Here is a 144,179-nt window from a genome sequence, read left to right as displayed (position 1 = left end):
TCAATGTAGTCACGTGCCTTTATCTAGCTTATTTTGTGCTTTATTGTGTATATGGGGAGTTAATTATCATTAGGAAAATTCTTAACAAATTCTGCTGTGCTTAAATGTGCCTAAAGTAAACTACCTGGGGCTTAGACGACTGAAATGTTAACCGACATTGCCTACTTACTCAGGCTTCTGGACTGCCTTCTTGCCTCCCACAGCTCTTTCCTCTGCTGGCCATTGTGGTGGCAGAGACCCTGCACTTCTGTGCTGTGGATAGGAATTACTGGAAGGAAGATGATTCTATAGATTGACTGACTGATTAAAATCTCAATGACGTGATGAGGTTGGAAGGTTGAGGTTCCACAGCACGATTTCCCTTGGGTGATCTTTAATCTACTAAGTAGCCATTCATTGCCCAGCTCTATGTCAGATCTAACAATCTGCCACAGGATAAGAACCTTTGGAATGTATTGACAGAACTCTGTTCTTCACCAAGGCCTGAGAGCATTGTCAGATAACATCCAAAGTCTGTGGTGGGGTTCTCTCAGTCTTGCATAGTCTGCCTGTCAGATGTTCCTGCCAATTATTGTTTTTTTCTTTTTTTCTTTTTTTCTTTTTTAACTTGAGTATTTCTTATTTACATTTCGATTGTTATTCTCTTTCCCGGTTTCCAGGCCAACATCCCCCTAACCCCCCTTCCCCTTCTATATGGGTGTTCCCCTCCCTATCCTCCCCCCATTACCGCCCTCCCCCCAACAATCACGTTCACTGGGGGTTCAGTCTTAGCAGGACCCAGGGCTTCCCCTTCCACTGGTGCTCTTACAGGGCTATTCATTGTTACCTATGCAGTTGGAGCCCAGGGTCAGTCCATGTATAGTCTTTGGGTAGTGGCTTAGTCCCTGGGAGCTCTGGTTGGTTGGCATTGTTGTTCATGTGGGGTCTCAAGCCCCTTCAAGCTCTTCCAGTCCTTTCTCTGATTCCTTCTACGGGGGTCCCGTTCTCAGTTCAGTGGTTTGCTGCTCCTGCCAATTATTTTCTAATGCCTTGATTTATCACTTTCTTTGTTATGGTGCCATAAACACTCTGTAAGTTCCAGTGTAGACTGGAAATCGTATTTGAGGAGATTTAAATCTATGTTCCTGGGTCATGCCATTCATGTTTTGCTCAATAATAAGCCATAACTTTTATTCTTTTGAGGTGAGAGATGTTTCTTTTGTCAACATTATAGATCATAGAGTAATTCCAAATAAATACTCAAAATTTCCATAACATTTTTTTAGAAAATAGGTTTATTCTAGATTTACAAATAAAATAATCCTGATAAGGTGGCAGGGGAGATATATATTCAGTTCAGGCATTCATGCACAGTCGGTGTTCCAAAACACGGCCCACAGAAGATAAAAATAGAAGGTCTTTGATGAGGGCAAAGTGAGCCCCATGTTCATTGTCAGAAGCCCGCTCTAGTGTCTCGAAGGGACATTTTGCTACAAGCCAGTATGCTTGTCACTCATGGCAGTGAAAGGGTGTCCAGAGAAAAGGAGTTGCCACTTCCTGATAGTTAAGCTCCTATGAGCTTCAACTTTCTTAGTTGTAATTTTGAAATACCAACGGAACAGTCATTGACTCTTACAGATGCCTTGGCAAAGGCAGAAACACACCCCAGCTTTGCATAGACTCCCTCAGAAAGACTCAAAATGGCCCCCACCCAAGTAAGAGATTTTCTTATTTACATTTCACACCAGCGTGAGGAGTGAGTCAGGCACTGGAGTCAGGGGAATCTTGTAGCCTGACTGCCAGTCAGTCAGAGTGCTTCTTTATTTATACAGAACTCAGTAGGCAGGGACAGAACCATGCTGTTCCAAAACGCAGATCTTATCATTTTAAACCCCACACATGTGTTTTAACTTCCTGTTGGTCATATGTTTAGTCATCATTGATAAACAGTGACAGGACAGACTTACCTTTTACAATCATTTTTTCCCTCGTCAACTCCATAACCACATTTTTGAGAGTCTAGAGGCATATTTTGCCAAAGCATGACAGCCCATTCTTGGGTTGGTAGCTCTTGCAGTTTCAAGGGCATAAGACAGAAGGAAAATCTCCAAGCCAGCCTGGGCAGATTGCCATGCCCCAAGCAGTGTATTATCAACTTTAATGGTCAGAGTGAGTGCTGATTGTCATTAGGTCCAAGAAAAATCTGCAGCCTAAACGTGCTGCACTTTGATTGCTGCCATAATACAATGTTTGTATCTTTGCGGAATTTATTTATGTGTCTAATCTTGGTATTCTCTTGTCCCTTGGTCACAGGACACCACAGTGGCCCTGTATAACTTTTCTGAGAAAGTGAGTCTTTTTTTTTTTCCCTCCATCTTTATTAACTTGGGTATTTCTTATTTACATTAGTTATTCCCTTTCCTGGTTTCCCAGCCAACATCCCCCTAGCCCCTCCCCCTCCCCTTCTAAATGGACTTCCCCTCCCCACCCTCCCCCCATTGCCGCCCTCCCCCCAACAGTCTAGTTCACTGGGGGTTCAGTCTTGGGAGGACCCAGGGCTTCCCCTTCCACTGGGGCTCTTACTAGAATATTCATTGCTACCTATGAGGTCAGAGCCCAGGGTCAGTCCATGTATAGTCTTTAGGTAGTGGCTTAGTCCCTGGAAGCTCTGGCTGCTTGGCATTGTTGTACATATGGGGTCTCGAGCCCCTTCAGGCTCAAGAAAGGGAGTCTTAATACTTCCTTCTTTTACCATCTGTCTGCACCATTCTTTGTTCTTCAGTATATGCCCCTGTATGGGGCAGAGACAACTCTGGCCAATCTGACTTTGTTGCTTGAGGGGCAATACCATATGCAGCACTTAATCGTGTGTGGCGCGTTTTGCCTGAGAGTACAGTAAGAAGAGGCTTTTAATCTGATCTGCTGCCCACTCCTCAGATTCAGGAGCCCCCTGAATCATGTTTTACTTTGTTCTGATTATCTTGTTCCTAAGTACAGGGGCAGACGCTCCAAGAGAATCTTGGAGTCAGAGCCTCATAAGGAGATCTATGTGAGTACCAACCTCCAGGACGTAAGGAGGATCTTCAAGTAAGCCAGATAAGGGTATCTTCCTAAAAGCAGGAGGGGTAAGATGCTCAGGACTTTCCTGGGGGAGCCTTAAAAGCAGTACTCCAGGGAGAAGGCATAAATGATCCATGAGAAGACTTCCATCAATCTAATATCCCAAGCGTACAAATATTTAAAAACAACCAAGGATGGAGATGAGGATGAAATGTGGAAGGCCACATGGGTTGAGGATTTAGCTCAGTGGTAGAGTGCTTGCCTAGCAACATGACAACGATTGTGTCACTTGGCTGAGCTTTACTGGATCTGTGTCAAGCAGCTGTGCTGGCTTTAGGGCTTCTGCTGTCCCCATTACATATGGCTGTACCAGTTATCGAAGGGATAATGAGGCCAGGTTTGATTGCAAAATAAAACAAATTTGGGGCCTTTAAGGTCAGGTGTCAGGTGGAGAGGCTGGAGGTTTCTTTAAGAGGCATCCCAAGGGGGAATGAGAGGGTACTGATGTCATCGACCCCATGGATAAGGAGGTGGGAAGGAAATAAAGGTTGCAGTAGCCTGTAGTCGAGGGCATCAGCAGGACTCAGGTAGTTCCGAACAAGACCAAGCCAAATAGTGGGTCATCACTGCATTCACAGTGAAGTGCTCAAGGCGACTAGGTGGCTGATACCAGGGCTTTTGATGAGGCCCAAAAGGCTTGTCAGAAGGCAGTGAAAAACTGAGCCCAGGACCAAGGAAAGGGATGGAAAATGGTCACATAGTATCACAAAAGCCACAAGGGCATGGAGAAGCTCCGGGACTATATGCAGAGTCAAGGGGAAGGCAGAAAAAGGAAAAGTGAGGTAAGAGTCACAGTAGCCCAGTTGGGCCTAAGGAAGGTGCAGAACTGAAGCTGCAAGGGAGGCAGGTCAGGTGGAAATGAGGGATAGGGTCCCAGTGTGGCTTGTACCCCATGAGATTACAGGTTCTCAAAGAACCTATCCGAGTCAAGGCACCAGTGTAAGCGTTTTTCCAGCACAAGGGCATCTTGACAGTCAGGAGCCAAGGAATACCACAAAGTCACACCATGCACCAAACGTCACACAAGGTATTTGTTGGGGGGAGAAGAACAGAATGGTGGTTGTCCTTGTACAGGAAGAGAGATAGCAAAGGGCTGGGTAGAGGGTTTTTGGAGCATGCTCAGTGAGCTAGTGGAGCTTGTGTAATGAAAAGTGGGAAAGAACAGCTCTGCCAGCAGTTTTTGGCCAATAATGCTGAGTCGTGGGGGGTGGGGATTTCCAAGCTACAGGAGCGCCAGGCAAAGCTACAAGCAGGGTGCTTTCCTTTGGCCTTGGCCTCACCCATGAGACTTCATGGGTGTGATCTCTCTGACATTTCTGAGAACATAATCTCACAGCCAGCTTTCTGTTCCTCTGACTTTTCCAATATTTCTACCCCCTTCCACGGTGATCCCTGAGCCTTAGGTCCGGGAATTGCGTTGTAAATTTATCAGTTGGGGATGAGTACAACCTCCTCTGTATTTTGGTCAGTGTGGTATTCTGAACGCTCTCTGTCTACTACAAAGAGAAGTTTCTTTTTTATTTGGAATGAGAACTACAGTTATCCTAGGGTATAAGGGTAAGTATTCAGATATAGTTAGGAATTATGCTAATTTACTCAAGTGGTGTTGTGGGTTCTCCTCCAAGATCCGTGATCTTTACTAGCTGTCTACGTTTCCAGTACTACACATGGTTTCTTTCCCATTTGTTGAACAAGCTTTACATTCAGTTAGAGAGCTGTTGGTTACATCGAGGTATGTGTGCACTACTGCATGTAGTCTTATGGTTATCAGGCCATGCTGTTCACTGCTGTGGTTCAGAGGCATTGTAGCTGGGCAGGACCATTGGCTGTCTTCCTCCCTTGGACATTTACATGACTCTTTCTACTGCTGTGAGAGCTAGTCATCAGGGAGCAAGTTTTTAGGTCCATTTTGGCTTGGGTCCTCTGAATCCTGTATCAGAAGTTCCTGGTGTCTTCAGAAGTAGAGACATGTAGTAGAGTATGTGTACACACATACACATATATATGTATATATATTTGCGTGTATATTACATGTAATTTTACATAGTAGATAATAATGACTTTATCACACATCTTTACTGTCATTTTATCTTCCTTCCCTTTTCTGTATTTACTTCCCGTTTCCCTAATTAATGCCCCGACTTTCTCTTTCCCCCTTCAAATCACTTGCACCCTGCTATCCTCCTCTCGATTGGCCCTCCCGACCACTATCATTCGCTCATCCTTTCCTGGTTCTGCAGTCAGTCCAGGTTATATCCTCAAATATGAGGACTTGGAGCAAAGATGAGAAAGTTATACTTGTCTTTCTGGCTCTGGGTTACTTCACTCAATATAATCTTTTTCAGTGCTATCCATTTCCCTGCAACTCTCACTTTTCCTTACCATTGAATGTAGTCCATAGTGCACACGTACCACATTTTCCTTATCCATTAATCAGTCACAGGACCAGATTGTTTCCATTTCCTGTCTGCTGTGAATGCAGCAGCAATGAACATGGCTGAGCAGGTATCTGTGGAGTAGAATGTCAACGATAATGCTGGGTGTAGGCTTCTCATAGACAGCTTTTATTATGTTGAGTTTTGTTCCGTCTAGTCCCATTCTCTCTAAAACCTTTATCATGAAGGCATATTGTATTTTGTTAGAGGATTTTTCTGCCTCTACTGAGATGATTCTGTGATTGTTGTTTTTAAACCCCTTTACATGGTTTATTGCATTGATTGACTTTGGTGTCTTGAACCATCTCTGAAATTCCCAGACAAAGTCAACTCAGTCCTAGTGGATAATCTTTTTTAACATTCTTTTTTTTTTATTAACTTGAGTGTTTCTTATTTACATTTCGAGTGTTATTCCCTTTCCCGGTTTCCAGGCAAACATCCCCCTAATCCCTCCCCCTCCCCTTCTTTATGGGTGTTTCCCTCCCCACTCTCCCCCCATTACTGCCCTCCCCCCAACAATCACGTTCACTGGGGGTTCAGTCTTAGCAGGACCAAGGGCTTCCCCTTCCACTGGTGATCTTACTAGAATATTCATTGCTACCTATGAGGTCAGAGTCCAGGGTCAGTCCATGTATAGTCTTTAGGTAGTGGCTTAGTCCCTAGAAGCTCTGGTTGATTGGCATTGTTGTTCATAAGGGGTATCGAGCTCCTTCAAGCTCTTCGAGTTCTTTCTCTGATTCCTTCAACAGGGGTCCCGTTCTCAGTTCAGTGGTTTGCTGCTGGCATTCGCCTCTGTATTTGCTGTATTCTGGCTGTGTCTCTCAGGAGCGATATACATCCGGCTCCTGTCGGCCTGCACTTCTTTGCTGCATTCATCTTGTCTAATTGGGTGGCTGTATATATATGGGCCACTTGTGGGGCAGGCTCTGAATGGTGTTCCTTCTGTGTCTGTTTTAATCTTTGCCTCTCTATTCCCTTCCAAGGGTATTCTTGTTCCCCTTTTAAAGAAGGAGTGAAGCATTCACATTTTGATCATCTGTCTTGAGTTTCATTTGTTCTAGGCATCTAGGGTAATTCAAGCATTTGGGCTAATAGCCACTTATCAGTGAGTGCATACCATGTATGTCTTTCTGTGTTTGGGTTAGCTCACTCAGGATGATATTTTCCAGTGTGGATAATCTTTTTGATGTATCTCTGCATTCAGGTTTTCCCATATTTTATTCAGCATTTTTTACTCTATTTCATTCATGATGTTGGCCTATAGTTTTATTTTTACATTGTGTCTTTACCTCGATTTGGTATCAGTGTGATACTGGCTTCATAAAAGAAATGTGGGAGCATTCCTTTTGTTTCTATTCTTTTTGGATACTTTAGTAAGTAGTGGCTGTAGATCTTCTTTGAAAGTCTGGCAAAGTTCTGCTATGAGTTCATCTGGGACTATCCTTTTTTTTTTTGAGTTGGATGGGCGTTTGTTACTATTTATGTTCTTGATTTCTTCTTGGTTTTATTTTGGTAATTTGGCTGAATCTAGAATTTTCTTTTTTTTTTTTTTAGTTTTCCAAGTTATGGAATATAGGAAACATAGGTTCTTTTAGCAGTCCCTTATAATACTCTAAATTTCTTTGGTGTTAGCTGTAATTTTTTCCTTTTTATTTCTGATTCTCTTAATTTGGGTCCTCTCTTTTAATTGGCTGGGCCAATGGTCTATTGATTTTGTTTATATTTTCTTAGATTCATTGATTCTTTATACTGTTTTCTTTTTTCTATTTCATTGATTTGGGCTCTGGTTTTTATTATGTCTTCCATCGATTGTGTTTGGATTTGGTCTGATCTTGTTTTTCCAAACTTTTGAGTTTTATCATTAGGATGCTTGTCTGTGCTCATGATTTTTTAAATATAGGGACTAAGAGCTACAAATTTTTTTTCTTTTTTTTCTTCTTCTTCTTTTTTCTTTTTTTCGGAGCTGGGGACCGAACCCAGAGCCTTGTGCTTGCTAGACAAGCGCTCTACCACTGAGCTAAATCCCCAACCCCTACAAATTTTTCTCATAGAACTGTTTTTAATGTGTCCCAGGGGTTCTATTGTTTTATGCTTTTACTTTCATTCCATTACAAGAAATGCCTTTATTTACTTTAATTATTACATCCTGATCGAAGTTTCTCCTCCCTCCTCTTCTTTCCCCACCCCTACTTCTACTTCTCCATTTCTTCTGAAAAGGGCAAGCATCCCATGGATACCAAATAGCCGTGGTCTATCAAGTTGAAGTACAACTAGGTACCTCCTCTCCTATTAGGACTAGGACTAGGCAATCCAGTAGGAAGAAAGGGTCCCAAAGAGAGGCAACAGAGTCTGAGATAGCCCCTGATCCCATGGTTAGGAGCATCACAAGAAGATGAGGCTACATAACTATATCATATGTACAGAGGGCCTAGATCAGCCCCATGCCTGCAGATAAAGTTCAGCCTCTGAGCCCATATGACTCCAGGTTAGTTGATTCTGTGGGTTTTCTTGTGGTGTCCTTGACTTCTCTGGCTCTTACAATCCTTTCTCCCACTCCTCTACAGGTTTCCCCAAGTTCTGCCTAATGTTTGGCTGTGGGTCTCTATATTTGTTTCCATCAGTTGCTAGATAAAGCCTCTCTAATGACAGTTGAGCTAGGCACCAGTCTATGAGTATAGGAGAATATCATTAGGATTTAGTTCATCGACTTTGCTTCGCTATGCGTGTTTGGTTCTATTATAGGTCTCTGGGCTACCCAGCCTCCTGGTAGTTTCAGGCATAGGCTCCCTCCCATTGCACGGGTCTCAAGCTGGACCAGTCATTGGTTGGCTATGCCCACAAATTTTACCCCAGCAAGTCTTATGGGCACAACAAATCATAAGTGAAAGGTTTTTGCTGCTGGGTCGGTGTCCCAATCCTTTCTCTCGAAGTCTTGCATTGCTACATGTTCAGGCTCCATATCCACATTGGGAGGAATCTTGGTTGGCATCATCCTCATAGATTCCTGGGAGTTTCCATTGTACTAGGATTCTAACTCATCTCAGAGATGTCCTCCAGTTCCAGTTGTCTCTCTCAGTATTCTCCCTCCATCCTTCCCCAACCTAACCCCATCTGTTCCCCTTCCCATCCCCCATCTAGAACACACTCTCCCCCACCCTCCCCCATCCACGATGTCTATTGTATTTCCTTTTCACAGTGAGATTCATGCACCAACTGCTCCCTCAAGAGCCCTCCTTGTTATTTAGTGTATTAGTCAGGGTTCTCTAGAGTCACAAACTTGTGGAATGAATCCCTCTTCTCTCTCTCTCTCTCTCTCTCTCTCTCTCTCTCTCTCTCTCTCTCTCTCTCTCTCTTCTCCACCTTCTGCCCTCTACCATTTCCTGGCTCTCTTGGCTTTCCCTACACTTGTTTCTCATCCACTCCCACCCCCATTTCCTTTCTCATCCCCATTCCTACCCAGCTTTTTTCCTCCATCCACTTCTAATGATAATTTTATTTTCTCTTCTGAGATTCAAGCATCCTCCCATGGGCCCTCCTTGTTATTTAGCTTCCTTGGGTCTGTGGATTGAAGCATGAGTATTCTGTATATTTTGGCTAATATCCACTTATAAGTGAGTACATACAAAGACTAAACAAAGAAAGAGAATTACAGACTGCTATCTCTCATGATCATTGATGTAAAAATACCCAATAAAATATGTGCAAACTGAATCCAAAAGTACATCAAAAAGATCATCCATCATTATCAAATAGGCTTCATCCTAGATGCAAGTATGATTCAATGTACAAAAGTTTGTCAATGTAATACACCATATAAAGAAACTGAAAGAACATACTCAAACTTATGGGACACAATGAAAGCAGCGCTAAGAGGAAAACTCAGAGTTCTGAGTGTCTCTGAAAAGAAACTGGAGAAAGCATACACTAGCAGCTTGACATCACCCCTAAAAGCTCTAGAACAAAAAGAAGCAAATACACCCAAGAGGAGTAGACAGCAGGAAATAATCAAACTCAGGGCTGAAATCAACCAAGTAGAAACAAAAAGAACTATACAAAGAATCAACAAAACCAGGAGCTGGTTCTTTGAGGAAATCAACAAGATAGATAAACCCTTAGCCAGAATAACCAGAGGGCACAGAGAGTGTATCCAAATCAACAAAATCAAAAATGAAAAGGGAGTCATAACAGCAGAATCTGAGGAAACTAAAAATTCTTCAGATTCTACTACAAAAGCCTATACTCAACAAAACTAGCAAATCTGGATGAATGGACAATTTTCTAGACAGATACGAGGTACCAAAGTTAAATCAGGATCAGATAAACCATCTAAACAGTCCCATATCCCCTAAAGAAATAGAGGCAATCATTAAAAGTCTCCCAACCAAAAAACTCAGGACCAGATGGGTTTAGTGCAGAAGTTTATCAGACCTTCAAAGAAAACCTAATACCAGTACCCCTGAAACCATTTCACAAACTAGAAACAGAAGGAACATTACCCAATTCCTTCTTTGAAGCCACAATTACACTTATACCTAAACCACACAAAGACCCTACAAAGAGAACTTCAGACTAATTTCCCTCATGAATATCGATGCCAAAATACTCAAAATTCTCCCAAACTGAATCCAAGAACACATCAAATCGATCATTCATTATGATCAAGTAGACTTCATCCCAGGGATTTGGGCATGGTTCAATATATGGAAATCCATCAACATAATCCACTATATAAACAAACTCAAAGGAAAAAAACACATGATAATCTCATTAGATGCTGAAAGCATTTGACAAAAGTCAATACCCCTTCATGATAAAAGTCTTGGAAAGATCAGGAATTCAAGGCCCATATCTAAACACAGTAAAAGCAATATACAGCAAACCAGTAGCCAACATCAAACTAAATGGAGAGAAACTTGAAGCAATCCCACTAAAATCAGGGATTAGATAAGGCCGCCCACTTTCTCCCTACCATTTCAATATGGTACGCGAAGTCCTAGCTAGAACAATTAGACAATTAGCAAAAGGAGGTCAAGGGATATAAATTGGAAAGGAAGAAGTCAAAATATCACTATTTGCTGATGATATGATAGTATACTTAACGACCCCAAAAATTCCACCAGAGAACTCCTACAGCTGATAAACAACTTCAGTAAAGTGGTTGGATATAAAATTAACTCAAACAAATCAGTAGCCTTCCTCTGCTCAAAGGATAAAGAGGCTGAGAAAGGAATAATGGAGATGGCACCCTTCACAATAGTTATAAATAATATAAAATACCTTGGTGTGACTCTAACCAAGCAAGTGAAAGACTTGTATGACAAGAACTTCAAGTCTCTGAAGAAATAAATCAAAGAAGATCTCAGAAGATGGAAAGATCTTCCATGCTCATGGATTGGCAAAATTAATATAATTAATATAGTAAAAATGGCCATCTTGCTAAAAGCAATCTACAGATTCAATGCAATCCCCATCAAAATTCCAACTCAATTCTTCATATAGTTAGAAAGAGCAATTTATAAACTCATTTGGAATAACAAAAAACCCAGGAGAGCAAAAACTATTCTCAACAATAAACAACTTCTGGGGGAATCACCATCCCTGACTTCAAGATGTATTACAGAGCAATACTGTGATAGAAACTGCATGGTATTGGTACAGAGACAAGCAGGCAGATCAATGGAATAGAATTGAAGACCGAGAAATGAACCCACACACCTATGGTTACTTGGTCTTTGACAAAGGAGGTAAAACCATCCAATAGAAAAAAGACAGCATCTTCAGCAAATTATGCTGGTTCAACTGGAGGTCAGCATGTAGAAGAATGCGAATTGACCCATTCTTATCTCCCTGTACAGAGCTCAAGTCCAAGTGGATCAAAGAGCTCCACATAAACCAGATACACTAAAACTAACAGAAGAGAAAGTTGGGAAGAACCTTGAACACATAGGCACAGGGGAAAATTTCCTGAACAGAACACCAGTGGCTTATGCTCTAGCCACTGGTTATTAACAATAAACAAATTGGACCTCATAAAATTGCAAAGCTTCTGTAAGGCAAAGGACACTATCATTAGGACAAAATGGGAACCAACAGATTGGGAAAAGATCTTTATCAATCCTACATCCAATAGAGGGCTAATATCTAATATGTACAAAGAACTCAAAGAGTTAGACCCCAGAGAACCAAATAATCCTATTAAAAAGTAAGGTACAGGGCTTAACAGAGAATTCTCAACTGAGAAATATGGGATGGTCAAGAAGCACCTAAATAAATGTTTAACATTCTTAATCATCAGGGAAATTCAAATCGAAACAACACTGAGATTACACCTCACACCAGTCAGAATGGCTAAGATCAAAACCTCCAGCAACAGTAGATGCTGGCGAGGATGTGGCGAAAGAGGAACACTCCTTCATTGTTGGTGGGATTGCAGACTGGTAAAACCATTCTGGATATCAGTCTGGAGGTTCCTCAGAAAATTGGACATTGAGCTACCTGAGGACCCAGCTATACTGCTCTTGGGCATATACCCAAAAGATGCCCCAACATATAACAAAGACACGTGCTCCACTATGTTCATAGCAGCCTTATTTATAATAGCCAGAAGCTGGAAAGAACCCAGATGCCCTTCAACAGAGGAATGGATACAGAAAATGTGGTACATCTACACAATGGAATATTACTCAGCTATCAAAAACAATGACTTCATGAAATTCTTAGGCAAATGGATAGAACTTGAAAATATCATCCTGAGTGATATAACCCAGTCACAAAAGAACACATGTGGTATACACTCACTGATAAGTGGTTATTAGTCCTAAAGCTTGGAATATTCAATAAACAATTCACAGAGCATATGAAACTCATGAAGAAGGAAGACCAAAATGCTTTAGTCCTTCTTAGAATGGAGAACAAATACTCATGGGAGGAAATACAGGGACAAATAGTGGAGCATGGACTGAAGGAAAGACCATCCAGAGATTGCCCCACCTGGGCATCCATCCCATATGCAGCCACCAAACCCAGTCACAATTGCTAATGCCAAGAAGTGCTTGCTGACAGGAGCTTGATATGGATGCCCAGAGAGGCTTTGCCAGAGTCTTACTGATCCAGATGAGAATGCTTGCAGCTAACCCTTGGACTGAGCACAGGGACCCCAATGAAGAAGTTAGAGAAAGGACTGAAGGAGCTGAAGAACAACAATATCAACCAATCAAAAATCCAAGAACTCCCAGGGACTAGACCACCAACCATGGAGGGAGCCATGGCTCCAACCGCGCATGTGGTAGATGATGGCATTGTCTGGCATCAATAGGAGGAGAAGCCTTTGATCCTGTGAAGACTAATTTTCCCAGTGTAGGGGATGACCAGGGCATAAGGTGTGAGTAGGAGCATCTTTATAGAAGCAGAGGGAGTAGGGGAGGGAGTATGGGTGAGGGGGGAAACGAGATATCATTTAAAATGTAAATATATAAAATATTCAATCAAAGTATACTTATTAAAAAGGAACGAAAGTATCCGTACACTTTAAGGTAGCTTGGGGCACAAACAAAGCAGTGTGACTGATGTGGTGGTGATCCAGATATCACTCTTAAGCAGCAAATACAAATTGAGCCGGAAAATAGTAGCAATGGCTTTGCTATTCAGTCACACATTAGCCATGGCTTCCACTGAGTTGGCTGCTCATGTCCACTTATTAGATGACAGAATTGTTTGCAACACATTCATTCATTTTCCTTGTTTCGTTATTATGAAATTTCAGGAGAATGGACAGTAGTTTTCATAGGCATATCTAGAAGTAGTTATGGATGAGTCACTTAACCTTACAATCTCATGATAGACATTCATTTCCATGCCAACCCAACAACTAAGGATTATTTTGTGATGGAGACCCTAAAGTTCCAATAAATGAAGCAATTTACTCAAGGTTTCACAGTTACTTAAAGGCTAGAATTAAAACCCCCACTGTTCCCACTGAAGAAAGGGTCTTTTAGATCTTCACAGTGTTTGTCCAAATTATTGGCTATATCTAAGTGACCGACAATTGCTGTCTTGTGGAAAACCCTTGTGCACAGGATTATTTTGACAAGCATTTAAGAGACACCTGGTATAGTTTTCATTGCAAAATGAATCCTAGCACCACAAGTCACTACAGGACTGGTTAAATCCTCTCTCAGGCTAATCAATTAGAAGATCAGGATCTACAGGCAGGAAACAGAGTCAAGGTAAGCTCCCATTCCAGTCGTTGGGGAACCTGCATGGAGACCATGCTACACATCTGCTACATATGTGAGGGGAGCCAAGGTCCAGCCCATGCACACTCTTTGGTTAGTGGTTCAGTCTCTGTGAGTCATCCAAGGTACAGGTTAGTTGACTCTGTTGTCAAGGACAAACAACTCAGGAGGATAAGTTGGAATGTAGATGTCTCTTGCCACCTCAAATGTCACCGAAGTAGATGCTATGCTTTATGTCTGAGGAGATGAAGGTCCTCAAAGCAATACCAGAATGGTACCCAGTGTTGTTATGTCTTAGGCAGCCATGTATTGTTGAATCTGGGGTGTAGCTCCCCTAACATGCATAGGAGACACAATCTTGCAGCAGAATCTCTGATCCTCTAATACTATAATCTTCCTGACTCTTATTCCAAGGTGTTTCCTGAATCTCAGGTGTGGAGACTGCAATATAGATACAGCAAGCAGAGCTTGGCACATGACTGCCAGTTGCCATCTGATTTGGACCAGTTATGGCTTTCTGTAATGGCCTCTGCTGCAAAGGGAAGATTCTTGGATGAAGGATGAGAGCTGCAACTTGTCTTCAGTTATATGAGTAAGTATTTAGAATTCAGTTAAGATGTATACTTGTTTAGGAAAATGGTAGTAGTAGGTTCTTTTCTAAGATCCATGACCTTAGTAGCCATAAGTGGTTGGCTAGGCTTCCCATATCAGGCATGGTTTCTCCCCTGTTGAGCAGGCCTTAAGTCCTATTAGATGGCCATTGGTCACCACTAAGAGATGGGTGCCACTATTGCACCTTTAGGTGTATCTTGCTATGCTGGTCATTGTGGTTCATAAGGTCACATCTGGGTAGGACTATTGGTTTTATCCATCCTTGGGAGTTTGCACACTTTCCAATATTCTAACTAGTCCTCAGAGAGGAGGTTTTATGGTCAGGTCCAGCTGGATTCTGCCAAGATATGTGTGTGTGTGTGTGTGTGTGTGTGTGTGTGTGTGTGTGTGTGTGTGAAGTTTATGTGGTGTCTTCAGCAATAAAGACTTACCATCATCTCCTGGGAGACAACTAAGGGCAACAGCAATAACCTACAATGTTTTGGTAGGACCTTGGACTCAACTGCCCTGATCAACCAGTTACAAGAGAAGTTTCATAGCTGGAACTGGAGTCTTCATTAGATATTGCATGGTTCTTTGAGGGAACATTTCTAGTGAGAGTTTGGTTCCTTTTTGTTCTAATCCGAGGTGTGAGATAAGAGTTGCTTCAGAGCAGGTGATTGTGTTTTGTCTCATGCAGTAGCAGGGGTGTGATTTTTGCCATCTGCAGATAGTTTATCTCTGGGGACTCTGGAGAGGGTGTAAATGAGAAAGCCCTGAGAGGGCCTGTGGTGCCTGCTGCTGCCCCTGCCCCTGCCCCTGCCCCTGCCCCTGCCCCTGCCCCTGCCCCTGCCATTGCTGGCTGCCATTGCTGCTTCTGCTGTTGCTGCATCTGCTGTTGTGTTTGCTATTGCTGGATTGCTGGTTTGATGATTTACTGGACTGCTGGATATTCTGATGACAAAGATTTGAATTGCCAATGCCCATTATCAGCAGAAAGTAGCCTATAGAGGTCTATGCCTCTTTTCCCCTCTAACCATCTTTCTCTCCTACCCAGTGCTGGGGGTGGGGATTGGAAAGGATTAGGTGGAATAAGGACTTGAAAGGAGGTAGAGGCATAAGAACTCAATGAATGTATTTCAAGTGGTATATCCACACACACACATTAGAACATGGTTCACACACAAGTGTACACACAACTAGAAATTGTGATAAGACTTAACCCCTTCATATTATTTATTCTTTAAGAATGTTTGACAGATTTGGTTGGTTTTGTATGTAAAATAGATTATGTAAAATGGCCTGAAAACATACCACACACATATGTATATACACATGTATATGTCTGAGCATGAGTATGATATATATGTATATATAATTAGTTATAAGTATTATATGTAATTTAAGATAAATAAAATGATATAATTACTGGAGTCTTGCTCAAATCACTTTAGTGTTTGTTTACTCATCTTCCTTCCTTCCTCTTTCTGTATTGTCACCCCTTAGTTAAAGGTCCCTTTCACCATTTTTTTTTTTTACCATTTCCCAGTTTAGCAACTATTTTAATTTGAAAAGTTTAGACGGACATTTTCTGTGAAGTTTAGATTCCATGGGATTGATGACCTGGCAGTGTCCATTGCTCTCCTGCCCTGACTCCATCTATACTGGAAATCATTGTCCTGTTTTAGAAGGGAGTTCGGATGCTCCAAAATGAATGCTATGGGTTGCAGTTTTACAGGTGGTAACAACGTAGCTTTCTTTAATCCTTCTCTTGAAGAAGGCTAAACAGAGAAAGTGTAGGCCTGTGTGTAAGGAAGCATTGCTTGATACACACACAGCTCTGGGTGCTTATAGGTCATGTTGTTCTCTGGCATCGGGCACGTGGGTCTGAGTCCTAGGTCAGCCATTTGTGCGCAGCCCCCTCCTCGGTTTCTTTTCCTTCCTTCTTCCCTCCTTCCTTTCTTCCTTTTTTCTTTCTGTCTTTCCTTCTTGAGACAGAGTATCCCAAGCTAGTCTCAAGTTCATTATGTAGGCAAAGACGAACATCTGGTCCTCCTGCCTCCACAGAGATTACGTGATGCCAGAGATGGAAACCGGATCTTTGTGTATTCTAGGTAAGTGTCCTATGTCGATAGATTCCCCAGCCTCTGTTTTCCTCCTCAAATTTGTGTTTAAGATGCTGCAGTAATATTATCACCAGAGCAATAGGATTTCCAAAGGAATTCCTGGTTCTGTGTGCACCAGATAAGCTCTAGCCATTGAAATGAGTTATTGCTTTTGTGTTGATTTTAATCTTTTACCTAGTTAAATCCCTCTTTAATAAATAAAAGTAGACAAGGGAACACTATCTTACATAAAATGTAAGATTACATCTCAGGATTGGAAATAAAGTGCCTCAAAAAGTTAAGGCATCAAATCCACATTTGCCATTTGGTTGTTTTTGGCCACTGTAGGAAATTTTAATGAAAACTGTTCATCTCGTTCAATCTGTGTTTGGGCTTTTGCTACTTCTCATCAATTACTAGTAATTTAAATAAATATTGATACAAAAGAGATAAATTGATGAAAGAATGAATGAGAGGAAGGGGAAAGAACAGGAGGGAAAGAAGAGAGAGGTAAGAAATAATTAATTTGATCAATGTAACATCTTACTTCTGGAAACATATTTCTGTCATACTTGTCTGTTGTTTTCTGTTAGCGCAGTTTGTAGTACAAGCTGGAAGTCTGTGTACTTGCATAAGCTGCATATTGTTTAATTTTCTTTGCAAAGCATTTTCATGGTGCTGACATTTTTATGGTCTTATAAAGTTAGTGATCTCAGCCATCTGGCTCTAATTTCTAGAACACCCCTGAGCTCTGTGCTTGGTTACACGATAGGTCATATGACATTTAGGTTTTGTTTTCTTTACTCTTGATGAGTGCTCACAGAAGGATTGTATAAACTTATTGCAATGAAGGTTACTTATGAGCTGACAAAACCTAAAGTCAGCTGTGCCGAGATCAAACACTGACAAGAGCTCTTACGATTCTGGAACAGGGTAGGGGCTATGTTTGTATGAAAGTTGCTTCTACACACAGATGAGTGACACACACTTTGAGGTAATGACCTACACACTGACCTCTGACTTCCCTAAATATCAAGGCTTTCCATTTCAATTCATCCTGACTTCAGGATTAGTTTGGGATTGTTAAGAAAGACACAAAATTTATCATTTTTATTATTCCTTGAAAGCAAATCTAATGTGCTACAAACCATACTACCTAGTATACTGGGCCCAGTCATTTTTCATTTTTATGTTAAAAAACCAGCAGGGTTCAACATAAAAATAAATAATTAAAAATCAATTAATCTAATTATAAACGTATTTTAAAATCGTTAACTGCTATAGTTTATAGGGACAAAACATCTGAATATATAATTTTAAAATATTTTCAACTCGTGTTTAATAAATAGCATTTTGTTAAGCATAGGACTACAATGCATGTTTATGGGAGAGATATTGGTCAAAGACATGCTGCTTTATAATGAAGGAGTAGATATAAATTGTAGTTAATGCCAACATTTGGAAAATTCTGATTTTGTTTTTAAAACATGTTTATAGTACAGTGCTGAGTCAAATACACAATATATAAAGCACGGTATCATTTCATCATCAGTTTATCCAAGAAATTTGGAACAAATGCTTCAGGAAATGGGAGTGCATGGGTTTATAATGGTACTTTGTAAGTTTCTTTCTTTTTTTTTTCTTATCTGCATTCTTTTTTATTGGATATCTTAACTTTGGACATTTTTATATTGGATGATATTTTACATATTTTTAACATAAGGGGAATCAAATTCTTTCCCAGTTTGGAAATCTTAAGTGCTGATTATTTTTTTTCTTTCTTTCTTTCTTTTTTTTTTTTTTTCGGAGCTGCGGACCAAACCCAGGGCCTTGCGCTTGCTAGGCAAGCGCTCTACCACGGAGCTAAATCCCCAAACCCGAGTGCTGATTATTTTTAATGAAGACCACTACATATCTGCTCTGTGCTCAACATGGATATCCTCTGGAGACGCCAGTGCCTTGTTGTCCTGCTTATTTCTTTTTATAAATCAACACGTAATATTAATTCCTCTGAGCGAAATATCACACATTATTTTATGTAAATTACTCTAATTTGGCCCAATGACTATTTTCTTTTAAGCGCATCATGTTTTCATCTTGATAATGTGCAAATAACTGGAGTTTGTTGTGGATTTGATTTATGGCTTGTATTATGTTAATTGGGTTCCCGAAATTGCACGGGAATTCTCATGTCTGTAGGACGCTGAAGGTCCCTACCCACAGTTGCCTTTGGTTGGTAAATAAAGCTTCTGGCGGCCAGTGGCTGGGCAAAGTGACAGAGGCAGGACCTTTAGGATTCGGGCAAGCAACACAGGGTGGGGAGAAGGCACCATGTTGAAGATGGAGAAGGTCCAGGCCTGAGAAGTGTAGGACAGAGAGACTGCCAACCTGTAACAGTGAAGGACTGTGGCCCAAGCGGGTTGCAGGCACGGGCCTGGGGCAGCCAAGACGGAATGTAGGTTTTAGTAAGTAATGATTCAGGAATATTGGAGGGGAGAATGTGTTAGCTCTGGGGAGGTTTGGAAAGGTCCAGCCATTGAACTGTTTAAGGTGTATTAAAAATAAGGCCGAGTGTGTGAGCGTGTCTCTCTCATTCGAGAATCCAGAGCGTTGCAGCAGACAGTGAGGAACACACCCAGGTGCCGCTGGGAAGGCAGAGCAGATTAATTAGCTACAGCAACAGGAGGTCATGTATACCTTTGAGGTAGTGAGAACAGAATCAACCTGAGATGTCATTTTAGATAACGGAGATATCATAGGCACTAAACAGAATAGCGTAGCTAAAGTAAGCCAGCATCAGCGGCAACTGACACTCCTCTTACTAACTCCTTACTAGATGCTGTTAGTTTAAAGCACCCCAACAAAGAGATGTCTGAGTAAAAATGGCTTACCTCTTGTCCTTAGCCTGTTTACAGGAGTCCTAGCTGGAAAAAAAGGACCATGGCCACTCAGTGCTATCCAGCCCAGAGCTGCTTAACTGAGAACTAAGACAAATAAGTAATGACCAGACACAAACAACGACGTTATGGAACAGAAATAGCAAACCCCTATTCCACTAACATTTTTACAACATTAAAAAATCACTTCCTGAAGCCTGCTGCCAGCCTTGCACAAACCCTTCCCTCACAGACCTACAATTTCCATGCCTAGTCCTTCCCAAGAGTAGGCTGCTGCTATCTTAGTGCTTGGCTTTGTCCAGAAGGAGTGAATAAATCTTTTGCCATACTGCTGAAAATATTTGCTCCCCACGACTCTGGACTAAGTTTCTAACGTATTTTGGTGGCCCATATCATCACCCCACCTCACTGGAGCCCATGGTCTATGCCAGGGAGAATGGTAAGTTAAAGTCAACTACAGCAACTGGGGGTGTCTGCTGCGAGGAGCAGAAAGCTCTTGGTCTCAGACAATTTCTGTTTACCTTTCCATTTGGCAAAAATTCTAGAGCTAAAGTTTCCTGTCTCCTCAATGGACTGAATTATGCTCGCCAAAACCTCCTTGTGGTTAGAGTTTTTGCACCCTCTCCTCCTTCCAGATTTACCCAAGAGAGGGGACAGACCTCCTTGGTCTTTTATCACCAGCCGTGACTCACGTCTTTCTTTTGCAAGCTAGAGAAAATGTTCTGTTCTTTAATTATTTCCTCCAGGTCTTTTCTTTCCTCAGAACATTCTCGTTCTTATCAGTGGTATCCTGGGCAACACTCAGTCTCTTGGCACCTCCCAAGGGCTTCCCTCTGTGATGTCTCCTAAACAACCTCGAATCTGTCTTATTAGAGAGAGATGTTTGGCCCACACGCCTGATATTCTATGGCAGCATGGCCTAGTCCTTACATAAATAAGACAAATAGGTAGTTTGGCTTGAAAAATGACTCTCTCCTTCACAATAGTCTCCCCAAACTTGATCTTTATCTCTAGGTCTTGGCAAAGGTTCTAAAGTGCCTTATGTTTGGGTTTCTTTTAAACGCATCTGCCACTTAGACATGCTTCGTGCATTCCATTCAACTTGTCCTCTTCCCCCTTCAGCTGCATCCGGCCCCAACTCCGAAAGTGCTGACCAAGTGGCTTCCCACCATTCCATGCCTGACCACCTTCTTCAGCCTCTTCCGTATCCACTCTCCACTCTATCTCCTCAGCCACTTGAGCCAAGCCCCTCCCACACACATATCCACTCTGGAAGCCCTTTCCAGGCAACGGGTTCTGTTAGTCAGCAGCCTCTCTAATAAGTGGCTGGAATAGAGAACATTGTCCACATTGCAGTCCTTTCCTCAAACTGAACCAAAATTGGAATCCCTGAGGCAAAGCTCACACATTACAAAAATTAATTTCTAACCTTTTCTCGACAACTTGAATACATATTCATGACCTGTTTCCAGTCTGGTTTCCTCCAAACGAATGGTCATTAAGGCAATACAATATTGTACGTATGGCTTAAGGCAATAGAATGTTGGCAAGAAGATTTTTTTCACCCGTATGGTCAAAGATTTATCCACTCTCTCCGGCAATGAGCATGTTAGGATACTGAGGACGCTGCTATCTCTAAAGTAGATCCGCCATGGAACTGTCAGCTACCCTTCCCTGACTGAACTAAAAGTATTATATACTGTCTTGTCTCATAGAAGGAATGAAAGGACTGTTTCCAAAGCTATTAAATAAGGTAAAACCAGGTAAATCACTTGGAGACTCAAAGAAAACCTTCTATTAGAGACTTTTCAGAAATGCACAGGACTCCTCTGATGTAAATCCATCCTGGTCATGCACTTCGTCTCCCAGCCTCCTTATCCGAGAGCAAGGAGAACTACACAGGCCTTGAGGGTTCACATAATGAGCTTTGGACTTAGCCTTTAAAGATTTTAATAATAAAGGTGCATAAGCTGGGTGGGGGAAAAACAGAAAGACCATAAGATAATAATCCTACAAACTTCCTGCCTTAGTCATTATCAAAACACTCCAAGGACAGAGCCACCCTTGGCACCAAGAGCCACTCTTTCATCAATCCAAAATGCCTCGCAGTTTGTTTTAGATGCCATCATACTGGCCACTGGATCAAAAGCTGCCCAATTAAAGGTACCTTTCTCCAAAATTGTGCCCAGACAGTTGGTCATTGGAAGAAGAAAAATCCCTCTTCCAAAAGAGAAGGCCGACATTTCTCAAACCCAACCTTAATGGACAAAAATGATTCTCCTCTTCAGTGTTATACATTTTGGGCTCCTTCAGAAGTTTAACACCCCCCCAAAGTGGAACAGACCCCTTCTCATATTATCCAAATGATTGAACCCCTAAAACTCTCCCTGTGGCAGATAAGAATATGACTTTTGTTATAGAAACTAGGTTCTCTTATTCTGCCTGGATTTTGAGGTTCTCTTCTCCTTCTGAAATCTCCATTGTTGTATAAGATACCATTCTTTCACAACCAATGATGGCTCCCTTACTGTCTATTAGTCTAGAAGATCAAGTCTTTAGTCCTCCCTATCTGACTTTGCTCTTCTGTCCTAGCCCTTTTCAAGAGAGCTCTTGTCTAAATTAGGAACTAGGTTGCATCTGTATCCTGAAGCACTTCAACCTATTGGTTTATTTTTTTAGCCACTGCCCCCTCCCAATGCTCTACCTCTCTTATTCTAGTACTTCTTCCTCACTGACTATCCAGGTTTGGTTTTCTTCTCTGTAGAACACATCAACCCCATGCAAGTTCTCTCACACTGTGCCCATTTCCATGAGACCATCTCCAATGAAAGAACCAATACCCGTTGATACCTAAGTCTCTTAAGGGACCTCACAAATCCTTCTTTCCAAATTTCTAAAAGCTGATATTCCTAAGCCCACTGAATATGCCTTATTCTCTCCTTTAAAAGGCCAGTTCATTCTTACCATATGTTTTAAAACTATAGGTTTATCAATGAAACTATAGTCCTCTTACATCCTGTTGTCATGAGGCTGTCCCTCATGACATTCAGCACTTTATAGCAATAGACATTAAAGATGAGTTTTCCCCATTTCCTGATCCTCTGAGTCATAGGATATTTTCATCATGAACATGAGGATTTCTGAAAAGAAGTTGTATCTATGAAGGCAGATTGACTGATCATAATTACAGTGATGGAGGAGGTTAGAATGTTGCAAGTCAAGAGCTTAATTGTAATTTATGTTGACCTACCTTTAGCCCCCTAGTCATTCCTCGCCCATCTCTGGGTTAGAGATAACATCCCATGACTAACAGATTTTTAGATTGCATTAACTTAGCTGACCATTAGCTTCAACAACTCAAAAGCTAAGAATGTCATCAGATAGCATCTGAAATTTATAACTGAGATTTTCCCAATTTGCTGTAAACCAGATTTCCTAATTTGTTTTTCTTTACTGGCAAAATTTGGAACTGTCCTGTTTCTCTGTCTCTGTCTCTGTCTCTGTCTCTGTCTCTCTCTCCCTCCCTCTCTCCCATCTGTCTGCATGTGTATCCTTGTGTGTGTGTGTGTGTGTGTGTGTGTGTGTGTGTGCAAGCACGTGTTTGTGGGGGAGAAAGAGAGAGAGAGAGAGAGAGAGAGAGAGAGAGAGAGAGAGAGAGAGAGAGAGAGATTGTGGTTCAACTTTAATCAAACAGAGGAAAAAAAAGTTTAAATGAGTTCTAGTAATGAACCTTCAGAGACCAGCAACACCAAGACTTGTTGGCTAACACCCTCAACTACAGTGTACCATGAGCAAAAATAGCATATGTAGGATGATGTCATCACGCAGGTGTAGGCAGGTACAAGATAGAACGAGGCCTGTCATTGGACGAGAAGGAAGGATGGGCGGGAGAAACGTTTTAGAGAGAAGAGGAGACTGGAGAAGCAGCAGAGAGACCATGGAGGTGGATGTTAAGATTCCTCTCTGCACCTTTACAGGTTGCTGTGAATATTCTTAAGTGATGGATGTGTACAGGGCTTTGTGTGTCTAGATGAGCAAATTATATATTATCAATTGGATCAGAGGATATTGTGTTGTGTGTTCTTTCATTTAAGTTCAAGTAAGTTTAAGTATATGGTGGCTGGGGACACTAGGACACCACAGAATTGGGATGTATATTTCTGGCATGGTGGCAACCTGCCTTGGGAACTAGAAGGGTAGAGAGATTGTTGCCAGGCTCAGAGAAGCCATTGGCAGTGTGATATGGGATGGAGCAAGGTGGGTGAGAGGCTTTGCTGACTGAGATGGAGATGAAGATATCTTGAGGCACGTGGGACCAAGTGTGGGGTAAAATTTAATTAATTAAATTAATAAAATTAATTTTTTATAATTTTATAGCAACAGCATATAAGTTCCATGTCTTAATTTTTTTTTCTTTAAAAGCGTGTCACTTGACCAGTTTGAACAGTTTCTGTTGGCATGTTTCCTGGACTTTCTAAGCTATTTAGACCATTTTAAAAAGACATCACAGAATTAGAACATGGAAATGAGGCCCGTGCAGGGACATTTAGTGGCCTCAATTCATGTAAGGAGTGAGGACTCTTTGTTGACTCTAAGGCAGCACCTGCACTGGTAAGCCAGGAAAAGGAGCAATATCCTCCCATAAGCACTTTAGTCACTCACACTCGATGCATAGTTGTGGGCTTTTAGAATCTGGGAATGGTGCTGTATTCTTTTTGCCACAGTCTTCTCTTTCAATTACCTCATGATCAAAATTATATCATTGAATCCTTACTACATTGGGAGGTATCATGCACTTGACACAAATTATTTGATATAAATAACTCTATTTCGTGTTTGTCCTAGAGTTAGTATCACTATGTTAAAGCACAATAACCAATGACCAAGGAAAAGTTGTGGAAGAAAGGATTTATTTGGTTTACACTTCCACATCACAGTCTATCACTGAAGCAAGTCAGGGCAGAAACTCGAACAGGGTAGGAACTGGGAGGCAGGAGCTGATGCAGAGGCCCTGGAGGTGTGATGCTACTGGCTTGCCCATCATGGGTCGCTCAGATAACTTATCCAACCCAGACACAAACCAGGAAATGGTGTCCACTGTCTCCATTCCTGTTCAATGTAATACTTGAAGTTTTAGCTGAGACAATCTTTGGTAAGACAAATGACGGAGATAAGGGTGACACAAATAGGAAAGAAAGAAATTGTAGTGTGCTTATTTGCATCTGATATGATTTTACATACTAAAGATAGCTCTTAATTGAAAAATATGTTTTGTTGCCTGTGATAATCCTATCACCAAGAGATATTTCCCTTTTACTCTTCATTCCTTCAGTACAAAGTTGCTTTTACCGACTTTTAGTCAGTGGCATTCATCACTTAGCACTAAAAATAAAGGGAAAAGATATTTTTGTTAAACAATTGCTCAACTGTGCAGCCATCGGGTGAGGAATCTCCGGCCATGATTTCTGATTAGAGAGACTGGAATCAGGTTAATTCACAGTCTTTGCCATCCTTAACTGTCTGGAATTGCCTGAGTTGAGAGTTTTAGGGAAATATTCACTAAAATGTGTGAGACCAACTCAAAGGAATGTTGGGAGTAGGTGGTTCTATATCGGGATGCTGACCTTGTTGATCCCTGGCATCTCTGAATGGTACAGCACTTTTCATGATGGGGAGAGGAAAGTTTATTCCTGTGTGACCTTCTGATACCACAGAGTTCTCCACCTAATCATGAATTTCAGTGTTGTGCAGCTTTTGAGTTAGCATTCCTATTCTTATGTTCTTCTTTTTATCCAAAATATCTAATGCCAATATTTTCATGTCATTTCAGAGCAGGTCATTCCTGAAAACCAGCCTGTTAAAACTCACTCTTCAGCAAAACTAACTTGGAACTACATCTTTTCCCCCCTTCAAGTGGAAATGGATGTTTTTTCCATATACAATAAATTCTGATCAAGGTTCCACCTCCTTCATCTCCTTCTGGGTCCTCCCCACCTCTTCAAGCCATCCAACTTCAAATATTCTTCCTATTCCCTTTTAGAAAACAGACAAGAAATTTAAAAATGAAAAGAAAGCACAAGAAACTCTCTCTCTCTCTCTCTCTCTCTCGCACACACACACACACACACACACACACACACACACACACCTTAAAGAAAGAGAATTGGAAACCGTAATATAGAAGCAAAAGACCAATAAGAAAAAAATGTCAAAACAAAGCAATATGAGACAAAAAGTTTACAAAAATACAGCTGTGCTTGTTTTTGTGTTGTCCATCCAGGCATGGGGCCTGCTCTTAGGTGTGGTTTAATATATCCGGTTAGAGTCCATTGGAAAAGACTTATTTTCCTTTGCAAGCAGTTGTCAATTAGAGATAGCTTATTGGTTAGGAATGGAGGCTTGTGTCTACCCCCCACCCCCTGCCTGACTCCCTAGCACTTGGACTCCACCTAACTTGGACATGTGCAGACGCTGTGCATGTTGCCATAGTCTCTGTGAATCCATCTGTATGCCAATGCTGTTGCATCTAGAAGATACCTCTTTGTTATCCATCCCCTCTGGCTCTAAGACTTTTACTGCCTCCTCTTCTGCACAGTTCCCTGAGCCCTAAGGAGAGGGATTTGATGAAGATATATTTAAGACATATTTAAGTGTTCCAAAGTCTCTTACTCTCTGCACATTGTCCAGTTGTGAGTCTGTGTATTAATAATGCCTGTGGTGCTTTGAATAGAATGGCCCCCATAAGTCCATAGGGAATAGCACTATTAGGAGTGGTGGACCTGTTAGAGTAGGTATGGCTTTGTTGGAGGAAGTGTAACACTAGGAGGTGGTCTTTGAGGTCTCTAAAGCTCAGTGCCTACTGGCTTAGGTCTTTTCCTGATGCTTATGGACCAAGATGTAAAACTTTCAGCTCCTTCTCCAGCACCATGATGATTAGTAGACTAAACCTCTGAACTCTAAGCCAGCCCCAATGATATGTTTTCCTTTATAAGAGTTGCCATGGTCATGGTGTCTCTTCACAGCAATAGAACAGTGACTAAGTCAGTTCCCTTTTACAGCAAAAGGAAGCCTCTCTGATGGCTGAGTGTGACACTGATCTGTGGGTATAACAGAATGTCATTAGGAGTCATTTTTTGCTCCATTTCTTTAGCAGAATAATAGAATTTGGTTTTCCTCTAAGATTATGGCCCATCTAATCTTAGATTAGGCATAGGTTCCATCTCATGGCGTAGGGATTGTAGATTGCAGGGTATGTAGCTGGGTTGATTGCTACCTTTCTACTCTGGTAACATGCAGAGTAACTTCTGGTAGCATGAACACTAGTCAGTGAGCGTCAAGACTCTCTACTTAGGCACCAGTGTTGGGAGCCATTTTGCCTGCTCTTATAAAAGTTTGCCTGCAAGGTAGGATCAAAAGGGTTTGCTGACCTGGCAGGATGTTCTGCAAGCAGGCAGATTTCCTGGTCTGCTGACACATGGAATGATGAGAGGAGACACACTTAGGGTCAGGGCAAGGGGCTGAGCATTCTATTGACCAGTTCAACTTCTCCATATTTTATAAGTTATGCAGATGTTGTCTTCAGCAACAGGGCCTTAGCCATCACTTTGCAAAGAACAGCCAATAGTGATACCTTGACTACTTCTTTTTCAATTTGTATCCCCTTGATCTCCTTTTGTGGTCTTATTGCTCTAGCTAGAACTTCAAATACTATATTGAATAGATAAGGAGAGAGTTGGGCAGCCTTGTCTTGTCCCTAATTTTAGTAGGATTGCTTCAAGTTTAATTGGATGTTGGTTGGGGTTGGGGATTTAGCTCAGTGGTAGAGCACTTGCCTAGCAAGCACAAGGCCCTGGGTTTGGTCCCCAGCTCCGAAAAAAAGAAAAAAAAAACCAAAAAAGCAAAAATTAGATGTTGGTTATGTTTAGGTATGTGTCTTGAGTTGCTGGTCTCTGCAAGACTATCAACATGAAGGAGTGTTGCATTTTGTTGAAGGCTTTTTCAGCATCTAATGGGATGATCATGTGATTTATTTTTTGATTTTGCTTATATGGTGGATTACATTGATGGATTTTTATATAGAAAACTACCCTTGCATCTCTAGAATGAAGCCTACTTGATTTTGGTGAATGATAATTTTGATGTGTTCTTGGATTGGTTTTGAGAATTTTATTGAGTACTTTTGCATCAATGTTCATAAGCAAAATTGGTTTGAAGTTCTCTTTCTTTGCTGGGCCTTTGTGTGGTTTAGGTACTAAAAAATACAAACAACAAGGCTGGAGACACAGCTCAATGTTGGTCACTTGTCCTGCATACACAAGGTCCTAAATTCGGTCTTTGGGGTTGGGCCACAGAAAATTTATGAGAAGCCTACATAGACTAGAGGGGCATGGGGATTTTAAGGAACTGCAACTACATTGTAGATTCCTGAAAAATACCGAAGACGGTTTAAATTATATGGATACAATAATTATGGTAAAATAAACTTCAGTTTGAAAGAGAAAGAAGACACCAAGGAAACTGTCAGGGATTTAGACAGTAGTTAGCAGGATCCTAGATTCAGGCGATGTGAAAACATAGGAGGGAAAATAGTCTGTCCTACTTTAAAGACATAAGTCATGAAGGACGCTGTAAATTTCTTAGCGTGACATTGTAATACAGGAAATCAAATTGCTGAAGCAGAAGACATTTTTGTACTCTTGGAGGCTATAAATACAAGTTTAGAAGCACAGATTACAGTGCTGTTTTTGGCTGATTGAGAAATCATTTTGGATTCACGGGATCTTTTATCTTCAGAAGAAAACTAGGGAGGACTCTTAGGGAGTCCTAGGGAGACACAGGTGCATTGTGGGTCTGGGAAGGGGAGGGAGCATCTGGACTGTGTCAATTACTCTTCTTTAGCACCACAGTAATAAATCCTCCTGAATTCCTTGGCACAGCTGTCTGAGGGCTCCACAGAACAATCTGGATATTTAGCAAGATGCTGTGGAGTTTTTTTTCCTCATATCTGTCTAAACACTATAAACTCTAATTCTGAAGTCTCGTTTTACTGTAACTGTTGGTGCCAGGTTTCAAATCATGGCTTACTTTGGGAGATCTTTTAAACACTAAAGTAACTGTCTGAGAAAAGATGCTTTTTTTTTTTTTGAACTCTAGAATGATTCTGGTGCACAACCTATTTGAGAACAACCGGTCTATTCATCACCGATGTAATGAGTAACTTGTCCAAGTGTTGTTTGTCCACAATCTAAAGTATTTGCTCGAATCATCCAAGTCTCTACTTACTCTTGCTTCATAAGAGTAACTGAGTCAAGGGCGTGTAACCTTCCCTCAGCTGAGTTTGTATAGGCTTCTCGTCAGGCCCCAGTTCCAAAGGGTTCCCAAACTTACCAAATAGCATTACTGGTCGAAGGTCAAGAAAAAATGACCAGGGCTTGTGCGAGATGCTTCAGACTCTAGTCAAAACAGGTGCCAGGAGCAAGCAGGCAGGATTCAGCCAGACAGCGTGGGAGGTGACGGCCGGACCTAACATTTTAGATACTACAATATGGTGCGATTACTGTTTTCTATTTTTGCATCTTAAAATAATTAAATTCATATGAACTAAAAATAAGCTCTGAACCTTTTAAGAAGAAGTAATGATAGCTTTATCTCTGAAAATAAATTAAATCAAACAATGGCACTTAATGGTGTTAAAGAAGAATGGTGTAAGCCCCCACTGTAGCTTGTCCTTGCTTCACTGAAAAACTGAGCCGAAGCACCCAGCATGAGGGAAATCCACTAGCTCCTCACTTTGGCTGATGTCTAAAGTGGGGGAGTCTGATTGTAAAAGGGAAGACATAACTCACTTGCATAACTGTCTCTGTCTCTAAACCCTTGAAATTATAAAAACCAGGGAACCAACTATGGTTAGAAGACATGTAAAGACACGATAAGTCAAGACAAGGGCAAATGTGAACAGAAAGAGCCGTAAAGGAATCTCTGAAAGATGAAAACCGAATGGCCTTTGACTTTAAAGAAGTTTGGTACAGGAGAGGAATGATTAAACGTAGCGGCCACATCCTGCAATCGACCATGGATGTCCACCCATAGGGACGAGCCTCATCGTATTGCACAGATGCTTAAGGCAACAGCCTGAAAAGAAGAGATCTAAAATCCAAATACCCAGGTACAGTGGGGTGACGTTTACAGGATACCCACATGATAAATACAGTTACGCGGAAGGTGAACCAACTGCTGCTCTAAGTAACAACAAAGTCTGTGCCAGGATGCGTGACGGCGCAGGAAATTGCATCCCCAGAGGCCCCTGTATAACAAGTAGGAGGCTCCACGAAAGCACATGGGAGGTCCCCAAGCTCCCTGAGTCTAAGGAGCATCCTTCCTTTCTCCGGGCAAGAAAGCTTCAATTCAGAGAGAAGTAGTACAGGGCATTCCTGTGCCTTGGGGACCCAGCAGACACCTGAGGGACAACGGAAGCTGCAGGTAGCCCCTGGAGATGCCTGCCCTTGGGCCCCTTGCTCACTTCACTATCTTTGCTCGTCACCTTGTGGTTCTGGGGACGCCAGACTGAACGAAGCTTTTGCAGCCGCCTGCAATCTCCCACTTGTGCGATAGTAAAGAAAGGAACTCATTTCTGCTGATGGGAGATGCATCCCTGTCTCCTCTGGTGAGAGTTAACCCAGCTGAGCAAGACAAACTCAGGAAGGCAGGCTTACATTAAGGTAGCGTAGTTTTCCCAGAATCCCCATCTCTCTGGCACAGTCTCTAAGCAGTGCTATGAGGGTTTTGTCTACCTCTGCCCACTTTTCTGAATGGACTTCTTTCCCTTCTCTTCTGTCTGCTTTTCAAAAGACGGTGACCACAGTCTAAATCCGCTTCCCTTAGTCCTTACTCTTTCTCTACAGGTACCCTCCCCACCATGTGGCTGAACTCCATGCTCACTTATTCAAACGGTATGGCTTTCCATCCTTCCCTCTTTCTTCCTCCCAGCGGCTGATAGATTTAGAACTGGTCTGTCCTGGGTTTGTTTTCTCTTTTAAAGTCTAAAAAAAGAAAAAAACTCCAAGCTTGTGGTTAAAATTATTTGTTCTTAAAGTTTGGAGCAGAGACTTAAGGAATGGCCATTCAGAGCCTGCCCCACCTGGGGATCCAGCCCTTATATATACAGCCACCAAACCCAGACGATATTGATGAAGCCGAGAAGTGCATGCTGACAGGAGCCTGATATAGCTGTCTCCTGAGAGGCTCAGCCAGAGCATGACAAATACAGAGGCAGATGCTCGCAGTCAACCATTGGACTGAGCACAGGGTTCCCATTGAAGGAGTTAGAGAAAGGACTGAAGGAGCTGAAGGGGTTTGCAGCCTCATAAGAACAATATCAACCAATCAGAGCTCCCCAGGGACTAAACCACTACCCAAAGACTACACATGGACAGACCCATGGTTCTAGCTGCATATGTAGCAGAGGATGGCTTTGTTGGGCACCAATGGAAGGAGAAACCCTTGGTCCTGCCAAAGCTGGATCCCCCAGTGTAGGGGAAAGTCAGGGTGGGAGGCAGAAAAGGAGGGTTGACTGGGGAGGAGGAACACCCTTATAGAAGAAGGGGAGGGGAATGGGATAGGGGGCTTATGTCCGGGAAACTGGGAAAGGGAATAACACTTGAAATGTAAATAAAAATATCCAATAAAAATAAATTTAAAAAATTATTTGTTCTTAAATTCTTTTATTAGTAAGACTAAAAAAACCCAGGAGAGACTTCTGAGTTCCTCAGTATCACCTGTACTCTGTGATGTTAACTTACATACATCGTTGGTTTATTCTAGATACAATGCTTGTTGGTCAGCCTCTACATGTGTTACATGTGAGTATGACTGTTAGGTCCCAATGCTGTTCCAGGCAGCAGACATAATTGAAACCCTGCTTTCCACTGTGAGATGCCAAAGTCCTTCGGCCATTGGTGGATGTTTTAGAGACTGCTCAAGGCCTCCCCCTATCACTCTTACCATTGGCTCCTGTCAGCAAGAGACACAGAAAGGCATTTGAGACACCTGGGAAGAGAGTCTGGGATTTTCTGCATGGGGTTCTCCCATGGGCATGTTTGCAAGGGGGGGGGGGCGTTTTATTGAAGGTAGTGGATGTGGGAAGAGTATGGGGGAAGGGAGGGATAAATTGAGCTGGGCAAAGGCAGGCAAGCAGGTGAGAGTGAATGCACTCCTTCCTTTCTGCTCTTAACTGTGGAGGTGACTCGACCGCTAATGTTAAGGTCTTGCTACCTCAACTTCCCTGCTAGAGTGGACCTAAACCTGGAGTTGTGAGATAAAATAATTCCCTTTTCTTCTGTGTTGATGTTGCAATTTTTATCACAGCCACAGAAATGAAGCTCTACAGTTTCACTCTGGAACGTTAATACGATGGACGGCAACTCTGTCAACAGAGTTTGGCTTGGTTGTTGTTAACAGGATGAAAACATCCAAAGGAAGAACAGGAGTCTGGTAAGATGTGACCTGTGGGAGCCAAGGCTCTACTTCTAGGGCATGCACCAGGACAGTGACGAGTACCACGGTAAAGTGACAGAATTATTGCCATCCCAGTTGGCTCTGGAATGACGTCTTCATGCCACCAATAAATGCACTAACATAAAGAAATACACAGAAAATAATAGTTTTAAATTTTTCTATTACATTTTATAGTGCTTGTGCGCACCGGCACACGTGGGTATACATGCATCCACACCACAGCATATGTGTGGTGGTCAAGAACAGCTTTTTGGAAATGGTTCCCTCCTTCCGGCTTGTAGAGCCTGGAGATGAATAGCAGGCTCTATTCACTGAGCCATCCTGTCAGTTCTGCATTGCATTGAAAATCATATAGCAAATTATGTGTGATATTATACTTGTAAAAGGTTAAGTAATTCCAGAGGCAGCCTGAAAGTGTATTATTATTGTTTACTGTTTATTATTATTTACACGGAACCCCTGAGCTAACTCTAGGACATCCATGCAGACCCCGATCACGTGAGACACGGAGGAAACTGCCATACTATTGCTTGATGACAGCGCGTGACTGCTGGGTGGCCAGAGATGCTCCTGGTGGCCACATTGTTCTAAGCCTTAACATCCTAAGTTTTGGAATTCCTGAACATCTAGGATTTAGTGAACGATGTCATTTTCCTTTCCCGGTAATATAAGGGCTCTGAAGACCCCCAAAGATACCTGGATCCTCCCATTCTTGGCCCTCTTCCCTGGCTCTGAACAGGTAATAAGACTAAGTAAGCCACGACAAGCGAAATTTTTTATGAAGTCACACTGGGGTGATGGCTCTCAATGGTCCAGAGTGTTGCAATTTAGAACATAAAATACAGAATTTCCTGTGAAGTAAGATTAGTATTCTTGCACTTTATCTTTTGGGGTTCAGTGCAGGAAGCCCCATGAATTCGGGGTTTGAATACATGGAGAGGATATTAGATCAAATAAACTTCTGATTATCTGGATGGCTTCTTGGCTCTATTCTGCCATCATGTGGCCAGATGTGGAACTACACTTTTTAAACCAAAGTCTCATTCCAGGGACCGAAGGACTACCAAGATGTGGCTGTGTGTTGCTAGTACCAGACATCACTATCAACATTCACAGCTTCCAACACGTATACCTGTGAGATGCACCTGTGACTGAGAGCACATGAATATTTCAAAAACGCTTCCCTAGAAAGAGGACAAAACCACGTGATTGCAAAGCCATGGCTTTATTCAGGGTTCTTCTCATGGGAGCATTTTGGCAAAACTTCCCCACTGCTGTGAAGAAGGTTGTGGCCTACACATCAGTTCCCCACTTGTCTCTCCCATCACTTCACCCTGGACTTGGCCTCTGACATGTAGCTGACTTGGGAGACTCAGTGAGTGTCTAAGACAGAACCTTATGCATTCTGCACTCTTACTGAGGCCAGGAGGTGGGATGGGGTCCTGACAAGTCTATAGGTTCCTGCTGTTGTGTTTATAGCCTGTTGCTTGGTGATAACCACTTGAAAACGTGGCTGAAGACATTCTGATTTCTAGAGAAAGCACAGCTGCTCATGGCTGCTGCACCCACAGCAAATGCCAAGCAACCAGAGCTTCCAGGGACTAAGCCACTACCCAAAGACTATACATGGACTGACCCTGGGCTCCAACCTCAGAGGTAGCAATGAATGAGAGCACCAGTGGAAGGGGAAGCCCTTGGTCCTGCCAAGACTGAACCCCCAGTGAACGTGATTGTGGGGGGAGGGCGGTAATGGGGGGAGGGTGGGGAGGGGAACACCCAGATAGAAGGGGAGGGGGAGGGGTTAGGGGGATGTTGGCCTGGAAACCGGGAAAGGGAATAACATTCGAAATGTAAATAAGAAATACTCAAGTTAATAAAGAAAAAAAGGAAAAAAACATATATATTTTTAAAAGGCAACAGAAACATCTGCCTGGAACTTCCACTGATGGGCACCCCGGGTGACTGTGGATCCAGTCTAAGTCACAGCGTCTTCATACCATACTAAGCCCTCCTGTCTGTTGACCAGACCCCATCGCTCACAGAGAACATTTCACCCTTCCTGCTACTGTGTTTCTTGGAGTTTCCACTGACTATCTTCTTCCCGGGGAGTCAGTGAGGCATATGGGCACTGGCCCACTTTACTTCAGTTTCACTGTTCTTGGTATCCTGAGTTATTTACTTGTGTCTTTCTGGACTCTGATTGGTAGATATTCACTCACTCTTGTATTTTGTGAGGTTTCTGGGGGTGGGGACGGGAGGGAAATCCACTGGTAACCAATCACTATACACATTGTTAATGACTGTGAGCCCTTACACCTTTCTTGTCCTGGTGCTGCTCTCTACTTCAGCTCAGGAGGATTAGCATGCACCACACCCTTGCTATCCTTTTCTCATTTATTTTTCTTACCCCTTCTTGGGCTCAGAACTGTGGTCATAAATTCCCATTCCAAAGACAAAAATCTACAGTAGAGAGAAAAAGCAATGGATGATTGGGAGAGGTGGAGGGAGAGGGGACGGGGAGGAAGAAAGGAGGAAGAGGATGTAAGGGTGGCAGCATCAGGAACTGGAGGAGAAGTGAGAGAGGTACAGAGGTCAGGAACTCAAACAACAACAACAACAACAACAACAACAACAACAACAACAACAAAAAGGTAGCAGGAGGGACGAGGAACTGGGGATAGCCACTGGAAGCTCCCAGATACCAGAGAAACTTGAGGTTCCCTGGACCCAACAGGATTGACTTTAGCAGTAATGCACAGAGAAGGGGGAGATAGAACTTGTGGAGAACACTACCAGTAGATAGGCATGGCCCCTGGTTGAGGGATGGGGCCACCCACCCATAAAGTTTTTTTTTTTTAACCCAGAAATGTTCCTGTCCAAAGGAAGAATAAAGGACAAAAATGGAACAGAGATGTAAGGAAGGGCCAACCAGGGATGGCCACACCTGAGGATATATCATGTCTGCAGACACCAAACCCAACCCTGTTACCGTGGTCAAGAGGCGCTGGCTGACAGGAACCTAGTGCAAAGGTTCCTGAGGAGGTCTGGTCAGCAACTGACCAATGCAAATGCTGATGCTTGGAACCAACCATCAGACTGAGCTCAGCAAACCTGGTAGGGGAGCTGGCGGAAGGACTACAAGAACAGGGGGGATTGCAACCCTATTGGAAAAACATAGTCTAGCCTGACCACCCAGTTCTCCCAGAGTCTAGACCTCCAACCAACGAGTGTACATGGAGGGATCCATGGCTCCAGATACATATGTAGCAGAGGATGGCCTTGCCTGACAGGAACAGGAGAGGCCCTTGGTCCCGGGGAGGTTTGATGCCCTAGAGTAGGGGGAAGCTGGAGAGGTGGGGCAGGAGAGTGTGGGTGGGTGGGGGAGTACTCTCATACAGGCAAAGGGGAGAGGGGAGGGCAGACGTGGGATGGGTGGGTGGGTGGAGGGGTAACCAGGAAGTGGGATATTACTTGAGATGTAAACGAATGGAATGATCAATAAAAAAATGTAAAAGTACTAACTGCACAATTTTCTCCTCCTCCTCCTCCTCCTCCTCCTCCTCCTCCTCCTCCTCCTCCTCCTCCTCCTCCTCCTCTCACACACACACCCCTACCTATATTTTTGGTATATATGCGAGTATTCTGATAAAATAAAATCCCTGTGGTATATAAATCTGCTGTTGTCTTTGGTATTTTGGCTCTCCAAAAACCTTTAACAGATAGGACTGGGGAACTGGAGAACATCCTTCAGTTTCTCCAATGGGATTTACTAGTCAGACTCTGTGGGCACCAAAGAAAGCAAGTCCAGTTTTGACTTGTGCTAGGACATCAAACTGATTTTTCTATGCTGTATGCATAGAAAGATTTTGGAATTGACTGTGTTTTCTTTGCTGCCTTGGAAATCCTCATCTTACCAGCATGTGCAAAAGGAATTACAAAATTTTTACACATTTAAAACAAGTAGGTTTTAAAAATATTTAACATTCTGTCCCAATAAATGTGGCTGATAATGTTGACCACCACAGTAAACAGTTGAAAAGAGCTACACATCATAAAGCTAAACTTCTAAGCCAATGCTTTAAATCTACGTTTGCTGTACTCCCTCCCAAGGGAGGCTCAGTTACATAGTTGGGTATTTAACGTTTCAGAATCGTATGGCAACCACAGTTCTTGGTTTGGAGACAGGCAACCATTAAAGACTGAAGCTACATTCATGAGAAAAAGCCAGGTGAACATATTGTCTGAGACTCCTATAGTCGAGGATCAAGTTCATGGGTTCCTGTTGGAGAGGGGTTCGCCTTCAGGTACATGTGATGACTCATTGGAATAAGAGGAGCTGCTCTTGAGACCAAGATCCTTTATGGACGGTACAGCAGGCACAAAATTTAGTTTGGTGAACTCCAGCAAGATCTCAGGAAGCTTTAGACACATGTTAGTGAATAAGTTCCATGTTTTGTGACATAAGAGTCACACAACAGCCCTAATACTGCCTCCCAGCTGATGACACCATCATAAGGTACAGATCCCAAGAGAAGTTTCCTAATGGTCTCCTTACCAGAAAAACCCCTAAAGAGCGGCACCTCGATATCTCAGAATGAAAAGTTAATTTGCAGTTCAGAGACCAAACAATAGAATATTTCCCAATTGTAACATTTTGTTATGGACTAGCACAAATGTAGCAAGTTGGAAATGTAATTGCAACATGCCTACCTAGGTCTCCTTGAGCAGTTTTTTGATGCTAACAAGACATAAAATCCAGTATCATCCAATTCTGAGTGCATCATGCAGGAGAAACCCTCTATCAATCACTAGGAAAATTCCCCGCAGGCTTGCCTACAGCTCAATTTTATGGAGGCACGACTTTAGCTTGTGTCAAGTTGACATAAAATTAGCTATCACAGATGCACATAGAATAAAGTCAAAGTACAATGTATGAAAGAATTAATAAGATATTTTAAATAGTGACAGAACGGGAGTCCATTCACCACACAATGTTCTGCACTAAATGTGAGGGTAGCTTCTGTGACCTTCTGGGCTTTTTTCAGATCCAAATATGCCCACAGAAAGGACTAAATATGACATTCTTATCTATTAATATCAAGTCACAACTAATGATTTTAGAGACCATTAAAGAGATAAGAGAACGTTTTATCATAGTAAGAGACTGAAAATGTATCCAAGAGAGGAAAAAGACCACAGCCATCCATATATTACATCTGTACTGTAATTACCCCAAATCATATTGTAAGCTCCTGGCTCAATAACCTCAGAGGTATAAAGCATGGATGGCTAATTCATTAATTTTCTACCTTTCGTCTGGGTGCGTTTGCCTAAGAAGCATCTTGAGATTCTGCCACGAGAGGGCGCCAGGAGACTGTTAAGGAAACAGGACTAGCGCGGTCTGTGGGCCCCTGTGGATAGATTTTATGTCCACAAATAAAATAACAAACAATAATAAAACATGATCTTACACTTTTCTAGTGTGAAAAATAACATAGAAATGCCGTAAAGTGGCATAAAATAACAAAAAATATGTTTGAAGCAAGGAGAAGCTAGATTTTCTTCCACCACTGCAGAAAACCTGGGGTTCTGGTGCCTTAAGGAACTTAGACGGAACTGCTTTGGCCCAATCTTTAGGGTTTACTTAGCACGTATGAGGCCCTAGTTCCTTTCCCAGATCGTCAAATAATAATGATCATTATTGTGATAATGATCGCAGTATTGTGACAGTTAAATGATCCCCGACGTTTGGATTACTATTTATTTTTAAAAGTTTAAGATGGTGACTCTACTTCCGGATATAAAACAAACAAACAAACAAACTACACAAACCACCACAACAAAAAAGAAACAAAGTCCTCCAAGTCAAAGTGAAAAGTCCAAAGTCTCACTTAAGGCATCTCTTTCCCTTCCCAACAGCCTGTCTAGTTCACGGCCACTGGTAGGCGTATGATTGACAGAAGTGGAAGGTGACTTTATGTTCATACAACATTGAGGGACTTCCCGCAGCCTATAAAAATGCAGCCCAGCATTGTACACCGAGGACTCGACTTGAGACAGAGGGATGCGTCACAATCTTCTGACTGGCTACTTCATCCTCATGCCCCATGTTGCCTACCCTATAATGCTCCACTCATCAACTAAGTGAGTGGGAGAACCATGACTGCGGGGCAGGGGACCGTCCCAGGAAACTTGGTAAGGCTGAGTGGGTGGGAAACCCTAGAACCTCTGAGATGGAACTTCTGAGAAGATGGTAGAAGCTTTACCTGCTTCCGACACGGTCCCTTTCATGTGACCTCACTCTCGACATAGAAACTTGACCTGTGGTCATATTTACCAGAACAGAGTTCTCCGTGCTAATGAGGTATCTAGAGGCCCTGAGGGTTTGGCCAATAAGCTTCCCCTCCAGGACATTTCTTCCTGCAAAAGATATTTAATTTCTGGTCAAGCCTGAGTAGGTGGTATGCACTCAATTTTCCATGATGAACAATCAGTAAACAGTTTGGAACCAGGACTGTCTCTCTCTCATCAAGACCTGCCTTTGATGGAGGCTCGACGGAGGAAGCCTTTGCCTACAGAGCTGTGCCATCTAAGTCTCCCTCTGCACTCTGGACTCCACCACTGAGCTAAGCCAGACCTCCCTATTCCCCCAGCCCCAGTCTGGGGAGAAGGTCCAAGCCTTTCTACATGGTCTGAACTGGGGAGGGAGAAGGTTCCAAGAACAGACAAGAGAACACACTGGCCAGCACCTGAAAGCTGTAGAAATCCCAGTACCAGGGATGAGAGTTGCTACTGTTAGGCGCCATGACCTTGACTTTATCTACACTTCACGCTAAGCAGACTTCAGCCAACGCCACACAGCCCAGGCTGCTCCCAAATTTCTGTTCTCAAGTTCTTTGAGAAAACAGGGACAAGGAACTTGCCTACAGGCATGACCACCCGGAAGGTCAGGCCTGCAAATCTCTACAGCACCACTCTCTTAAAACCATGTTTAGATTTTGTAGATCCTTTGCTAGATTCTGTTATGTGAGCATCATACACTGAAAGGTTTTAATTAAGGATTCTTAAATGTTGAGTGAAGTGTTCACTAGCCTGATCTGTAACACACACACATACACAATTAAACTTGTCACATCATTTATTTTCTCTAAAAACAAGTCTCTTACACAAACTGCACACGTTACGTCTATTTAGAATTTAAGGTCATTTGTAGCTTAATGTCATGTAAATAAAGTTCTCCAAAATGCTAAGGTCGTCATTTGGAGTTGTGCTCTCTGACAAGCTAAATCTTGTCAGCTCCATACTGAACAAACAAAGCCGCTGGCCCGAGAGCTCAGGGGCCAGCTGGAGTACACCTCACGGAGACATAAGCTCCCAGCAGCATAGCCGAGGACACAAGACACCCCCTTTGCCTAGGCATTTAGGTCTGACCAAAGCATACATTCCTGTGATGAGGAAAGTAGCAGAAGGGCTGTCTTGATGGAATCTCTGAAACAGGGAGGGAACCTTTAAAGAATCTGTATTCTCGCCATTAGCTTGCTGGAAGTTTCAAATGGAGGTGTGCCCCAGGTATCAATCTCCAGGTCCTCTTGCCTCAGTTTCCTGGAACTATAGATATTGATAACACACACACACACACACACACACACACACACACACACAAATAAAAATTAAGTTAAAAAAGAAATGTGTCTCAATCATAAATACATGAAAATATTATTATCTGTTTTGTCACGTTTTATGACATAAAGCTCACATAATCCAATTTGAGAGGATGGACTATGGCCGTAAGATGCTTACTCACCATCCTCTAAAGAGGGCGGCTGGCCCACTGAGTCTATCAGCTGCCAGTGAGCTCCCACTCCTGAAAGGTTTCCTTTCTAAGAAAGGAAGCTGCACTCGGGCTTACTGATAGCAAATGTAACAGGGCGAGAGTGGTTGTCTTGCAGAATGAAGTCGCAAACAGCCCGTGCTTGTTCCTGCCTGCTTATTTAACTGAGGCAGATGTCTTGTTGCCCACAGAGGAGCCCTAAAGGTGCCATTCTTCAGCGACTGTGTCCTGCCTCCTGCCAGGCTAAGGAGCTTTGAAAGAATCTTCAGAAAACAGCCCTGGAAAGAATTCAATGGCAGCTTTGTCTTGAGGTCAGAGCTCACAGCTGAGCTCTACCTGGGTTTCCAAAGTCGGAGACTTTGTTCCAACTGACTAAGCCTCAGGGTAAGTCTCTGTGTCTCATTAGGAAAAAAATGAATACTTCTGCTCTGGGCTCTTACTTTTAAAGATTGTCTACTTAGTACCAAGGGGGAAGTGACCTGTGTTTTCAGTAGATTCTTTAATGACTCAGGAGAAATAATGTGTACCCACAAAAACGCAGAGACAAAGAATGATGTTTAAGTCACCAGTAGAAAGGAGCAGCTGTCCGAGTTGTCTGAGAAAGTATTTAAGTTTGCATAATGATTGAGGGTTATAAAGGCAAGGAAAAGGACAAATTGAAAGGGGAATGTTTAAAGCTGGTAAAATTGAGATCAATAAGTATATATAAACCCAAAAACGTACAAAACAGGAACTTTTTTTTCTTGATCAAATGTGATCATGTGACCACAAGCTGAGTTTTGGAACAGACCCAAGACGCAGGGTTGGGAATCTCCCACCATCATCTATCCCTGTGTAGTAATAACCATCAAGAGACCTGCTTACATTACACAAAATCATATAGACTAAAGCATTGAACAACACCATTTTACTAAGTTCACCTAGCAATTTTAATTAGAAAAGTCTGAAAGTTCCTGGGGGTTTGAAGGGGAGGCCTTTGTACTTGCTTCCTCCTGACAAACAGCTCTGTGAGCCAATAGGTGAGCATTCTCAGTCCTCCAGACCCAGACCCTCACAGCGTCTTCCCTATCCATGGCTCCGTATCCATTAAAGATCCACAGTGTTTACATAGAAATGCACCTGTATGGAGTGGACAGATATTTTCCTGTTATACTTCTTCCCTAAATGCGTAGGAACTGCTTACAGCATCCTGAGAACAGTAAAGAAAACAGAGATTAAATTGTTGGAAGGTGTGCACAGCTCTGCATAAAGGCCTCTTCTGTCTCCCAACAGGGACTGGAATATCTGAGAGCGCTGAAATCTGAGATACCTAGTGCCTGGAGGTGCAGAGGATGACTCTAATTCCAAAAGGAATCTGACTCTGTGATCTTTTGGATACATGCCATGTGGAGAATATTTGCTCCTACCGGTGTTGAACTTTGCTCAAATTGGTAACGAAACAATTTGGCAATATTTGTATAAGAAAGTATATACAGTTTTGACTTAACGTGTCTGTCAGAGATTTCCTGTGGCAAACAGTGCTTTGAGGAAGACGTAAGGACAGACAGGCAGATGACAGTGGCCCATATACAAAGGGTGGGAGGGGACAGAGGTACAACCTGAAGTGATTTAGTACTTGGAGAGGGAAACCTTTTAAAACATGAAAACATCTGCTGTTTAAAAGGAAACAGGATGGCAACCCAGTGGGATCAATCACATTATAGTAAAAAAAAAAAGACTTGAAGGATAAGCAGGTTTTCTATACAGTTATACATTTCCAATTCAGCCATTGAATATATTACAGACATGTATATACTAAAAGTAGACAACAAATAATATATAATACTTCATTTCCTGGTTAGACAAGTAGGTATGGCTTATCTGTCCTTTTCTTTAGTAATTAAGATATTAAAAATGTGATTTATGCTAAAATTGTTTTTAAAAGGGTACAAGTTTCATTTGCTGTAATAAGTGTCAGGGAAAATTTTTGTTTTCATTGTCAAAATTAAAAAAATTGCATAAACTTTATTTTTTAAGAATGTTTATACGTGGGGTTGGGGATTTAGCTCAGTGGTAGAGCGCTTGCCTAGCAAGTGCAAGGCCCTGGGTTCGGTCCCCAGCTCCGAAAAAAAGAAAAAAGAAAAAAAAAAAGAATATACGTGGTCTAGGGAGATATTTTGTTTTTATATTCTTGAGTGCAGTCCACATGTCAAATATTATTGAAATAATACTAAGTTTATTGTTTGCTAACAAATGGCACCTGCATGTGACCTTCTAATGAGTTGCTGATAAGATTTTGAAGCATCTCTCTAATGTATCAACATTTCCCTTAGAGTCAGTGTTGAAGGTTTTGTTTGGTTGATTGCTTTTGCTTTTTTATTTTTATTTATTATTTATTTTATTTTGAGAAACACTGGTCAGGACCAAGAGGCGACACCATTTCAAAAGCATTAGAATGGCCAGTTTCAAGGAGATAGAAAACAAGTATAAAAATGTAGGAAAATTACAGCCATCCTCACCACAGGTGGAAATTTCAATGGTACAGCTGCTGCATAAAACTGGAAATCCAACATCCCCGCCAATTAAGCTAACACTACCACAGGATCCTATAATTCTAGATCTTAAGGAGGTATTTGCATATCTACATTCACAAAAGCCAACAGATGTAAGCGATTCAAGTGGGCAGAGATGGATGGGGAAGAGAAGACGACGAACTAGAATATTGGGCAATCAGAAATAAGGAGACTAATCTGCAAAATGGCGGATGCCGCCCCTCCTGCAGGGCGTAAGTGAGGTGAGCTAGTCTCGTCACAAATGACAGAAACCACATAGGACTCAATATGAAGAATTGTAAGTAGCCAAAAGTGAGAAAATGACGAGTGGAAGAGTTGTTGAAAAGAACTGGAAATAAAGAGAAAAATAACAGCGTTTAATGAGGCTAACATTTTAGTGCTGAGGGATGAAGATCCAGTCAAAAAGGGGAGCTCTTGAAATCTGGGTATAATAATGAAATGTAATTAAAATGTCTTCACTATGGATGGAAAAGTAGGGCCCAAGAAGATAAATGCCATGTTACATGATTCTAAATGCAGTTTTAAAAAAAGCTCACACAGAACCCTAAAACAGCAAGAGCTTACGGAACGATAATGCATACCTAGACTAGTAAAGGCTCGAGAGTGTCAACTCATAACAACTATAGTGTAACTGATGTCTCATCTCCGTTCCAGACAGCGAGTCCACCACAGGGAGGGAGAGCAGCAGCAGGCTATTTCCAGAAAAAGGTTTATGAGCTGGAGGGTGCTGGTCTAGCGGACAACGCATCTGAGGTTAGCAAAGGAACCAGAGCCCTGAGCCGAAGGGGACCCACGTTTGGCTGTAATTGTAATGGCACGGCAAGGGAAAAGAATATGGCCTTGTTTGACACAGTAGCACCATTGCCCTAGAAGGAAGGAGCGTTTACTGAACACCTACTATGGGGATTTCCCCATGCATCACTTTATTGAGTTTTGTCCTCCACTACAGAACCTAGGCATTTGCTACATCAGAGACCTAATGTGGTGCCTTTGGGCTTTTTCCCCACCGGGTCACACCAGGGCCTCTAGCTGTTTGCACACTCTCAGGCCTTCTCCATTTTCACCGAGTAGCTGAAGACCTCGTGTACGGAGTAGCAGGAGGCTTGAGACGCATTTTCTAATGGTCAGTCATTGAGATGTCTGCTGATTTAGTGGGGTCTTCCTTTCTTGGTGTCTGGGTAGGTAGCTATAAAAATTGATTTTCTGGAGAGTGTGCACGGACCCTGTTAGTGAGATCTGCTTCTCTGTATCTTTTTGTTCCAGTGCGTCCTGTGTGTCTCCTTCTCTGCTATTTTGGGAGCTGTGCTGAAGCACACCCCTCCCCCATGCTTTGTGCCTGGTGTCAGATTCCACAGAGCCATGATAGAAACACTGGTGCTCAAGACCCCTAGCCACTCCTTCAGTCTTTCTCACTCCTCCCTCCAGGCTCAGAGCAACTATAAATAGGACATATAACCAAAGTTATGCTTTTTGGTTATGCTTTTTTTGGTAAAACCAAAGTTTTACCTTATATAATAAATATTTAGAAAAATATATTGAGATATTCATTTCACTTCTATTACATGCATTTTAGTGCATTGCTCTATAGTTAGGCAAAAGTACAGGGATTTTAATCTTTCTGTTCCTAGTGTCAAATAATTTGTGGCTATATGTTTAAATATGATATCAGTCTCGATCAACTAAATATTTGTAAGTGTATACATTACTGAGTCCCCTCAAGTACTATTGAAAATCAAAATTCCATATCAACCTTACAAACATACTACCTAGAAGACCTTGGTTAGGTTGGTCAGTCAGTGGTGATTTCAAAGGACTAATTTTTTGATACACATAGTTACATCTGTTGAGTAAAAGACATTTGATAGGTTTTTTTGAAAAAAGATGTGCATATTTCTGCAGGGCTACCATATTGAGAGCCATACTGTAGTGTGTTCTCAGTGACCAAGTCTCTTGGGTACGACCTCCTGGCACTGTTTTTTTTTTTTTTTTTCAGGCTCTTTATTGTGATTATAACATGTCTAGAGGCACTGAGGAGAGATCTCTGATACTTTGGAAACATAATGGATAAAGCAGAGCAGTAGCGCCTTGCTGCTAATAACTATCTTTACATTCTAAAAATACGTTTACTGACAGCATGGCGCCAGGAAACGAGATGCCAGAATTCATATACAGCTTCTTTGGAGCTTGCCCTGACCTCAGCAGGTTTACACACTCCATTGTGCCACAGGCATTTTTGACTCACGTGGGTCAGGGTCATCTTGAACTGGAGGAGAAGCAGGCATTGAAGCAGCTGGCAGAGGAAGAGCTGCTGAAGTTGCAGGCGGATGCTGGTTCCAGGGACGGAAAGCTAGACTTTATCAAAGCGAGGAGGTCTCCTGCTCCCTGAAGTGACCCAGAGAGGAAAAGGTTCTGCTTCAATTCAGCATCCAGCTTTACACCATCCAGTCCAGACTGCTCAGGATGCCCAACAGAGGACAGCACAACCAAGAAGGCACCGCCAAGGAGAGCCTTTAAGGACGTAGTTGAGAGCGCAGATGAACAGCTAAAGACCTGGTTGCCGAGATGGGATTGGAGGAGAGCAGTGAGGAGGAAGCAGAAGGCTCTAGCAGCTCAGGTGAGGTCTAGAAGGCGAGGGCACTGAGGAAGATGGTGATGTGAAAAAAATAACAGAATGGTGGGGCTCGAAAGAAAGCTGGGGCCAAGAAAGTTGGGTCCAAGAACAAGCAAGCACCATACAAGGCAGATAGGAAGCGGGCTAAGGAAGAGAGGGGAAGCAGTGAGGAAGAGGCTGCACAGAGCAGAGCAAAGGTGGAGAGAACCACAGGCACTAAACGCCAGGAGGAAAGTAAATACCACAAAGAGAAGAAAGCACAGAGAGCCCAGATGGAGAAGCAACAAAGGGAGGGGGGTGCGCAGCCTGGAAGAGAAAGAGTGTGAGCAGAAAAATCAGGGCTGGGAGGCTAACGGAAGGTTTGGGAGACAGCAAGAAGAGGAGAGGCAGCCAGTAGTGGGGACAGGAGGGGGAGGAGGGGGAGGAGGGAGAGGAGGAGGAGGGGGAGGAGGAGGGGGAGGAGGAGGGGAGAAGGAGGGGGAGGAGGAGGGGAGGAGGAAGAGCACTTAACGAAGAGAAAGAGCAAGGACAGGACCCAGACTGAGAGTGGGAGAAGGCAGAGCACAAGCAGCGAGGATGACACGCAGGTGCAAGCAGCCGCTCGAGGCACGAAGACAGGCAGCCTGGGCAGCAGTAATGGTGAAGTGGCACACAGAGGCAAGTGAGTGACTCCCAGGCAGGACAGAACACCAAAGAGGAGAGACAGAGCCGCTCCAAGAACGGCAAGGCATAACGTCCCCCTTCCCTCATCAGATGCCAGTCCAGAACCCACAGGCCAGAAGGCTGGCTCTGGTTGCTGTGGAGAGGATCACACAGCTGTGGTTAGGCTAAAGCGTTACCTTCAGGCTTGTGGTGCCCACTGAAACTACAAGAAGCTGTTGGGGTCCTGTCACTCCCACAAGGAGCGCTTGAGTGTTCTCAGGGCTGAGCTGGAATCACTGGGCCGGAAGGGCAATCTTTCTTTGGAGAAGTGTCGGACCCTAAAGGAGCAGCGGGAAGAGGCAGCTGACGTGGTTTCCTTGGACACGAAGATGAAATGCTCAGATGAAATTCCCAGACAAAGGAATCTCCCTAGGGGAGCTTTATCACCGAACCCTGGGCTCAGAAGAGGAGCGGCCACGCCAAGAGCCTCTGAACTGGTCCCATATGTGTGGCATCATTAGCTGTGATGGCGAGAGTAACTGAACTCCATGCCCAGGATGAACCTTACCCTGTTTTACAAGGGCCCGTAGCACTGAAACAGCTTTCAAAGACAGACTATAGCTGCAGGGATCGAAGTCGGCACACAACTCAATTTCATGTTCTCTACAAGGGAAGCACGGGTGTGCGCACCAAGAGCCCAAGTGGAGTGAAAAGGACACCAACCGGCCCACAAAACTTTTGACCCCAAATTCATCTTGCCTACAGGAATTCAGGAATCAGGGAAGGAGCAGAAACTGAGGAGATATGGCTAAGCAATAACTGGGCCAACTAGAGACCCATTCCATGGGCAAGCACCAGACCTGACACTATTAATGATACTGCAGACAGGAGCTTGGCATTCCTGTCCTCTGAGAGGCTCCATTTAGCAGCTGACTCAGACAGATACAACAGAGACCTACAGCCAAACATGGGATGGAGGTTGAGGACTCTTATGGAGGAGTTGGGGCGGGGAGAGGGGGATTGAGTGTCCCAAAGGGGATAGGAACTGCACAGGAAGACCAGCAGAGTCAACTAACCTGGACCCGTGGGAACTCTCAGAGACTGAACCATCAACCAAAGAGCATACATGGACTGGACCTAAGGCCCCCTCCTCACATAATGTAGCTTGCTCTTCATGCAGTAGGAGCTGTCTCTAAAGCTGTTGGCTGTTTGTGGAATCTGTTCCCTTAACCCAGAAGTCTTGTCTGGCCTCAGTGTGAGAAGAAGCTCCTAGCCCTGCAGAGACTTGATGATGTGCCAGAGTAGGGGGATTCTCATCTCTCAGAGGAGAAGGGGAGGGACTATGGGATAGAGACTGTGGGAAGGGAGAACGGAGGAGGGACAGCAATGGGGATGCAAAGTAAGTATAATAATAGTAATAATAATAATAAACAAAAAACAAAAAACCCCACAATAAACCAGACTAAAACCCAACCAAACAACAACAATAACAACAAAAATAAACAACAAAAAATATTCCTACTTATGTTTGTTTGCTTTTCTGTTGCTGTTTATCACAGATGACTAAAGATGACTAAAAAGAACTTGGGGAGAGAAGGGTTTATTTAATCTTACAGGTTATGTATGGCCCATCACCAAGGAAAGCCAAACAAAGAAACTGGGGGCAACAGCCACAGGGAAATGCTGCATTCTGGCCAAGCTCCATAACTGACCTTTGACTCCTTAGTGTGCAGGTCCATTAATGCTATTCAGCTTGAAACAAACGTTATGTGTAACAATGTATAACTTAATTCGAGATCAGAGATGGGTTATAAAGCTCTTAGTGAATAGTGGGTAAGAACCATCTTGGGCCGAGTGGAGCTCCTTGTGGGTTGGACCCAGGTTACAGGCTTGCTCTATCCCTGCCCAGCGTTGTAGTATCACAGCCATGCTTCCTCACTGCTGATATCTGCACAGCTGTCTTATCCCGGGTCAGCGGTGAGGATTCAGTGTGGGAATGGCTACATGGAAAGTACCTAGAAAATACGGAAATGCAGGGCCATACTTTATGGTTTAAATAAAACAATATTTAATTTTTTTACATATCAAAAACTCCTCACCATTTAAAATTATAAGACAGTTCTGTAAAATTTAAATTGTTTTGTTGTTGGTTTCAAATGAATTATTTAATCACATCTTTCTTAATATGATGTGTGCAGCTTAGTAAAACCATGCCAGTTTACTCTGTAATCGGTACTCACACCAAAGGTCAGTGTATTAGACATTGATCTAGGTCAGGAATTATCTGAATAAAAATAAATATCAGATTTTTATACAGTAAACCAGATTGTCCTAGTTTCTTTGCTGTTATAAGATACTCTGATGAAAGCAACTTTGGGGGAAAGGATTTGTTCGGCCCACAGTCCATCTGCACTGAGTTCATCATGGAGGGAAAGACATGGCAACAGGCAGTAAAGGCGGGAAGAGGCCTATTCTCCACCTCCTCAGAAGTCCATAATTTTCCCAAATAGAAAATTATGGGGACAAAGTATTCAGGTGCAAAAGCCTTTGAGGGTGGGGCATTTCATGTCCAAACTAGAATGCAGATAAAATCTGGGATCAAGGCTGGCAGAAATTCTGATCATGGAGTAGTGTGTGCACACGATGGGTTTGGCTACCCAGAGTGAAAGGCCACTGGAGATGGGTTTCTTCTTGTTTACAGTGTATATTAAAGTATGGGAGGCTATCCAGGGAGAAACGTTCAACACCAAAGCATACAAGTGTAAAGATTACAAAGACCCCCTCAAGACCAGCCATACATACCCCCTTACAGTCTCCTTCTCTCTTTTCCCCTTTCTGCCCTCTGTTGAGCTGTGAGTCTCAGTTTACACTGAAGACAGACTGGGGTATTTGGAATATTTTTATAGACTAATGTAAATATAATATAAAAATATGTGAAAGGGCCAAATACCACAGTGGCAGTGGCCCCGCCAGTCAAAGATCACTCTGGTATCCCATGAGACAGAGACCTTAAGGTGCGAAGGGCAACTCATCAGGTTGGCTTCCTTTGGCTGATGCTAGCTGGGTACCATGAGAGGGTACCAGTGGAGAACCTTAAAGGGTGTGAGTGGAAATCCTGTGGAGGGTACTGGCTGGGAAACTAGGGATGATATACTTGATTACCTTGGAGAGTATTATGGATAGCTTGGTATTATTGGGAGAGCACTGGTCAGGTACCTTTGGAAGGTAACGGTCAGAAATCTTAGACAAGCAGAAGTCAGAAGTCTTGGGAAGGAAGGTACTATTGAGTACCCTAAGAGTACTGGTTGGAAACTTTCTAGGGTATTACTGGTCAGTCACTCTGATAGGATGGTAGGTAATTTTCAACTGTTTATCAATGTCAACTTGTTGACAAAATTGACTCTGATAAGAAACTAGGGTGGCATAAGGAGTCTGTGATAGTTTGAATTAGAATGGTCCCCATAGGGTCATATGTTTGAATGCTGGATCCCTGGTTAGTGGAACAGCTCAAGAAAAATTAGGAGGGGCGACCTTGTTGGAGGTGACATGGCCTTGTAGGAGGCAGAGTGTCACTATGCTTTGAGGTTTCAAAAGCCCACTCCAGGCCCAGTCTTTCTCTTTCTGCCTGCCTGCACTCAGGATGTAAAGCTCTCGCCTACTTCTCCAGCACCATGCCTGCCTGCCTGCCACTATGCTGTCTGCTATGATAATAATGGTCTGAGCCTCTGAATCTGTAAGCAAGCCCACAATTAAATGCTTTCTTTCATAAGAGCCGTCTTGGTCATGTTCTCTCTTCACACCAATAGAACAATACTAAGAATCTATTTTTTTCTTACAATTATATATATGAGGGAGATTCTTTTTTTAAAATGAAAATGTAATTAGATAATTTCCTTCCTCCAACTCCTCACATTCCAGCCCTCATCACAACTTCTTCTCAAATTCCTGGCCTCTTCTTTCTTATATAGGTGTATATAAATATATAAATACAACCCAGTGAATCCATTCAGTTTTGCTTGCATGTATATAATTTCAGGAATGGACACTTGGTATTGTTTAGCCAATTATGGGCCACCCTCTGGAAGAAGACTACTCCTGCTCTTGGCATCTGAAGGAGAAACTCTTAAATCTGTGTGTTTAACCCATTTCCAGTTAAACATTTCCAGTTCTGAACACTAGGTGAATTTTATGTACAATGCTCACGATTGTGATAGTCCAGTGGGCTAATAGTGTTTTATTTGCCTGATTCTTTTTATACTAAACCAACATCAACCCTCTCTTAGGAGGAGCTCCCATTCATTCTACTATTTAGGTGTCAATGTGCACTAGTGGGGGGTCTCTTTCGTGTTATAAAAGGCTATTTTCATTGCCTATTTTCTCATTCTGTCTTTAAATATCTTTAAAAAAAATTTTATTCAACCTTTTTTTGCACTCCAGATTTTATCCCCCTCCCAGTCCAACCTCTGACTGTTCCACATCCCATACCTCCTTCCCCCGTCTCCACGAGGATGTCCCCACCCCCAACCCCCACCTCATCAGACCTCTCCACTCCCTGGGGCCTCCAGGCTTGAGGGTTAGGTGCATCTTCTCTGACTGAACCCAGACCTGGCAGTCCTCTGCTGTAGACGGGGGCCTCATATCAGCTGCCTGGTTGGTGGTCCAATGTCTGAGAGACCTTGGGGGTCCAGGTTAGTTGAGACTGCTGGTCCTCCTACAGGGTCGCCCTCCTCCTCAGCTTCTTCCAGTTTTTCCCTAATTCAACCACAGGGGACTGGTCGGGTGTAAATATCTGCATCTCTTGCAGTTGCTTGTTGGGTCTTTTGGAGACCATGGTAGGTCCCTTTTTATGAACACCCCATAGCCTTGGTAATAGTGTCAGGCCTCCCCTTGAGCTGGATCCCACTTTGGGCCTGTTGCTGAACCTTCTTTTCTTCAGGCTCTTCTCCACTTTTGTTTCACAATTCTTTCAGATAGGAATACATTGTGGGATGGCAACTCTCTCTTTCACTTGATGCCCTGTCTTTCTGCTGGAGGTGGGCTCTACAAGCTCCCTCTCCCCACTGTAGGGCCTTTCATCTAGGGTCCCTCTCTTTGAGTCCTGAGAGTCTCTCACCGGTGTCCCAGGTCTCTGGTACATTCTGGAGCCCACCCCCCACCCCCATCTCAAGGTTGCCTGTTTCCATTCTTTCTGCTGGCCCTCAGGGCTTCAGTCCTTTTCCCCCACCCAATATCTGATCATGTTTCCCTCTCCCTGACCCTGTCTCCTTCCCCACCCAGTTCCCTCCCCGCTGCCCCTTCCAGGATTGCATTCTTCTCCCTCCCAAGTGGGATTGAGGCGTCCTTACTTGGGCCCTTCGGCTTGTTAACCTTTTCGAGTTCTGTGGTCTGTACTTGGGTATTCTGCACTCTTTTTAGCTAATACCCACTTACTAGTGAGTACACACCATGCATGTCCTTTTGGGTCTGAGTCACTCAGGGTGGATGATACTTTCTACTTCCATCCATTTGCCTGCAGAACCTAGGCTGTCCTCGTTCTTAATAGCTGAGTAGTGTTCCACATTGTCTGTATCCATTCTTCTGTCGTGGGACCTCTGGGTTGTTTCCAGCTTCTGACAATCACAAATAAGGCCACTATGAACATAGTGGGGACATGTGACCCTGTGGCCTGGTGGGACATCTTTTGGGTATATTCCCAAGAGTGGTATAGCTGGATCTTCGGGTAGATCTATTTCCAATTTTCTGAGGCATCTCCAGATTGATTTCCAGAGTCATTGTACCAGGATCTTCAACTTACCGTTTATCTTCTTATTTCACTCGCAAACAATTCTATTTTCTGTGCGTCCTTTTGAGCATTACAGCTAACAATATAACCTCTTCTGAAGTGGAAATTAACAAGATAACTCCCAGACTACGAGGCTTTAGGGTCCGAAGCCAGGACCTTTCCCTGAGGAACCCAAAGCCTCCAGAATTCTAATCTTGTAGTCCAGGCTTCGTTCCAGTGATAGTCATCCTGACACTTTTACGTGAGGCCACCAGCACATGTTTATGTTCTGCACAGAAAATCGGCTATTTAGATTGGCCTCCATGGCAGGAATGCCTGTAGAACATGTAATGGGTGATGCCCCGGTGACCTGGGAGCTCAGCCCTGGGTCCTGATCGTGGCCTCTGCTTCCACATGGGCCTTCCGGGAGAAGCAGCAGCACCTTAGAGGCTGAGGTATCACTATTTCTGCAGAGCAGGGCCCCTCTAAACAGCAGCAACTCAGGGCCTGCAGATCTAAGGAAGGACCTATGCACCTCCTCAGTGTGGTAGAGCCATAGCCTGTGGGTTGACAGAACTACATTCAGTTAGATGCTGTTGCCATTCTCTGGTGGTCTGGTCTTTGCCCTCAGTAGCAAAGCAATGGGTACCACACTGCCCACCACCCTTGGCTCTCTATGTAGCCAGTGAGGTTGATGCTCCCAGGACAGTGACTCTGCCTTCATCCATCCCCCTTCCCGGGTCACAGCAGTAACATAGGTCTAGGCTTGTTCACTAGGACTTATCAAACATACCTCTATGTTTAAAGAACTTTCTTATTAACAAATGACGTCTCTTGGACAGACTGGCAGAATCAGCCCTGCTATCAGTTTGAATGTACGGTTTTCTTTTTAACATATGTAACTGCAGGTTTTTCCACCCACAGCCCAGTTGCTGAAATAAGGACTCTGAGATGTAATTATATATGAGTAAATGTCTAGGCCATAAGCTTCGGCTTGTTCCCCAGCTAGCTCATAACTTAATTAACCCATCTATTCTATTCTGTGAGTGCCACGTGCCTGGTTATCTCTGCTCAGTTTTGTGTGTTGGTCTCCTCAGAGTTCAGGGTGAATCTCAGGAACTCTCTACTCTCTCTACTGGAACTCCCACCTCCTATTTCCCGCCTCAGTTCATTGGCCAAACATCTTTTTATTGACAGGCGATGCTTCCATACACTACACAGGAGAGGCTCCCTACAAACATGTACTTTAAAAGTGTAATTAAATGACACGTGATTTTATACTCAGTTGTTATTTTCAGTAATATAAAATATTTTTGCAAGTTATTCATGAATCCCCAAACTTAATGGATACACTTTGGTGTGGTTATTACCAAGCCAAAGACTGTACCAACCTCTCTGAGCTCATTTAATAACCAGGGTCCTAAGGCAGCTCCCAGAGCTACTGATTCGAGCTTCGGAAAGTCTGTCTGGACTGAATTCATCAGCTAATCCTCGGAAGAAACAGTTTTATTTCCAGACTGTCTAATATAAAGTCAACAGTTTTCAAATGTAATATAAGCTATTTTAAAATTTATTGTTGCATACAGTTGGGTGACGAATACCTTTGGCACTAAGACGAATCGTCTGCACAGTTCCTGAAGTTTTAGACCAATTAGAGTTTGTTCACGCATTTCAAATACTAAGCATAAAAATCAAACAAGCTTTTGTGAGATTACAGCAAAGGCTTTCAGAGTTGCATAGTTCTACTTACCGAGTTTGCCAGCAGGATTTACCCTGAAAATTTATGCATTCCTTCCCATGAGTATAAGCATGAAAGTTGGCCCCAGACTCTGTACCTGCCTCAGAGCTTCCCCCAGTGCCAACGCTGGCACTCGCCCACTGGGGCTCTACTTGTGATGCCCGTGGTGACTCGGGGAACTGCTGTAGCACCCACGTGAAGGCCCTGCTCATTTCCATGTGAGTTCAGAACTCTTGAGCCTACACAGACATCTTTTTTCCCCACATAAGGAATTTCTTCTTCTAGTTCTGTTTCTGACTGGAACTGTGCACAGGTGTAGCTCTGCTCCCTCAAAGCAGACCCTCTCCCATTTTTAACCACAAACAACCCAGCAAATGTTTCCATTATTTTAATATTGACTTCATATCTTTCCATGTTACTACAAACCCACTTGGATGTGTCTGGTGGGATCCCTAAAATTAACATGGTGATAAAGGATGACCACATCTTTTGCCCTTTGTCTGTCTTTACCAAGCCTATCCTATTTCTCCACAGTTTATTTTCCCTATTTCATCTGCTCATGCTCACGGCCAACATATTGATAGCCTTTCTTTATCTGGAAACTGTTATATTAACAGTACGAACCTCTAAGACCTCTAACTGGGTCAGGTTCATAGTGTTTGCTTCTTGGTGCCTATCTATGGTTCTGCAAGGCCAGTCTCTGCAGACACACAGAATGAAAACCTCCTCCGTGGCTCGCTGTAATCCTAGGTGTCACACGCTGGCCTTCTGCCTTCATGACATCTTTGGTTCAATAGTCATTGTTTCTTCTACTTATAAAATCTTTTCATAGATCCATTGGATTCTACATGGTGATTCTTTCTAAACATCTATTTTAATTGAAAGGTAAAATGTATGTCTTTATCATGGATGAGAAAATGTTTTGTACTATGTCAACACTGTGGAGTAATTAAATCTACTTAGAGTATAGCTAACTTCACATTCCCATTTTAGGGGTGAAAATACTTAAAATCTATGCCTTAGTGATTTTTAAGAATTAGACATGTCAACCCATGGGGCAGCGAGTTGTGAAAGGTACCCTGATTCCTGGTCGAGACGGGTTGAATCCCTGGAAACCCTAGTAGGAATGGCAGGTGCATATCCAACCTCCCAGATCAGGGTCTCACTAGCTGCAGCCCCCACAAACCCAGAGGTTTGAGCCAGGTCAAGTTACATAGAGCAATGCCCCAAGCCCCTCCTCCACAGGTGAGGATATGACCTGACATAGGCTCAAGACAGATCAGTCGTAGAGACAGGATCATGTACCTGAAAATGTAGATGAGGTCTTCCCAAACTCTCAGGCCAAACCAATAGGAAGTACCTGCTGTCAGACAGTGACTTATCCACAAAACTGTTTTTAAGGGTCGTGTTCAGAATTAAAGGTGTGCAAGAATCAATCTGTCATCTAAGAGCTTCTGTCATAAGAGCTGTTAACACACTGCTGCTTGAGGAAGAGATCTGCTCTCCCAAAATCACCGCCAGAAGCCCTCCTGCACCCCTCGCAGGCTAGTCAGTCTCCTGCTGGCTAAACCCGGCCTGAACGGAGGCAGAACAACATCTGCCCAAGTTCTTTTCCTTTCTCCTGGATCAGCGAACCTAGCCAGACCAGAGATCTTCGTGGAAAACCTCTGGCACAGAGGCCCAAGATCACCCAGTACAACCACCGCAGTGTACAAAAAATCCGTGCTTCCCTAAGCAGTGCTTACTCAGGGTATATTTATGTCACATACTCCATGGAGAGTCTCCCTGGCCATCTTTGATAGAGCAGTATCCTACTTCCTTGTGCTAGCAATAATATTCTTTATTGTATTTATCGGTGTCTAAACCTAGTGCAGTCTCTTTTGATTTAGTTTTTATCGTTCTCCCTCTTTGTTAGGTAAACATCATTCAGTTTTCTTTCCCCAACAAAACATATGCTCTGAAAGTACCCGTGGACCAACCCACATGCTTACCTGTCCCTATCTTCACTTGACCTGTTAGAGTACAAACACCCCTGTAGCTCTGAGACACTTCCTCCAGACAACACAAGGCCTGTGGGATTGAGATTCCAAGACAGGGCGCAGCACGGGAAACATTGCTCTAACACTCTGCACCTTGCCGGGTTAGGCAGGTATCTGAAAAGAAGGTGTCAGAGAATGAACTCTAGGAGGACGGGTGTGGCAGAATTAGCAAGGGAAGTCATCCTGAACACTGTGCTGCCTGTGCCAGCGACAGAGCTATCTCAGCACCTAACACAGGAAATGCAAAATAAGGCAGCTCGCCTTCTCTGTGTCTTACTTACGGTGGTCACTAGGAAAGGCAGGGTTCTTTGTCACGTAAGGAAATGTAACACTAGTTGCTAATGTTTAATAACTTCTTAATGTGCTCAGCACTGTTCTAAGCATTTTATGCACTCATCAGCAGTGGGGGAACTGAGGCATAGGGATTGGGTAGATTGCTCAAGATCAGTCATGCAGGCTGGTCTGAGGTTTACAAATTAACCAAAACATGCACACTCTTGTACAGAGCAGGGACTCACTGTGCTATGTAAGATGATTTGATCTTGCTCACTTCAGAGGAGCAAAGGAGGTAGCCCACTTTCAGCCAGTTCTATAACGTCATGATGACACCCGTTCCCAAATGACGAGTTAACAGGGGAGAAGTAAAAGAAATCTACTTGGTCATTATTTTATGGGACGTCTTTTATGGGAGCCTCCAGACTGATTTATACTTAAGTTCCATGATGAATGGACAGCTATGCAGAACTGCAACTGGCAACTGGACACTACCTGATATTCCCTGCCTGTGCCTGGCTCTTAGGATTTGTCAGACAAAGTACAGAGAATTTCTTCATGGTTAGTTCCAAGATGGAAAGGTGGAGGAATGGGGGAAGGCTGCTATTTCTAGGCATGAAGATTTGCTTTGAGAAAAAGAGGCTCTAGTTTCTATGACAGCTCCTGGGGGAAGACAAACTTTAGCTTCTGTGGTTCGAGGGAGGATAGATAGCAGGGCACAGCAGGTGGGAAAGGCGGGACCCAGAGCTCCCTGCTGAACACTCAGTCCCTGTCCTCTGTGCGAGCCTCTATTCTTCCTGTCCTGGGCTCATTTAATCACCCAAACCTTGTTAAGTGAAAAGAACAAACTGCACCCAGATGCTCAGAAGTTGAGCCACGTACATACAAAAGTGAGCAGTACTCTTCCCCCGGCATGTACTTGTTTCTACCAAAACAGGTAGAAAGCAGTCAGAGTCAAGGGTCAGCAGGGGTGTCTGATGAACACCAAAGAATCACGTCTGTAAAAACTGTCGATGGCAACTGCAGAACAGCTTATCTGATTAAGTTAACACAAAGTGCTTAGCCACATGCTGATTTAACCATTTATTTATATGCAGAGAAAATATTTTACAACTGGATAAAAACATTTGCAGAGCAAGGGTGTGTTTAAACAATCTGATGTAAATAGTGAATCCTGTCTGTGTAGAAATGTTTTTGTGTAATTATCAAATAACAAAATCGTATGAACTTTAATTCATAGTTACATAGTTGGCTGGGAAAATTCCAGTTTGACCTCGAAGTTTTCCTTCCCACCAATCAAAATTTGAGTCGGTCTTTGATATAACTATGATTCTGTCTCCTGCTTGAAAATTCAAGTCCCCGGGCTGTTGCCCTTCAAAAGAGTATAATGCTGTCACTTCTATTGGCTGACTCAAACTGCCTAAAACAAGAAAATATAATCAAATTATAAATAGTTTAGGAAAGAAGTTGAAGTATGAGTTGGTAAGATAGAAACTGATCAATTAGGGTGTAAATTTTGGCTCCCTGCAGAGTTTCAGAACCCACACTGTATGGCCTCTCAATGTTCACAATATGAACCTTAGAATTCTCTCCCTTCGGAAGACAAAGGACCTGAGCCAGATCCTGGGATCCACATGACAGGAGGAGGAACTGATGCCTACAAGTTGTCTTTTGGCCTCCACAAATGTTATATGTTGTGTACACTGTTTTACAATGGGACCAGAGCTATGGATCACAGCAGGAAACATGAAAACCAAGAACAGCAGGACCCAGCTGAGCCAGGAAAAGCCAAAAGCTCAGGTTCACCAGGAAAGACATTTAAAATATTTTTATCTACATGATAATATTTACAACTTTAATTATCCGTTTTCTTGACAATATTATTTATATTTATGCAAGATGGCTAATTCCTCAATAGTTTATAAATTCAGTAGCATATAATTTAATGACTTTAGTGGCAAATTTAGAACATTAAATTAATAGCTGTTTATTCTTTGGCCTCAGCGTGTGTTCAACACTTAAAAAAAAGTGCTTAATTCTTTCAAGATAAATTTCTAAGGAATATTTAAGTAAGACAAGTGGAGAAATACTTTTACTAGAAAATCATGGGCTGTTGATGGTAATGCCTGGTCCTACAGTCTCTACTGGCCTCTCAAGGCTTATCAGAGACCAAAAGCATGCCCTCTGTCACTAAAGAATATTCATAATTAAACTCACTTAAAAAATCTCATAGTTATGAACATCTTCCCAGAGATTTTTATAACCCATCAAATTAACTGGAAATTATGTTATTGTAGAGTGGTTATATGTAATTTTTAAGTAATAGCTTTTTACTTACCAGTTTTCTCATGATAGCTAGAAAGCTCAGGATATAGCTTATATTCATTTCTATTACCTGTTAAAGTAAAAATAGAATGGGGGGATTTAAAAGCTTATTATAGTATATAAAATATACAAACCCATCAAATCCTAACCTTATTAAAGGTTTACACTATTGGGCCAGGCTGACAACTGAGAGATGCCCAAAACTGTACAAAAGCACATGTACAAGGCAAAGCAGCTGATGTGCCTGATACTGTCCACGGTCTATGCACATCTCTCCCAGAACCTTATCACAAAAGGTTACAGTCCCACATGGGAGCTCCAAACGTTCACACTTCACATGGATGAGCCGCTGTACAGCTTCTGATAGACACCTGAGTTCAGGATGAATCTAAACAGTCCTAAGGCACATCACGTTTCTCCTTTTGAATTAGAGACTGAAAACCACAGTGATCTGAATCTCATGATGGCTGACAAAAGAAGATCAACAGGCCCTTCCTAGCAGAAGGAATGCACAGCATCCCTTTCAACCTTCAAACCATATTCTCACACTCTCAACTGGCTCCAAGGAACTCCTCCATGAACTAGAGGTTCATGGAAATGGCCTCCTCTCCATATGCCCCGGCAGCCTCAAGCACTCTGAGGACACAAACACACCATGGAGTTCATGAATAGAAAAACACAGATAACACTGTTAGCACATGAGGGAAAAATAAAAGAACCTACTTGAAGAAACTGAATAGGAATAACTTTGGGTAGATTACTAGATGTTAGACAGATACACCAACTCAACTCTGAAATGGAAACAGGAGCCATGAGTGTACTCCACCAGGAAAGGAATCTAGAAACAAACAAAACAAACAAACAAACAACACCCCAAGACAAACAAAACGCCAACAAAAGAAACTAAAATTTTTACTGAAAGTCATAAAATAAACATCTCTACCAAGAGAAAACATAGCAAGACCAAACTATGATGTAGTGAAGTTAATATACAAACAAGATAATAAATGAAAATCCAAATTTTATAGAGCAAATAAGGATATTTAACATTGTTTTAACTTATACATTGTGAAAGGAAGGAAAAAAACTGATAAAATGATCTCAAAGTAGCTAAAAAATAAGTATCCCTGAATCAGACATTAACATTATCAGAAGAATCTCTGAAGAATCTAATACAATATTTCAATAGGAGGTAGAAAGACCTCTTTAGTCATGGTTTTAAAAAATAATGAATTTATAAAAAGTAGAAAGTGGATATATTTCACATAACAATTAATTTTTTTGCTGGGCAGTGAAAGAATGCACTTTTAATCTTAGGACTCCAAAGGGCAGAGACAGGCAGATCTCTGTGAGTTCAAGGGCAGTCTAGCCTACAGAGAGAGTTCCAGGACAGCCAGGGCTTGGTAAAATAATGAACGTATACCTAGAATAAATGTAGAATATTCCAAACCCAATGACAAAGCCCCAAGAATACAATTTTTTTTCATAATTTAAGCAAGAAAATAAATATCCCAATAGGGAAAACACTGACCAATAAAACGAAGAGCTTTTCACTAAAGAGTAAAACACCAGAAAATATATTAAGAGATTTAATTCACTAACATATGGGGATGAACATGATCCTGTTAACAAGGAAATATGTCATCCTTGCCCAAGAAACACATCAAGATGTTCCAACACAAACAGGTGAGGCATGCGTGAGCTGAGAGAGGCTGTGATAGATGGTACCATGTGGGTATGTATTTGAGGGGGTGCATTACATGGCGAGGAACATATCTGGGTGGAAGTAAACATGGTGGGGAACTTTTGTGGTGGGAAATGAAGATGGTAATGTTTACGGTGAGAAATGTACAAGAGCTATATGGGTGAGAAAATGGATTTGGAACATAAAAGTGGGACTGGGAAAAGCCCGTTATCATCATGAAGAACATTATTACTTATTCCAGCCCTCCTTCCACTAATAGTGGTTGCACTTTAACATATAGTGTTCTTCCTATACCAAATGTTCTTGAAGGGCAAGATCCCAGGTACAGCCAACTTTGTGCTCCATTCTATGAAATCACATACGGTAGTATACATTTAATATAATCTATGTTAATAGACTAGATACATGCAAAACACGATTCTAATAATAAGTGTCGTGAAAGTGGTGATAAGACTATACTAGTTCAGCTTCTACTTTTGTGATAAACAATAACCAGACTTAGGAAGGAGAGGGTTTATTTGGCTTATGCACCGTTGGTCACAGTCCTTCCCTGAGGGAAAGCCCGGAAGCATACAGAAGCATGGACAGGAACCATGGAGGAGAGCTGCTTACTTGTCTATTCTTAGGCTCACATTCAATTGCTTTTCTTATCCTCCCAGGTCCGTCTACCTGTCAGGGGTGGGTGGCTACAGTGGGGTGGGCTGTACCTTGTTGATAATCAACTGAGAAAATACCCCCATAGTCATGCCACAGGCCAATTAATATTCTCCTTTCTCAGATATGTCTAGATTTGTTTCAAGCTGATCAAACCTGACTAGAACATGGACCCTTCTTTGCCTGCTAACACCATTCCCAGGCCTACCTCTGGCCACATAGCTCCTGCACAACCTTTCTTTGGTCAATTTCCCCAGTTTTAAGCTCTACCACACCATTTATTGCAGGCTTAGCTCTTCCAGTTCCTGCACCAGTCCAGCCTGGGGCAGGCTAGATGGGACATCAGATGACAGAAGAGTCACAGGGCAAAAAATTCACATAACAATGGGCCAATACAGTATGATCTGTGCCCATAAACCCACCAGTCCCGTAGAAATGGTCTCTGAATTGCTTAGATGAACTCTAGAACATAGAAATTTGAAAGAAGAATCATAAACTTCATCAAAGAATTCAAAGACTATGAAGAAAATATGAACAAATAGCTCAAGGAAGTTAAGGAGTATAGCAATAAACACCCGAACAATATCCAAGAAAACACAAATAGATGAATAAATTAAACAAAGACAATTCAAAAATTGAAAATCAAATTCAGTAATGTGATAGAAATCCTGGGGAGAACTAAAGCTGAAATAAAGATGGGAATGAAAAATTCAACAACACAGTTAGAAAGCGCAGGGGAAAGCCTTACAAGTAGAATGAGTCCAGTAGAAGATATAAGCAGGAGACGATAAAGTGAATGGACCACTCAAGCAAAGAATATGAGATATTAAAAAAAATATAGAGAAGGGGTATGCAGAAACTTTGGGACACCACACAAATGACCTATTCTTTAAATTATAGGCCTAAAAGAAGGAGAATGCCAGGTCAGTGACATATACCAGATCCTCAACAGGATCATAGAAGAAAGCTGCTAATTAAGGGGAGATGTACTCATACAGATAATAAGCAGCAGAAGGAACACCAAGTAGGTGGTGTCAGAAAAGAAATGCCCCACAGAATATTATAGCTGAACACTAAGTATACAGAAAAGAGGGCACTGAATACAAGAGACAAACCAAAAGTCATATATACAGGAAAACCCATCAGAGTAACAACAGATTTTTCAATGGAAACTTTAAAAGTCAGAAGAAACTGGAGGAATACACTTCAGGTTCCAGTAGACCACGGATGCCAACCTAGATTACTATACCCAGCATTTATCTACCATAGCTAAAAGGAGAAGGAAAAACATTCCATGACACAAACACACTTAAAGAATTACTGTGCACAAAATTAGCCTGACAGAATACTGGAAGTAATAATTTGGACTGAAGAGAGTTATGAATGTAGCCAAGACACTACAGAAAGAAAACAAATAAAGCTAAAATTATTGAGATACAAAATATCACTAAGAATACAAACAGGGAAAAAACCAACAACAACAAAATGACAGCAAGCAAGATACACCTTTCACCACTAACTTTAAACACTAATGACTTCAACTTCCTAATCAAAAGACACAGGCTAGTTGAACAGATTAAGAAAGAAAATCCATTTATCTGTTGTATACAAGAAACTCATCTTACCTTCAAAGATGGGCACTATCTTAAGGGAATAGGACTGAAAAAGATATGCCAGACAAATGGGACTAGAAAACAATTTGAGGGGTCACTATTCTAATACTTGATAAAATAGACTTTGAGTGAATTAATCTGAAGAGAAAATGAAGAACATTTCATTTTTGTCATGGGCATGATTAATTCAGAAGATATTACCACCCGTGTGTGTGTGTGTGTGTGTGTGTGTCTGTGTGTGTGTGTGTGTCTGTGTGTGTGTGTGTGTATGTGTGAAACTCTGGAATATCCAATCTCAGAAAAAGAGTAAAATTGGAATTAAAGACACAGATTAATTCTAACTCATTAATAGTAGGTGATTTTAGTACCTAACTTTCTCAGGTACTAAGCTTGGCAGGCTGCATTTCCATATTTATTTGCATATATAACAATGACAAAAGATTAAGAGCCTATACATTTGAAAGGGAGTGGAGGGCAAGGAAGAAATGAAGCAGAGGGGTAATGTGATTATATTTTAATTAATTTGAAAGATAATAAAAAAGAAAAGCAGTCAGTCCTAAGGGAAATTTATAGCTCTAAGTTCCTACATTAAGTATCAGGAAAATACAATAGCTGATGTAATGATGCAACTCAAGAATTTGGAAAAGCAAGATAAATTAACTCAAATCCAATAGGTGACACGAAATATTGAAAACCAGAGCATAAGCCGGGCAGCAGGGGCCTATTCTTTTAAACCAGTACTTGGCAGGCAGAGGGAGGCTGATCTTAGAGTTGAAGGCTAGCCTAGTCTACAAAGTGTAGTGCCAAGGCTACACAGAGAAACTATGTCTTGAAAATTGAAAGCCAAACCAAACCAACCAACAAACCAAATAAACAAAAACCCAAAACCAGAGTATAAATTAATGAAATAGAAACAAATAAAATAATACAAAGAATCAATACATCTAAGAGCTGGTTTTTGAGAAGATAAATACCACTAACAAACCCAGTTATTCAAAAGAAAGTGATAACCCAAATCAACAAATCAGAAATGAACAGGGAAATATTACGACAGATGTCAATTCAGCTTATATGGAAATACTTTAAAAATCCATACTCAATTATGTTAGAAAAATCTACAAATGGACAGATTTCTAGATTTATCCAAACCATCTAAATTAAACCAAGAAGAGGCAAACAGCCTAAACAAATACATAACCAAAAAAGATTAAAACAGTAATGAAAAGTCTTCTGGATTAAACAAAAACAAAAAACAAACAAACAAACAAACAAACAAACAAAAAAAGCCCAGGACAGATGGATTCACCACAAAAGTCTACCAGATTTTCAAAGAAGATCTACAACTAACATTTCTTAAATTATTCAAAACAATAGAGACAGAAGGAACATTTTCAAATTCCATTTACAAAGCACATACTACTATAATTCCCAAACTAAATAAAGACAGAACACAAAAGAAGTTGACAGGCCAATATTCCTGATGAACGCAGACACAAAAATACTAAACAAAGCAAAAAAAAAATACAGGATTATATATAAAAATGTCATCCAGCACAATCAAGTTGGCCTTACCCCTGAGATGCAGGATAGCTCAGAATATTTAAGTCAATAAATGTAATAAATCATATAAATGAACTTAAAGACAAAAATCACATGACCATCTCAAACATAAGAACTTGACAAAAAATGACATGCCTTCATAACAAAAGTCCTAAAAAATAGTAGGGCAGGAGGATGGTACATACCTGAACCTAATCAAGGTTATATATGACCAACCTATAGCCAACACCATCCAAATGCAGAAAACTTGAAGCAACCTCATTAAAATAGGACTGAACCAGGTTTGTCCACTATCCCCACTTCTTTTCAGTATAGCACTTGGAACCTAGCTAGAGCAATAAAACAAGAGAAGGAAAATAAAAGGATACAAATAGAAAAATAAGTCAAATTACCCCTACTTAAAGGTGATTTGATATTACACATTAAGAAATCCCACCAGAAAACTTCTAGAAATAATCAACACTTCCAATGAAGTGTTAAGATACAAAATTGCCTAACGGAAATTAGTGGCCTTTCTAGATACTAGACACAAACATCCTGACAGAGATGGAAACACTCCTGTTCACATTAGCCTCGGGGTGGGGGTGGGGTGGGGAAAGCAAAACCAAATAAAAACCAACCAACAACTATGAAACCCGCCACTCAATTCATTGCCCACCCCTTATACCCCCTCCCCCAAAAAAAGAAGAAAGAAAGAAAGAAAAGAGGATGGAGAGATGGTTGAGAGGTTAAAGGTGCCAGGTAGTCCAGAAGATCTGAGTTTGACTCCCAGTTTGCACATGGCAGCTCACGACTGCCTGTTCACTCCATTCCCAGGAGTCTGACACCCTCTCCCGGTCTCCCTGGGCACTGTCCACATGTGTCTCACACACACACATACATGCAGAGAAGACACTAACACACATAAGAAAGAACACACATAAGAAAACCAGAAGTTTTCTGGTGGGATTTTAATGAAACAATTAAAATAAACCAAAGTATCTGGGAATAAACCTAATGGGGAAAGTAAAAGACCTCCTACAGTGAGAGCTTTAGATCTCTAGAGAAAGAGATAGATGCACACGTCAGAAGCTGGGAAGACCTCCATGGTCACGGACTGGTAGAATTAATACCGAAAAAAAATGACCATCCTATCAAATAATTTGCAGATTACTTTTGATTCAATGCAATCAAAATCCATATTACATTCTTCATAGAAATTAGAAAATGTCCTACATCATACAGAGCCAAAAACACCCTAGAGAGCCAAAGCAATCCTGATCAGAGAGACTGAAGGAATAACCATACCAGACTTCGAGCCATAGTCGGGAGATGCAGAAATAAACACAGCATGGTACCAGAACAAGAACTGGCATGTAAATCAACTGAACTGAATAAAGACCTAACTGTATGTGCATGTGATTGTGCCTACTCATTTTTGACAAAGATACCAAAAATACACACTAGAAAAAAGACAGCTTCTTCAACAAATATTGTGGTTAAAAACTGGATGCCCACATTTGGAAGTATTGACTACATCATATCTACCACACTGCACAAAAAGGAACTTTGAATGCATCAAAGATCTCAATGTGAAACTTGAAGAGCTGAAGCTGCTAGAAGAAAACACAGGCAGAGCCTACAAGAGATGTCTGTGCAAGAAGGTCTTGATTAGGACTACAGTTTGCCCAGAAATTAAGGTCATCAGTTGATAACTCTGATCTTCATGAAACTAAAAGAGTATCTGTACAACAAAGTAACAATCAGGAGTGGAGAGAATATTAGCTAAACATCCTACAGACAATGTCTAGAATAAACAATTGACTAAAAAAAAAATAAAGATAACAAACTACTCAATCAAAACCACATGATCATTTCATTAGATGCTGAGAAAGCATTTGACAAAATTCAACACCCCTTCATGATAAAAGTCCTGGAAAGAATAGGAATTCAAGGCCCATGCCTAAACATAGTAAAAGCCATATACAGCAAACCAGTTGCTAACATTAAACTAAATGGAGAGAAACTTGAAGCAATCCCACTAAAATCAGGGACTAGACAAGGCTGCCCACTCTCTCCCTACTTATTCAATATAGTTCTTGAAGTTCTAGCCAGAGCAATCAGACAACAAAAGGAGGTCAAGGGGATACAGATCGGAAAAGAAGAAGTCAAAATATCACTATTTGCAGATGACATGATAGTATATTTAAGTGATCCCAAAAGTTCCACCAGAGAACTACTAAAGCTGATAAACAACTTCAGCAAAGTGGCTGGGTATAAAATTAACTCAAATACATCAGTTGCCTTCCTCTATACAAAAGAGAAACAAGCCGAGAAAGAAATTAGGGAAACGACACCCTTCATAATAGACCCAAATAATATAAAGTACCTCGGTGTGACTTTAACCAAGCAAGTAAAAGATTTGTACAATAAGAACTTCAAGACTCTGAAGAAAGAAATTGAAGAAGACCTCAGAAGATGGAAAGATCTCTCATGCTCATGGATTAGCAGGATTAATATAGTAAAAATGGCCATTTTACCAAAAGCGATCTACAGATTCAATGCAATCCCCATCAAAATACCAATCCAATTCTTCAAAGAGCTAGACCGAACAATTTGCAAATTCATCTGGAATAACAAAAAACCCAGGATAGCTAAAACTATCCTTAACAATAAAAAGACTTCAGGGGGAATCACTATCCCTGAACTCAAGCAGTATTACAGAGCAATAGTGATAAAAACTGTGTGGTATTGGTACAGAGACAGACAGATAGACCAATGGAACAGAATTGAAGACCCAGAAATGAACCCACACACCTATGGGCACTTGATTTTTGACAAAGGAGCCAAAACCATCCAATGGAAAAAAGATAGCATTTTCAGCAAATGGTGCTGGTTCAACTGGAGGTCAACATGTAGAAGAATGCAGATCGATCCATGCATATCACCCTGTACAAAGCTTAAGTCCAAGTGGATCAAGGACCTCCACATCAAACCAGATACACTCAACCTAATAGAAGAAAAACTAGGAAAGCATCTGGAACACATGGGCACTGGAAAAAATTTCCTGAACAAAACACCAATGGCTTACGTGCTAAGATCAAGAATCGACAAATGGGATCTCATAAAACTGCAAAGCTTCTGTAAGGCAAAGGACACTGTGGTTAGGACAAAACGGCAGCCAACAGATTGGGAAAAGATCTTTACCAATCCTACAACAGATAGAGGCCTTATATCCAAAATATACAAAGAACTCAAGAAGTTAGACCACAGGGAGACAAATAACCCTATTAAAAAATGGGGTTCAGAGCTAAACAAAGAATTCACAACTGAGGGATGCAGAATGGCTGAGAAACACCTAAAGAAATGTTCAACATCTTTAGTCATAAGGGAAATGCAAATCAAAACAACCCTGAGATTTCACCTCACACCAGTGAGAATGGCTAAGATCAAAAACTCAGGTGACAGCAGATGCTGGCGAGGATGTGGAGAAAGAGGAACACTCCTCCATTGTTGGTGGGATTGCAGACTGGTACAACCATTCTGGAAATCAGTCTGGAGGTTCCTCAGAAAATTGGACATTGAACTGCCTGAGGATCCAGTTATACCTCTCTTGGGCATATACCCAAAAGATGCCCCAACATATAAAAAAGACACGTGCTCCACTATGTTCATCACAGCCTTATTTATAATAGCCAGAAGCTGGAAAGAACCCAGATGCCCTTCAACAGAGGAATGGATACAGAAAATGTGGTACATCTACACAATGGAATATTACTCAGCTATCAAAAACAATGACTTTATGAAATTCATAGGCAAATGGTTGGAACTGGAAAATATCATCCTGAGTGAGGTAACCCAATCACAGAAAAACACACATGGTATGCACTCACTGATAAGTGGCTATTAGCCCAAATGCTTGAATTACCCTAGATGCCTAGAACAAATGAAAGTCAAGACAGATGATCAAAATGTGAATGCTTCACTCCTTCTTTAAAAGGGGAACAAGAATACCCTTGGCAGGGAATAGAGAGGCAAAGATTAAAACAGAGACAGAAGGAACACCCATTCAGAGCCTGCCCCACATGTGGCCCATACATATACAGCCAACCAATTAGACAAGATGGATGAAGCAAAAGAAGTGCAGGCCGACAGGAGCCGGATGTAGATCGCTCCTGAGAGACACAGCCAGAATACAGCAAACACAGAGGCGAATGCTAGCAGCAAACCACTGAACTGAGAATAGGACCCCCGTTGAAGGAATCAGAGAAAGAACTAGAAGAGCTTGAAGGGACTTGAGACCCCATATGTACAACAATGCCAAGCAACCAAAGCTTCCAGGGACTAAGCCACTACCTAAAGACTATACATGGACTGACCCTGGACTCTAACCTCATAGGTAGCAATGAATATCCTAGTAAGAGCACCAGTGGAAGGGGAAGCCCTGGGTCCTGCTAAGACTGAACCCCCAGTGAACTAGATTGTTGGGGGGAGGGCGGCAATGGGGGGAGGGTGGGGAGGGGAGCACCCATAAAGAAGGGGAGGGGGAAGGGGGATGTTTGCCCGGAAACTGGGAAAGGGAATAACACTCGAAATGTATACAAGAAATACTCAAGTTAATTAAAAAAATGGGCTAAGGATCAGAATAAAAATTTCTTAAAAGAAGAAATAAAAATAATGGTCAAGAAACATCTTTAGGCCTTCCACATTCTTAATTAGGAAAACACAAAACTAATTTGATATTTCATCTAACCCCAGGACTAATGGCTAAGATCAAGAAAAGTACCAGCAACTGCTAGAGGGGATGTGGAGAAGGGACGCTTGCTCTCTGTTGGGAACTGCAAACTGGTACAGCCACTGTGCAAGTCAGTGTGGAGATAGAACTTAAAAGTAAGACACTACTGCTGAAGACTCTACACTTTGGACACAGGGCTTGGAGGAATGGAGCCGGAGTAAACCTAATAGCCTCCTCCCTGAGGAATACCCCTGCAATACTGAAGGTAAGCTACCAAGGGAGGAAAGTTGTCTAGGGAGGAAAGCAAGCCCTGCCTAAATGTAAGGTCTACGCACTAAAACAATGATCACCCTGGTAAGAGTCCCCAGTGGTGCAACAGTGGCTCTTACAGCCAGTGGCAACCAACAGCCATCTGATTGGACAAGCCTTGCCCAATAGCAGGGAATTCATGCCTGGTACTGGAAACCCAGTTGAGTACCCATAGCTAGAGAGGTCACAGACCTTACAGAAGAACCTACTGTTTCTACTTTTCTAAACCAGTATAATTTTTAACTGCATCATAAGTACTTATCTTTATGTCCAGGGGTAAATATAGTTAGTCATCAAAGCTGCTTTTTGTAGCAGATGGAAATCATTATAGAGGTAGTCACTACTTGTCAGAATATAGACAATGACTGACTGTGGGGGACTTAATCCTAGGTGACATATCTACAATACAATACAATACAATACAATACAATACAATACTATACTATACTATACTATACTATACGATACAATACAATACAACAATACAATAATACAATACAATACAACAATACAATACAATACAATACAATTGATACAACAATACAATACAATACAATACAATCCTAGTGCCCTGCAAACAAGGCACTGGGAACATCATGGAAGAAGGGATGGAAAGATTCTATATATACACAACAGGAAAGAAGGGACGGGATGCAAAGATTATGCATATATATGCATACATACACACACATATATATATCTTTGATAAAAATAAAGAGGAAGAGGTTATGAATTTGAAAAGAAATTGGGAGGGGTTGGGGATTTAGCTCAGTGGTAGAGCGCTTGCCTAGGAAGCGCAAGGCCCTGGGTTCGGTCCCCAGCTCCGAAAAAAAGAACAAAAAAAAAAAAAAAGAATGAAAAGAAATTGGGAAAACTGGAGGAATTAGAGGAGAGAGAGAAGGGGGTGTAAATGATGTAAAGACAGTACTCATGTATGAAAGCCTGGATTTGAGAATTGTTCTTTCTATCTGTGTGAAGAACTGAGTTGGGATTTTGATGGGGATTGCACTGCACCTGTAGATTGTTTTTGGTAAGATGGCCATTTTTACTATGCTGATCCATGAGCATGGAAGATCTTGCCATCTTCTGAAATCTTAGATTTTTTTCCTTAGGGACTTGAAGTTCTTGTCATACAGATCTCTCACTTGATTAGTTAGAGTCATGATAAGATATTTTATAGTGACTATAGGGTGTTGTTTCTTTCTTAGCCCATTTATCCTTTGTATAGAGGAAGGCTATTGATTTGTTTTGAGTTAATTTTATATCCAGCCACTTTGCTGAAGTTGTTTATCAGCTGTAGGAGTTCTCCGGTAGAATTTTTTGGGTGGCATATGTATACTATCATATCATCTGCAAATAGTGATACAATGACTTCTTCCTTTCAATTTGTATCCCTTTGACTTCTTTTGTTGTCTAATTGCTCTAGCAAGAACTTTGAGTACTATATTGAATAAATAAGGAATAACAAAAAGCCCAGGATAGTGAAAATATTCTCAACAATAAAAGAACTTCTGGAGGAAACGCCATTCCTGACCTCAAGCTGTACTACAGAACAATAGTGATAAAAAACCAAATGGTATTGGAACACAGACAGACAGGTTGATCAATGGAATAGACCCATTAATAAACCCATATACCTATGCACACTTGATCTTTGACAAAGAGGCCAAAACTATACAGTGGAAAAAGAAAAGCATTTTCTACAAATGGGGCTGGTCTAACTGGTGGTCTGCATTGAGAAGAATGCAAATTGATCCATATTTACCTCTTTGTACAAAACTCAAGTACAAGTAGATCAAGGACCTCCACATAAAACCAGATACTGACACTAATGGAAGAGAAAGTAGGAAATAGCCTCAAACACATCTGTACAGGGGACAATTTCCTAAACAGAACACCAATGGCTCAGGCTCTAAGATCAACAATTGACAAATTACCATTTGAAACTTTACCTCATGAAACTGAAAAGCTTCTGTAAGGCAAAGGACACTGTCAATAGCAAGAAACAGCACCAACAGATTGGGAAAAGACCTTTACCAATCCTACATCTGATAGAGGGCTAATATCCAAAATATACAAAGAACTCAAGAAGTTAGACTCCAGAAAACCAAATAACCCAATTAAAAAATAGGCTACAGAGCTAAACAGAGAATTCTCGACTGAGGAATCTTGAATGGCCAAGAAGCACCTAAAGAAATGTTCAACATCCTTAGTCACTAGGGGAATATAATTAAAAGTGACCCTGTGATTTCACCTCACTCCAATCAGAATGGCTAAGACAAAAAACTCAGGTGACAGCATATTCTGGCTAGGATGTGGAGAAAGAGGAACACTCCTCCATTGCTGGTGGGATTGCAAACTGGTACAACCACTCTGGAAATCAATCTGGCGATTCCTCAGAAAATTGGACATAGTTCTACCTGAGGACCCAGGTATACCTCCTAAAGATACCCCATCATATCAGAAGCCCATGTGCTCCACTATGCTCATAGCGGTCAGAAGCTTGAAACAACCCAGATGTCCCTCAACCAAAGAATGGATATAGAAAGTGGGGTACATTTACACAATGGAGAAGTACTAAGCTATTAAAAACAAGGACATCATGAATTTTGCAGGCAAATGGATAGAACTAGAAAATATCCTGAGTGAGGTAACCCAAATACACACACACACACACACACACACACACACACACACACACACACACACGGTATGCACTCACTGATAAGTGGATATTAGCCAAAAAGTTCAGAATATCTATGATATAACTCACAGACCACATTAAGCTTAACGAAAAGGAAGGCTCAAGTGGGGATACTTCAATCTCATTTAGAAGGGGGAATAAAATAATCATGGCAGACAGAAGGAGGGAGGAACCTGGGTAGGAGAGGGGAGGAAGAAGGGAAAAACGGGGGCAGGATTATGGAGGGAGACAGGAGAGAAGTCCAGAGGGCCAGGGAATGAATAGAAACATGTAGTAGTGTGGGCAGGGAACAGAGAGGGGGAACTACTAGAGAATCCCGGACTCCAGGAATGCGAGAGGCTCCCAGGACCCAATGGGAATGACCTTAGCCAAAATGCCTAACAGTGGAGATATGGAACCTGAGGAGACCACCTCTAGGAGATAGACATGGCCCCCAGGTTTAGGATGGGGCCACCCACCCATCTCAAAATTTTTGACCCAGAATTGTTCCTGTCTAAAGGAAATTCATGGAGCAGAGACTGAAGGAAAGGCCATTCAGAGACCGCCCCAAAGTGGGATCCATCCCATGTACAGACACTAAGCCCTGACACTATTGCTGATGCCAAGATGTGCTGGCAGACAGGAGTCTGGCATGGGTGTCTTCTGAGGCTCCCAGCACCTGACTGAGACATATACAGATATCTACAGCCAGCCATTGGATTGAAGTCCAGGACTGTGATGGTTTGTAAAAGGTGCCCAGGGAGTGGCACTTTTAGAAGGTGTAGCCTTGCTGCAGTAGGTGTGGCCTTGTTGCAGTAGGTGTGCCCTTGTTGGAGTAGGTGTGTCATTGTGGGTGTGGGCTATAAGACCTTCATCCTAGCTGCCTGGAAGTCAGTCTCCTACTTGCAGCCTTCAGATGAAGATGTAGAACTCTCAGCTTTGCCTAGATGCTACCCTGCTCCTACCTTGATGATGAAAGACCGAACCTCTGGACCTTTAAGCCACCCCAATTAAATGTTGTCCTTTATGTCCTTTATGAGGCTTGTCTTGTTCATGGTGTCTGTTCACAGCAGTAAAACCTTAACTAAGACAAGGACCCCTATGGAAGAGTTAGGGAACAGACTGAAGGAGCTGAAGGGGATTGCATAGGAAGGAAAACAGTATCAACTAACCAGACCCTTCAGACTCCCAGGGACTAAGCCACCAACCAAACAGCTTATATGAGCTGGTCCACAACCCCCACTACATATGTAGCAGAGGACTGCCTTATCTGGTCTCGGTGGGAGGGGATGCGCTTGGTCCTGTGGGGTCTGATACCCTAGAGAAGGGGGATGCTAGTGGAGTGAGGTGGGAGTGGGTGGATGAGTGGGGGAGTGCCCTCTTAGAGGCAAAGGGGATGGGGGATGCAGTGGGGGGCTGTTACAGGGGGATCAAGAAGGAGGACAGCATTTGAAATGTAAACAAATAAAACAGGTATGATGACAAGATGAAACCTGAGTTAAATACTAGTTAAAACCTAGTTATGTCAGGTGTGACATAGTTGCCAATGCAGCTGCATGACATAGTTTCGGCTGCAGAGCCGTCACCTTGTATAACACATCTCTCTGGCTTTCTAGGATACAAATGGAGTCACTCTTTCTTGTATGCTTGCCTGTTGTGCTAGCTTTTATATCATATTCGTCTTCAAATACAACTTTGGGAGGGGGTAAAGTTTTCTGGGAAAGGGATTGAGAGCATTAGTAGAGAAGAAATGGCTCTGGTGTTCATAGCAGTAAACTGCCCCCACTCTGGCCATTCAAGCAGTCAACCCAGGCATAACGGGACCAGGGGTTCTGGATGTGCAGGCTGACTGCCTTAACAGTTCTCTGGGAAATCTTAGCAACAACCCATGATGACAGAGTTGTACCAGCAGATACTTGAAGTGGGAAATGCTTTTGAGAAACCTGAAGTTTTAGTAGTTAGGAGAATTGAAGACCCCTAAGGAAAAGAAACACCAGACCTGGGTCACTGAGAACAGGAATGGCCACTGAAAATACAAGGGCAAGGCAGAGGAAGAAATAGCTGCATCTGCTGCACTAGCAGACTGACCTTCCTGGAGCGATTCCTCCCGGGAGAGATTGGAACATACTGATGTGACTCCCCCTTCCCCTTGCCCCAACACTCTCTGCCTAAGGAAACTAGGGTACAAGTTCTAAGAGATGGAATTTGGGCCTGTGAAGGAGCCCTGCGGAAGCTGCAAGAGGAATTAATACTACATATAAAAAAGTTTGAAGAGTACTGTGGAAATAGGTATCTGGGAGAGCATAATCAAGCTAAAAATCCTGACATTACCCTGTCCTGTTTAGCAGCTTTCTCTTCTCATGCTAACACTGCAACTACGAGTTTATGCCCAGATGACCTGTGATGTGGAGGGTTTTCTGAGAGTTAAAAGGTAAAATATAACTCACTTCTGCACACACTGAACCATGACTTTGTGTGTGCAGTGTGCTTTCCGGTGAAATAGTTGCATAGGGATGGGGTTTTTCAGGAAGCTAATGAATGGGCTTGAGGAAAATAACGACAAGGGTTTTGATTATGTATTATTGTGTAATAAGAAGTGTGTCACCAATAAAAGACTGAGGTTAACTCAGAAAAGAAAAAAAGGGGGAGAGGGAGAGGGAGAGGGGGAGGGGGAGGGGGAGGGAGAGGGGGAGGGGGAGGGGGAGGGAGAGGGGGAGGGGGAGGGGGAGAGACAGAGAGACAGAGAGAGAGAGAGAGAGAGAGAGAGAGACTGCAAGCTGTCTCCAAGCACAGCTTCAGAACAGCAGGGAGTCGCCTGTCAACTTGCACCTTCATCATTGCCTGAGGTCTTGAGTTCATGCTGATCTAATCCTCCCACTCTAGAGAACTCTGAAGAACTGAGGCTGGTCCTCAGTTGTATACCTAGCTATACCTGGTTCGCTTCATGGAGACTATGTAGTACTTCTAAGAATATACAGCAAAATAAATTGAATTTTTAAAGATTCTTCTATTTTTATTTTATCTATATGAAGGTTTTGCCTGTGTATATGTGAACCACACACGTGCCCTGCCCACAGAGACTTGAAGAGGGTGTCTGGTCTCCTGGAAATGGAATTACAGAAGTGTTTGAGGTGCCATGTGGGTGCTAGGAATAGAGGCAGGTTCCTCTGCAGGAACACCGAGTGTTGTTAAATGGTGAGAAACTTCTCAAGCCCCATATGATAACAATGAAATATAAATCTTATTGTAGATTTATGAAAATACTTTATGAATGAGAGATGTCTTCACAAATTACAACAGTGAAGACTTGTGTATGAAAGCCTGTGCCATGGCTTAGAAGATGCTGAACCTTCCATTTTTCTCTTAAATGTTCTTCTATTTGATAGAGAAATATAACAAAGGTTACCTGTTTTCTTAATACTTAATACTTCTTTGAATACTGTTATATTTAAACTACAACAGAAGCACTTACTCTGGGAGCCGGCATTCAGCTGCACAGGTGGGCGTGATGGCTGTGGCCTTGATGATGGTTTTGGAGGTAGTTCTTTGGCCTGGGAGGCACAAGAATAAACACACAAAATTCAAAAATCTACTCTTATAAGAATAGGATGATTTTGCCTCCAACCTGCCTATTTATCGGGTTTCTGTCTTTGTATTCATTAAACTCAGAAATTCCCAGAAACTCATGTGTATGGGACAGAGCTGGATGTGACACTCTAACATGGGCTGAACCAGTACACTCTGGCACTTGAACCGCTCCCCTCTGACGTGTGTGTGTGTGTGTGTGTGTGTGTGTGTGTGTCTGAATGTGGTCTAGTACACTCTGGCACTCGAGCTGCTCCCCACTGGCAACTGCATGAGGTCTATAGGGACTGTAGGTCCAGTGATATAGTCACAGGAATAGTCAGCAGAGAAAGGCGGTGGTAACTTAAACTCTACACTTCAATTTCACTCTGTCCAACAGGCACAAAGGAGGGGCCAAAGAAAGTCACAGCTAGAACTGGTCCTCTGACATTACCAGATTTCATCCTAAGAGACATACAGTTTTAGGAGACAGTCTTTTCTTAAAATCTCTACGATGTCAGCACTTGAGGACATGCCTGAAGCCTTTACATAAGTGAATCATAAAGGAAGTCCAGCATATCACTGGGAACTCCTAGCAGAGACAGAATGTGGTAAGACAGGACTGCTGGCTCACTGAGAGAAGCAAGGAGCCCAGCCGCAGCACCTTCCTCTGCTCCCGAGCCACTTTCTTCAGATTGATGCGCTGCCCTTCAGTTTCATACTTTTCAGTGAAGGAATTAAGGATTTCATACAGGTCTTCTGCTTGAGCAGGCTGTGGGACATCCCCAAATAAGATGTCATAAGCGCGGATGTCCTGACAGTAAAATCTAGCAAGTACAACATGAAGAGCATTTTTGTAGCATCCAGAGCTGCTTTGGAGGTAAATTAGCATGTTCACATGCAAGCGTAAATATTCTCAGGAAATACATCGTCTACCACAAGTCTTACCCCATGTCTCATTCTTAGACCCACCCCACGCTCACCTTCTAAGTTAATAAACATAAATATTGATATGTACTTTTCTTTCATATAAAAATCTTATCACATATACACACACAAACACAAATTATATACAAATACATAAGCAAATAAGGTACACATATTTCATAAGCTTTATCTTTATGCTTCTATAAAAGAAATCCTATACATAGCTTTGTGATTTCTTTTTTTTTTTTTTTTTTTTTTTTGGTTCTTTTTTTTTCAGAGCTGGGGACCGAACCCAGGGCCTTGTGCTTCCTAGGTAAGCGCTCTACCACTGAGCTAAATCCCCAGCCCGTGATTTCTTTAAAATGTTTATTTTAGCTGGAGGATTTGTAGTTAATTAAGGGATTATTTATTGTAGTTTATCTAGGATTTAGCTGAGCTTTAGGAAGAAGACTGCTAGAGGTAGGGGTTTCTAAAGCCATTCTCAACTTCATGAAACCAGAAGTGGACAGACACATCACTCTTCTATAAGATGAAGGCTTTCATTTGCAAACCTTCATTTCCCTCATCCAGACTAGTTCTGGTTTATAGCAAGGTAGCAGTATGGTATTGTTGTACCCTTGGGAAAATTGCCGTGAGCCTGGTTGGTTGGGGCATTTATTCCAAACACAGTGGAATGTCTGTTCATATTGGCAGGGTCCTCTGTCATTCAGACTGGTACCCTTGGGATTGTGACTCTGTAGTCTGCTGAGTTTGATCTCTAAGACTACAAGGAAAAACTGTAGTTTGAGGAAAAACTGACCAGACACAAGATTAAAGAAGCTCTGGAATAGCAACAAATATTTTAAAAATCAACTTGTGTTTTGAATCAAAATCGGTCTCTATTTGGTATAGAAGACAATCCAGTGTGTGCTGATAAGAAATATTTCCTAGTGAGGTACTTCTGACTGACCCACAGGATTATTTGCTGTGCTCACTATGAGGCATGAGATGTCACATTGTTACCAAGTAAACAATGTGTGGCCAACAACTTATGGTTGTACTTACTATAAGCCCAAGCAGAAAAACAATGCACCTGCAATTGAATATGCCATGAGTGTAATCTTATTTGGCAAAAGAAGACTGAGGAGAAAGAGGAGGTAGTTGAAAAATGTAACATGCTTTGTTTATTTTGTCTAAGTTTTACTTTCATAAGCATATACTACTTTTCAAAAATTTTAATTATTTTTTATTATATTGTGTTTGGCCTGGGTATATTTATGCAGACGGCATGCTTGTCTGGCTGGCAGTTGTAAGCCACCATGTGGGTGTTGGGAAACAAACCTAGGTCCTCTGTAAGAGCAACACGTGCTCTTCACCGCTCTCCCAGCGCCAAGCCACACTAATTTTATCTTAAACATTTTACATATAGACCTTGTTGTAGTTAAATGATAATAAATGTACTTACAAACTCTTGAACCATGACAACTTTTGAAGTATTATCTTCTCATCATGCACTTAAAAAAAAAAACCATCAATCAAAGTCACTCTGTATAAACTTACTTCCGATTAGTTTCTTTCCTTTCAATCAGACAGCTTCCTTCTAGGGAAATACCAGCAAAGAGGCCCCGGGATTTGCAGTACGTGAAGACGGCTGCAGAGCTCCTCAGGGACACGTTGCCTTCCAGGTTCCTACAAAAGATGTCAGAACCAAAATGACTACTCATCACTGGCCCTTGGCCTTAAGACCTGTCTTCCTAAGCCGTGGCTTTCTTTGGCTGAGCTAGAGTTTTAATGTGGCTTGACAGAGAAGGCAGCTGTGGGAAGACATCACATGAAAGTGCTGTGGAAGGGCTGATGGTCTGGTGGCATAACACTGGAGAGAAAGATCTGGGAGCTAGTCCTCTCAACCAGAGGACTGGTTCAGAGGTGCTGATACGGATTCTTCTGATGCACAGCATTTCAGATGGCTTACTGCTTAACTTCTATAAATAGGAGCAATCGTAACTCCCTAGCATGGCTACAAATGCAAGAATACTGTCTCATTACAAGAGAAGGAAAACAGGTCAGTGTTATAAATGCTGCTCAGTGAGATTCAACCGTTTCACATTCTATTCTAATACTTTAAGAAAACCCGTTATTCCAGAACACTTTATCACTTACTCAAACTTGACTAAGCTTATAGAAAATGCTACATCAATTCAACAGGAAGCATAGCTTCTGGTGCTTATTAAAACATTTATTAGTCATTTGTTCAATTTACCTTAATTCATTTTGAATGTGAAAAACTATGACTTCTTTGCCTTTATAGTTTAGAATATTTTACTCACCTGCCTAGGGGCCCAACTGCCACAGTAAAATTCCCTCCGAGGGTCAGGTTTCCGCCCTTTGCAAAGGCTTCTACAGCTCTGTCATAATTCAGAATTATCACCAAATCTGACACCTGAAATGTAGAAACCCACTCATTTATAAATAGCCGGGATCCTGGATGTACAGATATACACACTTATGCCGAGCACTCGGGAGGCACAGGCAAGAATATCTCTACACAGATGTGTGTGTTCAAGGCTGTCCTGGTCTATATATCAAATCCCAAGCTGCTAGCTAGTCTACTGACTCGACAGACAAACCACGCCCCCTCCCCAAGAGCAAAAGACAGAAACAAATCAGCCATTCCTAAATGGCTTGCATAAAATACACGTGACTTTATATACAGCTATACCATATATAATGAAAACTTTCAATGTACATAGGAAGCCAGATATGGACGGGATGCCAGTACTTTGAGTAGATAGGGCCGGAAGCCAGCCTTGTACAGGTAATTATGGCAAATACCTGTGAGCCACCCAGCCTTCAGTGCTCGCCTTTATCCCCCAACCACTGGCAGTGCAGCTAACCATTTACCAATGAGCCTGCAGATTGTCACACTGATAACCAGAACAGATCAAAAAAGGCGAAGATCAAATGGCCTCTGCTCTCGAAATAAACTACAAAATCTAGTCTCATGGAACTCGGAGCTGAGATTTCACATCGGGCTTCAGGTCTGAGGCGACTTCTACGCCCTGGCACTGCATTTTAGATATTTAAATGATGTTCGTTGGCTTCCGTTGTTAGTAATGTCTAAGGAGACTCAAGTGAAAGCTTACATCAATACAACATAGTTTGTTTCTCAAATTCACACTGGCCATAGGAGGCGCAAAGTTAGAGAAGAAAAGGAGTATCACCTATCATGTGGGAGGCATTATGGAGACGGCAGTGCTGACACCCCCCCCCCCCCCCCCCCCCCCCGCCCCAAGTGGGGTTACTTAGAAGATAATTGGGTGTGAATGCCACTGAGTCTCAATTGTTGTGTCACCTTGGGGGAAATGTCGGTAAACTCTCAAAGCCTGGCTCCTTCTTTGTAATGGTGGTGGCGGCATGCTCACATAGCCACCCTCTTCTGTGTGAGGAAAAGAAGTTAATGAAAGCCAAGCAGATTCTAAAAGATGCCTTAATGTGTATAGTTCTTTGACATTTTCTAAGTGTTTTCTGAGCAGTGTTTCATTTGATGTACAGAAAATTCCTGTCATTAAAAACATCCTTGATATAAATGGCTCTGGGCAAGTGCAGAAGCCTTTTCAACTCTTGCTAACTGTCCAGTGCAAACTCCCCCTCCCCCATGGCAGTAAGAGTGACACTGTCCTAAAAAGGACTTTGGCCAGGTAAATGGATGACTAAAGCCTAAAGGTAGGGTTTCTGTTTACCAGAGAAGCAGATCTCCTAAGGCCCAGTCCTATTTGCCAGAAACCACCCTTAACCTCCCCCAAAGGTCAACAACCTTGGGCAAGGGCACCTAGTCAATCCAGATAGTCTTTATCAGCGCAAGTCCCCACCCTGCTGACTGCCCTGAGCTTCCTACCATTTTCTTAATTGCCCTTCCCCACCTCATCCCCTGCTCCAAGACAGCCCAGGCTGTCTGATACCCAGTAACTCCGCCCAGGGACTGGCCTGCATCATCACTTATACCAACGGAAATACAGACAAACTTCTGAAGATTGCAGTGTTGAATGACAGGATAGTTTAGCATCTCTTTATTATTGTTTGTTTGCTTTCTATAGTCTCTCATTCTGCAGCCAATGCTGGCCTTGGAGTTACAGTCTTCCTGTCTTGGTCTGCTGAATGCTGGATTACACTACACCTGAGAGCATTCTGTCTGCCCATTTAAGCATTTCATGTTGTGATGTCTCATAGGCACCTGGAGGTAACAAAACAACCTTGTATCGTTTGGTACATTCACACTCAAAAGAGGTAAATTTCTCTCCAGAAATGCTGCACTCCTTGCTGCATACTGTTTAGTGTAGGCTTTGAGGGGAAAGGTTTCCAAGTGTTGCAGCTCTAAGTAGAAAAGTATTCTGGCAGTCTGGAGCCAAGGAACACCACAAACTCACACTGCACAACGAATCTCACACAAGAGATGTACTCTGCTAAGGAAAGAGGTCAGAGGGAACTGAGCAGGACACAGGGTTTCTTGGGGGAGGAGTTTTCTAGGGTGAAGGGTAGGGTTGATGGGATTTCAAATCCTAAATTTGGGGCAAGCCCAGGAATTGGGACTTTTAGCTCTGGGATTGGTAGGTTTTTGAGCTCAGGAGTTGGTGGGTTTTGGTGGGCTTTCAAACTTGGAAGTAAGTTCAAACTTTTTACCCTATACTTTCAACCACTCAGAACAGTAAAGTAATAAAAAGAAAGAGGCCACTTAGGAAAAGTCAGGCTTCTAATTTTCTATTTGCTCTTTGCTCTGTATTTGGTTTCTCTGAAATAAGAGTAAGATGATCCTAATTTTTGTTTGTTTTTGTTTTTCCCCTGGTGATACTACTAGTGAAAAAGATTAACAGCCAAAGGGCGAGATTTCTATAGCAGAAGCAGAAAAGTCTTCCCGATGAAGGCAGGGCAGTGGAGCAACACTGAGATAGTATAACACTGGAGAATCTGATAAAGTTTGAATACTCTGTATCAAAATTTAATTTAAAAGGTACACATTTTTCAATTAAATACACTCTTAAACATGAGAGCTAAAAATGCCAGCTCCAAAAACATCTGAGGGAAATGCTCTCAGGAGACTTTTCTCTGAGATATTGTCTGAAAGCTACTTGAGATTTGTGTCACATTCCTGAGTCACTAATGAGGTCTTCACACAAATTCAGATATGGCTCAGAAGTAACACTGTCATTTGGCTGCTAGTCATCAGCCTGTCTCTGAGCACTAATAAGAAGCCTGGTGTACTGTTCTTTTACATCCTGCTGTATGTCATTGAAACATTCCTTCCTGTAGGATGCTTCTTAAGCAGGGAGGTAAACAACTCAAAATAGCTTCAGGAAGTTCCTGAAACTGACTAAATTCACTAGCTCCTCCTTGTTGTAGGCCTACTTCAGAGTAAACAATAAAAGCTGAAAGTTCTCCTTAGGTGGAAGGAAGCTGAGCTGCAAAGACTCTTGCAGTTTGTGTGAGGGGTAAGGTTAAGTTTTAATTACTGTGCTTAAGAGATCTATAAAACAAAAATGCTTCTAACACATAAGCTCCACTTTTCTGTAAACAGGTAACTTCTTGGAACACTGGGGCCATTCATGTAAAATAACAGCCCATGTGTTTTCACTTCAGTAAACAAGGTTGGCTGTCCCAACAACACAGGATGCTGGATCACATGTAGGTAGGAAGTATGTAGATAGGAAGTATGTCAGGATGTATGCTTGTCCCTGATTGGATGAAGGCACAAAGTATATAAACTTGTAGGTTTTGCCTTTATAAGTCTCTGTCTAATGTAATTCAGTGGCATTCTCTGGGAATCCTGGGGGTGGTTCTGGCCAGTGTTCATCTTCTTAACAGTATTTAATAAAGCTTTCTTCAAATTTGGCTCAAATATTGTGGTAGTCATATTACTCTTATCCTGTGGGATTAACAATGCAAAGATGACTCCAAGATCAGCTGCCTAGAAGAAGAAGAAACTAGAAGAACTGCCTAGAACTGAGTAAGCCTTTATTGGTGCAGCTTGTCTTTGAGTCATTTTTGCTCCTATAACAACCCCTTACCCAACCCATATTACTATAAGTAAGCCCAAGAAAACTCACTGGTTCACTCGGTTGGGACTTTGGTCTGTTGTGGGTTCTCTATCTGCAGTGAGTAGATGAGTATTGCATTTTCTTACTCATACTCCACAGAGGTCGGCTTGCCTTCTCTCCATTCTCCCAATCCTTGTTGACTCTGGAAGCTATGCAGTTTTCCTGCTGATCTTGTTACAGGGGCTCACATGTCTAACTCTGAGGCAGTGGCTAGTCTCACCACACAAACCAGATTTAGTGGTTGCCTCCCAACATCTCCTAGTCCTCACTCAGCTTGGTCCTTGGAGGGTCAAAGACTAAACAAACTCTCATCTCTGACAAAGCTTAAATATATATTCTCTCTATAAAAGGCTGAGGTTGGTTGGTGCTCCAACCCCTACCAAATACCAGTGATAGAAAGTCAGTGTCTATTGTGAACTGTCAATCTGCTTATTCTAGGATAGGCTAAAAGCAGTGCTGTTTTCTGTGCTTTGGACTTTACTGCCATTTTCCTATAAAGAAGCTGTTAAATGTATTCAACACATACCCTGTCATTATATTCTTATTCTACTGGCTTTCAAAACTGCATTTCTCAGAGTCGAATTGCCCATTAAGAAAACAATGGGAGTAAATGTTATAATCTTTGAATAAATGTGTGGAAGAATGTGCTACCTGTTGTAGGTTTTGTTTGTCCATTTGTTTGTTTTACCTGCAGAACTCTCTATATGTCTACAGTGTTCAGGAGGAACTTTCTTGGAGGACACAAGCCTGCCTGTTCAGCTGGATACAACAGGATAAATTAGATGTAAACTTACTTTCACCATTGAAGCCTGCCCAATCTGTGCTTTGCTGGGAGGCTGCTCCACAGGTCTCTTTCCTTGCCACGAAATGTCCAATTAATCTGGGATATTTTTCCATACAGAAGCAATAGTTTTATATCTTAATCATATATAGTCACCAAACCTAGACACTATTGCTGATGCCAAGAGGTGCTTGCTGACAGGAGCCTGATATAGCTGTCTCCTGAGAGGCTCTGCCAGAGCCTGACAAATATAGAGGCAAATGTTCACAGCCAACCATTGAACTGAAAACAGGGTCCTCAATGGAGGAGTTAAGGGAAAGGACTGAGGTAGCTAAGGAGGTTTCCAACCCAATATTAGCCAACCAGACCCCCCCTCCCCCAGAACTCCCAGGGACTAAACCACCAACCAAAGAGTACACATGGAGGGACCCATGGCTCCAGCAGCAAATGCAGCAGAGGACGGCCTTGTCTGGCATCAATGTGGGGAGAGGTCCTTGGTCCTGTGAAGGATGGATGCCCCAGTGTAGAGGAATGTAGTGGGGGGGAGCACCCTCATAGAAGCAGGGGGAGGGGGTGATGGGATGGGGATTTCTGGAGGGGAAACCGGAAAGGGGATAGCATTTGAAATGTAAATAAAAGTCCAGGCCTGTGGAGGATGGCCTTTGGTGCAGGGCAGGAACACAAAGACTCCAGCCTTGGCCAGCACAACAGGAGCTACAGTGCCTGTAGGAGCAGAAAGCTTCTTCTTTCTGTAAGTCCTCCCCCTGCCCCCAGCAGACCCCAGGAAGACTTGACAGCTAGTGAGGTTGGGGCCCCCAACTCAGAGTGGCCACAGGGAGAGTCTCAAAGCTGCAGGGCTAGACCGGAGACTAGAGGTAAAAGCTGTGCTGGGTCCTAATGCCTGCTCTTTCTATGGGCATTTTCCAAATATAGAGGCAAATGTTCACAGCCAACCATTGAATTGAAAACAGGGTCCTCAATGGAGGAGTTAAGTGGCTTCTTTTGAGATAAGATATTTTCTTACCTGGGACTCCTTTGCCCTATTACTGTGGTCTGCCTTTGTTTTTGCTCCAGCAAACATGGACGATCTTACCATTGTTCTTACTTTTTAATTATAAAGACTTGTCAAACTAAGGGAAAAACCCAACTTTCCCAAATTCCTTTAGATGCCTGGGTTTTATATTTAACGTTTTAGCGTATACTATAAGTTTTAAAAGGGCTGAAGGGAAACATAGATTAGAGGTTTTACTTGCAAAGGAACCAAGATCTCTATGCCTCATAGAATCATTCTATTATCCTGTTACTTGATGCCTTTATAGGAGGAAAAACATGCACTAAAATTTCAGGCTGTCTGTCCCCATCTGCAGACACATGCAAACTCGCTGTGGATAGATGGAGCACTAGCTTCAGGCTTGTGGATGTCTTTTGGGGATGGGGAAGACTGAAAAAATTCTCATATGCTGTTTTAGCTCACTGAAAAGTTGGCTCTGGAGATAGGATTTGACTCGCACAATTCAGACCGAAGCATGTTTATATCAAATGTCCTACAAAGTCTCTGTTCTGGGTCAGTTGGCTCACTGACTCTGTGATAGGGAAGAGAACAGAACAGCCCAAGAAAAAGGCACTGTGTGCTTCAGAACATCTAAGAGATTAACTATTTGCATAACGGTGCTTATAAGAATGGAATGCTCATACATGGAGAGGCTAAAAAGGATTTTCTGTCTAAAATCTTTCAAACATAATTCCAGCATCACAGTCAGCTAAATTTTCTTGGATGCTATAAACATCAATTTATCCTGCATGCTGTATAAACCATAAAAACTAGCTTGTATTTTCTACAAGGTTTATGACCTGGAAACTTACAAGGCCTGATTGTTTATGTACACAGTAATATCGATTTATTACATTACTCCATGTGTATAATTTATACTCAACTTTTTTTTTTTTTTTACTAATGTGATGCTGTGCAATGTCTTTTGTGCTTAATAACCACCTGCTTGAAGCAATCACAGCTGGGCTTCTTGAGAAATTCATATTCCTCCAGGAAAGGAGGAGACAGACAGGGGGCTTGTACCCTCACACTGGTATCCAGTCCCTCCTCTCAATAGTTGTAGGCAATTGGGCCATAATTCCATAAGGCCTCACGGTTTTTCCGAGAACTAGGTTATACAGGTTAGGAAAACTAAGAATAAGGGGCCGTGTTGGGGGGCCGTGTCCATCTGTTATACACACTAGGTAAAGACTCCATTGAGAATAGGTGTCTACCACTTCACTCCCCTTGCCCAGGAAAATAAATTCTTATGGCAAATTGTATATTTGTGTGTTATTGGTAAGGCTCCTAGTACTTGATTTTTTTAATTGTCTAATCAAGGGTAGTTATATGTAAAGGTTAAGATGGCTGCATGTTTTTATGACTCGGAAGAAAAATATGGCTGGTCACTTTAATCTACCACAGCAGATGTTAGCTCGCTGAGTGGTTTTGCCCTATTTGGTCTTTTTTTTTTTTTTTAAACAAATAATGCTCACCCACTCAAGGTCATTGATATCTCTAAAGCTCTTACTGAGATGTAAACTTACTTTCTCAGGATCAGGGAGACAACCAAAAAAAGTTACAAAAGATACAAATCTGAGGTTATATCTCTAAACATAGAATAAATTGTATTAATAAAGATGGGGATACATCCATCAAAGTTCAAAGCTCAGTCGCAGCAGATCTGAATATACTGTATAGGGCTCTGAAGAAGCCATGGAGAGGAAAATAACAATGAGTAATTGTTTACACTCAGCACCTACCTCCCAGACGCACTTATGAGGACACAGTAAACAGAGTAACACTGTCCTTAGTCCTGCTGGCTGAAGGCTAAGGTATCTGCATCCTGGCTCATGGCCATGCATGACCTTGACGTTGGACTTCCATTCTCCTTCTCTTGAGTAAGCTACTCCCAGGGATTTCCCACCCATGGCAATAGGAACAGGCTTTCCCTTACTCTGCATGGGGTTCCTGGGGAACTGCTCATTATTTAGCATCTATCTTTTAGGGCATCTGTCTCAAAAACACTTTAAAAGAAGCACTAAAAATACTAAAGACAGTATTTGAGATGCATTAAGTAACTCTAGATAATAATTCAAAACCACATTTAAAAATTAACAATTACCTCTCTTGCATGTTAATGAAATAAATTCCAGAACTAATTTTATACCACCATAAATATAAGCTTCGTGATCCAGACTTTGTAAATGACAAAAGTTTAAAAATTATAACACCATTCCAAGAGCTTTGAATATATGTCAGGCTATTTGAGCATTACTATAAGCTAAGGGAGGGCCATTTTCATCTCTATGTTGTAGATGAAGAGAGCAGGATCCAGAAAGGAAAGGAGACTTTCAACATCACACTGCAGGTGTGGGTGACTCTGGCTACAATTTGAGCCAGTGCCACCCTCCCACATAGTATAGTTCACCTAGAAACCCATGTGCTTTGAAAACAATAAAGTATAGCATTTAATAAGATGTTTGTCTAACATCCTCATGTTTCATTTCTTTTTCAAGGCTACTAAGCTGGAAAAGAATCCTCAGTTTCTAAAGATTGATCTTGTTTTGGGCTTTAGTTTTTCTGAAATTTAAGCTACCGATTACTACTTAATCTCTCAAAATGTTCAAAACAAATGCCACTTGACCTGATGCTCAAAGCAGGCTCACAGGGAGTTGGGGCAAGGAGAGGACACAGGGACTATAGAAATGGTACGGTGTAGAAAGACAACTGGGAGTTGGGGAAGACGAGACGGAGACCGGAAATAAGCCGTGGGATTAAGAGAAGAGGGCTGGGGAGGGACATCAGAACTGGAAGTGTGGGTAGCTTATCTGTGGAAAGGAAACTAGCAGGGTAAGGCATTGGAATAGCATTTCCGAGGTTCTGAAGTGGCTTCTACTGTATTCAATGCTGATGAAACTTGGAGAGGCAGAACTGAAACGTTTTGTGTTTATGTTGTCTTGAATATATGCAAGTTAATACAGAAGGCGAAAGACAGACGAGTTCAAAGAAAGGGAAGGAAGGAGGGAAGAGGAGAGGAGTGGAGAACAGAGGAAGCCGGAAGAGACTGCTCTGAACAGTGTAAGAAGCAAATAAGGGCACTAAGGAGGCTCCATTCTTCATGCTGAGCCTGGCTACCTTCAGGGATTGTGACAACGACTTAGATAGCCCACTTACCTCTATTCCTATTTCAAATCCTCCACCGAGCCCAGCTATCCCAATGGCTGAAGGAGCAGACCATTCTGACAAAAACAACAACATTTTAATATATAAAATGCATCATATGAACATTAATTAAGACAATACTTATTTTTTAAAAAGATTCATGAATCTTATACTTTAAGTAGTTTCAAAGATAAATGTTTTAAAAATATATTAAGTATTCACTAAGAGTGTCATACTCACAAACTCATACAGGTCATGCTTTCCCTAATGGCCCACATACACCTGAACTGTGATCTCATTATCCACTTAAAATATTCAATGGTGAGAATTTCAACTATCAATATTTTTAAAACTTACCTGCCCAGGTTTGGGTCACAACAGTGTCAGTCATTAGAGATCGAGATTCAAGAGTGTTTTAATGACTCCCAGGAGTTGGGGATGGTGGGTGGTGGTGGTTAACATAATTCTAAATTGTTGCTGTCATATATTGTTTTGGCACCTCTTGTGCAAAAGAAGCTTCCGTTATATTTGTAATTTAAGCACAGTATTTTTATTTGGAGTTTTAAAATTGATGTGTGTTTATTTTTTTCTGTATAGAAATATATAAAGAAAAACTGTTTTTAGCTTGGTGTTGACAGAGTGTTTATCTCTAAAGGACACTTCTATGCTAACTTCCCTTTGCTGGGGAACTCATCCTAGCTAGGTATTGCTGATGGATACATCTAGAATTAACCTGCCAGTCTTGGAAGAGCTTTATTACAGGAATCAGAGCCTAACAATCCCAGAGCTGCTTCTCATGTCTGTGCTTAGCAACGTCTACCTTACAGGCCTGTTCTCTGGGATCAGAAACTCGCCTTACCTGATTTGGGCCAGCCTTTCTGTTAATTTCAGCAGGTGGATAGCTGCTTTTTCTGGAAGATGGGGCAAAGAAACTCAGCCTTTGAAAACAATAGAAAAATGCAGTGTGGTTGAGAGCAGGGATGGAGAGGTTGGTAGAGACGGACCCTTATGTGTAAACCACAAGTGTCTGTCAGTGGATAGCAGATGGATCTGTAGGGCCTTCTGGCAGAGCCCAGCCATCCACTGTGTTTGTGTCACTGCTGAGACTTCTGCCCGTGAGTATTTGGGCAATATGTCATAGAAAGAGCTTCGTATTTTCTAACTCTAAAGATTTAGGATTTTCATTATTTTAAAACGTGGCAATTTAAAAAAATTAACTGAAATGATTACATGGCAAGGGTTTTTATTAAAGGGCCCATAGAAGGAAAGTGTCTGGTGCACACAGCACTGGAGCTGTGGTGCACGCCAATACCAACAGCAACCCACAACTGTGGGAAGGTAACCCTACTGGCTCTGGGGACATCTGCAGGAAAGCATGAATCTAACTGAGGGATAAAGGACGTGTTTATCAACACCCGTGCTCATGATCTGGAAGTATAAATGATTTCCATTAAAGTAGTTATTGACAGAGCGAGGAGTCCTCTCACAGGAAGAACAACACGAATCAAGCTGAAAAGGCACTTGGTTGGTTCTGACAGGCGACTAAGTTTTAAATACTAGTATAAAGCTCTTAAGAGTCCTAACAAATGCATTTTGAATTTGTCTCAGAAAAATCAAATTACAGTTTTTAGTCCAAAAAAAGTTACAATGCTCTGAACGTGATCCTGCTGGGAGGAGGCAGGAGGTCTTAAAGAGAAAGAAGTGAGACTTTTGCAGATAACATTCATAAACAGAAGGGACTTGTTTTTCCATGGAACTGAGGAGTAAGAACTCATATTTAATGAAAAGCATGTAGTATGTTCAAGAAAGTGTTCTGTGGAAGGCCTGCAAACCGTAATAGAACAGTTGGACACTCCTCTCGTAATAACCTGGTAATAATCTAAGGCCAGCTTTCCCACTGTCTCTGACACACACTACATGGTTTAGAAGACACACACAGGGCATTCTCACTGGCCACATTCTGTATGAGACCAAGAGAGATGCCAAGCCCGGAAGATGTAAGGTTTCTACAAAGATTAACTTACTTCCATCCGGAAGACGTGCCAGGACGATCCCGCTGCCTCCCCTGGCTGTGACCAGAAACCCGGCTTTAATCACAGACAAAACTGCAAGACCTTTTGCTTTTGCAATCACATGGGCTGCAAACAAACAAAATAGCAATGACTCAAAGACAGCTTGTGACAGAGTTTTGATTTTTAAAGATACATAGCTGAATTCATTATTTATTACTATGAAAATTAAGCGATTTACCATTTCAAAAGGTTCCTAAAAATCTGTTTGAACTACCATTTTATACTGAAATTCTAATTTTATGTATAAAACTTGTTTATTCATATTTCAGAGTTCATGACATAAACTGAGAGTTACAAGTGAATGTGTCCATGAAAGGTACAACCTCACTACAATGGGAATTTGCTTACATAATAGCTTATTTTCAAACTTATGCTTCAACCTTTCAAAGATATCACTGGAAGGCAGTTTAAGCCCCGGTATGGGAGTACACACCTTTAATTCTAGTACTTGGAAGGTAGAAGCAAGAAGATATCAAGACTAGCCTGGTCTACACAGTGAATTCCAAGCTAACCAGGACTAGTGGGGCCCTGCCTCCAAAACAAAACAAAACAACCAGCCAATCCCCCCACCAAAAAAAGAAATACATACACAAAAACGATTGATAAATTCTCTACACAATGTGGAATTTCTAATTTACAACAATAGGGGCCTTCTGGAAACCATGCAAATCCAGAGCATAGCAAGGTCAGCGCACATAACTTGGGGAACCTTCCTCTGTGGGAGGCAAAGAACAAGGATACTTTCCTGGGCACCAGAAATTGAGGACACCCCTCCTTTGAAGGTCTAATTTTTGTTTTTATGTTATGTGTATGTGAATGTATGTGTGTTATGTATGTGTATCGCATATCTGATGAGGTCAGAAGAATGTTGACTCCCCTAAAACTGGAGTTAGATGGGTGTAGGCTGCCATGGGGATCCCGAGAACCAAACTTGAGTCCTCTGTAAAAGCAGCCAGTGCTCTTAGCTGCTGAGTCAGCTCTCTAGTCAAATACCTTACTTTTGTGTTTTCAAGGAGCTGTAAATGCTGTCATAGATTGGAAATTATAACATATATATACAATCGAGCATACTTATTATTTCTTTATTTTATTGCCCCATGTTGGTACCATGTCAATCAGGTATCAATGTCATTCTGGTATCAATGCTTCTAAAGTTACTAATTTGAAGACATTAATCATAAAGGGACACTTTGGAAAGTTAGCATACTTCACATGTCAACTGCCATTTCTCATACATTATCCACTCAGATTCAGAGACAGTAAAACACGAGTAATTTCAAACTAGTTTCTTCATTTGCAACACGGAACATGCTAATGCAGATTTGCTTCCTAACTGTTTATACCTCAGCCTTTAGCATCAGGCACGGCAACAGAGCTGTTTCCACCTTCCCTGCAGGATGCGTCTACTCAAAGTTCAGATTCTCTTCTCGAATCGCCCTTAAGCTTAAAAGCAGTGCCTCTGAACTGGGTGTGTGGGTGCAGTTCACTGGAGACCATGTGGGAAGTGAAGTGCATGTTCCTGAGCGTCCTTCCAAAACTGACCGGGTTGCTCAGCAGCGGGGTCAGACCCCACCCTCAACAGCACGTTCTCTCCAGATGGAGGATACTGCTGAGGTGACTGCAACTCCTGCTAACAGTTACTGTAACAGTGTCCTAACAATGTTTCTATCTCTAGCATGCAATTTCAAGGCATCTGCTTAGAAAAAAGATTGAGTGTTTCTTGACTGAAGGGCAGTCACACACTTTAATTAGGAGAACGAATTTTACAACACTGTCCAATATGGATATTTTTGGTATAAAATGAGCATTCCCTGAAACATTCTTGGAAATAACTGGACTCTGCTTATAGTAACCAACTAGTAATGGTTCCCACGGTTCACCTCTGGGTCAGTTTGCAAGTAGTTAGTCTGACCACTCAAAAGCCGTATGAGGAACACATTAGAGCAAGCACTTCTTTATCGCTCTGAGTGCAATTTGCTACAGAGGAATGGGATTCAGGACTGGGATTGATAAGCAAGGAGATACTAATACAAAACTGTACTGGGAATTACTGACCAGTGTCTTCTTTAAAAAAAAAAATCATAGAAATTGAGTATTTTCTATAGAAAGAAAAAAAAACCCCACAAATTAAAATTTATTGGTCAACATGCTTGACTTTGCTTTGGTACTAAAAATAAAAATCTTGCTGTGGAAAAGATAATATTATATATTTACCCTGTTTAATTGCAAGGGAACATTTGGGTTTGATTCATTAGCCTGTGTGTGAACACAGGATTAAAGCCACAGCGTTAGCACTTGTTATAAATCATTTCAGAGGCTACTGGATTTGGTATTGTTGACGAAAGCTTTGGGTGTAAAGTAACAGTGTAGAAGAACAGAAAGCCAGTTATGGCGTTCATCAGAATTATGGTACCAAATTCTCTTTGGTACCTTTTGTTTACATGAAATGTTACTTGTAAATACAATTCCCTTATTTTTTAGAAACACCATCAAGTACTTTAGAAAGCTTACATCAAAAAAAAATTTATCTGAGAGATTAGCCAGGAAGTTTTGAAAAATCTGTCTGCAAATTCCCCCAAAACTGATTTTAAAAGAACGGAGTTTAAAAAGGTAAATGGAGCAAGGACTCAAAGTGTTAGGTTGGTACTTCTAAGTGGAGGAAAGCAAAGTGAAGAGATTCCTCTGCTGATTGGTTGGAGGACTGCTCGTCAAGTGCTGCCCCCTCTGAGGAGAGTCCTCTGTTGATTGGCTGGAGAACTGTCCTCCAAGTGCTGCCCTCTGAGGTCTGAAACTAGGATAGTCTAAGTGCTTACTTGTCTCCACAAGGCACCTCTACAGAAACGCTAAGCAGTGCAGAAAGCAGCACAGAAAACAAACATATGCAGGAATTTACCTACCAGGAATGATCTTATCAGGCCCATTTCTGGAAGTTATTTCTGTGAATTCTCTTAATATTTTGGCAGCCTTCTTTGCTTCTGACTTCAGATTAGAAGGTATTGGGTTATTCACTGAAAGAGTAAAAAACATACTGCAGTGGGGAAAAAGAATCGAGTTTCAGAATATATTTCAGTTTCACTTTTCTCTCACACAATTAAGCAAGTCTAAGTCAAATTAAAGTCAAAGTCTACCAAAGGGAATGGCTTCTGGTTCTCACTTACTGACATCTCATGTCTGGGTCCTCAAGCTGTGAAATCTTGCAGACAGTTTACACTAAACACTCAAACTCTCACCATTTATGAAAACATGGGGTCTTGGGATCCTAGGCAAATGCTGGCTGGCCTTCTCTCCTCATTAAGCATCCTTTCCCATAATTAATTTACTTCTGTATTAATATAAGATTCAATTTGAAGATTAACAAAACATATACTTTATAATTGCTTTCAGTAGATATAATATTTGATACAGTTGGCTTTTCTCATCATATATTTTGAAAATGGCTGGCTGTCACAAGCAAAATTCTGGGATGCTCAGAAACTGGGTTAATTTGCCCAGTAACATATGCTGGCTCTTATAAAACACTTTACATTCCCAGTGTAAATGTGTTTCATTGTTACAACAGAAGACATGCAACTCTTGAACTCCACAGCATGCTGGAGAAGGAGCACCGCTCTCTTGTCTGGGGATGAGCAAACATAAGTCCAGGTGAGTCCAGCAGCTGTGGTCCTCATCTGATTGTCTGTGGTCAAGTGTTTCCCATGGAAACTGTCCGTGACACTCATGCCACCACTTTGCCCGGTAATGTGACAGCAGGAATAACCAAGTAGTATGGGAGAAACATTTTTACTTAGCAAAGCATATGTGGGGTAGTGGACCATGAGAGATAGCCTGGTCCTTGGTTGACCTAATGGCTTTGAAGCCCTGGAGACCCTGAAGGTACAGTAGGAGCTTCGCCTGCTTCCCAGCACCAGGACCCTGTTGGTTGCAACCTTCCATAGATTTGTGGCCATCAGTCACATAAGGGCAATGTCCCAAGCCCTTCCACATGTAGATGAGGGATCCCTAACATCTCAGACCTGTGGTCACGTAGGCTCAAGACAGAGATCTCCAAGCTAATGAGGTACCTAGAGGCCTGCAGGGTGTTGCCAATAAGATTCTCTTCCTGACATTTCTCCTTGCAAAAGGTGTTTAAACTCAGGCCCACCCTAGAAAAGGGGGTGGGGAGGTTACTCATCTACTTTCAACCATGACAATAAATGGTTTGGAATCACAGGCTGTTTCTTTTCATCGGGATCTGCTGTAGGGAGCCATGGAGCAGGTGTCTGCCTACAGAGCGGCTGTCTAATCTCCCGTAGCAGGCCTCTCTGTACTACCAGCCACAACTGCTGCCAAGCCCGCCAAGCCAAGGACAATCTTCAGCTAGAGCTCCCCGCCACACATTCGGCCCCAAGCTAGACCCATTCCGTGGGCCATTCTGTGGGCCCTGCCTCATCGCAGGCTCCCCCAAGCCAGCTCCAGCTTTCCACACTTCTGACTGTACTTTCCCACCCCTTGTGGTGCCTCGGTGCTCCCCTCCAGCCCAGCACACCCGCCCCAGGGGCAGCATGTGATAAGCACAGTCAAGCTCCCCAAGTGTCCATGTCTTGTGGAAGAGCGGATGATGGACCCACAACCCTACAAATTAGAGCTATCTAAGAACACGGTACAGATGCACGTCGGCAGCTGGTATGTCTGAAATATGTACTTATTTTAGAAGTAGAAACTGAAATAGAGTCATGGCAGAGTCTTGTTTGTTTTCCTTATTAGATAACAGTTTGGCTGTTTGTGGCCCAACACAAGATCATTAGTTCTTACTATGGGAACTAGTAAAGCTATGGGAAAGTACATCAATGGCACCTTTTAGGTAGAGGGATGCATTTCCAGTTTGTAAAAAGTCAAATGAAATGTATACGCAATGTATGGTATTCCTTGTAAACTTACCAGTTTCCTAACACTATGTATGGCAGTGCGCATTTTTAAATTCAATTTTACTACAGAATATTTAAATGCTGGTTCTCAAATCTACCTGTCTAGCTGATGATGTTTGTACAATAAGTAGCCCCACCTCATTTAAACAATTCTAGTTTCTCTAACCCATCTACAGCACCAGCAAGATTTGTTATTCTACATCAGTTTTATCTGTTTGAATTTCATGTGAGAGAAAAAAGGATTTTACCTTTTCTAGCTACCTTATTCGATATACCATAAAATTAGTTGGAGTCAACTATGTTGGGCAGAGATCAGAAGCCCATCCTTTTCTTTCCTGCCAGGCTGTATTCTTATGTGTGGGAGCATCACAATTTAGTCTTCCATTTCCTTTTTATTTTAATTTTTTAAATAAACGGTTACGTTGTTTCCAGTTTGGAGCCACTCCAAACTAAACTGCTATAAATATTCCCACCGTGGTCGCTTGTGCACAAATGTTTTATTTCTTTTTGATAAACATCAATAATAGAAATTGCTAGTCCATAATAGTTAAGTGTATGGTTAATTATACGTTTCCAAAGAGTCATCCGAAGTGGTATTTTATTCTTCTAGTAAAAATTCCTGACATAGTTAGCGACTCCACATCTTCAACAAGTGCATGGTATAGACAGTCTACTAAATGTTGCTCGAGTGGCATTACAGTGCAGACTTTTCACATTCCTGGCAAAGTTGCAAACTTTGCTTTGCTTAATTCTATTTCTTTCCACCCCCCCCCCAAATGAAAATAGTCTTTACCCACATAATATATCTTGATTAAAGTTTCCCCTCACTCTTCCCCTCCCAGTTCCTCCTCCCGCCTCTCCCATCCAGATCCACCCCTTTCAGTCTCTCAGGAAAAAAAAAGTTTCTAGTCAATAATAATAAAGTATAACAAAATAAAATACAAGATAAAATCATCGCATTTGGAGTTGGAGAAGACAAACTGAAGGAAAAGAGCCCAAGAGAGACACAAGAATCAGAGATTCGATCATATGCTCAGGAATCCCATGTCACTAAACTGGAAGCTTTAATGTGTGCACAGAGGACCTAGTGCAGATCCATGCAGGTCCTCTGCATGCTGCCTTGGTCTCCGTGAGTTCCTAAGTGCTTTGAGCATGTTGATTTAAAGGGCCTCATTTTCTTGGTGTCCGCCATCCCTTCAGCACTAAAAGTCTTTCCCTTTCTGCTTCCTTGGGTTTCTCTAATTCCTGAGTACAGTGGTTTGATGGAGACATCAATGGGACTGAGTGTTCCAAGGACTTTCAGTATCTACATAATGTGTGTCTGTAGGTCTCTGTATTTGTTCCCACATGCCGCAGGAGGAATTTTCTCTGATGATGGATGGGCAAGGCACTGATCTTTGAGTATAGCAGAATATCAGTTCTACTTTCTAGTTTCTGGTTCTTGGTCACGAAGGCAGTGTCAGGTATGAGCTCTATCTTGTGGAGTGGGCCTTCAGTCAAATCAGATATTGTTTGGTCACCCCAGAAGCTTCGTGCCACCATTGCCCTAGCGTACCTTGAAGGCAGGACACTATTGTAGATAAGAGTTTGTGGCTGGCTTGGCGTTTGTTTCATTTTGGGAGCACAGAATACCTTCCTGTACCAAAGATGTTGGAACATGGGAGCAAAAGCTCAACTATTCTATGTTCAATGAGTTGCATTAAGTATTGTCTTCAACAATGGGACCTTGCTGTCAGTTTGTGGAGAGCAAACTATTATCTTGGCAACAGCTTGGGATTCCTATGGGAATCTTTGGTCAACAACTCAATTAGATCATAACCAAATCTTAGTACTGGAAACTTCACTTGGTGACAAGAGATGGCCCGATGTGATTCTGTTTCCCCCATTAATAGTAGATTGCATTTCGATCACCTTCATATAGGTATACATTTTAGGAAGCTTCTGCTGCATTAGGTTTCCATACTACCCCTCAAATGGCTCTTAATTTTAGCTGTCTTTCCCCATACTCCCTCCATCACCCCCTCTCCCTTCTCCATCCCTACCCGGTCCTGTTCAAGCCCTGTCTCCATCCATAACTGTATTTTACTCTCTGTCTCTAATGATATTTACCTGTATTGTCAAGACCTTATTCTATACCTACCCTTTGTGCTTCTCCGGATTGTAGTTTGCTTATCGTTGATATAATAACTAACATCTACACATGAGAGGCTACTTGTCTTTCTGGGTCTGGGCTATCTCAGATGACCCTTTTCTAGTTCCATCAATTTAGCTGCTAATTTCATGATATCGTAGAGGCTATACAAGTTTGTACTGCCACCAGCAGTGAATGCACGTTCCCTTTACTCCACACAGACATCAGCATGAACTGTCACTTGTTTTTATTGATTTTAGCTGTTCTGGTGGGTTAAAGATGAAATCTCAAAGGAGATTTGATTTGCATTCCCCTGATGGCTAAGGATGTTGAACATTTCTTTAAGTGTTTCTCAGCCATTTGAGTTTCCTCTTTTGAGAATCCTGTTTAGAGCTGCACTCCATTTTTAATTGGATTATTTGTTCTCTTGATATTTAGTGTTTGAGTTCTTTATGCACTTTGGATATTAGTCCTTTATAGGATGTAGAGTTGGTTAAAAAAAACAAATCTCCAATATGTAAGCTGCCACTTTACGCAAGAGACAGTGTTCTTTGCTGTCTGGAAGTGTCTCAGTTTCACGAGGTTCCATTTACTAATTGTTGATATCAGGGCCTGTGGTATGAGTACTTTGTTCAGAAAGTCATTTCCTGTGCCAATGAGATAAAGGCTATTTCCCACTTTCTCTTCTATCAGGCACAGTGTATCTGGTTTTCTGCTGAGGTCTTAAATCCATTTCGAGTTGAGTTTTGTGCAGGATAAGTATAGATCTGTTTGCATTCTTCATTTAGACATCTAGTTTGGCCCTCATACTTTGTAGAAGATGCTGCCATTTTTCCAGTGTGTATTCCTGGCTTCTTTTATACCATGAGCATGGTTGATCTTTCCATCTTCTAATATCATCTTCAATTTATTTCTTCAAACTTTTTTTAATCATACGTAACTCACAATATTTTATATTATCTGGGGCTATTGTGAAAGCTGTTGCTTTCACTCTGATTATCATTTGTACAGGAGGGTTGCTGATTTTTATGTGTTAATTTGCTATCCAGCTACTTTGCCAAAAGTGGTTATCAACTGTAGGAATGTCCTGGTAAATAAAGATATTTTGACTTCTTCCTTTCCAATTTGTACCCCTTGATCTCCATCAGTTAGTTCTCTCATTGTTCTAGCTAAGACCTCAAATACCACACTGAATAGAGATGTAGAGAGTGGAAAATCTTGTCTTGTACCTGAATTTCTCTCAATTTTAATTGTTCTTGACCATAGGCTTACTATAAACTCCTTTTATTACACTGAGGTAATTGTATTCCTAATTCTCTCCAGGACTTTTATCATGAAGGGTGTTGAATTTACCAAAGTCCTTTTCTGCACCTAATGAGACGATCATGTGGTTTTTTTCTTTCAGTTTGTGAAATTACACTTGAAATGGTTAATTATTTTATCAATTTATACATTCTAAAGCATCCCTTCATCTCTGGGATGAAGCCTACTTGATCATGATTGATGTGTTTTTGAATTTGTTTTGCAAATGTTTTACTGAGGATTTTTACATCTATTTTATATGGAAATTGGTCTGTAATTCTCTTTGTTGGGTCTTTATATGATAACTATGGACTCATAAGATGAATTAGCCAATGTTCCTTCTATTTCTATTTTATAGACTAATTTGAGGAGTATTGGGAATAATTAGTCTTTGAATGTCTGGTAGAATTCTGCATGAAAACAAGTGCCTGGGCCTGTTTGTTTGTTTGTTGTTATTGTTTGGTTGGTCTGGTTGGGAGACTTTTGATGACTACTCTTATTTATATCACTGTGGGTTATAGGTTTGTTTAAACTGCTTATCTAATCATGATTTAACTTTCATAAGTGGTATGTGTCAAATTATATCTTTTTTTTTTTTTTTAGGTTTTCCAATATAGTGGAGTATGGGCTTTTTTTTTTTTTTAAAGTATGTCATTATGGTATTCTGAATTTCCTTGGTGCCTGTTACATCCTACTTTTCATTCCTAATTTTGTTAATTTGGGTATTCATTCTCCACCCTTTAGTTAAATAAGGGTTTGTAATATTTTAATTTTCTCGAACAACAAACTCTTTTCTTCATTGATTCTTTGTATTGGCCTCTTTGTTTCTATTTTATTGATTTCACCCTGAATTTGATTATTCCTGCTGTTCATTATTACCTTTGGGTGTGGTTTCTTCTTTTTGTTCTAGAGCTTTCAGGTGTTCTGTTAAGTTGCTAGTATGAGATTGCTCCAATTATTTTATGTAGGCACTTAGTACTATAAGCTTTCCTCTTAGTGTGTTCCATGAATTTAGGTATGTCATATATTCATTTTCACTCAATTCTAGAAAGTCTTTCATTTCTGTCTTGACCCACTTTTCAGTCAGCAGTGTTCAGTTTCCATGAGTTTGTAAACTTTCATTAGTTTCTGTGGTGGTCTGAGAGGATACAGGGTGTTCTTTAACTGTTCCTGTATCCACTGAATCTCGCTTTGTTTCTGAGTTTGTGGAGTTTATGATGAGGTGCTAAGAAGGCATATTTTTGTTTTTTGTGTTTGGGTGAAATGTTATGTACATATCTGTTAGGTCCATTTGTTTATAAAGTCTGTTAGCTCCAATATTTTTGTCTAGTTTTTGTCTGGACAACCTGTCTGTTGGCAAGATTGAAATTATCAGCATGTGAGGGTCAAAGATTCATGCTTTGTGCATGCCATTTAAAAGGGGTAGGGGAGTAAATGAAAGTGCTAAGCCTTAAATGGTAAAGAGTCCTGTCATTTCACAACACCACTTCCAAATGAGTGGACAGACAAGGACTCTGAGTAGTCATAATATATCAATAAAAAAGGGGAAAAAAAAGAGTAAACGTACCAGCGGATCTTTAAAAAATTATTTTGAAAGGTAAAAAGAGAGAAAAGGTAATATTGACTTATTTCACAGACATTGAATACAGTGAGCCAATAACCAGTTCTCCTTAGTTAAGACGCAATAAACAGGATGAATGTTATCACTTTGTCTATTTTAACCTCCAACGTAGCAATTTGAAAACAACCAGATGCTGCTATGGTATTTCAATAACAGGCCGCAGAGCAGAGTAAAACAGCACCTTCAAACCAGCCATGTTATTCTCTAAACTTCGTTTACAGGTTTACTAACTCATTAGTAATCGAAACATTTCCTCATATCTCAAGGAAGTAGCTGGGCCAGCAGGACTACAGAACCTGTTCACTTGGTAAACACAGAACAGGGCAAGGCTTCTGCCCCAGGGCAGGGCATTCCTCCAGATGGAGGTGGTTCCTTTAAATCTTTCTTCACTGGTCTGCCTTGGCAGGGTAGTGGTAACATTTGTTGAAAGGAAAACAGCATATTTTACCACCGGAGAAACCTGCTTCCTATTGTTACCGATTTCTTTTGTTCCAAGGAACCTACAGGTACTATAGCCTAGAGACGCAGCAATCAAATTATCCTCCACACCACTCCTTTTTTGTAAGGTATTGCAGGACCAAAGACACTGTGTCAAAGACCGGACACCTCTTCCCCTAGAAGCCCTAAACCCATGTGAGCCCCTCCCCTAGGGGATTCTCTGTTCCCAGAGATCACATTCCCACAAAGGCCCTACACAATCCCCAGCTCTACATCTCCCTCAACTGCGTCAAACACACAGGATGCCAAGTCTCAAAACAAGGTGAAACCAGAAGACAGCAAAACGTCAGATATTAGAAAAAAGAACAAAATGAGTGTCAGTCAAAACTGGAAAGGCATGAGGAATTTTTTTTTCCTGCACTGAACTGGAACGACTGTGGTTAACAATCAACCAAAACATTTATGATCAGGAGTGTAGAAACTAATCTTGAGTTCTGAGGATTTGCAAAAGAGGATCCGAGCAGTATGATCTTGGTAGATGCGCCCAGACAAACCCAGGAACTTCACTATTTCTCTCCTCTTTCACAACGCCCTTCGCAAGAGGAAGAGTTGCCGGGGTACCGACACGCCCCGGCTGCTCAGACCCTTACTCACTGGTGCCAGCGGCTCCGCTCCGTGCCCAAGCTCCTCACTCCAGTCCAGGAAGAGGACGGTGTTCTCCTTGGTCCGCCTCCCCGACCGGACCCGCCCAGCGGGCGCACACCTGACCCAGGTGAGGGAATAGGTGTGTGCCCTGTTTTTGCCAAAGAGATCACTGGTCCTATACACTTGCTCAGAACATAGCTCAACTGCGTCTACCCGCCTCATTCCTTTGGAACCTTGCAAATCACCCCCTCTTCTTAATCGGGAAAACCCACCGCTAGTACCGTGGCGCGGCGTAGGGTCGGTGGTCCAACTGGGTAACTTAGCTTGGAAGGGAGGGTAGCTCCGATCGGAGGAGCCCCCCTAGGAGGGTCTGCAAGCCGCTCTCTTTGAGCTCATTGGCAGCCCTGGCACGTTCTGCTTAACACTGCGCCACCCACCCTGCTCTGGGGGTCGCCCCGCGTTCACCCTGCCCTCGCACTTTAGCGGTGGGATCAAAGCAGAGCCCAGAGTGAACGCTAGACCCGGTTGCCAACCACAACTCCCTAGCCCAGCCCTTTAGGCAGCTTCTGGCCCCGCCTTGGGCGGAGTGCGAACGTGGGGCGGCGGACTGCGCATGTCCGCGGGCAGAACCTGGCAGTGCGCATGCGCCACGTCTCTACGCGGTTTCTGGGCGCCAGGGTCTGCACCGAAACATGGCAGAGGTTGGGTCCAAGTCAGTGCTGTTCGTGTGTCTCGGTAAGGACTCGCCGACTTAAGGGTCTTTTTCTTTGGGACCCCGAAGTGCTCTCCGTGTTAAGCTTCTAAACAAGAGCCCTGGGCGGAGGGAAGAAGAGCAGAAGGCCTTGGCTGGGCCCGCGCCTAAAAACATTCATTTGCCTGGCTTTTTCATACGCATCCCCCATTTTCTGGTACTCCCCTGAACCTAAGGTCTGTGTAGTTTTGTCCCAGATTATGCCCCGGTCTCCTTCCTGCCCTTCCGAAGCACGTGTCACCCTCCCAAGTGCCCTTCCACCACAAATCTTTGTCCTACTCCCGTCTCTCTCCCAAGCCTGTAGGCCCTTTTCACTTGCTTCTCCTAAGTCTGAGAGTCGCCCATCACCTGCTGTGGTAGTTACTTTCATATCTCTGTGCTAACACTGTCTAACCAGAACAACTTTAGGGAGAACAGATTTGTTTTGATTCAGTTTCGGAGGGTTCAGTCTACTTTTGAATGATTGCAGACTCTGGGCTTGTGGTGAGGCATCACGGTCATCAGGGCGTCCAGAGCATGAGTCAGGCTACCTGCTCCTTGTGGACCGGAATCACGGAAGGGGAGACATGGAGGTAGAGAACAAGACAAGCGGTTAGCCCCAAGAGCAAGCATCGTGATGTATTTATTTTCTTCTGTGTAGCCCCACTTGTGTTTTTTCATCACCTCCCAGTAGTTTGGTTATATTTCTAATCTAATGGAGTAAACCATTGACTAGGTCAGAGTCCTTACGATCAAATCCTCTCAGGCTATGCCTTTACCGACGTCCTGAAAGTTGTTTTTTCTAACCAGTCAAGGTCACAATGAAGATAAATCATCATCCCTGTCATTTCCTCAAGCTCTTGTCCCTCACCAACGTGCTTTTCTTATTCTGAACCGTCTCACCTGCTAACTGGCAGGTGGCTTCATATTTGTAGTATGACTCTCTAAGCTGGCCCCTTCTATTAGAACAGCTGGAGTTCTTGCCTTCCCCAGAACCCCACCCCACACCTCTCTCATTCTGCCAAGGTGAGCCTCAGTTACAGGAAGACCATTCTGTGACAGCAGTTTCCCAAACAGGTTTGTTCGATGTCATCTTTGGGTCCCAGTTGCTGTGGTTCTCAGCCAGTCTCTATTTTTTTTTTAAGTTGTTCTTTTTTTGTTCTTTCATTTTTTTATTGGATATTTATCTACATTTCAAATGCTATCCCCTTCTCAGTTTTTCCCACCAGAAACCCCCTATCCAATCCCACCATCCCCTGCCTCTATAAGGGTGCTCCCCCACCCATACACCCACCCACTTCTTCCTGCCTTCTGCCCTGGAATTTTCCTACACGGGGGCATCCAGCCTTCACAGAACCAAGTGCCTCCCCTCCCATTGATGCCTGACAAGGCCATCCTCTTCTACATATGCAGCTGGAGCTATAGGTCCCACCATGTGTACTCTTTGGTTGGTGGTTTAGTTCCTGGGAGCTCGGGGCCCTGGGTGGGGGGTTGGGGGGTGGGGTGTGATATCTGGTTGGTTGATATTGTTGTTGTTCCTATAGGGGTGCAAACCCCCTCAGCCACCTCGGTCCTTTCTCTAACTCCTCCACCACTGGGGACCCTGTTCTCAGACGAATGGTTGGCTGCGAGCATTCTTTAGTTCTCTCTGAGACCTTGGTTGTTTTCAATCCCTGGGACAATTACTCAGTTTTGCTACATGAAAAATAGTTTTTCTTTTTATAAGATGAATAGTCTTTCAAATACTTCTAACACAGAATTTTCATTCTTAGAATTTCAACATTGATTCTCCTTTAAGTAATATGTAATTCTTTTCTTTTTTCAGAGTTCTTGCCTCATTGCCTCGGTTCAGCAATCATTGGTCTTTTGGCCTTTGCTTTTCCTACAGAGTAGCGCTCCTCCTTTTTCGGCTAGAAGTCTGCCAAGACTTTCTGTCCACCTCACTTTATCTTTCCCACCCACCTGTGGGGACCGCCCTCAAGAAACTGTTGCTGTCCTTTGCCTTGATGTGTGGTTAATTTTACTGGGTACCATGCTGGGTTTTTCTTGAAAAGCCATATATTTTATAAAGACAAAATAAAGAAAAAAAAGTCAGGGGTTTTCATCCCCAGACTGTTAGTCACTTCCTTTTATCCCCCTATAGAGATATTTTATCGCATAAATTGCATTTTTAATTGACAGCCTGTTGAGTTCTTAAGAAGAGCTATCTTTCTAGTGGGCAATTGCTTTTTTTTTTCCTTTATTTTTCCACTTTCAGTACAATGTAGTGTGGTGTTTGCAAGGTATCTGTACTAGGTAATTTCTATGAAGAGAAAAGTAAAACTGTGGCCTTATTTCATGTTATCTGTGCTGGCATATTACACCCACATGACTTTTTTTTTTTTTATTTTTTTATTTATTTTTTTCAGAGCGGGGGACCGAACCCAGGGCCTCGCTCTACCACTGAGCTAAATCCCCAACCCCCCCACATGACTTTTAAAGGGAAGTACATGCTTGCTTATGTTTGACTTCAATATAATTCAGCATTTTGTCTTTGCCACTGGAGATGCATGTGGTGGTGAACACCGCAGGTAAAGTCCAACTGTTGTGAAGCTGGTTCTCTGCCGGTCTCCATCAGTCAAGGAACGCCAGTGGCCTCGTCCAGTGGGTGAAGTGTGCAGCCAAAACAGAGTGGGAGCTGGGTGTAATTTGTAGTCAGGACTCTCTTGAAGGTGAGCAGAGACAAAGGTGGCAAGAGACCTGTCTGTCTGGGCTCAGAAGGCAGAGCATGAGGATTTCAGGTAAAAGTTGTAACCGGAGAAATCACTATTTTGGAGATCAGGCAGCTTTCTGAACCAAGATTTCTTTGCCTGTGGGTACCAAACTTGTTTCATTCTAAATACCTGGGGAGAAATTGGGTCCTTATATACAGCAGATACTGTAGGGCAGGGATCTGCATCCTCTGTAAAGAGCTGGGATGAATCCTTAAACTTCATGTGGTGATAACTTAGTGTAGCCATAGCTTGGCTCTGTTCAGTAGAACTCGTTCCTGGATGCCAGCATTGGAACTTGATGCAGTTTTCACATGTCACAAGGTTTTCTGTATTTGCATTATTTTTAATGAGCTAAAACTAAAAATTTGGTTAACCCTTTAGACAGCATGTGGATGTGGTAGTCCAGGAGTGGTCATTTCTGGACCCTATTTGGAGTCTAAATATCATAGGAGGCTGTATGAGGATTGGGTTTACTCTGCGTGAGATAAGCCTTGGGAGGTCCAGAACAGAAATGAGAGGGACATAATTTGTTCCATCTGCAGTGTGGAGATTAGGCTGCAGGAGGCCCTGGGAGAAGCAGGGATATCATTTGAAGTAAGATGTGTTATAGTCAGTTGCTAGTCCAGGAAACTTTGAAGATGGTATAGATGCGTTCTACCAAGAGACCCTTTGGAGGACAGTAAAAGCTGTTGTGTTTGAAATGCACAAGTTTTATTCCTTCAGAACCTTTTTTCGAACTAGTTAAGATTGAAGTTGTTTTAGCAAGATGAAGAAAGGAGCATTTTGCTCTGTGTAGCTAGAAGGGACTCCACAAAGGCAGGTGTGATCTCAGCTTTAGTCATAGTGGTTGTAAGAAAACGAGGCTATGTTTAAGTTTCAGGGACTTGTGGAAATGAAAACCTGAGGCTCTGTGCTTTTCTCATGGCCAGTGTACTCACTCTTATTAATGTGTGTATGCTTTTATTTTCATTTTTGATGGGCTCAGAGGTCTAACCTCAGCTGTCTATCTTTAATAACATTAATTTTAATAACAAATTGGTAAGCTAGAGGCAGAGTTCCCTTCTATTGATCTTGTGCGTTGTATGATTTGTAGTCTCCAGAGATAGGATACTTTGAATCTATACTTACACACCTTACTTTACATATGGCTACCTGGGGGTGGGGCATGGGTGAATATGCTAAAACGATGATATGTCCTGAGTTTTTACATTCTAAAAGAAACAAGACTGTTACTTCATAGTTAATGATAAGTTTTCTTATACAGACGTCTTGCATTTTACTTTTACACACTAAGATATTACATTTCGGTTACTTCTAAACTTCTAGAATAATGGTGCTTGTCCTAAACTGCCCACCACTGTTACCTCTTTTGTCTGGATATGTGGTGATGTGCAAAAACTATAAACAGAGTGAATCAGTGCCGAGGGTGGCCCTTATGAAACACATCAGGACTAGGGAGATCTTCATTGGTAAAGTTCTTGCCTTGTAGACATCAGGGACCTGGGTTTTACTCCAAGAACCTATGTTAAAATAAAAGAAAAACAAAACAACACTAACAACAACAAGAATTGTACATGGTAACATACTTTTATAATCCCTGCACTAGGTAGATAGAGGTTGTTGGGTCCCTGAGCCTCCTGGCCAGCCAGCCTGTCCTACTAAGGTTACTTAAACTAGTAAGAAACTCTCTCAAAAATAAAGGTGGGCAACCTCTGAGAAATACCGCCCAATATTGTCCCCTATTCTCCATCTGCACCTGCACGCTTGCATTCTTGCACCCACATGTACTCATAGAAAAACCAAACAAAAATTAGAATGTAGAAAGGGAAACCTTCATAACCAGGACTAGCATATGGAGGACATTTAAAATGAATTCCTGTCTTAGCTTTAATGATTAATTAATAAGACTATTATTGCTCTTAATCTTTCTTTCTCTCTCTCTCTCTCTCTCTCTCTCTCTCTCTCACACACACACACACACACACACACACACACACACACACAGTGGAGGGGGCGGGAGAGGAGGGGAAGAAGCCAAGTACTTAGTTTTGTAGATATGGAAGGATGCACAGTCATGGCAGGAACTGGTCCAGGGACCAGAGCATTCATATTTCATCACATCTTAGAATGTCTGGTTGTGCATCAGAAGCCAGGAGCTTTTGACCTCCCGCATAGTTTCTTGCTTGTTTAATTTTTTCTTAATGTTTGGGCTTATGTGATAACACCCAAATATGGTGTTTTGTCTTTCCGTGCACCTCAGAGTCTCTCTTATCCCATGCCTTCCCACCTCTTGCTCCTTAGGCCAAGCATAACTCCTCTAAGATAGGACATAGAACCTATAATTTCTCTAGTTTCCTGTAAGAAACCTGAAGCCTAGTAATATTACCCCCCTTCTCCCGTAAAAGCCTGTGTGCCAGAGTGAGTCCCATACAAGGAGGAAAGCGTGAGGCACAGACCAACCTCCCCAGGCTCTTCCAGGTCTCCCTGCATTGGTTTCATTAGGACGGGCTGCTTGGTTCAGTTAGAGTTCTTATCAGATGTAGTTGTAAAACTATATATACCGACGTTCATTTAACAAATGGGAAGTGGGACAGTTTTTCCAGCTCTTTGCCTCTTCAATCTGAAAATTTTCATGTTAGATAAACTAATTAAGCCTCGTGTGTTTTTCTCGTATAAACCTGCTCATCAGAGTTGTCTGGGGTGATTTAAATGTGGGTGAGGCTAGGAATCAGACCTTAGACTGTTTCCCATTGGCTTTGTCATGTATCCTCCCAGAGTCTCACTGTCTTCTACCCTGAGCTCTTCTGAACTCCCCACCTCGTAAGAGGAAGTTGTATCTTAAATAGCTTTCTATCTGTAGGCCGACCATAATACTTGGCTCAAAAGTAATAGCCATACAAAATAAATGTGTTTGGTAGCCACATGGCCTTCAGGTTGTTCTCCCTGGGTTCACTAAGTACCGACTTGGCGTGGGATTAGGGCTCCTCGTCCCAGGCCCTGCCTTCTGTGTCTAGACTAGTACAGGTTCTGCCTTCAAGTCCTCCCACAGTGCTGCTTAACTTCTTATCTTAGGAACATCAGCTCAAGCTTAGGCTCCCTGGCGTCCCATTTAGCTTTGTGGAATCTTTGTTTCTCTGGTCTCATACCATTATGGCACTTGTTTATCAGCATTCTCCTCCTTCTCCTCATCTACCTCTTCACCCCTCCTCTTCATCCTCCTCTTCCTCCATCATCATCATCATCATCATCATCATCATCATCATCATCATCATCATCATCATCATCATCTTCTTGTGTCTTGTGTCTTGTGTTTTCTCAGTGTATGAGTCTGCCTCTTTGTTTATCTGCTTGCAGAGCTAAGGTGTCATTTGTCCTTGTTGGTATAGTAAGAATTTGGTTCTTGTCCAAGTGGGCTCTTAGGAAGTCATCCTTGATTTCCCTGGTATTTTGATGGAGTATCTGTTAACACCTGGAGGCCCCATAGTTTGTGTTTTTGGGGACTCATTTGGATCCTGTGTCATTATCCCCTCACATTTAACTAGGAACTCTGGATATCAGTACTATGCTGAGCTTCCTGGTTAGGCAGTAGAGCTCTCAGCATATTGTCAGTCAATGACAGGAGGGTGAGGTGTCCCCAAGGACAAGAAGACTTATTATTTGGTTCCCCAGAATAAATTTTCTCTTCTTCCATCTCCAATCTATATCTTTTAATGAGTTACAATATATTACTTATCTGAATTCCATGGTCATTCTAAGGAATCACCAAGCCTGACGGAGAGGGAAGGCAGATGTGTAGCCTCTAGTATGGAGCTCCTGACCTATCTGTTGACATAAGAAGTTGGGGTATGTGAGGCAGTCAAGAGAAACCTCTCCCTGCTCCTCTAGCTGGCTAACTCTTGGGGACCACAGTCTTCTTGGGACAAGGCTTTACATATGATTACTCAGTAAAGCCTGTGTGGAATTGCGTTGTGTTTTGCTTTGAAGTATTTGAAGCTTTGAAGTCTTTATTATGTATGGTATACTTAAAAATGCCTATGTCTGTTCTATTATACTTTATTTTAAATGAAGCTGACTGCAACTCATTTCATTGATTTCAAGACTTGCTCCTGGTTCATTGCTAGTGAATATTGATTTGGGTTTTATCTGCTTCCTTGAGCTTTAGTTACCTCAGCCATTCTGTGAGGACCATGAATCTAGTTTGATTAACTGTTCTGTCAGGGAATTCTGTACTGCCTTGCCAATCTTAGGTGCGGGCACTGGGCATCCGTTTTGGGAGTGGTCCACCCAGTCTTCGGGCCAGGAATTTGTACCTACCTTTCTGCCACAGCTAACGACCTCTGTATGTCTTCTTCCTCTCTTTTTTAAGGTAACATTTGCCGGTCACCCATTGCAGAAGCAGTGTTCAGAAAATTGGTAACTGATGAAAACGTTTCAGATAACGTGAGTACCATTCAGTAGGGTGAAGAGTCCAGGCTGAATACCTGTGGGCATCAAGGTGCCACAACACTTCTTTTCTCTCCCGCAGTGGAGGATAGACAGTGCGGCTACATCCACCTATGAAGTGGGGAACCCCCCTGACTATCGAGGGCAGAACTGCATGAAAAAACATGGCATCCACATGCAACACATTGCACGGCAGGTACCGTATGGAGCTTGACATATGTTTTGTGTTACAGTGGGCCATTGACAGCAGCGCCGTTTCCGACTGGAACGTGGGCCGGCCCCCAGACCCAAGAGCTGTCAACTGCCTAAGAAATCATGGCATTAGCACAGCCCATAAGGCAAGACAGGTAGAAAAGATCTCGTTTAATTTCTACTACCTAGAATTCCATAACTTGAGAGTCTGACCACCCTGTGTTTTGCAGAATGTATTAGGTAGGGGTCGACTAACTTGCTGCCTGTGTAGTTGTGGAAGATTTGGACCTTGGGTAACTTGTTAAAGTACAGATCCCAGGTATAAGCCGCAGTGAGGCAGTGTGGCTGGGAGCCAGGCCTGGCGGTGGTCTTCATATGTTACCATGTGCAGACAGACTTCTGCTCATGCTCCTAGCTTGTTAGTACATAGAAATGTCTTTTCTACTTTGAAGTATCTTAAACATACAGAGGGGCTTTGGTGTTAGCACAGAGGGGGTGGTGTTAGCACTTGTCTCACCTGAAGACTATGGAATTAAAACAAACTCTTCTGTTACAGATGAAGGTAGTTTTATATTCATATTATCAGAAAATGGCAGCTGTTGTATTTCTTTGAGTTCCTTATTGAAATTAAGTTGTTCATTGACCATTTTTAATTGCTGATCTCATTAGGCAGAAGATGAAAGAGTGTATATCATTCGTTCACTTAGGTCGTTTCAGGCTTTTGCATACATGGTCCATCTGCCACTGTCTGGAGAACATGGACTTACTTTGAGTGACCAATCAAAACTGTAAGACATGTGGTTCTTTTAATTTCTGCTCATGTATAGCAAAAGCAAATACAATATTTTACATTCCTAGGCCTTGAAAACCAAAGCCAGAAACTTCCTCCAGAGCAGTTTTAATGACTAGCTTTAGGAGTAGCATTTCCGTAGAATCTTTGTTTCTTTTATGTTGTTGTTTTTCTTTTATTGTCTTTGACTTTTCAGTTCCAGAGCACTAGTAAAGAATTCTTCGTGTGTCAGTATCACATTTTCCTTATGTTTGTAGGTTCGTTCTCTTTACTGATTGCCACACTTCATGTAAATAACTATTTAGTACAGTTCTTAACATTTTTCTAGTCTGTCAACTTAGGTTTAGTAAACGGCATGTGGTTAGGGTACCAGTTCTATTGAACAAAAAAAACAGTGTCTTGGGATAGGAGCTTTTAGCAAGGCAGACTAGAACAGTCCTTGCTGCTCAAGTGTCCCCATTTTCAATGTCCTTTCATCAGCTTCTCCATGGACTGAGTCTAACACCAAGGTTATTTGGCCCTTTCTCCCTTCTCATGCAGAGGTCACCCCCAAAGTTTCGCTCATCATTTTAACATTATAGGAGTAGGATCATTGGCTCTGTTTTGCTGAGTCCGGGTCCTACTCTGGCTCTTGAGGCAGTCCTCATGGGTCAGCCTCCCCAGTGCTGGGAGTCCGGGTGTGCACCATGTCCCTGGCATAGCGGAGGGGGCCGTGCACATGCAGCTTCTTTTCCATGTTGCTGCCGAGTGTCAGAGAAGTTGCGTTGGTCAGGGTTAAGTGCTGTGTTGTTCTACTGTTCTACCTCTGCTGGATGGTGGGCAGCTTCTGTGTGAGAGTATGTAGGCAGTGGCAGCACAGAAGGCGCCATCTAATGGGTTCATAGCCAGTGTCTGTATCTATGCCTCACCAAATGCACGGGGCATGGCTTCTTGAATTTAGGAAGTGCGTATGTAAAAAATTGATAGTATCGCTACTTAGTTTGGAAAATGATCTGATTGAGATTGTTTTTTATTTGAAATTATGTATCTTTGTTTCTGGCTGCTTGTTTTTCTTCTGGTTTACAGTTACGCAGCTTTGCTGTGGGAGATCAAAGATGCTTTTGAACTGTGACTTGATGCTTTTTTAACCAGTTTTTGGGAAATTAGGCTTTACTTTTTTTCTGAGAGGCAGCTTTTATGTGTATTGGGCAAAAAAATCTTTGTTCTTTTTTCCTGTTTGCATCCTGATACTCTGTTCTTATTGAGAGGTTTTCTGCTGACCAGGCTCTGTTCTGCTAAACTTCTTACTGACAGACTATTTTAAGTTTTACTCGATCTTTTTGTAATTGTAGTTTTCTGGTGAAACTTAGCCTCTTACAGTTTTCTGGACATCATACTGTTTTTTTTTTTTTTTGTTTTTTGTTTTTTGTTTTGTTTTTTTTTTTTTTTTTTTGGTTCTTTTTTTCGGAGCTGGGGACCGAACCCAGGACCTTGCGCTTCCTAGGCAAGCGCTGTACCACTGAGCTAAATCCCCAACCCCATGGACATCATACTGTTAACTATTAATTTATAATTGATTCTTTGACAGTTTCACAATTGTGCATAATGTATTTGCTCCTATTCACCTCTGTTTTCTTTTATCTCCTTCCTCCGCTCCCAGATTCCTTCTTCCGGACATACCTTTCTCCTGCTTGTGTGTGTGTGTGTGTGTGTGTGTGTGTGTGTGTGTGTGTCCGTTCATCCCACTGAGTTTAATTAGGATTGTTTGCATGCCTATGATGTGGGGCTGTTTACTGGACAGTAGGTAACTTACTGTTGGCTACACCAGTGAAGAAAAGTTATCCCCTCAACTCAGGGTAAGATCTCATGTACCCCTCCCTCATTCTTGCCAGAATACTGATGGGCTCCATGTTTGTAGGTAACAGAAGCCGTTGTGGGTTCACAAGTGAAGACATTCTTAGTATTTTAAGTAAGGTCTGCTACTGCCTTTCTGCTTCACTTCTGAGCCTGATCTCTTTTCCTCTTTTTGGGGAATGGGGAATTACATCTTAGGTGGAGCTTGGTACGTGCTTTTAAGCAAGTGGTCTGCTACCGAGCTACCCCAGTATTATTTAGTTTTTATTTTGACAGTTTCACTCTGTAGCCTAGGCTAGCCGTGAACATGATTTTCCTGCTTCTCTTTCACAGTAGGAGCTGAAATTCCAGGCCTGTACACCTAGGCTTGGCCAGTTGGCTTTCTTCTTGCTTTTGCTGTGTGGTGCCCTTTTGGTGCTGTGTAAATAATCACAGTGCCTGAAAGATCATAGTTTTACCGCTGTTGCTGTGAGGATGCTGGTAGATGTTGTCAGATACAGCATCTCAGTAGGATTGCAGGCTTGTAGTGCCTCTCAGTACCCTCTGCTGCTGGGCCTGAAGATGGCATGGATTGCTTACTTGCAGGGTGGGAACAGCTCAGAGTGTGGTTTCTCTTTACTGAGTGCACATAACTCTCCTTGGTCTCGTGAGCTTTCTGCTCGGGCAGGAGAGGACTTGGTCAGGTCAAGTGGGACAGCCTACACTAACTCTTTTCCTCGGCCTGTGCTCTTCCAAGGTTCACTGTCCCGCCATGCCTGGGCCCAGCTTCTTCTCTATGGTCCCAGGCATCAGGGCAGGTAGGGCCTGCTTTTCCACCATGGCCTTTGCCTGGCTTTCTTTGCTCTTGAGGAGGCTTCTAGGCCCTTGACACCATTGGCATCTCTGTCCTGGTGGCTCTTTGTGCAGGACTCGGTGTGTGTTACAGCTAACCTCTAACCATTGCGTACTGGGTTGTGGTTTAGTATCAAGCACTAATACTTAAGAGTGATCCACAGGTCCTTTGGAAGCATTCCTAAATTGCACATAACTTCACCTTACATAGTGTATCCTAATATAACCCAGTGCAGAGGCAAGTAAGAATATCTGTCTGACAATGCCGTTTCCTGACCTGAAAATTAAAAACACCTGTGGGCTAGAGAAATATCTTGGTGTCTTAAGACTACTTCCTCCTCTTCCATAGGACCAGAGTGTGTACACACAAACACACAAACACACACACACACACACACACACACACACACACACAGACACACAGAGAGAGAGAGAGAGAGAGAGAGAGAGAGAGATAGACAAAAAACATCTTAACAGAAAACCCATAGCTATAATGGATTTTTAAGTTTGAAAGCGTTCGTTTGTTTTTGTTTTATGTGTGTGAGTATCTTACCTGAGAGTATGCATAGCACATTTGTGCAGGGCTTGCAGAGGCTAGAAGAGGGTGTCACCGTCTCTGAAATAGGAGTTACAGGTGTGAGACATTATGTGGGTGCTGGGAACTGAACCTGGGTCCTTTGCAATAGTAACATACCTTTAACCACCGAGCCATTTTTCTAGTCCTGGATTTGCATTTTTTCAAATTAAGAAAAAATTGATTTTGTTTTAGTTTTAGCATTGATAAAACCTCCTAAATGGGCTGTTTGGAAATGGACTTGACTACCTTGGGGGTTAAAGAGCTCTTGGGTATAATGACTTGGGAGAGAACTCTGGGAGGATCCAAGCAGTACTCACTGGGATGAGCAGTTAAGGTCCACACATAGGGACTCAACTGGAGGTGATGTGTTATCTGTGGCTATATTCCTGTTTGTCACACTGCTCTAGTGGGCCAGGTATTCTTAGGAGCGTGTTCATAGTCTTGGAGAAGAGTCTTGGTTTCTGTGTAGGCTCTAATAATGGGATTAATTTGTCCTGTGCTTCACTGTGCATTTTCCATGACGTAAGTTCTAGCTGCTCTTCTTTCTCAGTTCGTTTTAAAATACAAAAATCCTGTGTGGCTTGACTCTATAAATCACTAAGCAGTACATTTTTTAGGATAAATTATTTATAATAAGTCCAAAACTAATGCTAAGATATTCTTCATAACTTGAAAAAATAACATTTTATGATAGTATTTGTTTAATGTCTTTGAAATAAGTTATAAGTGTTGGGTATTGGGGATATCAAAACAATACAGTCCTTTGATTATTTAAGTGCTATGCTATTAGTATATGGACGTGCATACTAAAAGCTAAAATTCCTCATTTTTAATAGAGTGACAAGCAAGTGACCATTTTTATTACTGTTTGGTTATAGTCATTGTTCTTTTAACCCAGGTGTTTCCTGGGTAGTCAAAATCTAGAAGATAAACTTCTTCAGCTGCACTGAAGGGAGCTTACGTGTCTTAAATTATGTGGTGCCAGAATAGAGCACATTGATGAGGACCTGCGGGATCCTCCCTGTTAGCTTCAGACAGACTTGCACTCGTGGATCCTTGTCCCTGGTGGGCCTTCTACCTTTTGAGAATCCATTAGTTCCCCTGTTCTGAGGCTCTGTGTCTTCTCTCTTTCTTGCTTTCCTTGAGAGTATTTATTCACCTTCACAGGGATGGCCTCACAAGAACAAAGAACTGTTCCTTAATTAATCTGGAGTGGTTCCCAAGGCCTAAGGCATGGAATGATGGATGTGGTGGGGGTGACTGCATGGAGTCATTTCAGATTACATCTTACAGAGGGACCAAAACTAACAACAACAAACTTTACGTCCATGTTTTATATTTCTGATTATTTCAAAGAACCTTTTACAAAACTATTTTGTAATAAAGTTTTGGAAATACAATGATTTTGTTTTAACTTCAAATGTACTCTAAATTGTGTTTTTTTTTTTTTTTTTAATTTTAGTGGATAAGTGAACATAGAATTTAGTTAATGAGTTAACATGTAATTACATGGTTTTTTCAGCTATAATGTTGTATGGATGTAATCACTGTTTTTTGATTTCTTAATTGTAGATTACAAGAGAAGACTTTGCCACATTCGATTATATACTGTGTATGGATGAAAGCAATCTGAGGTAATCATATATTTTTGTTTTTTTGATAAAGGGTTTCCCTGTGTAGCCCTGTCTGCCTTGTAACTCACTTTGTAGATTTGACCTTGAACTCAGGTATACTTATCCCTGCTTCCTGAGTGTTAGGTTAAAGGTAAGCACTGCCATGTCCAGTTCATGCAGTAATCATACTTTACACAGTATTTCTTTCCTCCTCTCAGTTGTGTTATAGGCCCAACAAGTTGTCCAGAATGACTTGCTAGTGTCTTACAGTTTTTGTGTACAAGGTTGATTACAATCTACAGAGTGTTCAGGAGGGCAGGAGGATCAAGGTATGGTTATCTCAGATCTTTACAGAAGTGTGTCTTCTGAGAGACCGTCCAGCCACTACAGGAATGGACAGGGAGAGCAGCTGGTTCGGGGCTCCAGGTGTGGAGGTGATTGATGCCTTGGTCACTGGTTCTTTTGCTCCTGTCACAGATGAGGAGGCGCTTGTATCCTATTTCCGTATAGTTGCTGCTCTGTAGAGTAAGTGACAAGACAGACCGCACTGGGTTTATGGTTTTTGGCTAACCAGCACGGATGGGCTCAGGGTTAAGATGTGGCCTGCAGGTCCACATCCCTCATCAATAAATTTGTTTTATTATCAAAGAAGAAATCAAGGAACCATGAACTTAAATTACTTCCCTAGGTTCATAGGATGGATGGGTGGGCTATAGGGAGCATAAAACCATAGCTGCTGCCACTGTGGCCTGCTTTCCACTAAACTTGCCCAACCACACTTGGTCCTGACCTCACTCAGCTCTCCTACACTGAGTCCATCTTCCCTGCCTTCCTTGCCCTGAACGTTGTCCAAACTGTTTCTTTGTCCTGGGATATGGTATACATGGTCTTTTGAGTTCTTTTCTGCCATTTTATGTATCTGAAATGTTATCATTTTTATTGTATCAAAATACATTTCACAGAGGAAAACTTTATTATATAAATTAAAGATACACATTTTGGGTGTCAGAATCAGTGCACTGTGGCATACAGCTGCAGAAGTCCCATAGGTCTGCAGAGTATTCTGTTTCATTCCAAATGAGGTTGTACTGTTTTGATAGGATATTTCATAAACCCTGAGCAGATGTCCCTGTTTAACTTAAAACCATAGATCAGAAATCTAAGTTCATGTTTCGATTTTCCAGAGATCTGAATAGAAAAAGTAATCAAGTTAAAAACTGCAAAGCTAAAATCGAGCTACTTGGGAGCTATGATCCACAGAAGCAGCTCATTATTGAAGATCCCTATTATGTAAGTACATTTCAGGTTTGCAGCCTCTGTTAAGATGAGCAGGATGTATTTATTCTGTGGAATTAAATGAGCAGGATGTATTCTGTTGTATTAAATGACAGGTTTGGGTCTTCTGAGGACACTGTCATCATAAACCATTGCTAGTTTTTCTTTTTGTGTCCTTGCAGGGCAATGACTCTGACTTCGAGGTGGTGTACCAGCAATGCCTTAGGTGCTGCAAGGCCTTCCTGGAGAAGACTCACTAGCTGGTCCTAACCACCACCACTGAGCAACCCACTCCTCAGTGCTGTGCCCAAGGGTGGTGGCAGTCCTTAGCCCCATACCCCACCTCTCTTTTCAGCTGACTTACTGTATATCTTTAAAATAATTGTAGGTGGAAATCAGGCATTTGTTCAGAAGGATAAAAACATTTGAGGCAGACATTTGAGGTGTGGCTCAGTATTCTTAGACTAACAAAAGCTCTGGCCTCGCCATAATTACAAAATAGTGGAACGAGCAACTGTGGAACAAAAGAAAACCCAATAAAGTAAGAATGACCCACAAGGTCCAGATCAGCCTTTGAGCCCAGCGAGCCTGGGTAGTCTGGTCTAACTGGAGTGTGAGCATGGCCAGCACCCAGTGTGCTGTTTGCTTGCCTTACACTCTCTATTCTATATTGTCTCTTATTGTGACAATATCTCCATCCATGGCAGCCTTCCATTTAACACTGGGAGAGTTTAAACCCAGACACACCGAGGGTTCAGATATTTGAGAGAGGAGAACCTGGATGTGATGATGGGCCTGGAACTCCAGCAGGCCATCCTGGGCTGTACAGTGACTCCCTGTCTGAAAGATAAAAATGCTAACAGATGGGAGCAACAGGTTGGTGAAGTTAACACCTTTAATCTCACTTGGTTTTTGTGTAGTTTCTTGAGCTTGGTTCCTATTTGAGCCACTTTGCTTCTTTAAAGAGAAAGTAAGTGTGCTTAAATAGTGGTGTGCGTTTGTAAGTGTTCTCTCATCAACATTTTACAAAGTTACAGGCAAGCATGAGTAATTTTAGTGTATTTTCAGAAAAGGGACCTCAAATTTATGTGGATATATGTCAGAAAAGATTGTGAATTAAACTGGGATGTTATCAAATACAACTAAAAATATAAATCCCGGTGTCTGCCTGCTTTCTTATTGACAATGACAAGGTACCTAAAGCATTGCGTGCGTGTGCCTGTTCTTTGCTCTAGTGTGAATGGTGTGAAGTTTGGGGAGTTAGCCTCTCTATTAGAAAGTAAAGTGACGGGACATAGGCACATTGCTGTGATGGATGGCGATGGATGTCCAGCCGAGAGACTCCAGGACCTTCATGTAGCTGGTGCTCCCTTCCCGCTTTCTGGCTGAAAAGGCAGTAACTGTCTGTTTTAGCCTGTCTCAGCTCTCTGGTCACAACTGGTGAGCTCCAGTCGTGCAGAACTTCTAGTTAGAAGAAGCATCTGGACGTTGGAAAAGGAAGCACAGAGACCTGGGATATGCAGGTATCTGTGTGGCCAGGGTCCTCTCTGTCAGAGGAGGAAAGCTTAGACCTGACTCCAGAAGAAAGCAGCCATCCCAACACCCTCCTAACAGAAAGGCATAATGCTCTCCCAGCAACAGCAGACACTTTAACTGCCTGCTTCTGGCTCCTGTGGGGTTTTGGTCAGAGTTTTCACAAAGTTAAAAACTAGGAAGGGAAAGGGCAAGTAGTCAGCCATAAGGAGGAAATAGATTAAGTCAAAAGCCCTCTGTCCTACTTCACTAGTTGCTTCAGAATCTCGGATTTCTCTTTCATGTCATACAATCCTATTGTTTTCTTGAAATTTTACATGTATATATCTTACATGCAGATCCTTGAAATGTGGGGTTCTGGTGGCTGCTTTGTTCTATGGCTGTCCCAAACAGCACCATAAGGGCTCATAAGCAGAGAAACTTAACTTTTTACATTCAGTCAAATTACGTTTGTTTAAAATATAGCTATTAAAATTTAAAATTGTTCTCAGGGTGCTTCTTGGCTTGGCATTCTCTTACAATCAGTTAGAAATGGTAGATGTGCAATATTTGGAGTACTTATGGCTAAATGAGACCAAGCTATCAGGAATTTATGTCATTCAGTACTTAGTTACATCTACACACACACACACACACACACACACACACACACACACAGAGAGAGAGAGAGAGAGAGAGAGAGAGAGAGAGAGAGAGAGAGAGAGAGAGACTGACTCTGAGCCGTGACATTATTACAGAAGAGTCATTCTGAAGACTGGTGATTATTTCAAACATTTCATTTATTTCCTTGTATTTATTCACAGTATTTACATACTATACAAGACCTGGAATGTGCGTATACATTTACAGAGGACAAATGGGACTGGCCTGGGCATATCTGCAGATACATATGCCACTGTCTTCAAATAACTGAGGTTTTTTGGTTTTCATTAAAATTTGTCATGCAGTTCCAAACTATACTTTGGGGTTTTAGTTGTAGAATACAAAATGTCAAATCATACTATACACTCTATGAAAATACAGTTTAATGTTCTGCCTATGTTTCTAAAGAAATATTCCTTGTGTTTCCACCTAATCTTAAAAGGGAAATACCTCATTTTACAGAACAATACATCAAATGTAGAGTGTTGTCTGTTCTTATAATCTAAGAGTGGCAAATCTCACTGACAGATACACTGATTTGCTGAATGCATATTTGTAAACTGTCAGCAACATAGAAAATGCAAAGGAATTATGGAAGAGTGCAAAAATAAATCTCTGTCCACAGGAGGTGGGCATGAAGATGGTTCTGCTCTGTTGGTTTCCAAGGCACTTTTCAGGGTTCCTGGTGTGTCGCTCCTTTGCAGCTGAAAACAATTACATTTGATTTTATATAGCTACTCCTTATGACCAATTCTAGAGGACATGATGCAAGTTTAGCAATATAACAACACATTTATAAACAAGGAGTCTGTATTTCTCTTATGTTCGAAGTCCAGGTCCTTCCCCCGCTCCCACCTGGAAAAAACCCAATTCTGTAGTTTCCATGGGCTAGCCTTGCCTAAGGATGACAGCTACCAGGCACACCTGTCAGTAAGTACTTGCTCAAGTTTAGTGCTTGGTCTTAGATGTGTGATGGGACTCTGGGTATTCTGTCAACAGATGTGCAGTTTGTGTCATCTCTGGGGAAGAGTTTGCTTGCCTCACACTGCTGTGTTCACAAAGCCACTAACTAATCAAAAGCCTTTAGTAGTATTCCTTGTTAGAGTTTACCTTTTAGTCGGGAAGGTACCATCAAGGTTACTAGGCCACATTCAGGCTAAACCATACGTTGTATAGTTACTACTCGTGCCTCTTCTTAAAACAGCCCAAGCTCAGGCCTTTTATTTACCTGACCTGTAGTTTCAGTAATGAGGTCTGTGTGCAGCCCAGAATGTGTTTTCTCTGGTGAGAGGATGGTTGCTGAGTTTCCCCACAGTAACCTCATGAGTTTGCTCATTACTTTTCGTATAGGATTTGTAAGACCGGCCCCATAGGCTCTGGTCTAGAGCTAGGAACAGTCCAGTGGTCTTGAAGATAGAAAGTGAGGACTGGATACAGCAGAAAACTGGTGTGGCCACTGAACTAGCAGAGCATGTGCTTAGGGGTTACTCCACTGTAGTGAGGCCTGATGCTTAGGCTGACGCTGAGGCCCTGACTAGTGCTCGGAACCGAATCTGCAAAGTACCTAAAGAGATGCCTACCTAAGTCTTAAAAATAAAGTTTTAAACTAATAGTTGACAGAGATAGTAACTAGTGTTTTGAACTGACATACACACCTGTATTTTGGCCAAACTCAACCTATTCCATTTCAGACACGTGACTGTTGAAGCAGGTGGCCTTTGGTGCGGAAGTGTGTGAACACAGATCTTCCTCTCTTTGTAACTGTGCTACAGTATCCTGTGAAATCCACACTGATTAATGTAGGGCTGTAACGGGCTAGTGTGGAACTTACTGTGGCTGCTCCATGCCATATCTATTCAACATACTTTGCCTTTTCCTTCCTGTTTTTCTGTAATCTACTGTACTGGGCAAGCACGGATGTGCTGCTGATGCCTGGCAGACAGACCAGTTAGAGCAGGCACATGAGTACAGCGTACTGGTGGGGGTTTGTCTCTGGGAAACTGAATTCTGCAGGAACAGCCAGCCCTCAGGAGACTAGATGGTACCAAAGGCATGAAAGTTCTCAGAGGGTAAGTTAGATAGTCTTTGGAAATACTTCCCAAGTGTCTTCTAGTAAGGTGGTGACACCTTTACAAAAACACACCGGAAGTGAGGTGATATCCCCCAAGTACATCACCTGTGTGTGTGCGTGTGTGTGTGTGTGTGCGCGCGCGCGTGCGTGTGTGTGAGAGAAGACATTTCTGTGTGCTATAAATGCAGGGTTTGAGAGAATGGGAAATGTTGGAAAGAAGGGAAATGAGGACACACACTTCTCAACTTTGGCATAAGAACACCCGCTTCCTCCAGAGAGAGCCGGGTGTGTGTGCAGCCCTGGCTGTTTTCCCGTTTCATACCTAGTAGAGAGCCTATTCCTTTCAGTGGTTCTTGCTCCTGATAAATCAGTCTAGATTGTGAGGATGTGGCCAGCACTGTGAGGCTGCTGTGTACTGGCCCTGCTGACCCACCCAGCCAGGTCCAAAGCTTGCTTCTGCACAGTGCTACCTTTGTCCTGAGCATGCCTGTATACGAAAGACCGCTGCTCTCATCCATTTTTTTTTTTTAATGAGACAAGCAACTACTAAAATAATGTAACTTTCACCTTTTTTTCTCTTTTGTTTTTTGTATTTTCTGGACAGCAGGCGTGTTTTCTGGGAAGAACCATTTGCATTCAGGAAGTCGGTCTGATTTGTGGTGTGAACTCCAACCTAATGCCTGGTGCACTTACAATGTTAAAAAGCACAGAACTGCTTAGATTAAAGTTCTGTCAATTCATCTGAAATGATTGAGTACTGCGGAGTTTGTGTTGGAAAGTAATGCTGTCTTCCCCCAACACAATGAGCTGAGAGCCTCAGGGGTCCAGTGTATAGTTATAACCTGATAGTGCATTTACATTTCTGCCACTAAATATTAGCATTAACACTCAGAAACATCTGTGTTATCTGTGTTAAGTTTTTGTCATAATGATAAGACTCTAAACCTTTACAAGACATGTCAAGTTTGTGTGGCTGTGGTAATAAATAGTGTAATCTAACTCTAAACAAAACAAAAACAAATCAAGTAGAACATGCTTGGTTCAGTGGAACATATATAAGCATGAAAAATGTTTTTAACTTTACTAAGGTACAAAGGGAATGCACATTCGACAGGTATGTTTCAGGGCTTTGTGTGTGCATGTGGTAGGTACACTGTAGATGTGCCTCCTGGTACGCATACAGAAGCTAGAGAAGGATGTTGAGCATTCTGGTATATAACCCCACCTAAGTCCTTCAACACAAGGTCTCACTGAAACTGGCAGTAAGGTAATTCTGTGTAGCCGCTGCAGCTCTGGGGTTACATGTGTCTGTAGCCATGTCTGGCATTTTACATGACCAATAGGGATTTAAACTCTTGAGCCTCGTGCTTGCATAGCAAGTACCCTTACCCTTTGAGCTATACGCCCCCCCCCCCTGCCCCTATGCTTCAGTTTTTTAATTTGGTTTTATGGGCTGATATTGTTGGCTAGCAGGGAGACACAGTTTCTGGCCTACCTCATTCTCTATGTTGTTTATTAAATAAAATTTGAAGGACATTTGTGTTCATCCATAACTGTCAGTAATGGTTAAACTAGGAATTCTACAGCAATAGGCTGAAACATGGATCCTGACACTGTGCTGTAATCAGCCAAGGGCTGTCTGGACTTCCAGTCCACTACCGATAGCCAGCAGGGGGAGCCTTCTACTCATGGCCAGTGTTTTGGAGTTGGCTGTCTGGCTCAGGGTGAGGCTACTGTGGGGGAAAGAGTGCACGACTGAATTCCATGTGTGTTTTATGACCTAAATGGGATCCTGACACCTGCTGTGTGGCCGTCACGATTGCCTGGGAGCTTACCTTATCTCTCCATGCACATGGGACTGACAGCCAGCCGGGTAAGTAACCTGGCACATCTTTTATAGTCTGCAGTGAAAACAAACCATGGACCCTTGTCAGTTGTCTGCACAACACGAAAATTAAACCCAGGCTGTTTGTTGTTGTTCTTTTGTTTGCTTGTTTTGCAAGTACACAAAGCACTGTAACTATGTGGATTTTTAGTATTCCGAAGTCCCTAGAAGCCAGAGTCTTAGCTGCAATCATGAGTTCTAAGTTGCTTACTTTCTTGGCGTTCCAAGCGAAATAAGATGAGGGCTACGGAGGGGACAGACACAGCGTCTTTTGAACTATGACTGCCTGGCCTCAGAATGAATTTGAGGCCACCCCGAGCAACTTGACAAGAACATGTTCCAAAAAGTAGAAAGGAGGAACGGGGATGGTGTAGTTAAGTGGTAAAGTGCTTGTGGGAGGCTCTTGAACCAATTGTCAACAGTAAAGGGGAAAAAAATTAAAAAGCAACATCTCAAGTGTAATAAGAAAAAGTGTAACTGTAAAAGAAAAAGGTAATATTTTTTGAGTGCAGCCTGATATTTACTGTGGCTTCCTAGGATTCTGCACTTCATTCTTCTCCATCAAAAAATATGTAAAAAGGTTCAGTTACCGCAGCTATAGGAGAATTTCCCCAGGACAAAATTATGTGAAAAGCTTCTATAATTTATGATTTACTACAGTTTATTTCTCAGGAAGTATTCACCCTCAAAAGAATCTGAATGAGTAACAATGACAGTTTACACACTCCGAAAACGTTACCTTCGAAATGTTCACGGCATATCTACTTTTGGTTCAAAGAGGAAAGAGAGCTTAACTTGTTTGGAATTGATCTCCTAGATTTTTACTTTATTGATTTTCTTTCTCACTTTTTTGGAATACAGTTTTTCTAAATAGGGTTTATACCAAGGTGGAGTAGATTGTGAGCCCAGGAGTGACGTAACTAACAAACGGTAAATACTTGCATTTGTAACCTGTGGAGATACTGTGTTCCCATCTGAATCCAAGTCTCAAACAACACCCCGTAACCACTAATGTGCATGTAGGTAGAACATACTCTGTTTATCAGGAAGAAGAGAGACTTGGTTTTCATTCCGCCATGCTCCCATGGCTACCAAAGAAGGCTGGGCTCTATGGACCATATTGATTCCAGCACCCCAGGATTTCAGTGAAGTTCTCTGTACATCGTAAAGCATCCTGGAAGAGCTGCCCACTACTGTTCTTTATGGAAGAAGAGGTGGAAAGGGCTAATCTCAATGCACAAATGCATCAGCCTTCTACCTCTGGGACTCAGCCTGAGCTGCGACCAAAGGTCTTTATACTATTACAAAAGTATACGACAGTGTGGAGCACAGTATAACTCTGGGGGAAGCTTGAAGAGACTGCAGGGTGGCGCATGAGCTGTGAGCCTGGTCTTGATGCTTCTGTGACAAGCCATTTAAATCCTGTCTTCTAATCTCTAAGTACATAGGCTTTAATGCTAGGAGGTCATGTTCAAATTTAGAATCTGGAACCATTATTATATGAGAATATTTATTGTAAAATATATAGATACACACTTAGACAATAAAAAAAAAGGTTCTACGTGCCCAAGAAACAAGTTAGGTATTCTCAAACAGAAGATGGTCTCAGTGCACTAGAGAGCAGGGAGATAATGACCGAAGGGGAACATACGGCAAGTTCAAATGGAAAATCAAATTCTGTAGGAAGCATGTCTGTTCACCTTGAGTTCTAGGCCTGACTCTGATAAGTGCTACTGAGGCAGCCTTGCTGGGCCAAGACCACAGGTGTGAGGGCATGAGCCGAGCAGTGTCTGTCACACAGAAGCAGTCTGTAAGTGACAGGCATCATTCAGAGAGCTGCTGCCCAAACAGAAAGAAACTCCTACGTCATGTAACCGGTATATTTGTGGCAAGCAAAAGGGCCACTTCAGCCTGCTGACCCGGCTTCTGTCCTCTGTCACCTCTGCCAGCAAGATCCTGGTGTGCCTGCAAGGCTTTTCTCCTTTGAGTTTTAAATCAAGCAAAAGTCATCACCCCATTTTTAAAAAATGGTTTTATGAAGAGTGCAGGGAATCATTTTGGGGAAGTGAAATATACTACAGTAGATAAATAGATGGAGCTTGTTGGAAATGAAAAGAAATTTAATGGAAAGAAAGATACGAGAAATGGGGCCACTGCATGAGCCCTGTGTCACCGAGCTGAAGAAGAACAGCCAGAAGGACAACATTCGGAAGTGCAAATAAAAATCTTGGGTGCTGAGGGGTTTATGATTGATGGGAGGAAAACCACACTAGCCAGAGCCATGGAGATGGCCAAAAAAGCTTGACCAAAGAGCCTCAGGCCAGCCAGGCTGGTTATACCCCAACACTGACCACCAGCAGACACCTGAGCAACTCGCCCTACCTGTGTGGTGTTCAGCTGAATAGAACATGGGCTTTGGGCCAGGGTTCATAAACAAATTAGGATGCGGATGAGAGGGGTCAGCCCATTGCAAGAGCTGACTAAGCCCAATGGGTCATCGTGAGTGGCACTGGTTGCTGCAGAATCTAAGCCACCTGCTCCCATGTCTGGGCATCCTGCCCCAATCCAGTCAGATGGGGACACTCAGGCCCCCACCCCTGTCACAGAGCAGCCCCACTGTACTGAAGGAAGAGCAGAGTTTTGTCTACTGGATGCTCACTTACATGCAGGGATGGTGCAGTCCCGCGTGTTGTGGTAAAGTCTGTGGAAGTGCTTGCTGCACTTCGGACTGAAATAAAGAGGACCTGGAACACAGAGGAAGAAAGTCACAGAGACTCAGGGCACAAAGGAGCAGGGAGGGCAGAGGACTGAAGGGGACACACACCTGTGAGATGTTTCAGAAACTTGTCCTTCATCCTTAGATCTCGAGGAACAATCTCTACGAGGGGTGAGAAATCGTATTACTTGAACAGAGCACCTATGAAGTGTGGTCGTTCAGTGAATGTGGAGGAAATTCTGAGAATTGCATTATCCATACTACAATGCACTGGATAAAATAGGAGAACACTTGGTAGTTGCACAAAATACAATGTGGACACTTAGGTCGGGACATGGTTTTTTTCTCAAGCAGCATTAACTACTCCTAAAGCTCCAAATGTTACCAGTCTATTCTCTCTGGGTATAAAGTTACAGGATGAAAAGAAACCTTTTTTTTATATGTTCCAGTAGATGAATCGCTTGCATACACTTTACTTTGAAGAACTTTGAAATCAAATTCCACAGCATTTAAAAGTTCAAGAAGTAAAACCTGAACGTTCAACTCCCAAAGTGTGTCATTTAAGGATCAAGTTTCTTTACGGTTTTCTGATAGGCTGATTATATATATATATATATATATATATATATATATATATATATGCTGATTATATATATACACATATATATATACATATATATATATATATATCCTTGGTTTATAAGGCAAAGAGGGGAATTAAAGAAAGATTTTTCACACACCATTTCATAATCATGCTTTCAGGGGGCACCTGGTCTCCAGCAACGATTCCCTGATTTTTCTTTCTGAGTTTGGATATTGTCTTTGCCTCATTTCTCAGCCTCTTCAATCATTTTCTATGTCTCTGACCCACATGAGGCAAGCAGTTTCTCTATGATTGTGTAATGTCACATTGTATTTTACCAGAAATATTGTCTTCCCCTTTCCCAATAGCTGACGAGAGGCACTGGCATGGAGTCTTCCAGGAGGGAGATGGAGACTACTCCCCAAGGCCTTTCTTCGTGCACTCCTTATTTGAGTCAGTTTACACAAAAGTGACCCTATCATATTTGACCTAATTGTGTCATGAAAGCATTAAAAGCTTGTATGCTTCCCTGAGAAATTCCCACGGGCCACTCTGGGAAGGGCTCCATCAGGGAAGCTCTGGCCATTTCTGCCTCTGCTGGAAATGGTGGGCTGGGAACCCTCCCCTGTAAGGAGCAGAGCGTCCTGAACTGGGCACCAGTACATCTTGGAAGTGGATTAGGATTGCTATCTTACAGGCTCACACAGTTTCTTGTTTCTGCCAGGTTTCTCCTGAGAAACAAGCAAAAACAAACAACACACATGCAGGCACACACACACACACACACACACACACACACAAACACACACACAAACACACACCCCTCTGTTAATTTCAAAAGTTGATTTATCTTTAAACCCGCTTCTGAAAAACAGTTCTTAAAAAACTACTAATATAATGAGTCTTTCAGTCACAGAAGGTAGCCCTGCTATCCATACTATCAAGACCCACTTTTACTCCTCGGTGCAGTGAGGCTAGAACTCTTCCAGGGCCCACAGTGGCAGGACCCCACTCACTCTTTAGGTCTATGTTGCTGGACAATCACACATCCTTGGTTTCTCAGGTCCAGATGCCAAGACTCATTCCCATCAGTTCTGCGTTGCCAGGACCTCACCCCCTCCTGCCCTTGTGGTTCGAATCCTTGGCCCTCATTCCTTCTCTACCTTGTAGGTTGGCGTCTTCAGACACCCACCAATCATCTATTCTGGACCCCTCAGGTCTACACTGCTGGGATACTCACTTTCTGTTCCTCATAGTCTACTCTGCCTGGATCCTCATCCGCTCTGCAGCCCACTGGTCCATACTTGCAACAGCTCAGTCTTAATAACTTTCTGTACCTCGTGGTCTGCACTGCTGCGGGGCACTCCCCCACTTTGCTCCTCAGATGCACACTGCTAGGGCTCCCTCTTCCACAATCTGACCCTACAGGTCTACACTGGCAGATACTCACCTCTTACTTTCTGCCTTTCAAATCTTCGCTGCCAGAACCCTGTTTCATGTTATGGTCTACACTGCTGGACTCTCACCCACTCTAAGCCCTCCACCAGGGTCTACACCGAGGAACACTCACCCACTCTCTGCTCTTCTTGGTCTGCCCCATAATCCGTGGCCTCTCTGCGGCCCAGGGCAAAGTCGGACTCGCCAAGGAGCTGCAGCCTTTTGGAGTCTCCTATGTGGAATTTCTTCAGCTCCTGGACCAGCTCAACTAGCAACCTCAGCAGCGTTTGCCGGTCTGCAGGCCCCCTGGGCTGCGCATGTCCCGGGTCCCCCACGGTGCTCAGTAGCAGCAGTAACGCAAGGAGCATCGGGCGCCCGGACACGCGCATGGCCTGGTGGGCTGTGTCGCGGGTCTTGGGACCCGCCGCCCCAGCAGCCCGCGCCCAAGTTTCCCCGCACGCGGAGTCCAGGCGGAGCCCGCCGCAGAACTTTCTTTCACCGCGGGGTCGGCGCGCGGGGTCTTTGGACACCTCGATGAGATGGGAGGTCACAGGTGACGCCCGGGGCTGCTGAGGTCCGGAGCCGCGGAGCAGATGGGCCGCCCTGGACTTGAGAGATCGGGGCACCTGCCAGCGGTGGCTCCCGCACTGCCCTCGGGCACCTGTGCCCACGCCGTGGATCCCGCGTCGCCCTCGGGCACCTGAGCTCACGCCGGAGGTCCCGCGTGTGCGGCGCTCCTCGGTTCTTCAGTCCCGACACTACTTCACGAGCTCCAGCCCCACTAGTCCAGCGCAGGGACACAGGACGCACAGCTCCTACGGGGACAGCGCTCACCCTGCTGCTCCGAGTCCGGCTGTCCTCGGGCGCTTCTTATCCCCGCGGCCGCCGACGTCAGGCGGGTCCCCCGGGTTCCGAGCGCCGCTTTAATTAGAACCACCGAGCGCCGCTCTGGGGTGCGGATATTCGTCAGGCCCCTCCGCCTCTCGCTCTCTCATCCCCTCCCTTGTCCCCTCCTGGCCCAGTCTTCAGTCTCCGCCCCTCCCTCACGTCTCCACCCGCGTCTGGTCTCCCCCTCTCTTGTCCTTCCTCTGCCTCTCCTGTCTCCCTCTCCGGCAGTCTGTTTCCCTCCGTTCCTGTCACAAGTGACAGGATGAGCAGAAACGCCTTTACCGGGAACTGGGATCTGTTTTTGTCTAAATGTAGATCTTGGGCTATTTAAAAGGAGCTGCTTGATTGCCTCAACATTGAGTGTCATCTAGAGTCCGGACTTATTTGAAGAGGGATCTGCTGAACACAGGCAGGTTTCTGCTTCTGAAGAAGGTGATGGAAGCAGGAGCGCCTTGCAGAAAGCCCCACACTTGGAGGGACCCAAGCAGTCAGCGAAGGTTCTTAAAGTAGCGACACTGCTGTACCTCGCTGGACCCTGGGCCAGGTTGGCTCCGAGGCTCTTGCCACTCAAGCTGCATCTTTAAGAAAGTTTGATCTTTTGGAAATAGCCAGGCACATTTGCAAGGGCTCAGCAATTTACTTGCTTGATTTCTTTTCCCCTTGTGATAAGTATTACCAACTGCACAGTTTCCCATTTCATTGGTGCTTTCTGGGCAGGAGCTGGAAGTCCTCCAAGTCTGCGATCACATCGGGGAAAGGTGTTCCTAGTAGAGCATCAGAAAGGGAGAAGGCAAGCATTAAAAGCCCTGATCTTTAACCCGCAGCTGCTCAGGCGGCTGCGAAGATGCAGTGCCTTACAGGTGCTCACCTGCGTTGACCACGGGGTCGCTGTGTGCCAAGCCCCGCTCTGCACTGTTGGTCCTTGAGTTCTAACTCAGTCTCCTCTCTCCACCACCTTCTCCCTCCCTTCACTGGTTCTGTTTCCCTAAAAGATCAAGTGCCTGATAGGGTGGGACCAGTAGCTATGGGAGACCCTCCTAAAATGGGACCCCTTGGGTGATGGGTCTATCTTTAAAGGCAAGCAATTTGATTTTCGAATTTGGGTTTCTTTTAGTTTAGTCTAGGTTTTTTTTTTCCTAGTTTATTTAGTTTTGTTGCATCCAATAAAGTTGAAAGGCATAGGTTCCTGACGAAATGCATGCAAGGCAAAGGAAGATTTCACGAGAAACAGATCTTAAGCAGATATGATGGGGTACTTCCCCTGTCCTCCTTTTCTCTCTCCGTGTATAAAGGGACGTGAAGTTCTGGCAAGAGGGAGTCCAGCTGCCTAACTGCTTTCCCCTTCAGCAGGTCAGCATCACCATACTCTGGTATCTGAATATCTATGCATCACTAATCACAGTGCAATGGAAACTTAGAGAGTTTCTAGCTTATTGTGATTATAGTTTAGACTTGCCTAGACCTGTTTGAAACAGCGCTTCGCAGAATAAAAAGCTTCAGTTTTAGAGATGAAATGAAACAAAAGAGCAGCAGTGGAACGGAATCTACCCCTTCGAATTCTACCAACACAACAAACCTTGCTAGTGGTGAAATTATCCTTCTGTGGGACAAATTGAGTCTTCGTGGGATCCCTCTCTATCACCCAATTGTATTGTGCTTAACTCAGTGCACTATATAGATAGGCATGTGCACCAACAATAGAGAAAATGTATGCTTGGTTGGTTTGGGTGCATGAAGTCTTTCAAAGGTCAGATAATTTGTGTGTGTGTTTAATATTGCAAAGTTGTTCGGTAAAACGACTCCAAGCATTCCTCATGCCAGACAATATAAACATTTTCAGACTTTAAATACTTACTTGAAAGAAGGAACTCATTATTAGTGTGCATTCAGCTTTTATATGACATTGTCAAGGTGGATTCTGTGCAGTTCTCCGCTTACCAGAATGGTGGGTCTTTTAAGCTCCCTGGTAGTGAAGGCTGATTTCAGGACCATACATGTAAGTTCACAAGGGCTTTGAATGTAGGTTGAAATATTACTTGGTCACTCCAATTCTCTTTACATAAAGTCAACCTATATGATTGGACATTGTTCCTAATCTAAAACTAAATAATTTTGTGATATCACAAACAACAACAATCAACTGCCTACAGAAAGCTGGAGGGAATTCACCTGAAATCATTACTATTAGCTTAACATCCATTTGGGGGAGAGAAATGTTATTAAGTTTATGTAATTCCCTTCATTACTAAATGAGCAACTGTCTACTACTGCCAAGGATTTCATGAGCTAAAAAGAGAAAAATAGGAAGAAACTATATTCTGGCTTGTCCTGGCTTATTTTTCTATTGCTGCGATAAAGGCTATGACCAAAAGCAACTTGGGAAGGAAAGGGTTTATTTGACTTCTGTATGCCTAGTCTCAGACAACTGAGGGAAACCAAGCCAGTAACTCAGCACTGGAAGGCAGGAATGGAGGAAGGCAGAGGCCATGGAGGAATGCTGCTTACTATCTTGCTCCACAGGACTTGCTCACCTGATTTCTTATAAAACTCAGGACGACCTGCTCATGGGTAGCACTGTCCCCAGTGGACTGGATCCTCCCACATTAATCATCAATCATTGATCAAGGCGATAATACCATATAGACTTGTCTACAGGCAATCTGAAGGACACATTTTTTTTTCTCAATCAAGGTTCTTTTTCCTAGATAACTCTAGCTTGTATTAAGCAGACAAAAATTTTAACCAACACACATACCATCAGTGAACACAGATATTTACATTAGGATTCATAATTGCAGTCATGACGTATCAACAAAAATTATTTTATGGTTAGGGGTTCACCACAACATGTTGTGTTAAAGGGTCAGAGCATTAGAAAGGTTGAGAATCACTGCTTTAAACTCTCTCTTCCTCTCTCTTTCTTCATGGTATAGCATATAGTACCAGTTAAATATAAACTGCATGTCTTAGGATGAAAAATCATATTTGTTTACCAGTATATTGGCTACTTAACCATCTCACTAGAGAGATGAACAGTCCTCTTCCATAAACAATAGTTTTATGGACTACAAGAAAATATAGAAATTCTGTTGATTTTACTGTCAATATAAAGCAGTATGCTAAGAATGCACTAGAAACTATAAATATTTTAGGAGGTTCTTATTACTTCATATTACTGGGCCAATCTTTCTAACAAAAATGTAGTAATGTAACTCTCTAAGAATTCAGGAATGGTATCTACACAGAATTCTGTCTTTCTACCCCATGTGTAAAACTTTGTAAGTCCTTTGCCCCCTTTTTTTTTTGTATCATGGGCAGACCCAGGAGACAAAGTTTTCTACCAAGATACTTGATACCATGACTAGTTTGCCTTTGTTCAATATTTCCCTATAACCAAGTTGAAGAGAATGCTCCCTGTTGGGCAGGCCTGAGGGAAAGACACACTTGCTTATTGGTGTTACACAAGCTGGGGAGAAAGTCTCGAAACACCTTAGTATCTTGCTCTTTGAATACTTCAACCTGCCATCTTTCTATGCTGACATTTGCAAGTACACACTAATCTTCAACATAAAAAAAGCAGTCTGTGATATAAAATAACATTTGAACAGCAAAACTGGTCTATAGGAATATCTGAGCCCAACAGCATTGCATGTGCTCAGGAGTGACGCCAAACTACTTATTTACATCTCGTGTGTTCTCTGCAGAAGGCAAAATATCCTGGTTACAAGTAACACACAGAATGATGCAGGGTCATGTAGAGATCTGAGAAGTGTTATAACAGTCTCGTGTATCAAACTCTGAAGGCTTGGGTTTTGATAATTTAACTCTTCTGACAGATCAATATGTGGTAACAATCTCATATGCACTGTGCTTCTCACCCACTCTTATTAAGAGGAATATCTCGTATAGCTACTCAGGTTTCTTTCCTTCTGGGACATTGTCTGCTTTGGATCCATGATATAGGCCTGAGTGGGAGTGAAATAAATAAGAATTTTAGAAGAGTCAGGCCTGCTGTTGGTCGTTAAGCATATAGATCTTGGGCTACTCTTCTACCGCAGGTAGGATTAAATTCGGTACAAATAAAAGGAATTTGCTGTTCGGCCTTCCTTCCCTGAAATCATAAGCAGCCCAGGAATAAGCCATTACCAAGCCCTATCCAAATTTAGCAACAGTACACTTTGGAGACAACATAGGGGAGTGCAAAGCACAAACAAAGCTCGGGTTGTACAACATGAGCTTTACTTTTACTCCAGGGGCTGCTTCTCTCATTGGTGAAATGATAGAGGCGTGTACTAAAGACAGAAAGGAGGCCCTTCTCGCTAACAATAAGCTTTACCCTGCACTCCAGCCAATCTGAGGAAAATTCAGGAATCCATGCTCTTCTGTCTAGTGCTTTTTCTTTCCCTTTAGAAGATATTTTATCGATTCATTTATTTACGTACATAAGTATTCCATATATATATATATATATATATATATATATATATATATATATATATATATACCACATGCACTTTAGAATCCTATTCATTTAATTTTTAAGATTTGTGTGTTTTCACACTTTCTTCTCTTCCCACTTCTTGCTTTTATTGACTATTCCCCTTGGCTCACCTTTCCCTTGATCACCCAGTGGCCTCTGCAGGCCAGGTGGGGGCCCCCTTGCACTCTGTGGTTTTCCTGTCAGAGCACTCATCTCCTTTGCTGTTTGGTTTTCCTGGCATGCCCATTGCTTTTCTCTTTTCTTTTCTTTGTGGTATATGCATACAGGCGTGTGACTGAACATGTACCTGTGTGCATGTGGAGGCTAGAGAAGAGTGTCAGGTGTCCTCTCCATCACTTTCTACCATACTTCCCTGTGACAGGCTCTCTCACGGAACCTCTAGACTCAGGCTGGCAGCTACCAAACCCCAGTGAGCCTCCTGCTTTTGCCTCTCACCATTTGGAATTACAAGCATCTGTGTCGGTGCCCAACTCTTTACGGTAGGTTGTGGGCATTTGAATATCAGGTTCCCATACTTGTGCAAAAGTCTTCTCACCCACCGAGCTATTTCTCCAGCCCCACTAAGTTGCTTTTCTGTATCTTCCATCAACTACTCTTCTTTCAACCATAGAGCCCTTGATTCGTTATATAACAATGGCGTTTAGTTTAGTGGCATAATTTTTAAAAATGAGTAAATGTATTATTGCTATGTGTTTTTACTGAAAGCTACAAATAATTACTAAAGCAAATATTTCTTGGACACAACTTTTCATTACTAAAACAGATAATGGGGATAATAAACTTATAAGGAGAAAGCTTTAGAGTTCAGACCATTGCTTTTGGATAGATGGAAAAGGAGCACATCATGGTAGGCACACATGAAAGGGAGCAAATTGCTTACCTTAGGGATAGAATAGAGAAAATAAAATTCTGGTGTCCCACTGTCCCTCTCAAGGACACACTTAATGACCCAAGACTTCCCACTAGGCTTCATCTTTCAAAGAAACCACCACGTCCCAATAGTGCAGGTCAGGTACCCATTCTTCAACACATGTCCTTTATGGAAGGCTTAAGATCCAAATTAGAGCAAATTGTGTGTGCCCGTGGTTTCCAAAGTTTCACGACCATCTCATAAGTGCAAAACCTATTCAGTCCCTGATGCCTCAACAACTGTAACCTCATTCAAAAGTAAAATTTCTAATTTTCCTTCAAGATTCAAGACAAACCCAGCTAATTGCTTATGAAACAGTGAAGAAAGAAGCTATCCCCCTCCCCTGGTGGACAATGTTATAAGAGGCACAGAATAATCACCCAGCACCAACAGGGAGGAACAAGGAGCAGAATGGAACAAGCCTCAAACAAGACCAACGCCCAGAAAGCTAAATATTAGATCTCCAAACTCCATGAGCCCCAACCAATGCTCTCTGAGTAGATTTGGGATCCCAAGAGTGGTGGGGCCGCACCCATGTGGCTGTGCTTCTGCCCTTCCCAGAACCTCTCTCAGCTCAACTCTTCGTCTCTAGCTTTCTTTTGTAGATATCCAACCTTTCTGGCACCTCTAGCTTCCTGGGACCTCTGTTATAACTTATATTTCAGTCCCACAGGTCTACAATTCACCCTGTGAGGAAGACCTGCCCCATCACACACTGCCTGACCTCAGGGTTTTCTTTAAAATCTCAGCAGGAACTGTGACCCCAACTCTTGTATTCTTCATGCCTGCGAAATAGGTGTCATGGAGGTAACATCAAGGTTTGATGGCCAATGAGCTGGACATGGGCTCTCTTGAACAACAGTTCCAATGGCTTCTGCTGCCTGGATACAGCTGTCTAGACACTATGGGTCTGAAGGATACCCTGAGTCTTTTACCAAAAGATTCTACCCTGGAAAGTCTCTTAAAGACTTTGGAATTTCTGCCTTTCTAAGCCTCTGGTGGTTGAGGTCTTGCTGATTCCTGAGATACACTTGACGTCGTTCCTACACAGGTGAAAAACATTTGACTTAATTCTCCTTGGTGTGAGAAACAAAACTCTTCTAAAAGTGTTTCTTTTCTCATAAAACTGAGGCAAGATCTGTTCTGTTCCTTGTTCCTTCTGATTATCAGTACAAATTTGGCTAAGAGTAGCCATCAATATTAGTGTCACAGTGTTAGTACTGAGAAGGTTTGAATTTTTTCTATCAGATAATCTTTAAGGTTAATCTTCCACAGACCTTCAAGATATGGACAAAATTCAGCCTATTCTTTGCCAGGATTTCACACAGGTAACTTTCAATAATTGCCATTGTCATAAGAGCCTAACCAGCCTAATCCTCCCTGTCTGCATTCCTATTATGATAATGGTCTTTTGAGTTCTCTCATGAATTTAGGATTTCAATAATTTGTTTTAGGTTTTTCTTTAAAGAAAAAAATTGTCCTTATTATTTTATGGCTTACCAAAGTGTCTGTTGTAATGTCTCTCTTTTCATCTCTAATTTTGTAATTGGGTTCTTCTCTTTCTTTCGATTACTTTTAGCCAAAGGCTTGTCAATCTTGTTCATTGTTTGGTTCATCGTTTCAACGAACCAAAACTCTTTATTGATTCTTTGTATTCACCAAAAGTTTTTTTATTAAGTTCTATTTACAGTATTCAACACCATCAGATAGAGCCAAATATCAATTATCTAGGCATCCTTCAATTAAATCACATGCACAACCAAGATTGATAATTACAGGCATCTGTGCTGTGAGAACAGGGTTACCAAAATATAAAGATATTTTGAAATAGACACATTGAAGACATGTGAGCACACAGTAAAGAATGACAACTATATTTTAATAAGAGTATTGATGTTTTATTTGAACTGCTTCGTTGTTCCTTGTAGGAAAAGATATGTTCAATGTGCTCTGTGATGACAGGCAACTATTCATATTGGCATGGAGTCAGGCAGAGGAAACTCCAGAATAAAGCTTCCAAGGTCAAGCCCAGAACCTCAGAGGTCAAGGTAGAAATATGAGCTGAAAAAAGGAAAGTCAATAGGACAGGAAGCTTCATGATTCTCCCCAAATCTCTCCAGAATTAAAAAACTGCACATACAATTTGAGTTTTTGTTCCTCTCCTTGTAGATGAGTCACTGAATCTTGATCCTCAGTTCTTCATGCTGTACATGAAAATGACAAGTGCACATACTGCCTCAGAGTGTTTGGGAACAATAACATATGTTGATTTCTTATTACAATGTCTAAAATTTAGTAAAAAAGTAAAAGTAACCACGATAGTTATTAATTCTTGATAATGTTCTGTATGGTCTGGAGAATGATCTACAACTTCTGGACTTTGGGTTTCAAATGAATAAATTATTGTATCAAACAAAAGTCAAAGAACAAGTTGTAAGTATGGGTAGGAGAGGCAGACAGAGAGCAAAGCATCATTTAATCTGATACAAACCCATCAGAGATGACCAGAGTAGCTGGATAAAGCAAATGTAAGTAATGTCATCAAATTGTGGGCTCATAGTTCTCCAGAAGAACACTCCTGTGGTGAAGCTATCAGCAAGAGTTCATGATAGAGGTGTTTCTCTACAGATGTGCTTTGAGCTTTACATACCCCATTTTATACTACAGGATAAACAATAGTAACCTCTCTTTTTAATAGTTTACCTTCTAGCTGTTCTCAAGGATACAGCATGACCCAAGGCATGGAGTTTGAAGGTCATTTGATATAAACATGACAATGTGAGATAAGGGAAGGCCTTGTGTCCAGAGTCCACTTCCAAAAAGCTTAAAAACACATAGTAAATTAATGTATATATTTTCCCTTCATTTCTAACAATATTTCACAAGAAGGGCATATTTAAAATCCCATTGAACATATGTTGTTTCAGAATATGCAACTTGTTTACAAACATAGATAAGTAAGTAAGCATCTAAACAAACCCAGTTGGCATGCTTTCATGAGAGGAACAGCAATCATGACCTGAATAATGACTGAGCTTCTTCTCAGTGGATCAGCGTCCAGGCCAGCAGTGGCCAGAACAAGCCTAGACTATGCCTGAGGATTTAGGCCAGTGGGTAAATTTACATATGTGTGGGTAATGTCTATTGCTTCAATCTGAAGGGACAAACATGTATAATTAAGAGGACATATATGAGGTATTCATTTTTTGCTACAGACATACTAGGATTATGAGTTTATTAGACATGAGTACACTTTGCTCATCAGACCCTTACCTCCAATCATAAGAACATTTGAGCATAGCTTTATTGCTTCTCTGACACTTTCCCACCATTAATTATGCAGTCCTTATGAAAAGAACAACCAGATATTATTTCAACCCATTTGGACTTCTATAAAAAATATCATAAACAGGGTGGTATATTAACAGCATATTTATTTCTCACAATTTGAAGGGGGAGGAAAGTCCAAGGTAACTCATCAGTAGATTCTATAGTGTCAGGATTTTGGTGAGTACCTTCTTTTCACATATATGTGCCTTCTTGTGGCTTCCTCAGTGGTGGAAGGGGTCTGCAGCTTCCCATGTTCTCCTTCATAGGCACAAGAATCCTGTCATGAGGTTATTCTCCTGACCGCTTTAGTTTCCCAAGGTCCTTCCTCCTATACGGTTGCCTTGAGAACTGGGTTTTGATGGGAATTTTGCGAACACACAAACATTCAGACTGTAGCAGACCCTCATGCTGGGATAGCTTCTACTTTGGGCTTGCACAGATCTTGGTTCTCACCTTTCCCTTTTCTCTTAATCCAAAAGCCCATCCCCTGGAATAGCGCAACCCACATTTAGAGTAGGCCTTCCAACAGAGTTAAGCGAATCTAGAAACTCACTCACAGTTTGTTTTGCTAGATAATTTTAAATCTTGTCAAACTGACAATCAATCCTAGCCTTCACAGACATTTTTCTCTGAAGTCTATAGTTTTGTACTGATATAGTATTACTAAAATTAAAAAAAAAACCATTTCTAGTCTTTCAAATCACAGTATTTATATTACAAAGCGATAGTAGGTTCATGATGCGGAAAGTAAGTGCCCTGGCATTATCCAGAATATGTGAGACATGACTTGTCAGATATAGACCTTGACAGCTAAAGTGTATCAGTGGCCATGCTGATATCTAGAGAGAAGCAACTCCTCATATTGCCTGATGTAGTTTTCTAGGTATTTCCTATCAGAGCATGATGATAAAGCAGTTTCCAAGGGACAGGATTTGCTCAAATCAATTGATACGTTCTACTTAAAATGGTAGACAACCTTTCTTACTGCTGGTGACTCTGTTCTTACCTAATTTCATTGAATTATATCTAAAGACAAATTTCCTATAATTTTCATCTAACATGAAGAAATTTTTGTTTCTTCACCAGCTTGAAATCAAAGAGGGATAGAAAATAATGAAAAAAAACTTATAGTCACTCCAAAGCTATAACTTATATTAAACCAGGCTTTTTTGGTAATTGTTATGTATAGGAAGTGAAAGCTCTTTACATGTTTGACATGATGAATACACTTGTGAAAGAGCAGTTCCTTATGTAGTTATAATTTCCTTCATCTTTTAAAATACAGCATCAGTGAGAAACTGTTATATCAAATGTCAGTGTCAACTCTATTAAGTTTAGGGACATTCAGACACACAGGAAGGAGGAAATCAACCAGCCAGATGCCCAAACGTTTGGCATCCATGAAATTCCACTGAAGTGATGGCTCCTCACAAAGTCATTTTGCTGAGTTGGCTCTGAGGATAGGCCTGCAATTATCCATCCACATCCCTGGGAATACTGGTGAATTTAAAGCTGACATAATTCTTAAATGTGCTAAAGATGTTTGTTGTTTAAAGAGCCCATGGGTAACTTAATTTTTAAAATAAATAAGCATTTCATCAGGAAAGTTTCTATCCTCTCTTCCTTTTTTGGAAAAAAAAAAGCAAATCTATAAAATTTTTTATGTCACTCTTTATAAATGGATTTTAAAAACAAGTTGTGGACATTTTAGAATTATTTTTATTACATATCTTTTATACCATCTATTTTTACAGTGTTATAAATATTAGTATTTAAGATTTCTTCTTGGCTCACAAGAAAGAGATGCTCTGTTTAGTGCTGTTGGATCGCCTTTTCTAAATCTCCTCCAGGAAGAGCAAACTTCAGCCGAGCCATAGGATTTGGAAAGATATGAATATACTGTGTCTCTTTGCTACACAGGAAGAATGCATTCTTCAGACCCTGCCATCACTCATGTATTCTTTCTCACAAATGCATTTTTAAAAAGTATTAACATGCCGGAATGAACAAATGAATGGGTTTCAAATAGAACTCTACCAACACGTGTCTGAGATTTTCTTTCACCTACAGAAGCTGTTAATTTCTCCAGAACGCTCTTGAAGATCTGGTGTCTCCTGATGTTGGAGATGATAATGAGGTTCTCAGGTTAATCAGCAGGTTAGGAATCTTAGCCTGGCTTGGACTCTCTCAGTGAACTGAACTGTCGCTACTGTCTCCAACCCGCAGAAAGGAGCGACACCACAGCGTTCTTCTCAAAGCAGTTTATTCAGGAACCTTACAACATGCGAATAGGAATCTTTCTTTTCTTTTCTTCCCTCCCCCTCTCAGCCCCCCACCACACTCCCTTATATCCTCCCTCAACTCCGCCTCCTCCGTCCAGACTGCGTAATCTCAGTTCATGGGTCCACGTCACATGGCCTGATCTTGCGTCATGGTGCGCCTGCGCAGCTCTCACAATGGATGTAGCTAGTTTCAGGTGTGTGAGGAAGTCAGGTGCTAGTCATGAGACTTAGCTGCAGTCCTCGGCGCCATCTTGGGACTGCTGCCACACCCGCTCCCCACACTGAACATTGGTTTCAGTAAGATGTTTAGGTGATCATAAGTATGCTAATGGCAAAAGACTCTTTTGGGTCATTTAAAATAGGCTAAACTATTAAAAAAAAAGACCACTGGTCCTGGGTATGGTAGAGATTTGGCTCCTTAACCACTCACCGCTCTTCCCTGTATTGCCATGGAACATTTCTCTATTCTTTGATTTTTCTAGCCCCCTATTGAAAATTTCGTATTATATACACTTTACTCTTACATTCAGTTGAAACAATATTAACTATACATACTTCTTTCCTCCTTCCATCTGTATCTTGTTTTTATATTTTTTATTTTTTTAAGGCTTAAAATGGATGCATTCTGTTCAAGCCCCTGAATCTGTAGTTTAGACTATAAATGATCCTCAAGTCGGAAATAAGTGACAGAGTAATGGCTTTGGTGGCTCAAAAGTGGTTGACAATTACACATAAAACACATGTGTGTGCCACAGACTCATAGTGGTTGACAATTACACATAAAACACATGTGTGTGCCACAGACTCATACATGCATGGTGTCAGGAGGCGAGGGCCTGAAAAAGCCACTGTTTCCACCCTGTGGATCGTCTCTGCCTTTCCCACCTCAATGTGAGAGTCTTGATTCTAATCCGACAGCCTTTGATAGGTACCAAAGACAGAGTCTGCAGCATGGTTCCAGCCCTCTCCATAATTGGAAATTTGTGTGTCTGCTTTTATCTGGCATACCAGCGTGTGTTAGTTGTGTTGCTGGGTAAGCACACTCGGTCAGTGCTCGGAAAGAGCCACACATAATTCCTGTAGGGAGCATTTAAAGGTGTTTTTTTGTTTTTTAAATCCTGGACGCTGGGGACTTGTCCTTGCGATGGCAGCCCCAGTCATAGCTGCTGATTGAGCAGTAGGTTAATTCACTGACAGGTTAAAATAATTAGTGTCGTGTTTGCTGATACGTTCCAGGAAACAGCTTGCTTTGACTCAAACAAATAACCAATCATCTCTGATTCTGTTGCGGTCCATACAGATGCAGCTTACTCTTATACCTGGCTAGGAGCTGCAATTTTACAGGCCGCACTTTTGTGTTCAAAAGCCTTTGTGCAAAATCCTCCTGTGTGTCTTGATTTAATTGGTTGATGTGGTTATGAGGCACTGAACAAGCAGGTCTCACACCTAATGAAGATTTTGTATGAGCGCTCCCTTGATCAATAACAAGTCGGCTTTTGTTTTATTTATTATTGTCATGATGATGATGATGATGATGACGACGACGACTCTGTGTGTGTGTGTGTGTGTGTGTGTGTGTGTGTGTGTTATGTGAGTGTGTTGTGAGTAGGTGTATGTATGCCACAGTGTCAATGTGGAGGTCAGAAGACAACTCTGTAAGGTTGGTTTTCTCCTTTAACCTTTATGTGGACTTCTAGGGTCAAACTCAATCAATGAGGCTTGGCCAGGCAAGTGCTTTTACTCAGCTATTTTCACTTTTAAATTGGGCTTGGTTAAAAAAAAGTGTTAGTGTTTAAGAGAGGTTGAAAATTGCTTATGTGTGCTTGTCTCACAAAAGTTAAGACCACACAGCAAAATCAGCCCAAACGGGGGGTCTTGAGCAGCTTTAAGGGACTCTTCCACTTCTAGATTTTCTTTTATTTCTTCAGCAAATGAGACAGACACCAGGCTTACTGTATAGAAAGAACAACTCAGAGAACATGTGCCTGTGGAGTTGATTGGTTAAAGATAGGGGAGGAGAGTGGGTAAGATTGAAAGTTTCTATGTCTGGTATGCTCCTGTGAACAGGGACCTTGGAGATTGAGCGTCTAGGAATCAGCAACCCGAATCAGACTCCACCCTGACTCTACTACCTGGTATTACACACTGTGAGTGTGCAAACATGTGGTCAACAAAATAAATGTTTTCCTAAATATATTTAGTATTTTTCTTTCTCTCCTTTCTTTTTCCTTTCTTCACTCTCTCTCTCATCCACTTCCTAATAAAAAGGAAACTAGGGTTCTCCTTCGAGTTCTAGCTTTGCTAATAAAAGATTTATAAACATACCTGTAAGGAAGGAGGCTCAATAGTTTCATTCCTGCTTGAGAAACAACAACAATAACAAAGATAAACAAATGAAAAAGGCAGGGACGCTGTACATCCAGACATATGCCAGGAGGAGGGAGAAGGAGAGGAAGTCACGGCTTTAAACTTCGGCACCTAGATCGGAGATACAGTGAGGAAAACCGGAATTGCAGAAAAGGCAAGCTTAGGGTTTTAATGAGTATCTGAAAAGAGATGAACGTGCTGAGCCCTGGTTGCAGATCTGCGTTCAGAGGGCACCAGTTCTAGATGCTTATTCCCAAGAATAAGGCCTTGTGGTTAGAGATAGAAATGAAGATGATCTGTATGAAAGGAAAATCACTTCTGAGAATGGAAGAGAACTAATGGGCTGCTGAAAGTGTAAAACAGCATCCGGCCTAAAAGCGTATGCGTTCTCTATAGGAAGGACACTTACATGGCGTCTCCCTGTCCTCTATTTCTTGGACTTTATCTCCTACAAGTGGATAGAGGTCACAAGCCTAAGACTCGATCAGCTATGTGATCAAAAGTATAAAGATTAGCTCAGCATAAGAAATCTTTACACTCAAAATCTCAGTGCAAATAAGTATCATGAATACATCTGGCTACGCATTGAAAACTACTTTTCTTAGATTCTAGGGCGACTTGGCTTTATTTGCCTCTCAGAAGTCTGGTAGCACACACATCCGGCTAGCTTCATCCTAGATGGCTACATTTTAATACACATAGATGCACTGGGCAGAAATGTGAAGCTGTGTGGGGTGGAGAGCATCCAGTGATTCTAGGCACAGCTTTGTAAAGTCCTAAGCCCACAAAGAATCAGGATTGGATGGCCTTCTGAGTTCAGGAGACAACAGGAATGAATCAGAAGATGTGAAATAAATTTTCAGGGAACACAGACCCGGAGATGTGTGTGACATAAAAGTCTTAACTGTGTTCACTACTGTGTGAGACAATGGTAAAGTATACACAGTTTTTATACAAGATGGTTTTACGGTTTTTTTTCTTTTTAAAAATTAAATTTATTTATTTTTTTCTTATTCACTCTACATCCTGCTCACTGTCCCTTTCCTGGTCACCCCCTCCCACAACCCTTCCCCATCCCCTTCCCCTTCTCTTCCAAGTGGGTACCCCCACCCTGTGTATTCCCTCTTCCTTGCGCACCAAGTCTCTGCAAGGCTAGGCACTTCCTCTCCCACTGAGGCCAGACAGGGTAGACCAGCTGGAAGAACACATCCCAGATACAGACAAGGGATTTTTGACGCAGTCCCCGTTCCAGTTGTTTGGAACCCACATGAAGACCAAGCTGTGCATCTGCTACAAATGTGCATGGGGCCTAGGTCCAGCCTGGGTATGTACTTTGGTTGATGGTTCATACACTGAGAACTCCAGTTAGTTGATTCTGTTGGTCTTCCTGTGGAGTTCCTATCCCTTTCAGGGCCATATTCTTCCATAAGACTCCCCAAGCTCCATCCATCTGTATCTGTCTGACTCAGCTCCTAGGTGGAGCCTCTCAGAGGTCAGCCATGCTAGACTCCTATCTGCAAGCATAACAGAGCATCACTAATAATGTCATGGATTGGTGCTTGCTCATGGGATGGGTCTCAAGTCGGGCTGGTTTTCCTCAGACTCTGCTCTACCCCTCATGCCTGAATTTCTTGTAGCTAGGATACATTTGGGGTTGAAAGTTTTGTGAGTGGGTTGGTGTCTCTATCACTCCACTGGTGGTCCTGCCTGGCTTACATACAGGAGGTGGCCTCTTCAGGCTCTATATCCCTAGTGTAGTAGTCACAGCTAAGGTCACCCCCATTGATTCTTGGTCACCTCGCTTATCCCAGGTCTCTGTCTTGTCCTGGAGATGCCCTCCACCTCCTCACCCCAGTTAGTTGCAGATTTCCATTCTTATTTTATGACCTGGCTTATGAATGTGTCTTAGTTCCCATCTGGACTCTGCACTGGGCTACATGATGTTCTGGTGGAGAGCAGAACACAAACGCTGTGCTTGTAAACATTTGCAATTTGGCTCAGATAAGAAGCAAAAGGAACTGTGGAGAGCAATATGTATTAAGGTCTATGTTTATCTGGGGGGTTTTCACGTCAGCTAAGGGGCTCTGCATGATCAATTAACCCTGCAGGAGCTGCTATCAAAAAGGCAGCATTGAGTGTCTCATGAATGCATACTTGATCTGCATGGGGGGAACCCAAAGAAAACAGAAGGTTGCAAAGTCAAATAAGACAATGCATTTCTATGTATACAGGGCTTTTGAGGGACCACCCATGTCTCCACTCTTCTCTCTGAGATTTACACCACAGCCTTTGCTGTTTTTTTCTCTCATTCACAATGTTAGGTTTGAGCCCGCTTTCTAGTTCCAAGCAGAGTGTGGGAGCTGGTCCACAATAGGCCCATCCCCAGTATGGGAGCTGGTCCACAATAGGCCCATCCCCAATATGGGAGCTGGTCCACAATAGGCCCATCCCCAGTATGGGAGCTGGTCCACAAGAGGCCCATCCCCAGTATGGGAGCTGGTCCACAATAGGCCCATCCCCAATATGGGAGCTGGTCCACAAGAGGCCCATCCCCAGTATGGGAGCTGGTCCACAAGAGGCCCATCCCCAGTATCAGCAGAGGCAGTAGGAGGTTTCAAGGAATGCATAGTGGGTTTGTAACCCCATTAGTTCCCCTTCCTGGCAGTACCTAAGATCGAATCTGCTTCTCCTTGGAAACATCCTACTACTTCTGCTTTGACTGGGGATGGATTTTTCTCCCTAACTGAAAATATTTTGAGGCCTTTGCAGTGCAGGTACCAAGGAGGTCAGCTTCTGCTGTAGTCAGTCCTCTTTGTCCTTTGTTCTTTGTAATGGAGTGGACCTCATCTGTTGCTGGGATGGGTTCCTTGGGACTGATATACCTGTGTCATTAATGAGATGCTGCTTTGGTTTCACTTTTGATCCTAAGTTTACTTATCTGATATTTAGTTGACTTTTTCTCCATGGGCTCGGTGAAAAGGATGCCTTTGAGGTGAGAAGTGAAGAGGAAAAGTGAGTCTCTCTCTCTCTCTCTCTCTCTCTCTCTCTCTCTCTCTCTCTCTCTCCCTTTCTTCCTTCCTTTCTTCTCCCCCGCTCTCTTTCCATAAAATTATGGACATCAAATACCTTCTTTCATGAATCTTATTTCATTCTTCTGCAATAAAGTATGATCTCTGCATGACAGAATGTGGCCAGGTAATGCAGTCACCTGACTAGCATCGGGAAGGAAGACAAAGGTCTTCTATACCCAGTCATCCCTGGTAAGATGCTGGATGCTGATCTACCGTAGGTATCTTATAGCTTCTCCCAGTGTATCAGGGGTCCTTAAAGATGCACAGTGGGTGTATAACCCTTTTGGTGGGTGTGGCCACTGGAGCCTGTGACTAAATGGCATGGATGGACTCCTGTTTTTTTGGAGACTATAGGTATCAGAACAGCAAGTATAGGTCTGGTTTTCTTTTCACATACTGCCTTCTTTAACTGGGTGATTAAAATATAGTGACATTCAGTAAGTATTTTGAATGTTTGAATCAGTACCCTCGTTTAATTAAGAGTGAAGATTTTAGACAAGTCTGTAGGGAATATTTTCAATTAGAAAGTTTTAATTATTTTTCAAATCAAAGCCACTTACCTAGGTGATGTTGAAGACTGTGTCCATCGAATACTTTCCAACAGTGCTACAGGTTGCCGAACAAGATTATTTGGAAGGCCCAATAGATTAAAATGCATTCTAGGAGAGAGATTTTCTTTGACTGAGACCATCAGCAAATGGCAGCCAAAGACAAGCCTACAGGCCTAAAGTTTACATTTGCAGTAGAAGACCCAAAATGTCTCTTGCATGAATGCTTTCTAATGCTTAAGATCTAAATTGTGGAATCTGCTCCTAATGTTATTTTTGACTCACTGGTGAGAGGTATTAATAGGACAGAAATGGGGGCAGAAGTGGAAGGAGTTGGTTGCTTTCACCACCCACTTGGTCTGAGAACATCAAAAGAAAATTACATATGGATGCACTGAAAACTAATGGCTGTGCCCACCAGTCATAGGAGCTGGAAAGACAGGGAGAAAAGTTAGTTTCAATCCCAGAATAATGAAAACTAAACTAGTTTAGCTGAGCCACATCAGGTAAGAAGGAAGGCCTGGAGCTCTGGGCAAAGTGGAGAAAGATGAAGAAGAGGATTCGAAGAGTTTGCCATGCGATGTGTGCCACCTGCTATAAGACAGTTCCCCCCTGACTCCTGTCTGACTCTCGGCAGGAGTTTGGCCTCTGGCTCCTGGCCTCATTGTGTGATTGGAAGGGCCCTTTGGCCATACTTACTCTATGCATAGTCTGCATTTACCAGGAGTCATCATTCGCCAAAGTAAATGCTGTTTTTCATTGTTCAGCTAAACTACCCTGTTGTACATACAGACCTGTCAACCCACATGAGAGGACACTCTGATGTTTTAATCGAGTTAAGGCATT

General features: G+C 42.3%; 3 protein-coding genes and 1 pseudogene across 10 annotated transcripts; 2 read left to right on the top strand and 2 right to left on the bottom strand.

Moving 5' to 3' along the window:
* Positions 1-44,391: 44,391 nt before the first annotated feature.
* Hirip3-ps1 (HIRA interacting protein 3, pseudogene 1) lies at positions 44,392-46,116 on the top strand (annotated as a pseudogene).
* A 10,275-nt stretch (positions 46,117-56,391) lies between these two features.
* On the bottom strand, positions 56,392-100,093 carry Sh3yl1 (SH3 and SYLF domain containing 1). Of its 3 annotated transcripts, none has more exons than XM_087553732.1 (10): positions 99,542-100,093; positions 91,389-91,499; positions 88,444-88,557; positions 86,432-86,496; positions 77,682-77,794; positions 76,915-77,043; positions 75,083-75,275; positions 74,357-74,435; positions 57,660-57,716; positions 56,392-56,741 (listed from the first exon to the last, which is right to left on the bottom strand). In XM_087553732.1, coding segments are annotated over exons 1-10 (1,053 nt in total). In that variant the 5' UTR covers positions 99,543-100,093; the 3' UTR covers positions 56,392-56,550.
* Positions 100,094-100,154: 61 nt separating this feature from the next.
* Positions 100,155-115,724, top strand: Acp1 (acid phosphatase 1). Of its 5 annotated transcripts, NM_001313740.2 has the most exon segments (7): positions 100,221-100,267; positions 102,671-102,832; positions 107,382-107,455; positions 107,692-107,805; positions 113,254-113,315; positions 114,479-114,584; positions 114,752-114,986. In NM_001313740.2, coding segments are annotated over 6 exon segments (459 nt in total). In that variant the 5' UTR covers positions 100,221-100,267; positions 102,671-102,807; the 3' UTR covers positions 114,830-114,986.
* A 1,136-nt stretch (positions 115,725-116,860) lies between these two features.
* Positions 116,861-126,467, bottom strand: Alkal2 (ALK and LTK ligand 2). 2 transcript variants are annotated; one of them, NM_001109372.1, is made up of 5 exons: positions 125,570-126,264; positions 123,525-123,578; positions 123,364-123,444; positions 120,651-120,716; positions 116,888-117,448 (listed from the first exon to the last, which is right to left on the bottom strand). In NM_001109372.1, exons 1-4 carry the CDS (start codon positions 125,823-125,825, stop codon positions 120,652-120,654), a joined length of 456 nt encoding a protein of 151 aa, NP_001102842.1. In that variant the 5' UTR covers positions 125,826-126,264; the 3' UTR covers positions 116,888-117,448; position 120,651. The 2 variants fall into 2 exon arrangements, with proteins under 2 accessions (XP_087410750.1, NP_001102842.1); XM_087554624.1 differs by lacking the exon at positions 123,525-123,578 and having other exon boundaries at positions 116,861-117,448; positions 125,570-126,467.
* Between the last annotated feature and the right edge of the window lie 17,712 nt (positions 126,468-144,179).

This window comes from Rattus norvegicus, chromosome 6, assembly GCF_021556685.1.
Source record: "Rattus norvegicus strain SHRSP/BbbUtx chromosome 6, alternate assembly SHRSP_T2T, whole genome shotgun sequence".
NCBI lineage: Eukaryota > Metazoa > Chordata > Mammalia > Rodentia > Muridae > Rattus > Rattus norvegicus.
This window is presented reverse-complemented; position numbering and strand designations above follow the sequence as displayed.

Coding starts and splice junctions, on each gene's coding strand:
- Sh3yl1 (XM_087553732.1), bottom strand. Junction 88,558..91,388: donor GCCTGATAAGATCATTCCTG/GTAGGTAAATTC, acceptor GTTTGTTTGCAG/CCCATGTGATTGCAAAAGCA. Junction 75,276..76,914: donor AGGAAAGAAACTAATCGGAA/GTAAGTTTATAC, acceptor TGTACTTGCTAG/ATTTTACTGTCAGGACATCC.
- Acp1 (NM_021262.3), top strand. CDS start 100,225: ATGGCAGAGGTTGGGTCCAAGTCAGTGCTGTTCGTGTGTCTCG. Junction 107,655..113,253: donor TGCAACACATTGCACGGCAG/GTACCGTATGGA, acceptor TCTTAATTGTAG/ATTACAAGAGAAGACTTTGC. Junction 114,585..114,751: donor TTATTGAAGATCCCTATTAT/GTAAGTACATTT, acceptor GTGTCCTTGCAG/GGCAATGACTCTGACTTCGA.
- Alkal2 (NM_001109372.1), bottom strand. CDS start 125,825: ATGCGCGTGTCCGGGCGCCCGATGCTCCTTGCGTTACTGCTGCTACTG. Junction 123,579..125,569: donor CCAAGAAGAGCAGAGAGTGG/GTGAGTGTTCCT, acceptor CACCCCTCGTAG/AGATTGTTCCTCGAGATCTA. Junction 120,717..123,363: donor GGACTGCACCATCCCTGCAT/GTAAGTGAGCAT, acceptor TTTTCACTGCAG/ACTATAAAAGATGTGCCAGG.